Below are 144,179 nucleotides of genomic sequence, written 5' to 3'. Positions count from 1 at the left end.
CCTACTATGATAGTGTTTTGGTCGGTTACCCCCGTTAGTTCTATTAGTAATTAGTAATTGCTTGACATATTTTGGGGCTCCCTGATTGGGAGCACAGATATTAATAAGTGTTATGTCTGCTTGGTGCATGATTCCTTTTATCATTATGAAGTGTTCCTCAGTATCTTTATCTACCTTTTATATTTTGAAGTCTATTTCGTCTGATATTAGAACCACTACTCCCACTTTTCTCTGAATGCCTTTTGCCTAAAATATCATTTTGCACCCTTTCACTTTGAGTCTATATTTGTCTTTGGAGCTGAGATGTGTCTCCTGGAGGCAGCACATGATTTGATTTTGCTTTTTGATCCATTCTGCAACTCTATGCCTTTTTATTGATGAGTTCAGTCTATTAACATTTAGGGTGATTATTGAAATATAAGGTCTTCTTATAGTCATTTTATGTTTTGCTTTCTGGTAGCTCGGTGTTTCCATTGCTTTCTTGTCTTTGTGTTTCTGTTTTCTTTATTTTGGTTCATTTTTGTGGGTTTTCCCTCTGGTTCTTCTTGTTTTATGTTATATACTTCAGTTCTGAATTTTCTGTGTGTGGTTACCATTACGAATATGTAAAGGATAGTTATATATATACAGTCGTCCGTTTTCTTCTGCTCATGCCTTATCTCCGTTCCCCTTTGAGAATTTGAATCTTTGAATCCTCCCTTTTTCAGTCGTTGTTATCTCAATTTGTCCCTTTGTATGCTATAGCAATTCTCTTCATATTGTTTAAGCTTATAATACCCTGTTCTACGTAAGGGTTGCATGTCTCTGCTTCTATTTGCCTAATAGTAACTTTACTCCTAATTATGGGTTGTTGTTTTTTTGTCATTTTGTTTTAGGTGAGCTGACCCCTTTCAGTATTTCCTGTAGTGCAGGCCTCGTAGTGCAGAATTCCCTCATTTTTTGTATGTCTGGAAAGGTCGTAATTTCTCCTTTATAGCTAAAGGAGAGCTTAGCTGGATACATTATTCTAGGCTGGTAGTTCCTTTCATTTAATAGTGTAAATATTTGATTCCATTCCTTTTTGGCTTGCAAGGTCTGCTTTGTGATGTCCGATGATAATCTAATGGGTTTTCCTTTATAAGTTACCATTTTCTTCTCCCTGGCTGCTCTGAGAATTCTGTCTTTGTCATTGATTTTTGATAATTTTAATACAATGTGTCTTGGTGAAGGCTTTTTGGGGTTGAGATAATTGGATGTTCTGTTGACTTTTAATTCCAAGCTCCAGCTCATTCCTTAGATTTGGGAAATTCTCATCAACTATTTGTCTGAAAATATGCTTTCTAGTCCCTGTTTCTTTTCCTTGCCTTTGATAATGCCCATTATTCTTATGTTTCCTCTCCTGATGGTTTCAGCTAGTTCTTGTATTTCTCTTTCATTATTTTTCATTCTTCGGTTTCTCTCTTCTTCCTTTTGATTTGTATCTAGATTTCTGTCTTCGATATCACTGATCCTTTCCTCCATTTGGTCGACTCTATTTCCCAAGCTTGCTATTTTATTTTTCAACTCTTGCAGTGTGTTCTTCATCTCCAAAAGTTCTATTTGGTTCTTTTCAAGGGTTTCAATGTCCATGCTCTGCTTACCTAGGTGTTTTTCCAGTTCCTGAAATTGTTGATATGACTTGTTTCAGAATTCACTGAGGTTTTTCAGAAGTACCATCCTGAATTCTCTGTCATTTAAGTTGCATATTTCTATGTCTATAAGCTTATTTTCTGGAGATGTTTCTCTTTCTTTCTGAGATGCCTGTCACCTTGGTTGTTCATGGTATTTAATGAACTATTTCTCTGCCTGGGCATTAAAGGAAATGTATTCTGCTTTTCTTTCCAGTAAGATTTATTATATAAAGGTCTCTCTTTAGCCTGCTGCAAAAAAGGCACTTTTGTTTTGGTTTCCAGTAGGTGATGTCTAAGCCTCTTGGATCCCTGCTTTATATAAAGCCTTTAAAATGCCCTTTTTATTTTCTAATAGATATTTAATCACACTCGCTACCCTCAGTTTCAGTCCCTGTCAGTGTTAGCCACAGTTTCGGTCGCATTTGCTCAGATTCACCTGGGGCTCCGCTGTGTTAGGTCTCGGAGAGTATAGGGAGAGAAGCGTTCTGGGTTGGGAGTTGGAGGCTGCAGCTCAGCCTCAGTTTTGCATCTGCAGCTAGTAAAAATCAACTGTTGTTTCTCTGCAGTACCATCCCACTTCTCTGCTTTCTGCCCTGATGACTGGGCCCTGCCGCCGGCCGGCCACAGGGAGCTCACAGCTTTCCAAGGCAGGGCTGCTCAGGGAACTTGCCACTTCTTCTCTCCACCCCCTCTTCCTGCAAGTAGCTCCAGTGGTTGCGAGAGGCAGCTTCTTTATTTCTCCCAGTCCACCGCCCGACATCCAAGGTTCTGACCTATAGTAGCTCTTATGCGCAGATACCACACTCACACATGCTGGTGTGCAGTTCGGGTGTTTTTTGTTGAGTTTTAGATGTTCAGCTTATTGTTGTTTCAAGGGGAGAGGTATGGGGACATCTCTTACTCCATCATGTTTCCAAAGGTCCTCGTCAATAGCTTATTCAGCACAAGTTCACCGGGAGATTATGGTAATTATAATAATTTCACAAGCCAGTAGCATACAGGATAATGTCTCTTTATTAAGACGGTAAAGAAATAACATACTCTAAGCCAGTGATAGATTAATCACACTATTGTTCCAGACAAGAGGAGATGAAAGGAATAAAGTCCAAATTTAGTTGAGGAGTAACTTTATATGAGTTGGCACTCTGGAGAGACAGCTTAGCCAATGAGAGCTGATGTCCAGCTACCTGTACAAAAGTAAATCTCTTGTTGCTAGAGCACATTGTAGAGAATGATGGTGCTGGTGTTGACAGGCAATATATTCTCCTTCGCCGGGCTGCTGCATGGTAAATAGTCACCTTTCCACAGCAGGAACTAATGCCCAAAGGTCTTCGGATAGCTATTTAGATCAGCAAAGTGTAGCCTTGCCCAGACAAAACACTCTCTGTTAGTCCTCATGAACTGTCGGTATTTATAACTGTCCTCTCACATGTTTTATTTGATGAGTCCCATCAGCAGCTTAGCTAATATTTACTTATTCTCAGCAAGTGATGAGATGATGACACCCTGACACAGCTTACTTTCAATTTTATATATATATATATATATATATATATATATATATATATATATATATATATAAAACCCTTACTCATAAAAACAACTTCATCTTTGTCATAAACAAGTCGATGTGAAATCATTTTAAATCAATACGCAACAGAGGCTCTGGTCTACCTGGATAGCATGACAGCATTGGGAAACTGAAAAGAGGTAGAAAGGTGCTTTAAGGGAGCACTGGATCCCAAAATGGCACTGAAGACAAATTTCACTTCATGTATTTCTCTAGAGCTGGCTTCACACTCATGGCAATCTCTAGATATTCTGTTAGCTTCATGGTTTCTGTTGCCATTTAGTGCTTTGTATTTATCCATGACTTGAGCATACTAAACAAATACTTCGTGTTGGAAATTTTGCAATGACTCGTAGCACAGCATTAGGAGTTCTAGAGTTAGAAAACATCTTTGGTAATATCCTTATTTCTACTTGTTATGTAGACAAAATATTACCTACAGGTGAAATGAATGCAGTTGCTCTTCAGTTCTTTTTGGGGGGTCTAAAATAACTGGATATTTGTTTTCCTAATCAACTGCCCAAGTACTCAAATCCCAAGATTTCTTCAAATTCTTTTTCATTAGAGTGTCTATACATTTAAAGAGCAACGTTTTCATTATAAGAACTACTGACAAATACCAAAGAAATGGTGTGTAAATAGCAGAAAATCTGTGACAGCTTTGTCATATTTAAGATTAGGAATCCTATCTCTACTCCATCACATAGTATTTTTTAATAACTGTTTCATCAACCTTTCCTGTCCTTTCAGAATTACTGTAGAGAAATTTTTCTATTATAGAGAACTTCAGATGTTCATTTAACATAATTGCATAAATTTATTACCAATTTTAGATACTGAACCTTTATAAAAATCCTTAATTATCAACAAAAAAATGATAAATCCTTAACTGTGTTAGCCAAAATTAAAATATATATATATAAATACATCTCAGACCTGAACAGTTTGGTAAAACTTTATGACAATCTATTTAGTCCATATCTCTTAGATCTAGCCAAGATAACAATTTGAACAAGACAGATGATCACCTATTCAATGTATAGCCAGGTCCAATGTCTAATTACCTAACCAAAGGAAGTTCTATTTATGTTCACCTGAACTCACTCTGCAATACAATTTAGATGTTGACTATCCAACTACCAAGGTAGCACAGACTTCACAGTTTGAGAGAGAAATCCACCACAAAAACCCCCTCACTTCATACACCAGCCACAGCTCTAGAGTTCCCAGGCCACCCATGCTCCAGCCCAACTAGCTAAACCTCTGGTCTGCACTGCTCCTTCCAGATTTGATAATTTAATAGAAGGACTTGTAGGACTCAGGAATTTGCTTTATTTATGATAATTTTAAGTTAATCATAAATAAAGTTTTATTATAAAGTATGCAAATCAAGACCAGACAAAAGAGTAAACCTGCAGGATGAGGTCTAGGAAGTTCACAAACATGGAACTTCCATGTCCTCTCTTTGTGAAATTAGGACACATCACCAATTGGGAAGTGCACCTGAACTTGGCGTTCAGAGATTTTATTGGAGTTCTATTAAGTAGGCATGATTGATTGAGTCATTGGCCATGTGATTAAATTTAATCTCCAGCCCCACTCTTCTCCCCAGAGGTTGGGCTTATATCACCTGGCTCAAAGTTGCAACCATCTAATCATGTGGTTGGTCTTCCCAGCATGGCCAACCCCCATCCTGAAACCATCTAAGGACTGGCCATGAATCATTTCATTAGCATAAACTTAGGTATAGTCTGAAGGCCCTCCATGAATAATAGTCACTTCTATCACTGTGAAAATACCAAGGGACTAAAATCTCCATCCTAGCAACCTAAGGCAAAGACCAGACAAATTTTTTATTACACAACACCTTCCTACTGCAACTTAAGATGGATAAGTGGATAGAGACTCTTGAAGTGTGCCTTATGAAACCCTTAGAGATCGCCATGATTTAGTCCCTCTAGGCATCATTTTACCAGTGAAATTATCTCTAATTCGTAGCCCTAAGGCATGTATTAGCCAGCAGTAAGTTATCAAATTACTTCTTATTAAATTTTAAGAAAAATATTATTATTCCATTATGTGATTATTATTATTTCTCCTTTGAAATATTGAGAAAACTTTTCAATAACTTGAAGGTAAAATCTCCCTTTTGGTAATCATATTTGTTCACTTGTACTCAGAACCAAAAAGAATTAGATTTCCTGATTTGATCCACACTCTTAGATAGCAACAGGGTATAAAAATGAATTCTTAACTCGACTAGTTGTAGAGAGAAATCATTAGTCTTAATAATAAATACTAAAAAACTATCCTGGCATTTATGATAAAAATCTTATCTGCATCATTCTAAATTTACCTGATTTTATACTACATTAGAGGTAAGGACTTAACAATTAGAATTGATTAAAGAAAAAGTAGTTCTCTCAATTTACACGTGGGGTTATCAAAGAAGCATAATTGAACAGAATGTGTCATGGCCAATATAAGAACATATAGTGTTTATTTTACTATGACTTCCAAGACAGAGACATCTCACCCAAGGTTCATGGACTAGCATCTATAGATGTGCTCTAGGGCTTCTGTTAAGCTCCTGAAGTGAGATAGATAGATAGATAGATAGATAGATAGATAGATAGATAGATAGATAGATAGATAGATCTCACTTTATATATATAGATAGATAGATATAGATAGATATAGATATAGATATAGATATAGATATAGATATAGATATAGATATAGATATAGATATAGATATAGACATAGATATAGATATATATCACTTTATGGGAAAAGAATACATATTTCCATCAGATTCCCAAAATCTATGGCCATGAAACTTAAAAGCCCTAAGAAGGACTTTTGTAAGGGAACCCTTCTCTAGAAACAAACCAGCCCTCAAGCCACTCCTTAATGCCTCCAAAATTTGTAATTCCTACCATCATAACACAAAGGCTATCCACTGGGTCCTTCCAACTCCTCCAGCCTTCCTAAAGCATTTATTTTCCAAATAAGCTGACACGAGCCTCCATCCCACTTAATGTTAATAGCCCTCCCCAGTGTTTCTGAGAATTCTTGGTGTGGAGAGCTTACATTTCTCCTGTAATTGCCTCTCACTCTGATTTCCTACTCTACTCACTTCTTGTATCAATGCCTGCATGGAAAATAGCCCTGTTTCCTTTATCCCCCAAGTACCGTTAATATAAAACAGTTGCACATAACAGAACTTTACTGAAGGTTTAGAAAATCTGAGAAGGATCATGTATTAGCCATGCTTCTGTAAACGTAATGCTTTAATATCTGCCCTACATGCATATGTTGGGCATGCCTTGTTCTGGACAACCCAATAATATGCATGAGTCACCTTACTTTGACATCCATCCTCCTTCATCGCCCCTGCTTCCTCAAGAGGAGTCCTCCTCTGGGGGACATGCATTTCAAATGCAAACCACCCAACACAGAATTTACACTCTCAGCCACCTCTTTAGGGGACTCTCATACTCTTGGCTATTATCCACCTGCCCTAATCACTCCAGACAACTAGGGACAGCCCCTATGTCCTAGAGCCTGCTAAAATTATTCAAACTAGCAATCTAAGCCTGTTTACCCTGCCTTAACTGTTGCTTCCTGAAAAAAAAAAAGCACAGTAAATTCTTGCCCACATTTCCTCCCTCTTCCTCGGTTTCATGACCAACCTAGTGCTTCCTAATGTGGCTCCAGGTGGCATAGCATGCCTACTTTCTTGGGAACTGTGAGTAACAAACTATGTTTTCAACGGCAATCATTTGCTATTGGGCTCACTATACCTCAATTTGTCTATTAATATGCTATATTATAGAACATATCATAACAAGGCATACAGAACAGGAATCAACTTACAATTAATTACTAAACCTCACTGTTCTTTAGCCAGTCTGACAAGGAATTTCTTAGCAGCTATATTTTCATGGGACTCTGCTCCCCACTGAGGCCATTACTCCCCATAGTTTCTTTTCTTCTCATCTTGGCATTTCCCATACCCTTCTTTAGCTGGCAGAGAAGTTTATAAATGTTTCTGTTATTTTACCAAACAGAACAGCTTCATTTTCCTTTTTCAACCTTTACCCATCTAGGACCTTCATGATCAAAATACCTAAGGTTTATCCTAAAAAAAAAAAAAAAGAGCTGTCTGCCTTTAAGAGAAATGCTATTATTCCCTATAACATGGACATGCAGCAAAAATTTTGTCTTTTAAAGCAAAATTTCTTCCCTTTAAATATGTACCTAATAAATACAAAAGCAATCCATGCAAAAAGAATCCCAAGCACACTATCGATTTAAAATATTAACCAACAGATTAAAGCTTATCGTATACACATTATTCCTGTTTGTACTTGGTAACAGAAATTCATACACAAGAATTAATAGCCTTCCTATGTACCAACAATAAGCAGTAGAAAATAAAATGGAAACTATCCCACTAAAAATAACCATAAAAATTATAAAATACCTAAAAACAGTCTTAACAAAAAACACAGAGGAGCAATACTAATATGCTCAAAACTCTACTGAGGGCACAATTATTTAAAGATGAATAATAGAGAAGCAAGTCATAATAAATGGGAAGTCTAAATATAATTCTGCCAAAATTAATGTTTAAATTTAATATACTACATAGAAAATTCCAAAAGCATTAGGGAGAAGAAATCAACAAATTATTTTCAGATTTGGCAGAAAGGACAAACATGCAGGAATGTTTAGGAAAAAAAATAAGAAGAATAATGAAGGGAAAATACACTATCAAATTTAAGGGTATTATAAAACTACATTTCAAACAGATACTTATATACTAATGTTTGTGGAAGTATTATTCACAATAGTTGAAAAGAAGAAACAACCCAAATATCCATCAATAGATGGATGAATAAACAAAATGTGGTATATACATGCAACAGAATGTTATTCAGTCACTAAAAGGAATGAAATTTTGATGCATGCTGCAATAAAGGTAAACCTTGAAAACATTATGCTACGTGAAATAAGCCAGACACAGAAGGCCAAATATTGCATGATTCCAATTATATTAGGACCTAAAATAGTCATATTTATAAGAACTGAAAGTGAAATAGATTACCAGGGGCTGGAGGGAGGGAGAATGAGGAGTTACTGTTTAATGAATACAGAGTTCCTGTTTGGGATGATGAAAAAATCTGGAAATGGATAGTGACAATGGTTGTACAACATTATGAATGTAGCTAATGCCCCTGAATTGTACACTTAAAATGGTTAAAATGGTAAATTTTATATTATGTGTATTTTATATGACATAACAATTAAAAATAACGAAAATTAAAACCCAGCCCTGTAGTAATCTAAACAATGTAATATTGGTGTCTTCATCTGCACACAAATGACCAGTACAGAAAGCCAAGAAACAGATTCATGTATATATTCGAATTTAGTATATGACAAAGATGACATTTCAAGTCAGAGAGGAAATAAAATAGTCTATTACTGGTCTTTAACAACCTACTACTTATCTTGGAACAAAAGATTATATTCTTCATACACATCATATTTCAAAATAGATTCTAGGCATAAATAAATATTTTAAAATAAAGTACTAGAACAAAAATGTAGAATACTTATATAAGCTTGGATCGTGAAAATCTTTCCTCAATATGGCAGCAGATACAATAACCACAAAGAAAGAAGTAAATAAAGTTGACTATATCAAATAATTTTGTAAAAAATATCATTATCAAAGTCAATATGTAAATGACAAACTCAGAAAATGTCTTTTCTATATAAAGACACCTTATCAAAACATAAAGCTGAACACCTTAGTAGAAAATTGGCCAAATGATGTAGACAGGCAATTCACAAAATAAGAAAAGCAACTAGTCAATAATAGATGGAAAAGTTTCCAAAGGTAAAAAAATAAATAAACAAATAAATAATGTTCGCTGGCATTGTTTAGTGTTACTACAGCAGGGAATCAGAGGAGAGACAGATATCTCACACTTTCTTGGTGGGAGTATATATGGATACACCTTGTGAAATACAACAATTTGGCAGCTTCAGTAAATTGATTCCACTTCTAGAAACCTATCAGAAGAAATTAATAGACAAGTGCACAAAGGTAAACATGCAAAAATGTCCATTGCAGCAAAGTTGATGAGAATGAAGAAATTCCAAACTGTATCCAACAAAAAAGAGATTAATTAAATATATTATGGCACATTCTTATAATGGGATGCCCTGCAGCTATTGAAACTATTATTAAGAGTTATTTTAATTGAACTTAAGATATTTGTGATACAGTGCTAAGAGGAAAAATGGCCACAAAAAATTTTATAGAGAGTATGATTTCATATTCATAAAAAATGAATAAGTATATGCATATGTTTGCAAAGAAATACATCTGGAGAGATGTCACCAAAAGAGAAAAAAAAATTATGTTGCACAAAATTTATAATGACAACAGTAGAAATGAAAAAGGCAACACTTATTTAGGGTTTCACTATTTTGTCAAAACAAAATTATTTCATTTTCTATATTTTCTTTGATTTGTCTTATAAGCTAACAAAATTTGCAGGGTCATCATAACCAATGACAAAATCTTTCTTAGACTTGAATTGTGTCAGAAAAAAAAGAAAACCACTAATAGAAATGGATGGAAAGAAGGAAGGAAGGAAGGAAGGAAGGAAGGAAGGAAGGAAGGAAGGAAGGAAGAGAAGGAAGGAAGGAAGGAGGAGGAGGAAGGAAGGAGAGGAAGGAGGGAGGGAGGGAGGGAGGACAAACATTCACTCTTAGATAGGCAAGCAGTCTTAACTTTTTAGGATCATAGTTCTTAGGAGAGCGAAGTCACTGTCAATGTCACAGTCCATTTCCATGGAGTTTTACTAAAACTCAGAAGTGTGGTTGGGAAACAGCAAAGCAAGCTGTCATCCTTTTGAGCACATTTCACAAAGCGAAGCCTTTTCTACAATTTTTCAAGAAAAATATAAGATGATGTATTATAAAATTGTATACTTGAAACCGATATAATTTTATTAACTAATGTCACCCCCCAAAAAAAATTAATTTAAAAGGAAAAATATATTGATACAGCTATTGTTAAAACTATGACAGAAAAATCACTAGAGAAAGTCTTGTGAAAGCAAAACCATGAGGTTCCAGAGAAATTAGTCAAAGGGTGGCACCTTGTCTATCTGTTCTCATCCTACTAACTGGTCCAGCCTATCCCCAAAACTGGCTCTGCAAGAGGTTGGCACTTGGTTAGCTAAGCCTTTGTAAGGACCACACTCTCAGGAAACTGCTCTACTCTGCTTTTACATCATGATGTGATGCAAAACACTTGTCATATCCTGCACAACCTTCATTAGTGTAATTTTACATTTTTTGTGTGATTAATTAATGTCTGTCTCTGCAGGTAAACTATAAATAACTTGATGTTGGAATCCACCTATGTTTGTACACCCTTGTATCCCCAAAAGAGTGCCTGGCACAAAGAGCCTCTAATGTGAGTATGTGAGTTGAGTGAGTGAGAGTGAAAAGCCAGCAAACTCAAATTTGGACTGGTATCTTTTACTTTCCTAGTCTCAAGGACTACGATTAAGTAAGGTGTGTTCCATGGCTATCACAGTAAATTCTTCATAAATACAAATTCTGTCATACTTTCTCCTCTTCTCTGAGTTCTAGTGAGAGTTCCAGAACCTACCATATAAGGGATTAGATGATTTTTAAATCCATGTCCACTCCTAACATTCTCTGATTCAATATAAACTCTCTGAAAACTGTCCCTGAGAGAAAGGATCACAATGCATTCTGGTTGCTAGAATTTTACGTGTCACTTAGAAGGAGCCCGAGTTGTGAAAGCAGTGCAGAAATCATGAATAGAGACTGTACCAAACTTCAAACATTCTATTTAGGAGGTGGAAATAGGAGGAGTTCGTTGTCAGAATATATGTATCTCAAACAAAGGATTGTCCTTAAAATCAGATTACTCATCAGCAGTGACTAGGATCTTATAAACATAATGTTTCGGTTGCATCAAAACTGGCCTTGTAGAAAAAACCTTTTTTCCTCTTCCATTCAGCTGTGACTATAGCTGTGTCATCCCAAGCACTGTGGCATTTGTTCATTGAACCACTGTCCTTCTCGAAAGATGATTTTTCACCCAAACAAAAATAACTATGAATCACTGGTTCTATGAGTATTTTCCCTTTCTTTTGTTCACAGTATGAATGACAGATTTCAGTATATTTATTTCTTGTATAATTAAAAGTTGTCATTAACCTGAAATTCTCTATATTGCAAATGCAAACTGTTGCTTCCTTATTTCAGGTTTGGGATAACTATGCAGTTCTAATTAGGGGTTCATAATTCTCCTAAAGAATGGGTATGAGCAACAAGGAAAAAAAGAAATTTCACACAGAATGGAAAGACTACTGATATTTAAAGATTTTTCCAGATACAACCATTTATGTGCCTTGAAAGCTAAAAGAAAAATATTCCCTTTCTAATTATTTCTATAGCTTTTCTATAACATCTATGATGAAAGTGTTGAGAAAATTTTACATACGTTTACAGATTTCATAAAGAAAAACTATTTAACACAGGTGCACATTGCTTTTTTCCATTTCCTCTGTTGAGGGATTAATTTTTCTATATACATCCCTGTACAATCTAAGCTAAGATTCAATTTTTCCTTATGAAGTTGCTACAGATAGTAATATTCATCTCTACGGCTGTATTCCCTCAGAAAATCTCTCTCTCCAGTTGGATTACTTACCACACATTCTTGAAATCGTTTGCCCAAATAATTAAACAGAAAAATGTAATCTCCTTGAAGGCAGAGCCCATTACCGGTTCCCTCGATAAATGAATAAATTATTTAAAAGAAAATTAATGAGTAAATTAATTCAAAGGGAACATATATAACATGCAAAATATACCATGTCCCTAAGGGAAAATTTTATGATTCTTTAATTTCAGATTTTTTATTCAGTTTCTAATGTAATTTTTGTTTTTTCAGCTTTATTGAAATATTAATGGCATATAACATATGTAAGTTTAAGGTGTATGAGGTGATGATTTGATACATGTATATATTTCCAAATAATTACCTCAATAAGGTTAGTTAATACCTCCATCCCCTCACATAATTACCTTTTGTGTGTGTGTGGTGATAATTTTTAAGACCTACCCCCTTAACAAATTTCAAGTGTATAATACAGTATTATTTGCTATAGTCACCATATTATATATTAGATCCCCAGAACTTATTCATCCTAGAGCTGGAAATTTGTACCCTTTAACCAATATCTCTCCACTTTCTCCACCCCAGCCCCTGGTAACCACCATTTTGCTCTCTAATTCTTTGAGTTTATGTTTTTTTAAGGTCCACATATGAGTTAGAACCTACAGTGTTTGTCTTTCTGTCTGACTTTCTAACGTGATTTTAAATGTAGCAAATAAAAGGCCAGTCATTTCAAAATCATTTATAGCAAAGATAAAGCACTAAAATAATATTATAATAGATAATTCCATTATCTCTTTAACTAAACCTTCAAAGTTTTCATTCTGTATCTTGGAATTCCAGGAAAGGATATGACTTCTGACATCAAACAAGAGCACTGTTTAGGTATATACTGTATCATGAACATTTATATGCCTTAACAGTAAACCGGAATCAAATTAAATGGCTTTCAGGAGCTCTACATTTGGCAACTGCTTAAAATCAGGTAATCATAGACTCTTAGAATTAGAAGGGACCTCAGCAATCTCCAGTCCAAATCTCTCACAGTGGACCTGAGAACAGACCCAGCAAATAGGTGCTTTACCCGGTGACCTTCCAGCTCCATGGCTCCTGCCACCTGATGTCACTCCAGCTACCAGTTCTTTATTTGTCCATTCAGTCTTCAAAACTCCTCAGTCTTGGGAAAATTTTAATCACCCAATGGAAAACATAAATTAATATAAAAAATAAAATTGTACTTATAACCTCGACAAATGCTAAATTTTCTCCTTAAGCTCCTTTCCAATGTTTTTTAACAATGGTTTGTTGACTCAACAAAAGTTTAACAGCAAATTCGGTTGCCAATATATAACATAAAAAGACTACACCTGTTTGGCCCACCCTAACTCCTCCTGGGCCCAAGCATCAGTGACAGAGAGTTCTCTCCACAGGAATATTTTCAGCCTTGGAATTGCAGAGGGGCATGCGGCGTCCTAGCACTTACAGTGCAGCACCGCCATCTAGTGGCCATTTTGAAGTACTTTCTTGCTGCCAAAATCATAGCCCTTGGCCTTTCCGGGTTAGCGATCCTGAAACTTATTTCTACCTATCACACGAAATCGTTTGATTAACAGATTAAAATCCATCTAGCAAATAGGAACCATCATCTATCATAAAGCCAGCTGAAGCCAGAAACAATTTATATTCGTGAGTAGGAACCTCAGTCTTCATATCTTTCACTTTAAATAAATATCTCAATTATTTAAATTGCACTTTTTTCCCCCATTGCTACCTAAGTAAAAGGAAGCAAAAAAACTGAAATTGACAGCAGTGATTTGAAGTGCAACATTTCACAGAAACCCTCAATGAGACAGAAAAGAGAACACAAAAATGGAATGGGAATATATAACATTTACGTATTTACCAAAGTTAGTATCTTGAGCCGCAAGGAGGCACTTGATTATTTTTAAATATAGTTAGGAAAGAGAGAAAATCATACTTTTTTCCAGGTTTACTTGGCTGTTAAGGGCATGCTGACAGTAAACCTGAGCACTTATTCTTGTGCTGTGTGTTTACTTAAGCTCATATTCTTTTGATGTAAGGCAAAATAACATTTTAAGAAAGTGAATTCCCTTGCCCTTCAGGACAGATTAAGGGATCAAGCCTGAAGAAGCCTTCATGGGATGCTGGATCCCAAGCAGACAACTAAGCTTCTTTGCTTTACACACTTTATCTTCTGAGTAGTGCATACGTTCTATTCCAAATGAAAGAAGTTTGCCATTCCCTAAAGGATAATTTCCACGTGAGAAAAACCATAAAAGTGTCTTGTAACAATCTTTTACTTGGCTAATGTAAGAGCGAATTTGGTCATTTCAGACAGAAAAGTAATAGCACTGCCTGAGTTAGTACTTTAAAACCCAAAATCCATGGGTACGAACAGTACTGTCGAGGGCCTTCTGCTTTTCCCGTGCACATCTCCTTCAGGCAATGGCCAATGATTATTTGAGCATGCCCAGATGCTTCATGTTAAAAGTCACCTTGGGTTTTCAGAAACTAGAAGATTATGAAACCAGATCTGAATTCTACAAAAGGAGAAGTTCTGAGAAGGTCCCTTGCACATCCTGGAATAATTCTTTATTTCTACATTTTATGAAGAAACACAGTGTTCCCTGAGAGCTTTGTTCAGAATGAGAATCCCCAAACTGCTTGTCCTTATTCCACCTGGAGAGTGGTAGGTCAGAAACAGAAAGCATTGCCTGAATTGTAAATTTCACTTAACGGTCAGTCAGCCGAAAAAAGGTGAAAAAAAATCTTAAAGAACTTGCCAGCGCTAAGGTTTGTAATATAAGTGTGACTGACTAATTCTAGGAAACATTTCTGTAGTTAAAAAGGAACTAAAGAGAACCAAAACAGAATCAGGAAATGGCGTCCCAAAACAGGAGGACCAAAGGAGAAGGGGTTTTATTTGCTTATCATTGATCTCCTTCTCCCGCTTTTCTTATTTACAAAATTTCTAGATAGCTCCGACCTGTTGGTAATTCACTAGTGTCAAAGCTGCCTATAGTCAGAGTGACCACGCTTCTTTCATGGCCTCGAATTGAGACATTTGCTGCAGTTTCCTTCAGGAGAAAAGGGGAAAGATGCTTAGTATCTCAAAGGAATTTCCAAGCTAGTTTATGAAAAAAGGACCACCATAGAAGCACAGTGATTGACTAAACCACCAATTTCTGAATAAAAATTAGAAAGCCTCCATGTTATTATTTCTCAAGTATGCCCAAGTACGATCATCCTAGGGGCTCATTATCATTCTTCTTTCAATAACGACAATGCATAAGAATAAACATTTTGCTTTCAGGTGGAACTTGATATGACCATTTTCATTTGATTTTCAAAATGCTCTCTAAGCATTTTATTTCCCCTTCATTTCCCTAGTGCCATGATGAAATGCCAGATTTCCTGCTGTGGGGCGGACTTGCTAGAAGAGACTGTTGAAAGACAAGAAGAGAGTGAGGAGAAGGGGAGGCCATCATGCTCATGGCCCAAAGCACATCCCACTTTTTATTCAAACGCTGTAGCCTGTGTGCTCTTGCTGCCAGGGCTTATCATCTGTGTGCTTATTATCACTGGGAAGGAAAAGCAAACCCAGAATCAAGCAGAGTCTTTAGCTGTTAGAAGACTGGTCTGGGGTCTCTTTTATATAATGAGCCAGTGATCTTGGTTGCTAAGGATACCTTTTCACAATAAATATGTAAAGTAGAGAGACCTCGACAAAAGGTTAGGGACGCTGAATAGAATTTTACAATGAGGCTGCCTTTTTCTTAGTGTTTCTTTTACACCTGAGTGTTGTTTTTTAAATGGTATAATGCTTTTAGATGCCATAACAAGCCCAGATTGTTCAAAATAATTCCAGGAATCTAGGAAATCAATCTTAATAAAAATCAAATTCTGCAAAACTAGAATTAGTACAGCTAGTGCTAGAATTCTTAGAATTTGCACACTGTTAAAAGTGACATAGAAACTGGAACTGAATCAACCAGACTGATTGCCTGAAAAGCTAAAATTCACTAAACATTTGCTAACTTTAGCTTCATTTTCTGATACTTATCATGGCCCAAGAGATAATTCCACATAAAATGAAAAGGAAGAGAGGAGGAGAGAAAAATCATTATGATGCTAATTCTCTTTATTTGTTATGGATGTTATTTCTGGAACTTTAAATTAAGAAATTGATACCTAAAAAGCCTAAAATGTCAAAACAAAAGAGTAATAAGCTACAACTGGTCCAGAACATACTACTGTTCTGAGAACATCATGTGAAAGATAATGAGCATAAGAAAAATAAATGAGAGCTCAAGTAACTCGTGAATTTCATGTGTTAAATAGGAGATTGAAAACATATTGCTGGTACAGAATAGAAAAAACAATTCTTCAAGAGTTTCAGAGGAGGGCCCTTTAGAGATTATGTCATCTGGTTCCCTTTTATTCTAGTTTTATTTAAGATGTAATTGATGCAGATCACTATATAAGTTTAAGGTATATGGCATAACGGTTTGACTTACAAATATTGTGAAGTTATTATCACAATAAGTTTAGTTAATATCCATCATTTCATAAAGAAACCAAAAAAAAGAAAAAGAAAAAACGGTTTTTGTTCCTTGTGATGAAAATTCTTAGGATCTGCTCTCCTAATGACTTTCAAATGTGCCATGCAGCAGTCCTGTACATTACATCTCTAGGACTTATTTAACCGGAAGTTAGTACCTTTTCACCACCTTCATCTAATTCCCAACCTCCCCACACCTGGCCTCTGGGAACCACAAATCTGCTGGTCCCCTCTTGTATAAATGGAAGCTGAAGTTTGGAAGATAAAGAGGTTTCTCTAAGGGGCCAGGTAGATGAGGAGTACAGCAGCCCTGAACCCACCCTCTTTCTATTTCACAGCAATATCAGTGATCCACACAGGTCTCTCTTCCCAGTGGGCCACACACAGGTTTCCTTTGAGCCAAATGGCACCCTTAATAAAAATTGAGCCAACATTTAAAACTTGGAAGATTTCATACAAAACAGAGCCCAGATTTCCAACTTCTACCAAAAAGAAGATCTGAAAAGGTGACCAAATGGCCAACAGATACATGAAAAGATGCTCAGGATCACTAATCATTAAGGAAGTGTAAATCAAAACCCCAATGAAGTATCACCTCATGCCTGTTAGAAGGGCTATTAACAAAAAGACAAGAGATAAAAAGTGCTGGGGAGGATGTGAAGAAAAGCGAACCCCTGTGTACTGTAGGTGGGAGTAAAAATTGGTGCAGCCGCTATGAAAAACAGTATGGAGAATTCTTAAAAAATTAAAAATAGAACTACTATAAGTCCCACCAATTCTACTTTGGGATATATACCTAAAGGAAACAATCACTGTCTTGAAAAGATATGTTCACTGCAACATTAGTTACAATAGCCAAGACATGGAAGCAACTTAAGTATCTATCAACAGATGAATGGATAAAGAAATGTGATATATATACAATGAAATATTATTCAGCCATAAAAAGGAAGTCCTACCATTTACGACATGGGAGGACCTTGAGGGCATTATACTAAGTGAATAAGTCAGACAAAGACAAATACCATATGATCTCACTTATATAGAGAATCTAAAAAAAAAAAGTACAAAGAACAGATCAGTGGTTGCCAGAGGCGGGGGTTGGGGTAGGTGAAATGGGTGAAGGGGGTCATAATGCACAAACTAAATAAGTCTTGGGGATGTCATACACACCTTGGTGACTAGAGTTAACAATACCGTATTGCATGTTTAAAATTTGCTAAGGGAATAAATCTTAAAAGTTCTCATCATGAGGAAAAGAATTCTGTGATTATGTAAGGTGATTGATGTTAACTGAACTTGTGGTGATTGTTTTATAATATGCACATATCTCAAATCATTTTTTAAAAGAGAGACAATCTGGTAACAGTGAGCAGCAGCCTGACAGCTGTGGCTACCAAGAACTAGAACGGACTAAATTTTTAAAACTTTTCAATAAAGTCATTCCACCTGGAAATATCCACATCTGCTTGACATGTTGAGGTAAAAATCTATTCAAATTATGTTTAATCTCCTCAGAAATGAACCTTCCATGATTTGTTTTTAAGATGGAATGCTAGTTAACAATTGCATTTTCAACATGCACATTGGGTAATATTATTATATCATAGGATCTGATGTTGAGCATATTTTCTTTCTTTTAAAGCTTATTGATGAATTTCATTTTTCATAAAGTCCAGCAATTCATGGCTTCACTGTAAGCTATATATGTTTTTTACAGTGGCTTCTATACTTATAAACACTTAGGATAAAAGATAGAATATTAGTTTATTATTTCAAATACGCCACATATATCATCAAAACTGGTTTCTAAGTTCTTAATGACACTAGTGCATAGTCTTTCCTATTGAGAAATAACCTTTATAACCATTTTTTTGTTTGTTTCCACAGCTACTTAATTTATAAATTCTTAACAGCATAGGACTAATTTAGCCCCTAAAAGTTTCCTGAGATTTTTTGTAAATTGCTACTTTCAGCCAAACACAAAATGTTTCCTCGTTAACGAACCATTCTGATAAGCTCTCTGAGCAAATACAGGAAGCATAGTATTTAGTTCAGTCTCTCTACAAATGGGATAATGCTCTAAGTTATGAAAATAAAGGTGTTCTCATTTAACCCAGGATGAACAGGTCTGCCTCATCCTTAATATCACTGCATTACTCACATTATTAAACCTCACTTTGAAAAATTGTGTTTATTACATTAATAAGTGAGAAAGCGAATCACCAAAAAATGTTAATCTATTGCATAATTTATTGTATTACAAATAAATCAAACATTCCCTGTGCCTCCAGTACACAAATCTAAAACATAAAAATCAGCAAGTCTTTCTTCTTTTAACTCAGGTTTGTATTTGAAGTAATAATCATGGGAACTCTATGGATAACTTATGCTTGAAACTGCTTCCCCAAAAGAATACTGAAATTACTTTTCCCCTTAAAAATTCTGTCATAATTTCTCTTCCTTCTTCCAGTCATCATTAAAAATAACTAACTTAAATTTTTATAAAATAACTCAAGAACCTAATTTTCGGAAGATCCTAAAGAGAGTAAAAACATATTCAAATTTGAATGTGGAAACCTAATGAAAAGTTATTCATCTGTGCAATTAATAGGGCAGTCAAATGTCTGCCACAAGCTGTGTCATTGGCTCCAGCTGTCGGTCCCACCCTGAACGCAAGACACAGAGTTCCTAGTCTTTACCCTGATCCCCCTCACTTCATGACAGGGGAGGAAATACTTCCTAAATGTTCTTACTCCATTCTGTTCAATAGTGCTCTTTCCTAACACTCCCAGACAATAAAAGTTAAGAAAATTTGCTATGAAATTCCTCAAGTTCTAAATACAAATGTGTTTATGGAATAGCCAGAAAACCTGATGTGAGAAGAAATGTCATGATAGGAAGAATTCTGAGATGGCTCCCAAGATCCCTGCCCCTATTGTACTCACTCCATACAACCCACTCCTCTTGAGTGTGGGTGTGACTTGTGACTCTGATGGGATAGTTATTCCCATGATTATATTACATCACATGGAGAAGGGATTTTACAGATGGAATTAAGATCACTCATCAGTTGACTCTGAGCTAATCAACAGGGGAACCATCCCGGGTGGGCCTGACCTAATCGGATGATATAAAAGTCACTGGGCCTCTCCCAAAGGAAGTGATTCAGAAGATAAGAGAGATTCTCCTGCTGGCCTCACAGGGACATATTGCCATGCTGGGGAGAAGACCACGTGGCAGGGAAGGCAGACAGTATCTAGGGTATGAGAAGTGTCCCCACTTGGCCAACAGCAAGGAAGTGAGAACCTCTGTCCTATAACTGTAAGGAATTGAATTCTGCCAACAACCAATGGACTTAGAAGAAGATCCCAATCTCCAGAGGATATTGCAACCAAAAGCTTGATTTCAGCCTCATGAGACCTTAAGCACAGGACCCAGCAAAAATAAGAACCCACCCCCACAAAAAAAAAAAAAAAAACAGGAGTCAGCGACCATAGAAAATATGTGTGTTCATCCCTGTCCCTGGTTCCTGGCATAGAGCTCCTAACGCCCTTATGATTTCGTAAGTGACAAGAACACTAGGCACATATTTTGTTCTAATATTTGGGTTTTGACCTCAGTTCCTGACACAGAGTTCCTAAAGCCTATGTTTTGTCCTTCTTAAACAACCCATTTTTATCTACATGGGCTTTTGCAGTATTTCTTTTCTATCTCTGTTGAAAGGGTAAAATTGCTGTGAACCAGTGGCCATGATGTGATGCCATGTCTCCGTAAGGCAGAGTTCACAGGTCTCAGAACCAGAGAGTGGAAGCATTTCCTGTCCCTGCAATTTTAGGCTCTCCTTGACCACAGGGTACACTTCTACTAAGGGACTAAGCAAGAATTCCACTGAACCTAAAGCTGTAACAGCCATTTGGGGCTTCTCATGATAGTGGATCAGAAAACACAGTGGAGACACAGTACTAGTGGGAGTAATTGACCTAGATATTGTCTGAGGAAAGAAAATTGCTGCTACATAGTGGAAGCAGGGAAGAATCTGTCTGGAACTTAGGGATTCATCAGCTTACCATTTGTCATTTTCATACACAGCAACCACACCTGGCAAGGGCACAGGAATTAAGGGCTCAGACTCCTCCACGAAAGGGTCTGGGTTTCTCGACCTAGACCAGCAGAAAGATGGACCAAGGGTGAGAGGAATCTAGAATAGATGGCAGAGAAGAGAGATGGTGAATATTAGTTACAGTTTGGAGACCAACTGCAGCAGAGAAACCTGCAGCATGAGCTTCCAACCACCTGTTGTAAGGCTATATTTTAGCAATTTTAATTGGCCATCCTAGAAGAATCGGTGGCGGGATGCCATGAACTTAGGGCAGGGATCAGAGATGTGCACATGGTGGACTATAGGGATGCCCCTGATCCAGTGCCCATATCTCCTTCCTCTTGATACTTCAGTGTACACCAGTCCCACTTCCAACTGCAGGCACTCACTTGGTCCCACTGCAGGCCAGAAGTGTCCCAGAAATAATGCCTCTGGGAGCAAGCTTCCAGCAGCTGACAGGTGACAGTGTAGACAACTATACCCAATCTCCTTGACCTTCAAGTGAGATAAGTCTGAGCTTCATCTTTCATACTGTTTCCTAGTTCCCTAAGTAGGTATAAGCACATTCGCTGTGCTTATTTTTATTTTTCTTATTTTTCTTCTCTGTCTCACATTCCCATCTCCTACCAGTATTTCCTGAAATTATTGCCCATATCAACCACTTATACTCAAATCTTCACCCCAGTTCCTCTTCTGTGTAAACCTGAATGAAAATACTTTAGCAGATTTACCAAAAGCTAACAAGTCATCAGCATCAGACCGCCCACATACATGGGCCCCTTTACGGCCCTGGGAAGTGTCTTAGAAATGTATTCACATAATTATATGTTTTTGTGAAATTCACAAAAAAGATTTTTTTTTTTCTTAATGAATGCTCCAAGTTCGTATAAGCTCCAGGACTCAAACTTGGATCCACTCCTGTTTATATGATATTCCATATATACTATTCACTTTTTGTTTATTATTATTAGTCTTCTTTCATTAGAATGTAAATTCCAAGTAGGCAGGAATTTTGGCCAATTTGTTCACTACCAAATCCCCAGTACCTTTATCAGTGTCAAGCACATAGTAGATGCCAATCATTTTTGTTGAATAAATGAGTAAGCAAGCCCCAAATGAACCAAGCCCTGTCCTGTTTCTACCTGTATTCCTCTGCTCTCTCCTCTGATTAGAATTCCTTCTGCTTCTCCCTCAGTGACTACTCGCTCAACACTTTTCTCAAATATCTAAGAATGGCATCAGTGGAAGTGCAGACATGAATTTAGGAAAGGATTTATAACCACTCTAAATATCTACTTCTCTTTCCAGGTGCCTATTTTAACTTTTCATTAAAAAATTTTTAAGCACACAGAAAAAAGAAATAGCACTGTAAATAAGCATCTATCCACCACTGAAATACAATTATTAACCCTTTGCCATACCACATCACCAATATATATTTTTATTTAATTATACATAAAATTTTAGCAGCATAAAACAATTTGTTACATCTCGTAATTCATGGATTGGCTGGGTGTTTCTTCTGCTTGTCTCACCTGGGCTCACTCCTGTGGTTGCAGTCACCTAGAGGGTTGACTGGGCTGGAAGGTTCAAGATGGATGCGCTCCAGGTGCAGTGGTTAGTGCTGGCTCTTGGCTGGATGCCTCAGTTCTCCTCCATGACAGCCTAGGGCAGGTTTCAGCAGAGGCACAGTGAAAGCTGCAAGGCCTCTTGAAGTCTAGGCTCAAACACCATCATTTCTGCCATATTCTTTTTGAAATTGGTTTTATTGATGTATAATTTATATACTATAAAATTCAATTGTTTTAAGTGTACAACTCAATGATTTTTAATAAAATCACAGAGTCGTGCAACTATCACCATAATCTGGTTTCAGAACTTTTTTTTTACCCCAAAAAATATTCCCCATGATATTTGTAGTAAATCTCCATTTCTACCTCCAGCCCCTTAAGACAGTTAATTTACTTACTATCTCTATAGATTTGCCTTTTTGGACATTTCATATTAATGGAATACATATAATATGTGGTCTTTGGCATCTGGCTTCTTTTACTCAGCATAATGTTTTTGACATTCATCCATGTTGTAACATGTATCAGTAGTTTGTTCTTTTTTATGGCTGAGAAATATTCCATTGTATGGATAGATCACATTTTGTTTACCTATTCACCAGTTGGTAGACATTTTGATTATTTCCAGTTCAGGGCCATTATAAATAATACTACAATGAACATTCATATACAAGTCCTTGTGTGAACATACATTTTTTTCTTGGGCAAATAGAAACCTAGCAATGGCATTGCTGGATTACATAGTAAATTTACATTTAATTTATTAACTGTTTTCCAAAATAGCTGGGCTATTTACATGCCTGCTGATAATGACTATTGATCTAGTTTCTGTACCTCCTCCCACCTCTTTTAATTTAGAACAGAGTTCGCCTCCTCAATTATTTTCATGAAATTCAGTCTTTTAAGAGACCTGGCCAATTGCATTGTACAATCGCCCGCATTCTAAATTTGATTTTGTTCTTTATGTTGTTGTTTAACTTGTTGCTCTATCCTCTATATTTCCAGGAACTAGAAGTAAGACCTAAAGACTCGATTACATTCAGGTTAATATTTTGGAAAGTGATAACATGTACATCATATTATATACATCAAGAGGCACATAATATCTGATCATTCTACTATTAGTAATATTAGAATTGAACATTGTATTGGGGTGGTGAAAGTCAGATCTATTCATTTTTTAAAGGTACTTTGCCTTTGACAGAAAGTAATCATGGGGCAATTCTATGCATAAGAAAAATAAAGTAAGAAGGAGTGTTCTAGATAACTTACAAAATATTAAAATACAAGATGATAATTAAAATTTTAAATGTAATATTTTAAGGAACAATATATGTGTACTTAGCATCAATGAATTAAGTAGTGCAATTGAGCACTCGTTTTCCCATGATTTTTCTGGTAACCAAAACCATAAAGCAAAGACATTTAGTAAGAGATCTTACTTCCAAATAGAAAAGGGCACATAAATTCTTCCATAAAGGTAAACTAGCTCCAGCAAGATTTCTCACAGAAATGCTTATATAAATACATTGAATAATGGAGTAGGTAATTATTCTAACAAGTGTGAAAGCCTGGACATTGGTATACCTTGATTGAAGAACCAGCCTTCTGTATCTGAAAAGAAAGTCTTCTTCTGTCAAACATCTAATTTTATGAAACAGACCCTAAATAGCGATAAAAAAAAGAGACATCTGAAATTTCTTTAAGTTCAGTTAAAGCAGCCCTGGAAATTAGTAAAACGACAGATTAGCCCAACAGCATTATTTTGCTACATAGATAGTTCTAAGGGAACTATGAACACACACACACACACACACACACACACACACACACACACACACACACTATTATTTTCTGATCACCTAATATAATCCAATCAAATACCTTAGACACCATGGAAAAACATATAAATATAAATCCCACATATCTTTTTTCTCATTCTGCCTTTCTCTCTCTCTTTCATTAGATGTCACAAGCAAACTTCTGGTAAGTGCTGAATTGCAATCAATGCTTAGTGACAAATGACTAAAATGCCAGTCTTCTGTGTTGTTGAGGAAAGGGAAATACATGCTTTGATCTCAGACATGCAGATGGCATGGTTGAAAGTGTTGGGAAAATTTAGGAACCTGATTTATCTTCTTGCCAGAGACAGCATATCCTACTTTCTCAGGGAAGCTACCAGAACCACATAATTTTTTCTCAAAAAACAGTTTTGGAACTACTCATAAACTCAAAAAAAAAAAAAAGTGCTTTGTTGATACATCTGTATTATAAATATGGAAGAAATTTCTTTGTCTTTTAAAATGTTTAAAGTATAACCTTTGGCCTTTCCGTCCAGCCACAGACATCAGGTAAGCCAAGATGGATGGTTACAAGTACATCCAGGAGCTATGGAGGAAGAAGCAGTCCAGTGTAATGCGCTTTCTTCTCAGGGGACCCTGCTGGCAGTACCACCTGCTCTCTGCGCTCCACATCATATATCAGATTCACGTGCACCCTTGGTGGCCACAGACGCCCATTTCTTAAGGGTGTGACCTACAGCAAGCCTGTCTAACATGATATTAACCAGCTAAAATTTGCTGGAAGCCTTTATGCAGTCTGTTACCAAGGAGCAAGCTGGACACTCTGAGGGCCTCTGAGAGTCCTGAATATTTACTGCATTGGTAAAAGTTCCACACACAAATTCTTTGAGGTTATAACGCAGGAGCCCCAGGCCTGGAATTTGCACCTGGTATTGGTTATTCTGGAAGAACCACCAGGAGAATCAGAGAGGTGAGAAATGCCATTTATTACTCATGAGGCAGGGAAGCTTCAGCAGTGGCTGGTCAGAGCTGCAGGTATAAAGCTGCCGACCAAGAGCAAGCAGAGTTTTTTTAGGCACACAAGCAGAGTGAGGGATTATCTCATTAGGGGAGCAGCCACCTTCTCAGATTGGAGCAAGATGTGCTGCTTGGTTACAGGAGCAGATAACATCAATGGGAGCAGCAGAAAACGTCCTTGGGAGTAGGCATTGCTGAAAGCTTTTTGTGTATTGCTTTCCTCGGCTGCTGGCCGGGAAGCTATTAGTCTTCTAAGTGGAGGGGCTCCGTTCTGAGTTAACTCTACAAAAGTTATCCTCATTGATCCATTCCGTAAAGCTACCAGATAGAATCCAGACATCCATTGGATCACCAAACCAGTCCACAAGCACAGGGAGATGCGAGGGTTGAGGTCTTCAGGCCACAAGAGCCGTGGCCTTGGAGAGGGCCACGAGTTCCACTACACTACTGGTGGTTCTCACTGTGCAGCTTGAAGAAGGCGCAATATTCTCCAGCTCCACCATTACTGCTAATGTAAGTAATGTTTGTAAAGTTTTTACCTAATAAACAATTTAGGACAGTCACGTCTGCTTAAAAGTGTTCTTTAGAGACAACCAAAATGGCATAGATGATAGAGGCTCTGTTTATCCCTCTGGCAACCAAATCAAAGTTGTGACAGAAACGAGGAGCAGCAGCAAGGAAAAATCACCTGGGATCTAGAGGAACAAGCCATACAACTAGAGAGAAGTCTAAGAAAGCACTCTGCAACGGCAAAAGGTAGGAAAGGGGGAGGGTGTGGGGCTGCCCGGTCTGGAAAGACTGAGTGAGACGAAGCCTGCGGCAGTGGCAGATGCCTCTTAAAGGGGCCGCGTCTGAGTGGATTTTCTCAGTGACAGAACTGCTCGCACTGAGCACCAGTACCCATTCAACTGTGCGCAGGGGGCATCAGGGACTTACAGGGAGACATTATCTAAGTGAGGGCCGAGGAGAGAATCACTCTGTACAGAAGTGCCGGCAGTATCCATTGTTCTCTGTTGAGCCCTCCCCACTCCCAGTGTGTGGACACAGCACCGCCGTTGCCATGAGATCATCAAACTGGATAACAGAAGTCACTCTGCCCAGAAGATACCCTGAAACCCCACCTCCCCTAACTCACAACCCCACCCAAGCCAGATCCAGGTTTATCCTTGCTGAGCAGCACCTAACTCACACAGGAGGCAGCTGGCCTTGCTTTCTGGTGTAGCCTTTTGAGGCAACTATAAGCACAGCATCTGTGGATTGCTTGCTGAATCTTAATAGGTGGCCCCAAAGGGACAGAGGCTTGGGCTAAATTTGGCCTGCAGCTGAACCCCTCTCAGGACTATGCCACTGGACCCTACTTTACAAATCCACACTAATAAGACCGGGAGACTTAGGAGCTTTGCTTAGTACATAGAAACAGACACGCAAAAGCAGCCAAAATGGGAATACAAAGAAGCAGAAACCATATGAGAGAATAGAACAGAGATCCAGATATAATGGAGTCAAGAAATCTAACAGATGCAGAGTTCAAAACACTGGTTATAAAGATGCTCAATGAACTTTTGGTTAAATTCAGTGAGAACCTCAACAAAGACATAAAAAGCATAAAAATGGAAATGGAAATTATCAGAGAACCAGGAGTGTCTTTGTCATACTAATATGTGACTGTGAGGGGGCCCCTACATGGCCTGGGATGGGGCCTGGTGACCAGAAAGATCAACCATGTGATTAGAGAGTTGGAACTATGGGCAGCCTGACCTGTGGGGAGTGGAGGGAGTCTAAATATTGAGTTGAATTCTGTGCCTGATGATTTAATCAGTCGTGACTATAATAAAACCTTAATAAAAATGCTGTGCATCAAAGCGTAGTAGAGCTTTCTGGTTGGTGAACACAGTGAAATGCCAGGAGAGTGGCAAGAACCGACTCCACAAGGAAAGAGAATAGGAAGTTCTGCATCCCCTCCCAGACCTCACCTATGTGTACCCTTTATAGTAGAACTATAATCAAAAATATAGCACTTCCTTGAGTTCTGTGAGTCATTCTAGCAAATTATCAAAACTGAGAGTTGTGGAAACCCCTGAATTTATAGCCAATTGGTCAGAAGTATAGGTGGCCTTGGGACCTCAGTAGTGTGTCCAGTGTCTGATTTAAGAACAGTCTTATGGAGAATTGATCCCTTAACTTGTGGAGTATGATCCTGACTCTGGGTAGTAAGCATTAGAAAAGTATGACAGTACAGCCAGTTGCAGGTGAAACACAATAGGAGACACAGAGCTGAACTTCGCCAACATATAATGTAACGAATAATTCAATGTCGTGAGCCTCTGATCTCAGAGTTATTTATTTTGGAACATCATTTAATCTAATCTAACTGGTACAAAAGTAGATAGATTCCATTCTGAAGGAATTACATCTAATTAGCTAAATTAATTAGTTCGATAAGGAACATGGTACACCACACAGGGCATACAGTGAGATGTAGTTGCTTTTGCTTTTGGCTGCCCAGCGTATTTTGCCCCATTGCTCTTTGTCAGGTAACTGAGCTTGACCCCATCCCTAGACCCAGGAGCTGGTATGTTCCACAGCCTGGCCAATCTCAGTACCCACACACAACAATGGGAAGAGATGCATAAGGGGCAGATCAGGACTTTTCTCTGGGGTTCCTAATCTGGGAGGGCAGCTGAGGCTTCCAGTGCCCCCTTTCTCATCCTGTGAAGAGCACCTGTCTGCACAAGGAAGCCAAGCAGAGATGGCAGAAGTGGAAGACAGACAGCCATGAGGAGAGAGTCCCAGTTCCAGAGCCCAAAGTCCTAGTTCCTGCAGCTCTATCTTTTATTCCAGAATCCTTCCCAGCTGCCTGAGGCTGAAAATTATCATTTTCTTTAAGCTTATTTGAGTTGGGTATCTGTCATGATAACTGAAGAGTCCAGGCTAATATAAACTATAATTGAAACAATTTTGGCTGAAAGGGAACTTTTTCAATGGATTTTGTATCTTATTTTGTTTTAATTAATTGGTTATTTTTAAGTTGATAGGTTTTCTGAATGCTACCTAAAAAGAACCCTAGAACCTACCAAATACAGAGAGATAGCCAAAGGAGTAGAAGGACTCTAAAGTGAACAGAAATTTGTATTTCTAAAATTTCTCTTGGATAGGCCTGGCTATGAGTAACAGTTGACTAAATATGCAAATAGTATTATCCTTGACAACTAAGCCCAAATCATCTCATTATAAACCAAATTTTCCAGAAGAGTAATTTGTTTTAAAAAGAATTAGAACTTAATAAGCTTGTGTTTGACTTTAAGTTCTATTTGAGGAATGATTTCACAAGTTTAGGGTTTATTTTAACTCCCTGGAGGTTTTGAGTTAAGAAAGAACACAAGCACCGTTACCTACACGGTACATAGTTCGCAGACTATGTGCCTGGCATCAGACAGATCTGAGTTCAGTTCCCAGTTTGCTGCTTTAAACCCATCATGCCTTGGGCAAGTTACTTAGCTCCTCTGGATTTTAGTTCTTTTATCTGTAAAAATAAAAGCAATAATTACACTATTTACGATTTAGAGATTAAATGAGATATAGTGATGTGAGAGGAGGGGAAGTGTTTATATGAAGTGCTTAGTGTATATACTTAGCAGGGCATATGTTCTGTGCTTAATAACTGATAATTATTATGTCAAGTAATCTAGGCTGCTTCTAGACTGTCTAAAATGTGTTACTATATATAATGAAATCCTCTGCCAAAATCTCTTTAGGTGGAAAATTATTCATATAATTGGAAAGATGCTTAATTTTTCTTAACATTTGTATCATCATTATCTTCTTACTGTTTGAATTAAGGCTGGCCAGATGCAGTTTTAAAAAGTGAGAATATTGAGGGGCAGAAGGTATTTCAAAAGGAAAATGATGACTTTTAATTTGATCTAAAATATCTACCCCAAACTGAAATAAGAATGGCTAATTGATTAAAATGTCTTTTTTTCCCCTCCCAAAAAACCTAGCCCTTTAAGTCTTCATGTAAATATACAGTGTTATTATCTCATGACAATAAATTCACTTGGCCAGGTGGTTTCCATTTGGTTCAGGCAAGTATTCCCACTTACCACCTCAGCTAGGCCTCATGTATAGCATCCAACCTGTACTAATGTTTATGCTGGGCTTGGACAAGCGAATTGACTTCAAAAGAATTATGCTTTAGTGGGAGCAGACAGATAATAACCAGGCAAACATAAGATAACTTAAAGGATGGGAAATAGAGTCAACCAAATGGAGGAAAGGGTCAGTGATATCAAAAAACAGAAATCTAGAAATAAATCAGAAGGAAGAAGAGAAAAACTGAAGAATGAAAAATAATGAAAGAGAAATACAAGAACTAGCTGATACCATCAGGAGAGGAAACATAAGAATAATGGGCATTATCAAAGGCAAGGAAAAGGAACAAGGACTAGAAAGCATTTTCAGACAAATAATTGATAAGAATTTCCCAAATCTAAGGAATGAACTGGAGCTTGGAATTCAAGAAGTCAATAAAACACCTAATTATCTCAACCCCAAAAGGCCTTCACCAAGACACATTGTATTAAAATTATCAAAAATCAATGACAAAGACAGAATTCTCAGAGCAGCCAGGGAGAAGAAAATGGTAACTTATAAAGGAAAACCCATTAGATTATCCTTAGACTTCTCAGCACAAACCTTACAAGCCAGAAAGGAGTGGAATCAAATATTCAAACTATTAAGTGAAAGGAACTACCAGCCTAGAATAATGTATCTAGCTAAGCTCTCCTTTAGATCTGAAGAAGAAATAAAGACCTTTCCAGACATACAAAAAAATGAGGGAATTCTCCACTACGCGGAAATACTGAAAGGGGTCAGCTCACCTAAAGCAAAATGACAAATATATATATATATAGCATATATTATATTATTATTATTATATATATATATATATATATATATATATAAATATATATATATATTATGTATGTGTATATATATATATATATACATACATACATAATTAGGAATAAAGTGACTATCAGGCAAATAAAATCAGAGGAATGCATCAGGGCATTATAAGCTTAAACAATAAGAGAATTGCTACAGCAAGGTGGTAATGAACGTTCAGCATACACAGGGACAAACTGATATAACAATGACTGAAAAGAGGAGGATTCAAAGATCTAGATTCTCAAAAGAGAATAGAGATAAGGCACACGTAAAAGAAAATGGACGACTGTATGTATATAACTATCCTTTTCATATTTGTAATGGTAACCACACACCAAAGATTCAGAACTGAAGTATATAGCATAAAACAAGAAGAACGATAGGGAAAACACACAAAAGCCAACCAAAATAAAGAAAATAGAAACACAAGGACAAGGAAGCAATGGAAATACCAAGCTACCAGAAAGCAAAAGATAAAATGGCTATAAGAAGACTTCATATTTCAATAATCACCCTAAATGTTAATGGACTGAACTTATCAATAAAAAGGCATAGAGTTGCAGAATGGATCAAAAAGCAAAATCAAATCATATGCTGCCTCCAGGAGACACATCTCAGCTCCAAAGACAAATATAGACTCAAAGTGAAAGGGTGCAAAATGATATTTTAGGCAAAAGGCATTCAGAGAAAAGCGGGAACAATGGTACTAATATCAGACGAAATAGACTTCAAAATAAAAAAAGGAAAGAAAGATACTGAGGAACACTTCATAATGATAAAAGGAATCATGCACCAAGAAGACATAACACTTATTAATATCTGTGCTCCCAATCAGGGAGCCCCAAAATATGTCAAGCAAGAACTAAAGGGGGTAACAGACCAAAACACTATCATAGTAGAGGACCTAAATACCCCACTGTTGGATATGGACAGATCATCCAAACAGAAAATCAATAAGGAAATAACATCCTTAAATGACACATGAGACCAACTGGACATAATTGACGTTTACAGAGCCTTCCATCCCAAAACAACTTCTTATACATTCTTCTCTAGTGAACACAGAACATTCTCAAGGACTGACCACATACTAGGACACAGATATAGCCTCAACAAATATGAGGGTTGAAATCATACCAATGATATTCTCTGATCATAATTTTTTGAAACTAGAGATCAAGTGCAAAAAGAAATCAGTAAGAACCAAAAATACATGGAGATTAAACAACATGCTACTGAAGAATAACTGGGTCAGAGAAGAAATAAAAAGAGAGATCAAAAGATACATAGAAATGAATGATAATGATAGTACAACATATCAAAACTTTGGACATGGCAAAAGTGGTCATAAGAGGAAAGTTCATATAATTACAGTCCTATCTCCAAAACCAAGAATGAGCCAAAATAAACAACCTAACGCTTCATCTTAAAAAACTAGAAAAGGAAAAACAAATGAAGCCTAAAGTCAGCAGAAGGAAAGAAATTATCAAAATTAGAGCAGAAATAAATGAAATTGAAAACAAAAATAAAAAATAAAAATAAATAAATTTAACAAAGAGCTAGTTCTTTGAGAAGGTTAATGAAATTGGCAAACACCTGGCTAGACTCACTTAAGAAAAAAGAGGAAGGACACAAATAAACAAAATCAGGGATGAAAGAGGGGAAATTATGACTGACATCACAGAAATACAAAGGATCATACAAGAATACTATGAAAAAGTATATAACACCAAATTTAATAACCTAGAAGAAATGGACCAGTACTTAGAAAAATACAACCTTCCTAGACTGAATCAAGAAGAACTGGAGAATCTAAATAGACTGATCAGCAGTATAGAAATTAAAATAGTCATCAAAAACATACCAAAAAGTAAAAAACCAGAACAAGATGGCTTCACCAGTGAATTCTACCAAGCATTCAAAGATTTAATACCTATTCTTCTCAAACTCTTCCAAAAAGTTGAAGAGGAGACAATACTTCCCAACTCATTTTACAAGGCCATGACCCTAGTAACAAAACCTGGTAAGGATAACAGAAAAAACTACAGACCAATATCTCTTATGATGCAAAACAGAGATACAAAAATCCTAAATAAGATACTAGTGAACCGAAAACAGCAACAGATTACAAAGATTATGCACTACAATCAAGTGGGCTTCATCCCAGAGGCACAGGGATGGTTCAACATACAAATCGATTAATGTGATACACAAATCGATTAATGTGATACACCACATAAACAAATTAAAAAATAAGAATCATATGATCATATCAATAGATCCAAAAAAGTCTTCAACAAAATACAGCATTCACTTATGATCAAAACACTTAACAAAATTTGTATAGAAGGATACCTTAACATAACAAAGGCCATATATGACGAACCCTCAGCTAACATTATACTGAATGGTGAAAAGCTAAGAACCTTTCCTCTAAGATCAGGAATAAGGCAAGGCTGTCCACTAACGCCACTCTTATTCAATATAACGTTGGAGGTCCTAGCGAGTGCAATTAAGCAAGAGAGAGATATAAAAGGCATCCAAATCGGAAATGAAGAAATCAAACTGTCACTATTTGCGGATAACATGATTCTCTATACAGAAAACCCTAAAGACTCCAGAAGAACACTACTAGAAACAATAAGCAAATATAGTAAAGTTTCTGGATACAAAATCAACGTTCAAAAATCCATAGCATTTCTATACTCTAATAACGAAGTTTCAGAAAAAGAAGTAGAAAAAAATAATTTGGTTTGCAATTGCAACAAAAAGAATAAAATGCCTAGGAATAAATCTAACCAAACATGTGAAGGACCTCTATAGTGAAAACTATAAGACCCTATTAAAAGAAATTGAAGAAGATACAAAGAAATGGAAAGATATTCCGTGTTCTTGGATTGGAAGAACCAACGTAGTTAAAATGACCATATTACCTAAAGCATTATACAGATTTCATGCAATCCCCATCAAAATCCCATTGGCATTTTTTAAAGAAATAGAACAAAAAATCATCAGATTTGTATGGAAACACAAAAGACCCTGAACTGCCAAAGCCATCCTGAGAAAAAAGAACGAGGCTGGAGGCATCCTTCTGCCCGACTTCAAATTATACTACAAAGCAACAGTAATCAAAATGGCATGGTATTGGCAGCAAAACAGACACACTGACCAGTAGAACAGAATTGAGAGTCCAGAAGTAAACCCATATTTATGTGGGCAAATAATTTTCAACCAAAAAAAGCCAAAAACACAGTGGCTTTTGCATCATAAGAGATATTGAAGAGAAAGAAAAGCCTCTTCAATAGATGGTACTAGGAAAACTGGAACACTACCTGCAAAAGAATAAAACTAGATTGTTGTCCACCACCACACACCAAAATTAACTCAAAATGGATTAAGGACCTGAATCTAAGACCTGAAACAATAATAAAATGCATAGAAGAAAACATAGGAATGAAACTCAAGGACCTTGGACTTAAAAAGGATTTTATGAATTTCACCTAAAAAGCAAGAGAAGTAAAAGCTAAAATAAATGAATGGGACTACATCAAACTAAAAAGCTTCTGCTCAGCAAAAGAAACCGTCAGCAAGGTAAAGAGACAACCATTCAAATGGGAAAATATATTTGCAAGCAACGCCTCCGATAAAGGCTTAACATCTAAAATATACAAAGAAATCATACAACTCAATAACAACAAAAAATCAAATGATGTAATCAAAAAATGAGCAGACTTGAACAGATACTTCTCCCTAGAGGACATACAAATGGCCAACAAATATATGAAAAGATGTTCAACATCACTAGCTATTAGGGAAATGCAAATCAAAACCACAGTGAGATATCATCTCACACCTGTTAGAATAGCTATAATCAACAGGACAAGTAATAAACGTTGGAGAGGATACAGAGAAAAAGGAACCCTCATGCACTACTGGTGGGACTGCAAATTGGTACAGCCACTATGGAAAACAGTATGGAGTTTCCTCAAAAAACTAAGAATTGATCTACTGTATGATCCAGCAATCCTTCTACTGGGTATTTCCTCCAAAGACTTGAAAACTCATATCCAAAAGATATTTGCACAACTGATGTTTATAGCAGCATTATTCACAGTGGCCAGGACATAGAAGCAACCAAAGTGTCCTACGATAGATGATTAGCTAAAGAAGCTGTGGTACATATATATAACAGAATATTACTCAGTCATAGGAAGAGATGAAATACTGCCATTTGCAACAACATGGATGGACCTCGAGATAATCATGCTAAGCGAAATAAGCCAGACAGAAAAAGTTGAAAATCACATGATATGTGGGATATAAACCTAAAAGCAACAGATGAACAGGATAAACAGAGACTCATGGTCAAGGACTATAGACTAGTGGTTACCAGAGAGTAGGAGGTTGGGGAGATGGGGGGAGGTAGACAGGGTAAAGGGGGTCAAATATGTGGTGACAGAAAGAAATCTAACTATGGGAGGTGAACACACAGTGTAAATATATATATGCCTTATTGTTAAAGTGTACAGCTGAAACGTTAGATTTCATTAACCAATGTCGCCATAAAAAAAATAAATTAAAAAATAAAATAAAATTCATGATGAAAAAGAAGCACTATAACATCAGTGATAAGAGCTTGGCCTCTGAAGACAGATGACCCTGGATGTGATCTGTTACTAAGGGAGTTATTAATCCTCTTTGAGTTCCGGGTTCTTCATATAAAATGAGAATTAAAAATACCTATCTCATAAGGTTGCTTGAGAATTAAATGAAATAATGTGTGCAAACTATTACGGTGCCTGGCACTTAGTAGGGGCTCAATAAATTCTAAATGTGCATGCACACACACATGCACACACATGTCTAAAAAAGGAACTGAGAGGGAATTCCTAAAGAGGAAAGAAGAGTCTGGGAGAGTGGTGTCACTGAAACTGGTTGAGGAGAGAGTTAAAAGATGAAGGTTGTCCATGATGTTAAACACCACAGAGAGATCTTTGTGGGGTTGTTCTTTTTTAAGCTAAATTCTACGTTTTGATGGCAAGCCCAGAAATTTAACATTTGACCCTCTGACCTTAATTAATGAGATGTTATTAGATATATCAGATCACCCCCTTTGAGACATACAATTACTAGAGAGAATGATGTCAGTGTATTCAGGAAAGAAAATCACAACATGTGGGTCTGGTTGTTCTGGCATCATTACATACAAGTACGTAAGAGTGGTCCGAAAAGCATCCATCGAATCTGGCAGCAGTGACTCTAGAGGAGTGGTTTCAGGAGCATAGTTGAGTTGGAAGCCTTATTACTATCATTTAAGGAATTATTATAAGATGTGGGAATGGAGATACAGAACATACCTGCTCATTAGGGGATTGGCTCGGATTGGAAGAGGAGATCCAAAATAGTCACTAAAGTGGAGAATAGCATCAATTTGCTTTTTGTTTAAAGATATAAATCGCTTATACGTGATTATATGCTCAGGAGGAAATGTTGGAAATATAGAAGGGGGTGATAATGGTGTGTAAGGCAGGAGGCAAGAAGTCATAGGATCCAGAACACAAATGGAGGGTGCACACCTTTTGCTGTAAAATTAGAAGAAAATATAAATGACTAAAATGTCATCAACTTTTAAGGATGGGAGTAGAGAGTTTAAATTTCTCATGGTGTACTGTACTATATTGCTCTGAGAAGTAAGATCTGTGATTGTTGGGCAAGAAGTTCAAGGGTAGAATTACAGGATTGACCTATAGAATTATAAAAGTAAGTGATTGATTTGATATCAGCCTATAATAAATTTTGCATACTATAGTTTTTAATCCATAAATTTCTTCATAGAGTAAATAAAATGATCCTAATATAAAGGAACAGAAACTCTTCTATGCAATTTTGAAGCAGCTCATTGGTGAGTAAAACTTTTGTATAAAGCTTTGCCGGGAAAAAAAAAATGAGGTTAAATGTAGGGAGTAGGTGTGTGCAGTCCAAAACTGGGGTCATGGACCTCATTCCTCAAGGGTTCAAGGATTAGCACAATGACAGAAAAACTCCCTCAGCTTCTGCTCTATTATCATTATATTGTATTTGTTTCCTGACAGGCTTTGTTGCAGATACCCTCTTTGGCCGTGGGTAGGAAATTCATAATCCAAGGCCAATTCAGAAGCTTTTGTTCCAATAACTTCTCTGAATCATATACCTGGCTCTCCAATATTACTTATCAGTCATTTTAAAAATCCTTTAGAAAAAAAGGAGGCTGTTGTAACTCATTGTAGAGTGACCTTGACATAAAAAGCACATACAGAGGGTAGTTTTATAACTATACTAGGAAACTCATGAGATAGGCCTGAATATGAAGATGGAGTCATTTTCAATGTCAGTCTCAATAAAGAAAAATTAAAGTAAGTGGATTCCAAGAAAGTTTCGGTTAATGTTATTGGCCTTCTCTCTCCAACAGACTGAGCATGTCATAAATTATTTTCATGTGTTGATTGCTTATTCTGATTACCATGATGAGATTCTGGCTACTGTGCTCATTTTCAATTTATTCTAACAAGAGAGTGCTCTTACCCCAGATAGGACTCCCTCACTATGGAGAGATTTTTCTGTATATAAATAAATGCTCCTGTCCCTGAAGAGATTTTTCTGTGTATAAAGGCCGCCTAAAAAGGTTCGTGGGTCCCTGGGTCTTCAGTCTCACTGAGCCTGTTGACAGCACTATCAGTTTCTACCACAAGGTGGCGTCCGCAACCCCTGCAAGGCGCTATGCTGCTACATGGATGAACCTTAAAAACATTATGCTAAGTGAAATAAGCCAGTCACAAAAAGCCAAATATTGCATGATTCCAACTCTATGAATTTCCTAGGGTAGTCAAATTCATAGAGATAGAAAGTAGAATGGTGGTTATCAGGGGCTGGGGAGGGAGGACAATGGGAGTTAGTGTTTAATGTGTAGAGTTTTAGTTCCAAGAGATAAAAAAGTTTCGGACAGACATGGATAATGGTGATGATTGCACGACAATGGTCATGTATTTCATGCCACTAAGCTGTACACTTAAAAATGGTTAAAGTTGTAAATTTTATAGTATGTATGTTTTACCACAATAAAAAAAATCAAAATAAGAGCCATTAAGCTCAATAGCTAATAGATAACTATAAAGCTCCCTTAAATACATGTTTCCCTACTGATCAAGGTAATGTGTAAAACTTCATAAATAAATATATTTCTCCAGGATGGAGTATCAGTAAGAACAGTTTGGGGAACAGCTTTCAACTGTATCCAAATTAAAGTTGGAAAGAAATATTAAAAATAAAATTAAAATTTATATCTGAGGAATAGATGCAGGAGGAGGAGGATAGTTCTCTTAAAGAAAATAGAAATAAGGGACACCTCATTTTATACAAAACTCAGAACAGAAATTTGAATATAAATATCTGTCCTCACATTTCTGCCATTATACAAATGGGATACTTAATTTTGAGTGTCATACCAAAAAATGAAGAATTATGAATATTAAAATTGCTACTGAATTCTTTTTGATTGACTACCTCCTATTGGAAAACTTCAAATCAAAAAAAAATTAAAGCTAGAATGTTTATTATGTTCACTCCCAGCTGCTCTTGGAGAAGCATTAGCAGAGGTAATATTCCCAGAACATCCTTGTGCTTCTCCACATCCAGGCTCCCCTGCTATTGGCCTGGGGTCGTGTAACTAGTTCTGGCCAGTAGAAAGTAGCAGGAAGACATGTGTCACTTCTGGCCTGAAGCAATATGCCACCTTCTTCTCTCTATTTCCTTGTCCAGGTGACTTTAGCAGTTAAGGAAGTCATAGAGACCACAAGATGAAGAAAGCCTGGATCCCCAAGTTGCTGCTTATAGACAGACACCGCCAGCCTGCACTTGGACTTTCTGAGAAATAAACTTTTGTTTTTTAAGCCACTGAAATTTGGGATTTGCTATCATAACATAGCAGCAAGTAGCTTACAGATGATGAATGGGAATCATCACTAGCTGCCTTACTCATTGGAAGAGTTATTTCTACCTATGACCATGTTTTAATGCCAAAGTAGTTTTCATTAAATACTAAGAACACTAGAGGGCACAATTGTATTGTGGAAAACTTGGCCAATATTGTAAATGAAGCAAGGTGTGGAACTTTGTAAGTCTGTTAGCTACATTTCGCCATTTGAGATAATTTAATTAAAAAAGAATTTACAATACTTTAATTTTAATACAAAACCAACAAATTCCAAAGACACATGAATTTTGTGTGTATATTTACAAATATGAATACTTACATGGGAAAACTAGTGGAAGTGTTCTCAGTGTAAGGGAAGAGTTTGTTTCCCATCTGTATTTTTTTCTTTCTTCAGATATGCCTGTTGACTGGCAGTGACTGTTAGGCCATGAAATCCATACATATTATAACCCAATCACTTGAGAAAGCTGAAGTTTCTAAGGTCTCATTATAAAAGATGACCAGATGTTCCAAACATCAAGCTGTGACAGGAAGCTCCCCACCCATTCCAAATGTCACACTGAGTTCTGAGCAGACTTCCCTTTCCTGTTTCCTTTTTCCTCTCTCTCTAATTTTTTTCTTCAAAGTCTATTCAAAAGCTGCTGCCAAAACTGTCTTCCTCTATTGTTGTTCTGATGACATCATTCTCTTCCCTAACTCACCCTTGTCTCATGGTCAAAGTTTGCCTTCATTTCCTTGGACTGCCTTTGTGTCTCCCTCTACTTCATTTTCCCCTTATACCATGCTTCTTCTCACCAATTGCTACACAAAATTGTCATTTTTGATGTCCCAGTGTTGAAATATCTATTCATCTGTACTTCAGATAAAGAGAGTATTCCCATTCCTCTATCCCAGACTTCCCCAGATTTCTTCCAAACCAACTTCATGTACATATTCATTGCTCTAAAATATATTAAGCACCTTCTGCAGGCATGGCATTGTTCTGGGTAATATAAGAGGGGGCATGAAAGAAGTGAAAGATATGACCCTTAAACTCAAAATTACTAGGAAGCCATTCAAGTTGGGGCTTTGGGAAACCAACTGGAATTTACTCTTCTTTAGAAACTGAGAGGATGAAATAGCAGGAGAAAATTATTCAATGATACCAAATAATTACACCATCAGAGTGGCAGACTTGAGGTAATTCTAATTATTTCACCATCTTGTCAAGATTATAACTTCAATAAAAAGAAAGATTTGAGTCTTAAATTGGCATTAAGGATATGAATCCTACACCAACTTACAAAAACTATTCTTATTTCTACTGCATACCACCATCCTACTAAAAGAAAATTTTTTTGAGTGAGTTTAACAATAAACAATATCATGTTATCAGGGAAATTTTGTTATAGTAATATAGAAAACGGCAGTTGTGTCAAACCCAAGATTCTAACTTTAATATGAGAAAAGCTTTCATCTAGAGTATATGATATTATTTAGTGAGCCAAACTGAAAAGTATAAAATTAGCTACTGTGATTATAATTTCCTGGTTTTAATGTGGTATATACAAGGTCCACTTTGCATTCCTATTAATGTAAAATTTTTGGATTTTAACATGAGATAAATACTACCTAATAATCATGTGTATTGAAGGAAAATCACTTCTTAACTGTAAACTTTGCTGATATTTTTTACTTTGGAGTTTGGAATTCAGTCTGATGAGATTTTGTGTATTAGAAAGCATACTAAGTCAACAGTTTCTAACTCAGTCATTAATTTGATGCTTGGTGTTTGGCATACTAATTGGAATCTCTCGTTCCTCAGTTTCCTCACTTGTAAAATGGGAATAGTGACATCTACTTATGCACTCTTCAAGATTGTTGTAAGAATCAAATGTGATAGTATATTCAAATAATTTAGGGGAAAAAAGTATTATTCAATAGAAGGCATTATCATTATATTCATGCCACTGAGATTCAAAGATGTCGTGATGCAAAAAAATTATATACTTTATTGACTAAATCAACTAAAAGTTCATGTCATCTTTAGTTGTTTATGGAAACTTTTATTTTTTCATTTTTTTAATAATCTTTTGTTTTTCAATTACAGTTATGGAAAATGTTTTAGACTTACAGGCTGACAAGACAACATAATTAACAAATATTAAGTAAATGAAAAATCTGCTTCTACTATTATAACTTCTCCAAATGTTTCATTTCAAATCAATTTTTTTGCATAAGAAAAAAACAGTAATTCCCAAAATTTATATATTTTTAGGGTTACAGAATTCAAATACCCTAAATTACATTTTTTTCTGATACAATATTAACTATTCTTAATTTTTTATCATGTGCTTACTAGATATCAAGCACCATGCTAGGAATTAAAAGATAGAAATATAAATAAAATGAAAGGTGCCTGCCATGGAAGAGTAGTATTATACTTGAGTGCTTAAAATTAAAAACATAATTTGATACTTTAAATGAATACTTATATGATAGAATCAAAGAAATAGTAGTGATATACCACATTCACTAAATTTATATTAATATTTCTTATTAGATATGAACCCAACGGTAACCCAAAGTGAGAGGCAACAGGCATTTATTTGAGTTTAAAAAAAAAAGAAAAGAATAGCTACTAGGGAAGCACTGATTCAGGCAGAAATCCCAATGGCGTTCAGATTAGGAGACAAAGGCAAGGAGTATCTATGAGAAAGGGAAGGGGAACAATTACACAATGCATTTGAATGAAGCGTTTCTATTGGTTCAGATAAACTAACACAGTGATGCTAATTCTAAACAGTGTTTTTAATTTTCAGTCCCATAGTCAGCAGTCCAGTAGTCACATCTGCTTTTTTGTTATCCTTGCAAACAGTTCTTTGGGACACAGTGTTGCTTTAGGCCCAGTCCAAAAGGCTATTTTCTACTATTTTAACATTCCAAAGGTTAGAAGCATAAGATGTGCAAGGCAGTTCTTCTGGGATGGCAGCTCTGACTCCATTTTAAAGTTGCTCTGTTTATATTATTTTTTATAAATAGTAGCAAATCATTCCCAATTTATAAAGAAACAGATGCTAAGAGAGGTAACGTGTCAGGTTCATACATCTGGTAACTGGAATTTGAACCCCAGCTTAGGTACGCTTCACCACCAGACTGCACTACCTCAACAAAAGGAACTTGTGTAAATACACGCTTAGAACTAAATATGTAGACCATAGTGTTTTAATGGAATAGATTTGGTCACACTACTTGTAAATGGTAAAGCTTTGTGATGTATCAACTCGCCTGGGCCTTGGGATGTCAAGAATATTTGGTCAAACATTATTATGAGTGAATCTATGAGGGTGTTTCTGGATGAGATTAGCATTTAAATGAGCAGACTGAGTAAAGAGGATTGCTCTCCCTATGTGTCTGGGCCTAATCCAATCAGTTGAAGGCCTGAATAGAACACAAAGGCTGACCCTTCCCAAGTAACGGAGTCCTCCTGCCTGACCACCTTCAAACTAGGTCATGGCTTTCTTCTGTCTTTGAACTAGCTCTTCCTTGTTCTTAGGCCTTCAGACTCAGACTACAACTCCATCATTGGCTCTCGGGGTCTCTAATTTGCTGATTTATCCTGCAGATCTTGGAACTTGTCAGCCTCCATGAGCTAATTTCTTATAATCAATCAATCAATCAATCTTTCTCTCTATACATACACACATACACACAGACACAGACACACACACACACACACACCCTATTGATTCTGTTTCTCCGGAAAACCCTAATATAAACTTCTTAAGATCCACTCAAGAAATTTTCCAAAAGCTAAGAAGATGGAGAAATAATGATTTTATAATATTTTATAGTTCATATCTGAATAGGGTAAAAACAAATGATTTATTCCAGTAATAACTTTATCACTTACTAGTTGTTTGATCTTGAGTAATTCACTTAATCCATCTGACTCATTCATTCATTCATTTATTTATCCATTCAACTCATACTTACAGAGTACATTTTTTGTGCCACGCCCTGAAAGTACTGTGTGAGGCCTCAAAAATATTAGAGTAGATAAGATAAAGAACCCCCCCTTAAAAGTTCAGTAGAGTGAGAGCTGGAGGCATGTGATAAGAGAATTCATGTTCTCAAGAGTTGTAAATGTTGAATTATCAGGCATCTTTATCTCCTACTCTACCTTAGCACAAACCCTCTACTTCTAGCATTTTTTAATATTCTATCTTCAGGGATATTTGGGCTCTGAAACTGCGTGAGCCATTCTTCCCTTTGGCAATGCCTTTATGAAATCATCTTTCCCAATTATGTCCTACTACTTTTTCAAAGCTCTTTTCAATTGCCTACTAAGTCCCCTTCTAATCGAAATTCCCAAATATTTTATTTATATGTTTTTTATTAGCATGTGAGCTGTTATTCATCCTTGTATTCTAGTTCTCAACCTTCTAAAAGTAGGATGCATTCTTACATTTCTTTGTCTTGCTCAGTACAGTAAGCATTTCTTGAGTAACAATATGATTTTCTACTGTTGATTCAGCAAGAGAAAGTGAGAAATCACTTCCTTTTGTTGACCAAGCATAAATGAATCAGGAGGCTTCCCTAGAATTAAATGACAAAGGTTTATTCAAGGATCTTAAGATTCGCAAATCCGTCAACACTACCAGTAAAACCCACACTGTTTTGAAGAAAAGAGAAAAGTGGAGAGGTCTGATAGTAAAAAGTACATTCTTGAGAAGACTCAGTCCTGCATTCTTGGCTTCCGGTTTGGTCTGAGATGGTGATCTTCCAGATGTCAGGTGCTCTACATATGTGAGTATTCTTTCCTAAGTTCTTCAGAGAGCTATCTGTAGGATTTATAAATATCTTCAAGCATTGATGGACAACCAAAAAGTTAAAAAGTTTAAGTCCTCGGGCTAGATAAAGTAAAAATCTATACCTCATGTTTCAGCCCATTCTGATTTAAGTAATTTTGTTAGCCCAGCTATGGCGACCCCATTCTGTTTCTTCATTCTTTTCTCAGTTTCAATGTTCTGATTTTTTTTTTAAGCGACACAATGGAGAAAATACTTGATAATGGAAACTTTGTGTAAAATATTTTCGGTTTCCAAGTGGTAAAATAAGACTGAATAAGTTACAAATATAATAATGCATTTATAATATCAATATGAAGTTGACATTATTTGTTTATAATGTCATTATGAGGGAATTAATCAACATCTATTACTGAGATTAAATATTTTCTGTTCATGATAAGGATCTAAAAGTACTTCATTGTGTAATGTGGACCAAAAGTAACCACATATGATGGTCTGAACATAAAAATTCCTAACTAAAAGCGAGTCCTAGCTGGTAGTCAGGTCCTAGGCCTGTAGTTTCTTTGACAAAGGTCAATCTTTACCTTAGGCGAGCCTGTCTACTCTCTTTTTGCATCTAAGATAACATACCTCTGAAATGTCAGAGTAATCTCCTTTTCCAGAACCCTCAGGACACACCCACAACCAGAACAAAAGACCACATTGTTATCTTGCTCCCTCATATCATCTCTTTGTGCTGTAAATGTTAATTATTAACTATCCTGTACCCACCAATATAAAAGAAGTACATTTCTCTCTAGTTTACTTTTTATCCAGTCCCAGAGATTTCCCCATTTTGCTTTCTCTAGCCTCATAATCTACCACCAGTGTATTTCATGTAACCCCCCTAACTTCTCCTCCTTTTATTCTAATGTATGAAGTAAGCTGCAGAACTGCCATTCTCTACAGCATTTTCTCAGTTCATTGAGATTTTGTTTCCTGGCAATTGTCATCGGTTTGGCTCAAATAAACTCATAAAAATTCTCTATGGGTTTGGACGTTTCTTATATCAACAGCAAGGATTCTAATCTATAATCAATAATTAAATTCTAACTTTTGAAAAATGCCTAAGCCATATGCAGTTGAAATTTATTAACATGTGTTTAAGGAACTGAGCTCTCTAAGAAAAAGGGTAGGGCTGGGAGTACCTTTCTAATTTGTGGAGGCAGAAAAGGAAAGTGATTATGAATTAGACTCAGATTAAAATCATGATACCACCTGTTATAACTGCACAAATTTGGACATATTTGCCTTGCTAAGTCTCAATTTCTTCATCTTCAAAATTCACAAATTAGAATTTTATTCTCTATCTTTTTATTTGGTATAAATTGAAAATAAATACCAAATAAAATTGAAAATTCACCACAAAAGAACATTTCTGACTCTCAGGAGATTTTAATTTCATTTAACTAAATTTATAAGATTGTCATGACAGATTAAATGAGTTATAATGATGTAAAGTGCTAATAATTTGCCTGGGACTTAGAAATTGTAAAATAAATGGTACCTACCTTAGAGAACAAATAGCCAGAAAGTTTGTATGCGGCTTGTCACACTAAGTTCTTCACACTAGTTCTCCATTACTCCTACTTAGCTAAAATCTCTGTTACAGGTGTTCTTCCTTTGTTTTGAAGAAGTTTATAATCTAATTTTTCCAAAATGGGTTTTACAGGGTAGAAGTTCATCTCTCATTTTATGCATTCTACAAATGCTTTTTCTTTGTATCATTACATTCTTTGTGGGAATCATTAGCTCAAGCTCCATGGATGGGATTATATTTAGGGAAGAAAAAAAAAACCTACTCAACCAGGGGTTTCTATTCCTATTTAAATTCCATGATTAATTTGCAAAATTCTGTCTAAATAGCTACATTGTTCTTGGCCCATTAGGCGTTATCAGCAGGCTTTAAATTTACAATTTATAGTGAAGCATTAAAAAGGGAATGTAAAACTTTTATGTGTGACTGTAAATATAAAGGAAACAGTCTAGATTTGAGCTGAATCAAAGGTAAAGGAACTAAAGTCTTTGTGGTTAAACTAAATCTTCTAAATGTTCTATAATCATAAAATAAATCCCAGAACAGATGGAAGCTAAAAAATGAAAATGGCTTGGTGGATATATTCCAATTATTTCAAATAATCGCAACACTGGAAAACATACTAAATGCACACACACCCATACATAGAACTATATACACTGGGAAAAACTACAAGTCTTGGCTCAGAGAAACTGGGGCTTAACTCAAGCTGGATCTCTTAATAACAAAATATTTTAACTGAGTTTCAGTGTACTCACAGTAAAAAAAAAAAGAGGGGCGGGTGGTGGTGGTGGTAGTGGTGGATAACCTCACAGATTGTGGTAGAGACTAATTTAAATTAATTGGCATATTAACCAGGGCAAGTGCCTGGTTAAGAACAAATTCTCAACAAATAATAGTTTAGAATTTTCACTGCCAAGTTGGAAGATCCTTTAGAAGTAGGGACCATGTCGAAATAATTTTTATGTTTGTTGAATTAGTAGAAGGGTCAGTATGTGTGTGTACCACAGAATACAGCTATCATCAAAGAGAAAAAAGATAGAAAGACAGAGATTTGGGCATTGTTTTGTTATATTTGTAATTGCATTGACTTCAGCAATTCATCTAAATTGTTTCTCACTTCTTATGCTTATCATTATCATTTGTCTTCCTTGGAAGCTAGTAAGAACAATTCTGATCTGAGGGAAAACAGACATTTCTGTGGCCAAATCCAAGTGGACTAAAGTTGAAAAAAAGCTTTACATTAATAGAATGGAACGAAGGAATTACAGTTGTTTTATTTTTTCTTAAGGGAAGATTGCAAAAGATCTTTTTTTCTTTTTAAATTACAATATTTTGCTACTCAGCCTTGATGCCTACAGAAGGTACTGGGAAGAGAGTTGATGGTCTGAACTGACCCTTTGACTACCCTCCTCTTCCCCTTTTAATGCTTTCTCAAGTATGGTTTATAATATCAAGGAAACTCTTCTTATTTTTTTAAACCAATATTTACCTCTAAATACACAATTTTATAATATTATTAAGTGGAGAAGGGCTATGAGATTGTAGGTTGATTTAAAACTTTAAAAAATATATTGCCAAAATTTTAGAGATAATGAAATAATGGTTAAGAGTAATGGCTCTAAAATTAAATTACTTGTGTTCAACTTCCAGATTCACTAGCTATACGTTTTTGTTTTAGTTATTAACCTTTCTTTCCCTTCTTTGCCTATAAAATGGGAAAGACTGTAATATATGTACTGCTTCATAGTTTGCGTAAGGAATAAGTTAATACACAGAGTTCAGAAAAGCCTCTGACAAACAGCAAGTTTTCAAAGAAAGTTACTACTACCAAATTAAATACTGTAAATTGACAGAATTTTATGGAAGGAGAAACATTGCAAATCAGGTAATGTTTTTCAATTTCAATGGGTTTCAATTTTTTTTTATTGTAACACAGTGAGAAAACATTTTACATCATGACTCAGATATACACACATATAAAGGAAACAAGAGTTTGGAAAAATAATATTTATTATATGCAGTACACTCTAATATTTGTGTTTCACTTTTTTAAAAGATGCTGGTTGCCATCCACTAAATTGATTTTGCCACTCACTAAGGAATTGCAACCCACAGTGTAAAAAACACTGATCTAATAAAATTTCTTTGCTTTACAGTGGAGAAAACTGATGTCTCAGAAATTGGAAACTTGCTTAAAATTACATAGTTAGAATATGTGGTATACCACATTAATAGGATGAAGGATAAAAATTGTATGGTCCTCTCAATAGATGCAGAATAGCATTTGACAAACTTCAACACTCTTTCATGATAAAAGTGCTCAACAAATTGAGTATAGAAGGAATGTACCTCAAAATAATAAAGGCTATATATGACAAACCCACAGCTAACATCATACTTAATGGTGAGAAGCTGAAAGCTTTTCCTCTAAAATCAGGAACAAGAATGCCCACTTTCAACTACTATCCAACATAGTACTAGAGGTCCTAGTCAGAGAAATTAGGCAAGAAAGAGAAATAAAAGGCATCCACATCAGTAAGGAAGAAGTAAAATGGTCTGTTTGCAGATGACACAATCTTATACATAGGAAACCCTAAAAACTCCATCAAAAAACTGTTGAATAAATGAATTGAATAAAGTCGGAGACAAAATCAACATAAAAATTAGTTGCATTTCTATACACTAACATCAAAGTATCTAAAAGAAAAACGAGAAGATAATCCCATTTAAAATAACATTAAAAAAAAAAACAACAATTAAATATTTAGGAATAAATTTAACCAAGGAGGCAAACCATCTATTCACTGAAAACTATAAGGCATTGATGAAAGACACTGAAGAAAATACAAATAAATGAAAAATATTTCATATTCTTAAATAAGAATTAATATTGTTACAGTGTCATACTATACAATGCCCTCTGTAAATTCAATGCAATCACTATCAAAATTTCAATGGCATTTTCCACAGAAACAGAAAAAATAATCATAAAATTTGTACAGAACCACATAACCAAAGCAATCTTGAGAAAGAAGAACATAGCTAAAGGCATCACACTTTCTGATTTCAAACTATACTACAAAATTATACTAATCAAAACAGTATGGTACTAGCATAAAAACGGATACATAGATCAATGAAATAGTATAGAGAACTTAAAAATAAACTATGTATATATAAATCAACTAATATTTGAGCCCAGAATATTCAATGGGGAAAAAACAGTCTTTCCAATAAATATTGTTAGGAAAACTGGATACTCACATGCAAAAGAATGAAATTGGACTCCTATCTTATGCCACTCACAAAAGTTAACTTGAAATGGATTAAATACTTAACATTAGACCTGGAACTATAAAACTCCTAGAAGAAAACATAGAGAAAAAGCTCTGTGACATTGGTCTTGGCAATGGTTTCTGAATATGACACCAAAGAAAGACAACAAAAGTAAAAATAAACAAGTGGAACTAAAAAGCTTCTGCACAGCAAAGGAAATAATCAACAAAGTGAAAAGACAGCCTGTGGAATAGGAGAAAATATTTGCAAACCATATATTATATAAGGGGTTGTTATTAAAAATATATAAATAATTCTAACAACTCCATAGCAAAAGAATAATAATTTGATTAAAAAATGGGCCAAGGAAATTAATAGACAGAGTTCCAAAGAAGACATACAGATGGCTGTCAGATACCTGAAAAGATGTTCAACATACCTAACCATTGGGAAAATGAAAATCAAAACAACAATGAGCTATACTTCATGCCTGTTAGAATGGCTTTCATCAAGAAGACAGGAGATAACAAATGTTGACAAGGATGTGGAGAAAAGAGAACTCTTGTGCACTGTTAGTAGGAATGTAAATGGGTGAAGCCACTATAGAAAACAGTATGGAGGTTCCACAAAAAATTAAAAAGAAAGCTACCATATGATCCAGCAATTCTACTGGGTATATATCGGAAAAAAAATGAAATCACTTAAAGAGTTATCTGTACCTTCAAATTTATTGCATCATTATTCACAATAGCCAAAACATGGAAACAATCTAAATGTCCATTGACAGACGAATGGATATGTGGTGTCGATATACAATAGAATGTTTTTCAGCCATTAAAAGGAATAAAATCTTGCCAATTGCCACAACATGATGGACCACAACGGTATTATGCTATGTGAAATAAGTCAGGCAAGAAAGACAAATACTGTATGATCTTAGATGTGGAATCTAAAAAAATAAAAGAAAAATTAAAAGCCCAACTCATAGAAATAGAAAATAGAATGGTGATGCTATGAGCTAGAGGCTGAGAAAAATAAGATGTTGGTCAAAGGATACAAAGTTCCAGTCACGAGATGAATAAGTTCTGATGATCTAATATTAATATTAAGCATAGTTAATGATACTGTATTATATACTTGAAAGTTGCTAAGAGAGTAGGTCTTAAATGTTCCCACCACATGAAAAGAATTCAAGTATGTGAGGTGATGGATATGCTAACTAACCTTATTGTGGGAATCATTTCACAATAAATACATTTGTAAAATTATCACTTTTAACTTACATAATGTTATATGTCAGTAGAAAGAAAAAGATTACATAGCTACATAAGGGTGTAAAACTATGGGACCAGAATTTTCTTTTAATCATGATATAGTTTACATACCATAAAATTCACCCTTTAAAGTATACAATTCAGTGGTTTTTAGTATACTCACAAAGTTGTACAACTATCACCACTATCTAATTCCCGAATACTTTCATTGCCCCAAAAAGAAACCCCATACCCACTAGCAATAGGATCAGAATTAATATTTACTCCTAATCCAAAGATTTTTCCACCATCATAGTTTTATAAGGATTTTCAATCTGATTATCTTAAGGTAAGTAAAGTTCATCAAGTGGTTATACGTCTAAATGATCGAATTTATCAAACACTTGCGAGCACTTTGAATAATTCTGTGCTGTTAACCATCTCAAGATTTTTTACAAATTTCTGTATTCTTTGTTTTTGTTTTTTTTAATATCTACAAGATTCTTGGAGGTACATGGAAAACACTTATGAACCTGTGTACTCTAAACAGACTCAGGAAATGTTCTGTTCCTTGGATGTGTAGTTCATCATCTCGAAAGAAATGATACTAATAATTTTTACAGAGGATATGTGAGATTTTAGAAAAAAGGTGAAAGAATTTACTTATTCTGGAGAGTTTTACAAAAGGAAAAAAAAATTTCTATTTCAAGTTTTTCAAATAAAATCCACAACTAGACAATACGTCCTTAAGACATCTAAGGAGAACCTAAATACTCTCCTGAACGGGAGTTCAAATACATTTTAAAAGTTCATCGCAATAACATAAACCAAATTTTCCAGTCTGTGGTTTTCAAAACATCCATTCCTTGGTCTCTAGCTTTGTTTCTCTTTTAGCTTGTTGGAATTAATTTTTTTTATTTATGACAAAATCACCAGATTTCCAAAAGAAAAATCTCTACTTTAAAGATAGTCACATTTGGATTGGTTAAATAGCATCCTGCGAGTCATTGTATGCACTTTTGATTCTTCAGCGCTTGGTTGCTGATTATTTAGTAAACATGGTTTCAAGGATTCATAAGGACATAGACCCAAGCAAATTAATGACCAGAATTCAGGTCTCAAATCATTTGAAATGGTTGTAGACTAGTAAACCAATGAAAGAAATGGAAATGATGGTAATGACAATAAAGCTGAAAGATAATTTTTTAAAGATAACAGCTAGTTCTTTACAGTAAAACAAACAAACAAAAGTAAATAACTAAATAAATAAGGTATAAGCTACAACAATTGATTGTATTAGTTTCTATAATTAAAATTTCCAAAAGAAAACTCCATATTTTAACATTAATTTGGTAGGACAGTAATTCCTTTTTTTCTGAAAAGAAAATCCCAATAAAATCTTTGAAAATCTATTAATATTTATATCCCTTGGATTTCAATACAAAGAAAGTATCCTGTCATTAATTTCCAGATATCCAGTTAATAAAGTAATCCCTTTCAATACAATAAAAACTAAAATATATCAGGGGACATTCTATAAATGTTCTATGAATGAATAAATAAGCCGATTTTAAAAACATTAAAAAAAACCTTACTTAGTGTTGGGTTACTATTAACTGTTTATTATTAACTGATTTATGGTTACCATGGAAGTCTCAACTACTATTATCTAGCCATGGCAGATTAAAATGTAAACCTTAACATGGACTTAACCTAGATATTTTGTATTTGGCAAGGTAAGTATTTATGCTGCACACATAGTCATTTCTCAGAAATTTGGTTATTTGCCTAAAGACCATGGTTTAGGGGAGGTGTCATTGGAAGACTGACTTGATGGATGTCATGTGTTATATTTAATACTTGCTGTTTTTTCTGAATTGAATTCATTTTCAGTCTAGTCTTATACATCTTTTTTAGATAATAAAATAAAGAATTTTCTATAAATTTGTAGAATTCCACATTTCTTATTTATATATTTCTGATTATAGACAATTTATCAATGGTAATTATTCCAGAATTTTGACAAATGGTTTACATGCCCATTGAAATAACATTTAAAAATAATTTCTTTTCTAAATTCACAATGACTTTCAGTACTTAACCTCTCCAAGCCCTGAGGAATCCAATTTGTAAATAGGGTATTATGAGGATTCAGTGAATGATGTATGTAGGTAAAGCACTTGGGATATGGTGAGGGCTCAAGAAAAGACAGCCTTCGTTCTTATCAATCCTACTATCTGTATTGCCAGTCTCATGAATTCATTCAGATGACTGAAAACATTTTGTCAAAACGTGGATCTTATGTTAAATATGTATTGCGTGTTATTCCCTTAGAAAGAAGGAAAATTAGGTAGCTATTTTAAGCAATCAAAATATCTGTTCATATACAAGTTGAAGAAGTATAAATACACTTTGCTAAAGGATTAAATGCACTATGGTTTACACCACATAAGATCCAGTCAGATTTTAATTTGTTCAGACACAAATGTGTAAAATAATGATCTATACTACTGAAAATATGGAAGGTTTAGCTTGAAAAATAATTAAACAGATTTTCAATATCATAATTTGTTCTTAACACATTTCTTTAAACATTCCAGCCACAATGTTGGTTTGCAAAATATCTAATTATAAAAGTTCTTTAATACCAACTGTTTGTTTCATGATCTAATGTCAGTCAACTTTAAAGGTAAGAGCATGATTGATTTAGTGCTTTTCTAAACTTTTAATATAGGTAAACATTCTAATTTCTTGCCTTCAAGCAAAGTTATGTTCTACTTTTCATAACCCAGTTGTAAAGATTTCCAGAAAGTAGCAATCTGGTAGCAATTTTAGTGGTGTTTACACTTAATATCAGACATGCTGACATATTATGACCACATATCAGCTTAATATATCAGAAAAGTAAAGGCCAAACACTTGGTAATGGCTAAGGAATTGTAAATACATGTCTTGGGAGGAAATTACAAGGTTATAGGGCAGAGACATCAAATGGGTTTCAATATCTAATACCAATTTTAGGTAGTTGCTGCCGAGTCATTGTGTTGAGAATTCTGAGGATTAAGTTAGTGGTTTGAGAGACACTGAATTATGCTATGATCTAAAAGCAATGACTGCCCTGGGAAGGCAGGGAGGGACTGACTTGCTCTCTTCTAGGTTTGGGGTCTTAAATGTGACTCAAGACAATTGGAGTCTCACTGTCAGGGTCCTGCCATCTCATATCCCTGTTTCTTGCTGTGCATCTGCTTCATTCTCTCTCTGAAAACTGGTTCCCCGACCCCAGACTCACCCTGACCCTGTGCATGATGCAGGAGATGCTGCCCTTACATCACTTGAGTTTACTGTCAACAGTACAAGTAAGTAGCAGAGATTTAGTGGTTCTCATTTGCAAAGAACAGAGACAGTCTCTACTAAATTCGAGCTGAAAAACAATTTAATGGAGGAAGTTCAGAGAATGGACAGGAAGATTGGTGAAGTATGCTCAGGCAGGAACCAAGGAAGGAGGGGCAGAGTCCAGGTTCTTCCACAGGGATGGTCTGCTTAGACTATCAACACAGACAGAACACTTGTTGCCGACTGCTACTGGACTCTCCTACCCTGGACACTCACCTTCTGCCACTGGTCTCTCAGCTCCACCACAACCACCATTAATAATGAGTCACTTTTGTGACACTCCCTTAAAATTCAAAATTTCTGAGAGTAGCAGTACTCAGATCATAGGGCTACAATCCAGCTACAGTTAGAGGATTGATTCTCAGAGAGGAGGAACTTGGGTTAAACATACACCGTCAAAAGGTATCCACGGCATGCTATATTCTGCTAGGTAGAGGGCAAGTGAGATGTCAAGTACCATTCAGCTTAGAAACTTCTGTCCCAGAACAGAGTGAGGAGCCAAGTTGAGAGTATGAAAGTTTGAAGTTATGGATAAGGCTACCTAGAACTAGGCAAATAGTTACCTTGAAGAGCTGGATCTGAAATCAGGGACTTTGCTAGATATAAACGGCACAGGACAAAATTGAGGGAAAACCAGAAAGAACTAAAGTCAGAAGTAAACAAAGAGATGACCCCAAAGTGGATTCCAACAGCAAAGACTTCAAAAAAATAGTCCTGGAATTAGGGAGGCACATGAAACACAGGTGGAATTCTCAGATTGTAGACAAGGTAGCCATGAGTTAGAAGCTGGAGAGTGCAAAAAACAGAGCAAAAAAAAAAAAAAGGCTGGAATTGCTAAAGCTCATGTAAGACCGCCATTTCTTATACCTATTCATTGTAGGATGTGCCCTTATACATCCAATGAATTGGATCTCTTAAGACAACCCTTACCCAGTTGAGGGGAAAGTAAAATCTGTAATATACAAGCATCAGCCCTTGAGGCAATGAAGGCATCAGGAACATTCAGAAATTAATGGCTTACTATATACCTCTCCACTAAACTTAGCACAATGAGCCTAACGTTTAAGGATGAATACTTTTCTTTTGCCTCATCCTCCAAATCTTTGCTTAGAGGGGTCCTCATAGTCTTCCTAACTAGGACTATGAGCAGTTTGGCCAGGTAGAGGAGGCAAGGCTAGTGTGGTACAGGTAACTTTTGGCATTGAGTGGAGTGAGGAGATCCAGGCTTTGAGTGGTTAGTACAAGTCCAGTGGAAGACACGTGGCGGGTAGGATGGGGTAGTGGGATAGTTTTTAGAGAGCAGAGACCAGTGCATGCACCCTGCATAGGACTGTTGGCTTTCTGGATGTCAGAAAGAATCATCACAGCTTCAGTGAGGGATGCAGCAGCAGCAGATTACTGACAGCAGGTAGGAGAGGTTTATCCTAAACACTAACATTTCCTGGCAAAATCACACATTCAGGGTGAAAGCAAGTATGTTCCAGCTAAACTCCAAATTTTTCAAACTTCCAAAAAATTGTAAGCATTAATAAACTTAAATGATGCATTTCACTTTTCTAGAGATTTAACATTTTTCATTGTTTGTTTCAAACTTTCCCCTAGCTTTTTCACCCAGCAGACTCTCCCAGGGATTCGAAGACTTGAGTATCTTATCACTCAACACACACACCCCAAACCTCTACGCTATGTGTGAGGGTCAAAGATGTGCTTCTTTGGCCATTTCATGAGCAGATTTTTACTTAAATAATTTCTATTCTACCAAATTAAGCAAGACTACAGATTCCTTCTCTCCTTTTTGTGTTTTGTTTTGCTTTTTAGTGTTTTAAACATCCCTGGAAATAAGTGAGCCATTGAGCCTAAATCTGAAGTCTTCAGGTTATTTACAGACTGAAGCTTGGGATTGTATAATGAATATTCCAAAAAAGAAAACAGAGAATGAGGTAATAAAAAAAATCAAAATGAGGGTGGACAGAAGAAAACTCAATGATGAGTTAATATAACCTATAACATGTAGGAGAGATTTTGACCCTCTCCCACCTTTCAAACGAGATACAGAATATCTTCAAAGCTACTTCACCCCTTAACTGGAGTAAATTAGTATTTTAGAGCTGATTTTTTTTTTGAGGCTGAGAGTTTATAACTACAACAATATTACCTCTATTTTACTTATAAATTTAGAAAAGAAATAGTCCAAGGAATTTATTTTCTAGTGTAAAAAAAAAAAAAAGCTGAACATAAATCTACATGAAAATTTAACGCCTAAGACAGTCAATGACAAGTAAAGTTTTAGTAGCTAAATCAAATAAAGTGCCGTTCCGTTATGGGTATGTTTTTGTTAATGTAAATACCTATGCCAACCTTTAGTTCATTTAGTGAGCTGAAGAAAAAATTCCTCAAACCCTTATATGCATTTCCTGAGTTCCTAGAATACCAGAATACTGACACTATTTCATATCTGTGGATGATTGAGTTTCGCTAAAAACCACAAAGGAAACCAACAGTCCCACATTAATAGTTCTGATAACTCTGCCAGAAGAAATACAAAGAGGAAGTTAATATGAGTGTGACAGGGCAGAAGTGATTTCAGCAGAAAACGCTCAATATTTAACCCATTCCGATCTTGACTAATCCGCGTCTTTATCCCAGTTCTCTCTGGATCCTCTCCCTTCTCCAGCGACTGGCCAAGGCAAATAGGAAAGGTGCCTGGATTCAGATGAGCAGGATTCTAGTTGTGGCTGCTCCACTTTCAGGGTCTCAGCCTCAGTTTACATAGCTGTCAAACAAGATATCTCCCTGGGATTTTACCAGGATGTGTAAAAATACGCTGTCCCAAGATAAGCCAAAGCCACCATCAATGGGAGAGTCGCCAACAAAACTCGGCTTCGGTTCCCTCTACCGACAAGGCTGGTTAGATCCACAGTCAACAGGAAGCTCCTGGGGCTGGGACAGATTCGTAAGGAGGCCAGACGTGAGTGGTTTTTGGACGATGATCAGGCCGGTGATGAGGGTGTTAGTAACGTCCCCCCTCCCCGGCTCACGCGGCTGGGCTGAGATTTTACTATAACCGACAATGGGTGCGGAAGCATAGTACTGAGAAGCAAACAGCCAACCAAAAAAACTCAAGCCTGTCCTCCCTCACAAAAGCAATCAAAGCCCCAAAGCCCTCGGCACGACAGAGAGCGGGTCGAAGGGCAAGGTGAACAGCAGAGGGGGCAGAATCCGCGCCCCTAACTCCATCTCCCGCAGCAGCCGGGTCGGCGGCCGCAGGGTCCGCAGGGCTGGGAGGGGCGCTGTGGGCCGGCTCTCCGCGTGCAGAGGAGCCCCCTCTTCACGCCCCCTTAGCCTGCGCCGCCTCGGGAATCCGCCCCGGACCCCGCCGCCATGTTGGGTCGGGATAAGTGACTCGGACTCGCCACCTAGGGGGACAGCGGCAGAGGAGGCCCGCAGCTTCGGGCAGCGCGCGCCGGCGCCGGAAGGCGCGGGGGGCCGGAGCGCGGGGGCGCCGCAGCCCGTGTGGGCGCGGCGTCGGTTCCGGTGAGCGGGCCGGCCGCGCGAGCAGGTAGCCGCAGCCCCGCCCCCGGTGGAGGGGCGGAGCCAGGAGCGAGGGCGGGCGCCGCGCACAGGGGAGGTGGAGAGCGAGGCCGAGGGGTGGGGGCGCCCGGGAATTCCCTCCCCCTGAAGTAACGAGTCCAGGGCCGGCTGTGTAGTCGTCGCTGCGCCAGGCGCCCGGGACGAGGTGGTGGAAGGAGGGAGAGGGCCCTGCGGGCCTCGCCTCCCACCCCGATCCCTCCCCGCCACCCCGAGCCGCAGCAGCAGCGACCCATGCCAGCGCGACTGGAGGGCAGGTAACGACCCGGTGCGGCCCCGCGGGCGGAGGCGGCCGACCCCGGCCAGGCAGCGTTAGGCCCCGGCGCTCGGAGGCGCCGCCGCTCCCCGCCCCCTCCGGCTCCGAGTCGGGAAGTTGGGGAGAAAGTTCTCCCATCCCCCGGCCCGGCTCGCCGGCGGGCGTGTCTTCTTCCCGGCACTACCTGCTCGCCCCCTGACTCGGTCTCCGCCCCGTCCAGTCCTTCCCGGTTCCGCCGAAGTCCGACTGAAGGTCCTAGGATCGTTGAGACACCCACCACCCGTGTCTTTAAGGTCGTGTGGGCCACCCAGCGAGGCAGGGGCGAGGTTTATTTTGTCTCGCACCCCGAAGTAAGCGGCGAGGGCAGCGGCCCTTTTCTGTCCCAGAGGTCGGGGGTCTGTGTTGACTTACCCGCCTTACAACAGCCGAGAGGCTGCTGTGCGGGGAGAGCGGTCGAGGATGTGTGTAGGGGGCAAGTGGATGAGCCTCTCCCTTCTCTTGGTTTGATTGAAAACCACAACATGTTAAAGTTTTCCTTTGTTTTGTGTTGGGGGTTGGGAAATATGCCATTCAGCATCCACTTTTACAGTATTATTACCACTCCGCCTCCCAGTTGGTTCGGTTCTATGCCAACATGTGTTACAGAAAATTTTGTTTTAAAGTGTGTTTTCCTTCTTGATAATTGCTTTCAGCTATTGCTTTACTGGGCACGGAGTAGCGTTCTTTTAAGAAGCTCTTCGAAAATAAGGTCCGATGTAGGAACTGCTTTAATTTTCTAGTGAGTGGGGGACAATATAGTTCGGATTTGGTTGAATTATTTTCTGTGTAATTGATTAAACAGGCATGGACTCACACTAAAATTTTGTAAGTAATTTATTAAAGTCAAGTCTCCAGTGGAATCACAATTTTATATTCATGCCGGTTATTATGTATATATGTTCCCCTGATGTGTGTTTTCACATAGGTGATTTCACATATACATATACGCGATCGTAGCATATTTGTACAGTGTAATTGTAGAATCACAGTGCCAAAAGTATCTTGATAATTCTAAGTATATTTAAACCATCTCGTTAAATTTTTGAAGTTAAATTACACACTAAGGAAGATATTCTAATGTGTACATATGACTGCATTTAAGGCAAGGTTTGTGGTAAATCTAATATCTTAACCAGCGGAGTGCTTGGCGCACAGTGGACAAGAAACATTTTGAATGGGCAGATAATGAAGGAATGTCTTGTATTAAAAGCCAAGGATCTTGTGTACATTGTATATGATTTCGATATATTCTGAAAGAAAGTTGTATTTGCTAAGCCATACATTTGTTTTATTTCACTAATGTAGGAGATCCCTGCCATAGTTGACATTAAGACAAGGAAGTTTAATTGTATTTTAACTTTAAATCTCAATGGAGATTTTTAACGCTGGTGGACAATTCATAGGGTCCCAAATGTTAAAAAAAAAACAAAAAACAAATGGCCTTTGATCTGAATCTGAATACAAGACAGTTTATATCCGTGTTTCCAGAATATAAAAGGGCTCTTAAAATATGTACTCTGCCATAACCACTGTAATGTTATAATAGCTTTAATTTTGCAGTATGTTTTTGCTGACTTCATAAACCACAAAATTGACTCCTTTCTGTTCAACCGAAAGTGAAATTACAGCTTTGACTTATCTTCCTGGGATAGGTGGAATTTGTCTTGTGGCTGAAGTATAATATTAATACATGGTTTAAGTAGTTTTTTAATTCAGGAAATTCTCAAGCTGCAAAATCAATGTCCATGCAAATAAATCTTTATGGTATGTAATGTTAAAAGAATAAATATTCTAAGAGTAGCAATGATCCAGTATAAGTGAAATATTACCAACCCATGGTGCAAGAATCGTTTCTACAAAGTTCAACTTTGCATCTTTTTAGGCAGTAAATAATTTATTAATGTATTTTTTCTTTATACATATATTTAACTCTCGATCTGGTGTTCAGTATAGGTATCATTTATTAGTTCCTATCAGCATTATTCTAAAAAGAAGCCTAATATCAAAAAATTTTAAGGAGCAATACTAAGCTCTTGTGTCTAGAACTTGGGTGATAAAACTGTATTTAAAGAAAAACCTGCAAGGAAGTGCTTTCTACAAAAATAAAGATATGGGAGGAGGGAGGAAGTCGTGACTGGGATCCAGCTTCTGAAGTGGTGGCAAAGTTCTTTTAACGTGGTGGTGGTTGCAAGGGTGTTGGCCTTAGTATAAATCATTAAGCCACACATTTGTTTTGTGTGCTTTTCTGTATGTTTTAATTTACATAAAACTTTTTTCATTTTTAAAGAAGCCTGTGTGTAATGTACTACATAAAGTGCTTGGATAAAGAACTTACTATTTGGTGACCAACATTGGAATACTGCCTGGGTTGTCCTTTGCGAACAGGATTAGGCTTACTACATCATAATTATCATATACCAGCTAGTGTATGTAACTACTTTGACATATAAATTACATGTTAATTATATTAATATTTTGAGAGAAAACAGTAGGTATTACTAACTTTAAATCCTCTTTAGCATTTATATTGTGACAAATACATAATCAAAATATGCTTATTAAACTAATGGATACTGTTCTGTCATCAAGTATGTATTTTTCAGAAAATTAAATAACATGACAGCTAAAACTCAAAATTAACCATGGCACAGAGGTAATAAGTCTTGACTTTTATTCACTTTCAGTTTTTTGGAACAGTACTTTAGATCAGTAATTTCAGCCTTAGTTTTGATATCCTTAAGGATGTCATGAAATTCTCAGCATAAGTTTTTATTTACTTAAGTTTTATGAAGATGTGTCATAAAGGAAGAGTGTGTTTTGTTTTAAAAGAAAGCAAATGACAATGTGCTTTCAAAAGACTTCAAAATGCTGAGAATCATTGCATTATGCTACTTTATTTGTTTTATGTAATGGCTTGCTGTTTTAGTTGTTGGTTGCTTTGCATTTTTGTAATGTAGAGTTACAGAAGAGATCACATCAGTGCCAAATTCTTATATCACAGGAACTTGCAGTCGTGTTATAAAGGTGATGTTTGTGGTGCTGGCTTTGTTATGTGAATATTTACAGGAAGTTTTAGTTAAGATCTTTCATTGTTCAGAACCCTGCATGGCTTAGGTCACCTTCAGTTCACATTTAAACAAGTCTGTAATACAAATACAAGTTCCTATAGTGAGATACTACTGCCTTTCTTTAAAGGAAATAATCTGTTCCAGTCAAAGTATCTTGGTTATCTTATTGGTAGTGTGTACGGCAGTTTGTGTGTGGCTGTGGCAGGGTATGTATTATCGCTTTTCTTCCTTTCAGCTGCTCCAGCTCCACAATTAGGCTGAGTATTGCTCAGCTGCAGCTGCTGGGTGATTATGAACCATCCAGCTCCTGTCTAAACTCAGAGGCAGATTTAGCAAAAGGAGCTATAGTAACAGCAGAGGGTGAGAGAGAAGAGCTCGTGCTGCTGCCAGTATCATTTTAACATGTCTGTACGCCAGAGGAATCGTTGGCTGCAGCAGCACTACTGTTGTCTTGGAACTAGCAGACTTGATGGCAACGTACCCTGGTTTGGATTGGATTTACCTGGTATCACTCTTTAAGATCTTAAAGCTCACTTCAGGAAAGAGAGAATCCTATAACTTTAGACAGGGTACAGAATAATGTACCGATAAGGTGCTTTGGGACTGTGATAAGCCTCTGTGCCCCAGATAGCAGTACCCTTCAGTTCCCTTGTTTGAGTGTGTGTATATGTTACTGCAGATTCAAGGAAGCAAATACCATATATTCCACGCTGCTTTAAGCTGTGTCTCTTAGACATGCTGCTGCTGTTACTGTTGATTGGGAGTGCCAGGAGAGCTTAAAGCAGGTTCTTTGGATTCCCTACTTTCTCCCAGGAAGTGGAAGACCTTCAAGAGGGATTGTATCTAGAACTAGCTGCACATGGCATATCCTTTGTGGCTGCTTGAATTTTACAAGTGGGAACCCTAGATTCTTTTTCCTGTTGTTCTTCCTTTACTCCTGGGGATATGAGAATGTGGACATCACAGATACAGTATCATCTAAATATGGCAAGCCCCAGACTGGAAGATGCCATAGGCAATTTTTGCTGCTTATGAAATGTTGCTGTTTATAAACATGCCAAGCGAAGAGCAACAGCATCTTGTCCTCTCTTTTACCACTACTATCCGAAATTCTACAGAGAAGATTCCTGTTACTGATTTTGTCTTTGAAACTTGGTGGTTCAGGGTTTGGCTCATTTTGAATGGGGGTTAGAGAGTATTAGGAGAAGCAGCACTCTGACTTGAACAGTGAGAAGGAAGGAAGAGGTACAGAAGACTGTACTTTGGAACATTAACAGGTACATAGTCATTGCGGCACATATTTAGCAAGACACTGGTATATTGACTTCTGTTATGTTCTCGCAAAACTGATATAAGAGCATATTTCTCCTTGCATAATAATTATTCCTTTCCATGACTGTGATATAATTGATCTGGTGCTCAGAGTGTCAGAGAACTCTTTTATATGAATCTTTGAGAACAGTTCCAAGTAGAATAAATGCTTAATAAATTTTGAATTGTATTCAGGGACATGGTTCTGCATATATTCACATGACTTTATGTATATAGACGTCTTCCAAACACTTCTACTAAAATTTTCTAAAGCTAGCTTAGTGTGCTTCTTCACAAGCTAATGTTAAAACATATTCTTTATATTTTTTACTCTCAAAGTTTTGTTCTAGAAAATGACTTTATAAAACTGTTTAAACACTTGCAAATGTGAATTTAAAGATCATTTTAATATTTCTAACATGAACTGGAAACTCTTTGTTAAACTAGTCTATAATAAGGTTTATTATTTTAAAATGTTTTTACTATTTTAGTGAATATAGAAATCTATGGAAAAAAATCCTAGGTTTTTCTGAAGTACATTTGGCATTTTATCATATTATTTGTAACAGTAAATATTATAATTATGATTTATGTTTATATAGTTCAAGGACAAAAAAGTCTTGATTTTCTTGACGTAATGTGTGTAAAAGAATGCATAGTTTATAGGATATGTCTGCTGGTTAATGAGAGTGGGGGTTGGAGACAGGAAGTACTGTGAGAAAAGGCCTGACCACTGAAACTTAAGGATTATCTGGTTTCAGCCACTGTTGCTTGCAATATGTATACTCTAGGTTTTCCTAAACTAATTTTGGAGCATATCAGTTATCTAATTTTTTAAAGTAATTTTTTAGCATTCAGTAGAAATTGGAGTGGGGTGGGGAAAGTTGGTGGCTTTTGCTGCATAAGTTAATACTTATAATTGTTCCATGGCAATTTTATTGATTTCCAACTTTTATTCTGATGCAATTAGTATTTTACAAGTAAGGATACTTTTAAAATAATAACAGCCAGGCATTTGAAAAGAAACAGAGAAGCAATATAGTATAATAAGGAAAAAACTAAAAGGTAGAAGATCATCTGTATTTTAATTCCTCTTCTGACAATGAAGAGCTATGTCGCCTTCGTCAATTCAGTAAACCTCTTAGGCCTCAGTTTTACCGTTTGAAACAGGAGGTAGTTGGGCCAGATGGTTTTTAATATCCTTTCAGCCTTACATAAATAAATAGGTGGTTCTACTACAGTTGAAATTTTCATATTGATCAAAATTTACGGAAATGTTTCAGAATAATTTGAAATAAAATTAGATGTCAAGTAAGTAAAGGTTATAGTAAAAAACTGACCCATAGATTTGGCACTGAACTTTCTCAAGCAAATGCAGTGTTATTCCATTCATTAAGTGGACATTTATTAAACATCTGGTTGACAAATACTATGCTGATTTTGATATGAAAATGATCGCAGCATGACTGCTGCCTTTTAGGAATTCACAGTTGGGTGGAACTGACTACGATTATAAGGCTGTTATAAACTTTGTAGGTTGGTAGATATTTTTAGTGTGATAATTCATTACAATACTCTGGTTTTTGATGATTTTAGTTTGTGATGCCTCTGAAACTTTATTAAATCTCTCTGCACTAGATAGATTTAGCCTCAGGTAAATTGATTCAGTTGTCTAGGCAGGCAGATGTCATTTGATGTTTTTCTAGATGTTAGTTTCTTACAGGTATTTATGACACACACAGGCTCCACAACACCTATATAGAAGTTTTACAATAAGAAGATACACTTGAAAGCTAGGCTTTTAAATTTTTTTCAGATTTAATTTGCAGTAAAATTAGAAAAGTAAGGACTTATTCATTGAAGCAGATAGTTGTGATGTCACTTAATAGTAATCATGACTATTTCCATGACAGGTTTGCCACATTGTATCAGGAAAATAGCCACTAACATTAAACATTAAATTTTTTTAATTGACAGAAGTGCAGAGTAATTGTTCTGGGTATTTTTCTTTAACATATCTAATTAATATTTAGAACAAAATGAGCATGGGCGTTTGAAAATGGTTAGCTTTTTAAGATTTTCGAAATAGGTTTTGTAAAAACAAACAAAAAAAACCCTAAAATTATAAATAGATTGTATTCCCAAACTTTGTCAATCATTTCTTTGAAAATCAAAATCTTTTCCCAGAGAAAATCTTTTCTGTTAACGTTAGCCTTTTGGTTCGATTTCTAGGCAGACCATTAGATTTTACCTATAAAAACCTAAAAAGTATAACAGTGTTTCAGTCATAAATGTTCTAATTGCTTTTCAGGTTTTGTTTTTTTAAATGTGCTGAACTCTTGGACAGATGAAATATTCAGCCTACTAGATGCTTTGATTATACAGTGGATGAACCCATAGCCTTCCCAGTCATATTCCCACCCCACTTGCCCTGCTCCTCACTACTTAAAAATCACTCTGAGTTCTATATTAGGATGCTAGGACTCTTTCAGTGAGGCCTTACTGTTAAGCTGAATGTAAGTCCAGAAGCTTCCCTAGTTTCTCACACTTGCTTGCTAGGCATTGTGAAGCCCATCTCCTAACTCTAACTCTGTAGGACAGTGCGAAGTCTAGAAAAGCTTCGAAAGATTGCAAATGAGAAACAAAAATGAGTAAAGTAGAAAAAGGCTTGGGAAAATGAGGAGTGGATGTAAAATGGAGTTTGTAATTTTCCCTTTTGTGTCTTTTTTTCTGTTTCCCACCCATACACTCCTCTTAGGCCCTGGGCAAGGAGGAAAGCCTGTTTGATGGCAGGTGCTATGCTATACATTCATATGCATTATCATTAACTTAAATCTTTGAAATGCCTTTCCAAAATATACAAAAATCATGGATGAAATATTATACATGAAGAAACTGAGGATCAGAAAGTATAATTTACCAAGGTCACATGACCAGTGATGGGGTAGAACTGGTTTTGAATCTAAAGCTAACTGACAGCAAAACTGTTTCCTATAAGACAACTTTCTTGGGAATAAGGAGCAATGATAGAAAAGGATTTCTTATCTTTTTCCTTCTCCCTTAAACTGTACATTTGTATCAGGGCTGGGAATTTTCAGCCACTTAAACTTAAAAAAAAATTTTTTTTAGTGGAAATAGCTTCCTGGTGCATATTTCTTAATAGATGTCAAGGTCAAATATATGAAAAAGAGGAGTTATTACACTACTAAACTGTGGCAAGTGCTTTCCTTTTGTAGGTTTGAGTTCGTAATGGAAAATTGATATACTAATTCCAAAATATTATTTTTTAATAAAATAAGATGTTAATCCCAGATTAACATAGACAGTGTTCAGATTTTTTTCCAATCAGGTTTCTTTTTTTCTGTGTAAATTTAATTCATTGAAAGAACAAGGAAGCTTCATGCCAAAGATGGGTTATTACACTAAACTGTAGCAAATGCTGGCCTTTTGTAAGTTTGGGTTTATAAAGTATATATGTAGTCTATGTATACTCAGCCCCTCTCTCTCTCCTCCTTCCCTTCTAGCTTCCTCCCTTCTCCTCCCCTCTTCTTCCTCGCCCTTCTCTTTCATGTTCAGTTTGAGTCTTCTGACTCAAAGGCTTGCTCAGACTTTTACTGTACAACATTTCTTTCATTCCTACTAATTTTATCATTTATTCCTACATGTGTTAGAAACAGATGGAAATTCTGCATTGTCTAAATGGCCCTCCATCACATTTTAGACACATGCCGCAGAAAGAGAGCACACTTTCTAATTTGGCCTGTCAGTAGGATGGAATTTCCTACACCTGGTACAAACTCACCAACTATTCAAAGCGTCACTTCCTTCTGGAGGAAACAAGTAGGGTTCTTCCATACTGCCTTGTTTTATAAATCTTATTGTTACATGAATTCCTCACTCTCTGGATGAAGAGTCTCATCTGAAGCTCCAAATGGGAATTTTGTTTGCTATTTTTGCCACTGTGTCACGTTCCATTGACAGCGATTTCCTCCACCACCTTAGAAGCTTTTTCTTCTTTGGGTTCCTTTTATTTTTTCAGTTGTATCTAAGAATGTGCCCTTTGTCCTCTCTAATAAGCTAGAGCATTGTTTTCTAGTGGGAATACTAGCTTGATTTTATAGCATTATTATCCCACATACAGTATCTACAGTACAACTCCTTTATATATCACTCCAACAGTTCTGTCATTGCCCATATTTATTAAGTCTGCATAAGAGTTGGCAGATATGTTTTAAACTGTTGTGCCAAGTCTAAATGATGAGAGTGGCTGCCACCAGAATGTAAGTTCCGTGAAGGTAAGGATCTTTGTTTTGGTTAAGGAAGTTAGTCCAGGCATTTAGAACAGTAGCACATAGTAGACACTTTAAAAATATTTCTAAATGTAGGAAAGTGCAACAATCCACTGGCAATATTTGCCTACCATGGGCATTGGAGAAAGGACTGTCAGCAAATAGCCAGCTCCTCACTAAAAGTTCATGGTTTTTACTCAAGACTCCTTGGAGTAGTAGGCCTAGTGTTAAACTAGTGGCATTAACCTCAGGATGAATTCAAATAAACTTTCTACTTTAATCTGATAGAGACGCTGAGGTTTGATTTGGCAGTGACTTGTAAATGTTAAAGAGCAGTAAGAAAAGTATGCACTTAGAGTTAGGGGGTTCGTTTTCTTTTTATCTTATTCTTTAAATGTATCTCTAGCAACCATGCTTCTTAAAAACTCTGGTACTCATCTTATGTTACATTGATGTAAATGAGTCATATGCATAAGTAAAGCTGGGAAAAATAGTCCTTGACAGGGGAGAGGATGAATTTTTGGTGGAAAGATAGCAGCTGTCTCTGCCACAGAAGGGGAGAGGAAGTAACCTAATAGTTAAACAAGTTAGACATTTATATGGAAATACACTATTTGGTTGTATAAACATGGTTAGAATATTTATTTGCAAGTTATGGCTATAGATGGTATCTTTTGAATTTAAGGCAACAATACTAGTACAGAAACAAACTGGTTATGGAAAATGTCAAAAATTTCAACACCTTTTTGGAAGTTTCCTTTTTATAAACAAAGTATCTGGAAAAATTTAATTTTGTGTTTTAGGTAGTGAAGGAAGCTATAAAGATATTTGCTGTTTTACGTGAATAGAGATTTCTCCAAAGAAGACATACAAATGGCCAACAGACACATGAAAAGATGTTCAACATCATTAATCATTAGGGAAATGCAAATCAAAACTACAATGAGATACCACTTCACACCTGTTAAAATGGCTATTGTCAAAAAGACAAGAAATAAACAAGTATTAGTGAGGATATGGAGTAAAGAGAACCCTTGTACATTGTTGGTGTGATTATAAATCGGTGCGGCAACTATGGGAAACAGTATGGAAGTTACTCAAAAAATTAAAAATAGAACAAGCGTATGACCCAGCAATTCCACTTTGAGGTATATAACCAAAGAAATAAAAAACACTAATTCAAAAAGACATGCACTCCAGTGTTCACTGCAGTATTATTTACAAAGGCCAAGATATGGAAGTAACCTAGGTTTTCATCAACAGGGGAGTGGATAAAGAAAGTGTGTGTATACATGTACACACACACATACACAATAAGGAATATTACTCAGCCATAAAAAAAAAATGAAACGTTGCCCTTTGTGGCAGTTTGGATGGATCTAGAGGGTATTATGCCAAGTGAAATAAGTCAGAAAAAGACAAATACTGTATATTTTCACTTACATGTGGAATCTGAAGGACAAAGCAAGTGAGCCAGCAAAACAAAACAGACTCATAAAAATGGAACAAACTGGTGTTTGCTAGAGTGGAGGGGTTTGGAGGGATGGGCAGAAAAGGAAAGGGGATTAAGGGGGGGTACAAATTATAGTACTAATAAGTACTGTAGTACAGTTATAAAACTAATAAGTTAAAGAGATGTGATATACAGCATAGGGAATATAGCCAGTAATATTGTAATAACTCTGGTGAGAGAAGGGTACTAGACTTGTAAAGCATATTGATATGGAGGCACTGTGTTATACACTTGAAACTAGTATGACATTATATATCAACTATAATAAAAGAAAACCAACAACAAAATATTTGCTATTTTGAACTTAATTAGGACCCATAGGGGGGAAAAAAGTGATATGTAAATTCTAGAAAGAACTTTTGGGGATAAGGACTGTGTTTGTCTTGGGTTTGTATTAAAAGTAACAGCAAAGTTAACTCTGGACTTTAAGGAGATACATGTCCTCGACTTCAGGAAACATTAGAAAACCAGTCAGAGCCCATGGTTTAAGATCCTAATGGGCACTATACCACCTAAAGTAATAAAAAGTCTAAAGATGCCCCCAGACTTTGTGTATGAAAAGCTTGGGAAGCACTTTTGTGGGGAGGGTATCAGAATAGAATGGGGATTGTTGTATCAGCATTTACATAGCACTTTTAGTGATTGAGAAAAGACAGTAATTAGCCATATGAAAGAATTTGATGAGGCTAATGGCAGATGGAAATTATGATGGAGCTGAAAGCTCTCCTCCCCCATCTCACATGACACCTCCCTTTCCCCCTACACTTCCTTAGCCACCCCAACTGGGGCTTAGTTTTTATTTTTGAATTAGAAAAAAAAAATAGAACTAAAGTCAGAAGGAGGAACTTGTAATAAAGGTCAAGTAGAAGAGAGGTCAAGAACCTCTTAGAATACTGTCAGAGGATGAATAGGATTTTTAGAATGAATGATGCCTAGAAGAAGAAAAACTAATGACGACAGGTGATTCTTAGAGGTAAATTTACAGCTAGAAGTAAGAAGAAAGCCACAAATCCACAATTTAGGAAACTCGAAATAATAGAAAAAAGAGAACACCCAGCATGTCTTTTTATCTCTTAACTTCTGTATAAGAGGATGCTCTTTAAGTTAGAAAAGCTAGAAAAAAGAATAAGAAAGTAGATAATAGTATAGTAAGAGGGCATCTAGCTCTAACTGATTTTAAGCTTCTGGGTACAGAAGAATTCTATCTGAAGGTTCTGGAAGGCATTTCTGAAAGACATTTCTGATATTCCTAGGGCCCCACAAGTAATAGATAAATCATGGAGACAGAAGACATCTCAAAGAAAATTGATTAAATGATGCCCGAGAAGATAAATTTTAATAAATGCAGACACTGAAAATTTGCCTTTGATTCCAACAGTTTATTAATCAGTTACCATTTATAAACAATTGGAGGGTTATAAAGAAGTAATTTTCAATAGTCCAGCAGTGCCGTATTAAATCATTGAACCACCTGCCTGTGGAGTTTGAGTAAATACTGGATCTAGATTATTTGTCAGTGATATTTTCTTGTGGGTGAGTGGTTGGACCTGATAAGTTTAGTTTCCTTCTAACAAGGGTCAGTGATTACTTTTTTTTGTCTGCTTTATTTTCTTCTTTCTGTAATTAAGTCTTCTAATGGCACAGCAGACATTGCCTTATCTTTTCGATCATATTCAGATCCAGGAATATTAACAGGTTAGCTTTTTAAATGTATTTTCAGATTTTTTAAAAAAGAAAATTGAAATGGAATATATACGCATGCCTGTTTATCTGATATGAAAACATTGTTTTATTTTTGTTATATATGAAATAAAAATACCTTTAAATTATTTCTGTCTATGTTTCAATTGAAGGCTACTGTGCATTTTTCCATGTGGTGAGCTACTCGTTCATAACCATTGACAATTTTGCTTAGGTTATTTGTCTTTTTCTTACAGATTTTTAGGGAGTCTTCCTACAGTATGGATAGTAATCCTTTGTTTTTATGTTGCAAACATTTTCTCTGTATCTCTACTTGTCTTTAATATTTTCTCAAATATTAAAAGTCATTTTCCTTTTATAACTTTTGGATTTTGTGTTTTAAGAATACTTTTCACAGCTGATGGTCATTTTTAAAATTCTGTTTACAGGTTTTTTTGGTCTTATATTGCTTCTTGACCTTTTGGCAAAGATCAAGTGTGATATCTGTTCTTATCAGTGTTTTGTAAATAATTTAGCTCTTTACTCTGGAATTTATATTTATGTATATATTGCGAGATAAAAATCCAATTCTCTATTTTTTCTTCAGATGTTATAGTTCACCAGCGCTCTTTATTAAATATCCTTTTCCCAGTTTTGGCATCTACAGATTCTTTTACTCTTAGGCCTGTTTCTGGCCTCCCTTTTCCAGATATTTACTTGTTTGTTCCTATGTCAGTACCACATAGGTGCTGTGTGATGATGATATTCATGACCATGATAACAATAGAAAGAGCAGCAGCTAATGTATATTGAGTATTTGCCTGCTTGCTAGTCACAGTGATAAATATTTTAACATATTTTAACTAATTCATTTCTCCAAAAATCCTCTGAGTTAGGTATTTTTCTTTTGAAAATCTGGCTTAAATGATTTGACATGTTGCCATTTTATGTAATGAAAAGATTTTTTTAAAAAATGGAACACTTCATGAATTTGCATGCCATCCTTGTTGTACAAGGGCTATACTATTTAATCTCCGTATCTTTCCAATTTTAATATATATACTACCTGCCTAAATAAGCACTGAGTTAGATATTCTTATTCTTAATATCTTTATTTTTACAGATGAAGAAATAGCCTTTGAGAAGTTACATTTATTCAAGTTACAAGCTAGGATTGTAACTAGCTCCTTAACTCCAGAGCCTGTACTCTTTACGATGAGATTGTGATTACTAGTAGGACGAATCTCATTTTTCTTTTTCAAACATTTCTTGGCTATTCTTATGCATTTACTTTTCCATATGAACTTCATTCTGATTTTGATTTAAATAATATTAATTATTTAGATTTATTTAGGAAGAATGGACATCTTTATAGTAATGGAACTTAACTAAACAAGTGATGTTTCGATTTATTGAGGTTCTTTATATCCCACAGAGTTTTCTTAATATAGATTTGGAACATTTTTTTGTTAAACTTATTCATAGGTATTATTTCCTGTGCGGTTAAACAACAACAGAAAAAACTTACATGTAAATAATTTCAAAGTTACAGAAGAGTTGTAAGTGTAGTAGAACTCTTAGATTTCCCTCGCCCAGACTTACTCGTTAACATTTTGCCACATTTGATTTTATCTTTCCCCGCTTGTACATATGTGTATGAGTATTCCTTCCCCCATACCACCACTTGAAAGTTAGTTGCAAGCATTGTATTTCCTTATCCTTAAGTACTTTCGTGTGTATTTCATAAAAGCAAGGACATTTTTCTTAAACTGCCACAGTACAATTATCAGATTCAGGAGGTTTAACATTGCTATAATATAGTTATCTAACATACAGTTGTTGTGAGTTGAATTGTATTCCTCCCAAAAGATGGTTTAAGTCCTCACCCCCAGTACCTGTGAATGTGACCTTTTTTGGAAATAGGGTCTTTGCAGATGTAATCAAGTTAAGATGAGGTCATACTGAATCAGGCCCTAACCCAATATGACTTCTTTATAAGAGAAGACTGCCGTGTGACAACAGGCAGCTGCAAGTCAAGGAACCTCAAAGATTGCCAGCCACAATCAGAAGCTAGGAGGAGGCAAGGAAGGGTTCTGTGCAGAGTCTCAGAGGAAGCATTGCCTTAATGACACCTTGATTTTGGACTTATAACCTCCAGAATGAAAAAAGAATGTATTTCTGTTGTTGTAAGCCACGTTTTTACAGCAGCCTTTAAGAAACTAATGCAGCAGTCCATAATTAATTTTTCCTAATTATCCTAGTAATTTCTTTTATAACAAAAATCCAGAATCCAGTTCATTGCACTTAGTTGTCATTTCTCTTTAGTTTCCTTTAATTTGACAAGTTCTTCAGCTTTTATCTTTCTTTTTAAAAAATTTTATTTTTCAATTACAGCTGACATACATTACATTAGTTTCAAATGTACAACATAGTAATTAGACATTTATCTACCTTATGAAGGATCACCCCAGTAAGTCTGTTACCCATCTGGCACCATGTGTAGTTATTACAGTATTATTGACTTATTATTTTATATGCTGTACTTTATACCCTGAGCCTTTATCTTTCATGATGTTGATATTTTCGAAAAGTAAGACTGCTTGTTTTGTACAGTGTACTTCAGTGCGGATTTGTTTGATATTTCCTCATGATTCAGATTATGAATTTAGGGCAGGAGTACTACATAAGAGGTATTGGTGTAAATTGTAAAATTATGTTAGGAAAATAAAACTACTTAAGGATTATTGATACAGTAATCCGTTAGTATCACTATTCATTTTTTATGCTAATATTTATCCTATTTTTCACCAGCAGGATGGCTTTTGTATATATTCTTATTATATATTCTCATCATTTTTTTTATATTCTCATTTTTTAAGTACTACTTCATTTTTTTGGTGTGAGATGTTCTAGACTCTTCTTGTACTTACCTTGTTCTAGCTTTGGAATCTGCCGCTTATCCAGGGAGCACTGGTTCCTTTTAGCAGGTGTATGTGTGGTTTTGAATGGTTCATTTTTAAATTATATTTTATAACTGGCTATTTTTGGTATATAAAAAAAGCTACTTATTTTTCTATATATTTTGTAGCTGCTCTATAGAAGTCTCTTATTTCTGATGGGTTTTCATTTAATTCTCCTAGATTTTTCTATGTAATTATTATGCAGAAATGATGATTATAATACCAGTTCATTTCCAGTACTTATCCATCTTATTTTGTCCTGTTGCCTAATTCCATTTTGGTTAGTACTTTCAGAACAGGTTAAAATATTGTTACGAACTTTAATAAGACAATTTCTAGTGTTTACCATTAAGGCAGGATGCCACCAGAGTTTATTTGAGTTTTAGCTCTAAATATATAATCTTATAGGAGGATTCTTCTCTTTCTATTTCATGGAGGGGTTTTATTTTATTAAGTAGGGGTGGATGCTGGTTTAAAACATTTTTTTCTTGGCTTTTATCCCTATTTTTAACATGAATTAATATTAATAGACTGCCTAATACAAAACTTTTTATATTCTGAGAGTAAACTATATATTTTTTTAGTTGTGAAGCATAGAACAGTGGTTATAAGCACTGTCTAGAATAGTAGTGAAAGGGGAAAAAAAAACTACGCCAACTAAAGGAAAACTTTCTTCTGTCGCTACCTACAGAACACTCTGGTCACCAAACGAGCAACACCAGCTGGATGTCCTTCAATTAAATTTTGATGCTATTTACTCGGAGTTAGCTTTAGATTCCACAGATTAAGGGCTCAGTCCCGCAAGACTGCCCCTCTGCCAGGTGCCAGTTGCAAATAGTGGATCCCCCAGGTTACCCACAACTTATGTCCAAATGGGCTATAAATTGCGAGTTCCCAGAACCCCTTCCTCAGGTTTAATGATTTTCTAGAAATGGCTAACAGAACTCAGAAAAACAGTTATTTACTAGATTACTGGTTTATTATAAAAGGATACAGCTCAGGTACAACCAGATGGAATAGATGAATAGTGCAAGGTATGTGGGAAGGAGCATGGGGCTTCTGGTTAAGCCACCCACATATTCACCAGCCTGAAAGGTCTCTGAACCCTTTAGTTAGGATTTTTATGAAGGCTTCTTTACATAGGCATGACTGATTAAATCATTGGCCATTTGTGATTAGCTCAGCCTCCACCTTTTCTTCCTTCAGGTGAGAGTCTGTGGTGGGGCTGAAAGTCCCAACCACCTAATCATGTGGGTGGTTCCTGGCACCCTTAGGGGCTTTCCAAAAATCACTACATTAACATAAACTCAGGTATGGTTGAAAGGGACTTATGATTAACAAAAGGTATTCCTTTCACCTTTATTGCTCTTATCATTTAGGAAATTTTAGGAATGGGGGAGAAGACCAAATATAAGAGGATTCCTAACCTGAGATGATTCCACTTAAGATTTTTGGACTTTATGATGGTGTGAAAGCAACAATAGATCTTTTCCTGGCTAGTGATAATGCTGTATGATCTCTTATGATGCACTTGAAATGTGGCTAGTCCAAAATGAGGTGTGCTGTAGTGTAAGATACACACCAGATTTTGAAGACTGTATGATAAAAAGAATGTAAAATAATTCAACTTTTTATATTGATTACATGTTGAAATGGAAATATTCTGGATATGTTAAGTTAAAAAGATATGTTGAAATCAATCTCACCAGGTTTTTTTTAACCTTTTTAATTTGACTACTAGGAAATTTAAAGTTATATATGTGGCTCACATTATTTTTCTATTAGACAGCACTGCTTTGAGCTAGGCTGCCTGGAAGTTTCTAAGATCTTGGACAAGTATTTGTAATCTATGCTTCAGTTTCTTCATCTTTAAAGAAAGAGTAAAAGTCACCCTTAACTCATAGGGTTGTTGTAAGGATTTAAGTGGGTTAATATGTTCAAGAGTATGTAGAACAGTACTTAGTACATGTTATCTGGTAGCACTTACAGTTGTCTGTTATTCCCCATAAGAGTGCAAACTGCATTAGGGCTGGGACTTTGTTTTGTTCACTTCTGTATCTCTACTTTTTAGGCTAAGTAAAATTTTTTTGGAATAAATGAATGAATGACTAGAGAATTTCTGAGTAACCTAGGTAATAGCTGAGAAGGAAGTCTCTTGATAACCCAGAATGTTTGGTGAATCGATACTACAAACAAGAAAACTGCAATCCCTAAAAAACAAATGACCTGGATTTCTCTCAGGATAAATCTCTATATCAAAAGATTAGAAAAATCAAAAGACACATTAGCTAGGTTTTGAGATTAAGCAGCAGAAAAACATACATTGTTTTATTATTTGTACTTGTTATAGAACAAAAATTCAATTTAAATTTAAAGATCTAAATGGCTTTATTGAATGATTCATGAATTTGGTAGCATCCCATCTAGTAATTAGAAAGGTATTCTGAGGAGCTATACAAAATGGAAGGCTTTCATACATAGACATGGGACAGGACAAGAAAGTTAAAAGAGTGGATTATTTCAGGCATGGTCATTTTCCCTTAGTGGAAGTCAGGGAGTTAGATCAGGCAGATTTCTTCACTAGTGCTCACCAGGAAATTCCAGATTAGTTTATATAAAATTCTACTCCTGGGGGATGCTGAAAATGCTCTCAGGCTGGGTATTAAGTTTTGCTGGGCCTTAGCATGAGTGGCTCCATTTTAGGCCTTTTGTTTCTTCTTTAACGCTGCATTTCAGAGCTGTCAATAAAAATTCTCTAAATCTGGAAAAAAAAAAATACTATAGCCATTGATCTGGTGGTGGGCGAGGAAAAGATACTGCTTCTGGTCCTTGGTAGTTATGATATATTAGCGCAGTTACTTCCCCCAGAAAAAACTCTGAAATTAGCTAGTTACTGAGTAGTGCTGATACTTGCTAGGAGTCCAAGCAGGAATTCTTGCACGTGGGAAGAGAAATTTACCTGACTCAGAATCTCTTCACTAGCTATTTCCCTTATTCTCCCAACTTCTTAGCTCCATAGAGACCCCAAACTACCTATCAGGATTTGGCCGTCAGCAAAAAATAGGAAACTTTTTCCTGTCTGCCTTGGGAGAGATTAATGGGCATAGAACTAATTTATTCTGTGTCAGGTAATTTACCTGTGAAATATATTACACTTATGCTTTTTTGATGGATATTTTGACATAGTTTGAACTGTTTTCATGCTTATTGATTTATTTAGATCTCCTGTCTTTTAACTGAGTTAATTTTATTAATTTCTGTTTGCCTCAGTAGTTCTTCTTTCCATCCATCTATCTAGCTGTTAACACTTTATTATCAGAGAGGTATTCAAAGTTCCTATTTATAGTTTTTTCAGATTCTCAGTGGCTCCAGCACTCTTCTCACACCTAATACTATGTGCTTTCCCTTTTTGTCTCTTAAGATTAAATCTAGTGACATATATTTCATAGATTTTTGCTTTTAAATCATATTGGAATTTTTTTCGGTTATAAAAATGAAATAAGAGAAAATTAAAAGAAAAATTGGTGAATTAGAAACAATAGAAAAATAGCTCTCAGTAGGATTTACAAGTGAAAATCCTCTTTTTAGATTTTTTTGTTTTTTGGGGTTTTTTTTCTTGTATTATTTCCTTTTTAGCAAGATGTATATATAAAGCTATGAATTTTGCTCTGAACACAGCCTTTCCTGTAGCTCATTGATGTGTTAGAAAAGTATTGTATTTTATAATTTCAGTTCATGTTTCTTTTTTGACACATATTGGATCATGGAAATCCATGTATTCATCTTATTAGGAAAATTTTTTTTAAAAAAACTACTTTTGTGTACCATTTCTTTAGGTTTTATAGCATATATTCTGTTGTCAGTACTGAGGAAATGATAAACAACTTGAAAAAATTCTTTCCAGTCAGGAGTAATTTATCCATGTATAGGTAACTTCATGGACTTTTAAATATCCATTCCCTAAATAGATACTATTATAAAATGTGGGCCTTAATAACATGACAAATGTTGATATAGTTTAGTTCAACAGACTTTTTTATATACTTGGCTCTGAACAAGCAAATACTACTAATACTGCTGTTAATATACTGGTAAGAGCACAGAATGGTGTCAGGATTATAAAAATTCTTAACCTTTTGAGTTCTAATAGTTTTCCACAGGATATTTTGTGGCTCTCATTGGAAACTTTCACTCCTTTATCTGATAAATACTAATCAAATGTGTTCTTTTAATTTTTTAATAAGACTTTTAAATCTTGGCTTATAATTCACATATTATATACATATATTTTTTAAATTATTTCAGGACTGAAATAATAGAGTAGGGAACAGTTCAGAAATATTGTACCAAGGTTCTGGCTTTAATTCATAGGTCATACTAAGGAAGTAGAAACTAAGTAAAATGCTCCTCGCATAATTTGAAGGTGAAAAGAGAGAAAACATCAATTTTGACAAAAAAGCTTCATGTCTCTTTAATGTGACAGCTTCATTGGACTAGAATAAAACCATTCACACTGTTTCCACATAATTTTTTATTCCAAAAAGCCAAAGCAGGAAATTCTTATTTTTTGGAGATTGAAGTTATAAATGGAATGAAATTCTTCAGAACATATGTCATGCAGATATATTTGATTTTATGATACAGATATGGTTCTTGGAGTTCAACTATGTAAAAATTTGATATGTACCATATCCAGTTTTCCCATAAATTTTCATTAATTCATATATCTATAGGTTCCTACCTCTTTCTAAGTGGAAACATAGCAGTTGCTAAATGACAAGTAATGTGCAAAACCGATCATTTCAATTTCTGTTTCCACTCCGAATTGATATGATGTCAGAAATGTCCAGAAATGGTCAGCATGCATTTTGCCTTTCTCATAGCTGCTGTTTTCTTGTCATCTGCTCCCCTTATACATCTGCTAAAACAGTTGTTGAAATCATAAGCAGTATCATATCTTCACAGCTTAAAGGAAATGTAGATAACTAATAAATTATTCTGATATGTTAATTTACTGTGGATTAAATTAATTTTACTTAGTCTTTTTATCTCCACTCCATTCAGTTAAAGAAGCCAGATTCATACATTAACTTGTTAACTAATACTTGTCTTTTGTGTCAAGTCCTAAACATTGATGGGGAAAAGGATCTGTAATGCAATTCTTTAATTCAACTTAAAAAAAAAAAAAATTCACATCTACTCCAGGCAAGACACCATGTTAATTAGGCTTTTTAGGAGATAAAAAGTAAACTGTAGTCTCCTGCTTTTCAGTTAAGTATACTGCTTCTTTAGATAGCCTAAGAGATATATTGTATTCGACGTTTAAAGTTCATTGGCAGATCAAGAGAAGAGAGAAATGCACATCCTGGAAAGGATTGAGGTGGAATTTGAGTAGGGTTTGTAGGATAAATGGACATTCCAGAGGGAGCTGATGATATGAACAAAGACACAGAAAGGATGGAGAAGGCAAGATGCTTTCCAGTTATAGTCAGTAGGTATGCTTTGAGCATAGGAATAAAGGGTCAGTCATATACTTAAAGTGGCAGCTCTTAAAGTTCTTTGTGGCTGCTCATCACCTGAGATGTCTATTAAAATGTAGTCTCCTAAGTTCTACCTTCAGAAATTCTAATTCAGTAAACTTGGACTGAGAGCCAGGAATCTTCATTTTTAATAAATACCTTGAAGCTTTAAACATTCAGTTGGACACAAGTAAACCATTGGAGCTCTGGAGTCTTAACTGCTTCCCTTGTTGTATGACCTTGAACAGCTTACTTAACCTTCTGTGTATCAGGTTCTGTGTCTGTAATGAGGAAAGTAACTGTAATTGCTTTTTAGGATTTTTTGAGAATTAAATGAGATAATCTGTTTTAAGTGCTAAAACACAGTGGCTATCCCATTGTAACTGTTCAGTAAGTGTCAGCTATTGTTTCTTCATCTAATTAAGTTATCGTCATCTAATTAAGAAAATGAATTGTTTTTACTAGATTATAATTCGGTTCATTAGTTATTTTACCCTACATGCTTAATCAGAGTACTTGTTGGCATATTACCTTGTGTTTAGTTATTTGCTTTACTAATTCATCAAAACATTTTGAAATATAGTGAATGTGTACAATATTAGATACATAAAATATGAATGCCATAACTACATGTTCTAAATTTGCTCACATTATTGATTTTTGTTTTATTAATAGTTAAGTACCTGGTTAGCAAATTCAGGACTTTTCCATCTGGGGCAATACAATATAATTTAACAATTCATTTGAATGAATTTTAATTCATTTAAAATGTGAAAGTGGCATAGAAATTGTCAGGGACTTTATTAATTCATTTAAAGATTTAATTTTAAAATAAAAAAGCTAGTCTTTAAAAAGCATTTAATAAGTACATTTTAGATTTTTTTTTCTTTAAAAATTCATTATTAGAGGGAAATTTGACATGTATAACAATTTTTAAAAAGCACACTTTTGACTCAGAAAAATATATTGAAATATTCATAGACAGCTGATTGTCATTATTTACAGTAGTTATGTTCTAGAAAGTCACTATGAACACTGAATTAGTGAATACTGTGCCGTTGCTCCTAGAGAAATGACAAAATTATGTTCCTTCGAGCCTCTGGTTACATTTTTGTTGACTAATACATAATCTTGTTTTATGTGCGCTTCTATTTAAAGACACCTTATTTAATTTATATTGTTAATCATTAACACTGAGTTAACACTATAACACTATAACTCATGTCTGAATAGAGCTTGTCTAATTTAACATGTATATTCTCTGAGAGGCACATCACAGCCTTTTTGGCTTAGGAACACTAGACAGTCCTTTAGCACTAACACCTGGGGACTATTTTAAACAGTGACACCACCAATAAAAAGGCACAAAAATGCAAAAAAAAAAACCAAAAACAAAAACAAAACACAGATTGATTGTGAAAGGACACTTGTTTACAGTATGAGAGACTTGTTTGACCTGAGCTGGAAATGTGTGGGTCTGGCAACTCAAAATTTTCACAGCTCTGCCCATGTCTGCATAATGACTGCAAAAATGGTATGAGTATTGATTTGGAAGGTTACAAATAAATCTTAGCAAGCAGGCTAATTTGAAAATGCAGAATCATGATTATGAGGGTTTATTGATGATATTCTTATAGTTGTGAATGTTACAGAATGTCTTCCAGGCTAACTATGAAAAGAACATGATGCATTTGAGCATCTAAAAGAAATTCAGTATGCAGGGAGCATAGCATGCAAGGAGATCAAGTGAAAGAAATGAACCAAGAGGGAAATAAAGCAAATTATGCACGGCCTTCTATTTCATATTAAAAGAGTTTGGACTTAATATTGGGAGCAAGAGGGGGTTGGGCCATTGAAGGTTCCTAATCAGATTTTCTTTTTAAAAAGCACATTCTTCACACTACAGCCAGAAAAGACTAGAGAAACTGTGACAATAGCTCGCATAGAGGTCAGTTAAGAAAGGTTTCTTTTTTTTTTTTTTTGGTAATACAGACAATAAATGATTAGTAGCCAAGGGAGGTAGTAATTAGTAGAGAAAGAAGTGGAAAAATTTTGGAGATTACAGGGTAGTATGATCAGGTCTCGGTGACTAAATATATAGGACATTGGAGGGATGTGAGTTAAGAATGACTCTCAAGTTTCTGATTAAGGCAGCAGGGTGGGTGGGAAGCACTGTACTTACCATTCACTGAGACATGGGTGACAGAAGGAAGAGTAGATTTTGATGGGAAAGATGACATGTCCCTTTTTGGACGTGGTAAATTTAAGGTGTTCCACTGGATGTCCAGTAGATAGCTGTACCCGCTGAAAGAGCTTCCTGTAGTGAGTGGATATTTTGACAAAACAAGAACTTATCTTTCATCTTCACCCTTTGTATCTGGAAGAGAAAACCTATAGTTATCTAATAAGTTGATATTTTAGAAGATCAGAGAGACTTTTTCCGTTAATTTAAAAAGTAAAATCATGCTTTCTTCCAATAAATTGCTAGAAAGTATTGCTTGTCTTTGCCATTTGTTGTGTAATTACCATTATTCTGTAGACTTTTATTTTTAGAAGAAAATAAAAGGCGAAATTGGTACTTAATATATCTTTACAGGCGAAATTGGTACTTAATATATCTTTTAACATAGTAGATATCCAGGGAATTATATTGGTATTGATTTTAAATGAAACAAAAGCTAAGAAAATTGAATAATAAACATTTAAGTAGCTAATGTATGCCAAAACCATAGCTTTTTTATTGTTGATGTCAGGACAGAATTTTCTTAAAATTAAAATATCTTTTTACATATTTGTCAATTAACATTTTGAAGCAAACATTTTAAAACCATTAAACTCTAACAAAACCAAAATCAACTATTTACTTCATGTAATAATATAGCATCTTGCTTGAGAAAAGATATTAGGCAGTAAAATAACCTTAAAAGGACAGTGTTTAAAAAGAGAGTGGTTATAACTCTTTTGTACATCTAAAATTATTTCAAAATAAAATTTTTATAACTGAAAAAGAATAGATTTTAAACATACATAATATGCATAAGTTACAATTAAATTTTTGGATAGCAATCAAAACTTATTTTTTACTCCTATAACTAAATTAGCTTCAGAATGAGAGGCAAGGATACAGCTGCTAATTCCTGAGAAAAGGCTAGTTGTTTAACAATACAATACCTGCACCAGAATGTATCAGAGATCAAAATGGTTCCTGATCTCTGAGAGCTGTAATGGATTAAACTGATTTACTTCTTGCCTTGCTTCTCTAAACTCATTTCTAGCCATGCTCCCCATCATATGACTTATTTTGGTTTTTGAAACACACCTGTTTCTTGCATGTTGCTCCTATTGCCAAAGCTCCCTCTCTCCGGATGTTCTGCATTAATTTCATGTTTACAGTTGTGTATTTGACTTATATACCAATTAAACTTTTGTTTTATATCTATTGACTAAAACTTACATTGAAACTCAAGATATTATAACAGCAAAAGCATGGTGGAAGTAAAGTCAATACCACTAGAATTTGGGAAAAATCAGAGCTTCAGGTCAGTTTTATAAACTGAAGTTTCTAAAAATGTGTATGTATGTATTTTTTCTGCTTTTTAGTCTTAAAGAGATTTAAAAAAAAAAAAGAGAGATATCCAGTACTTGTATGGTATGTTTTTAAGGTATGAAACTCCAACTATAAAAGAACCTATACAGTGTCAGAGGAGCATTTAATTGACATAAGGACTTGAAAGTAATTATAGTAATTTTCAGGTCAAAAATCTTGATAAATTGTGAAAATCTGAGAGGACAAAAATTCTTAAGGTAGGTATAAAATCAGTTTATGTTTTTGAGTTGACTGAATTCATAGAGGCAGTGATGCCTAATATTTTACAAGTGCCTTTCTACCAACAAACTGTTTTTTTTAATAATTGCCCAAAATGGCCCCACATGATTAACTTTTACCTGGGATCTTCATAATTCAGAACTGTCCTATGTTGAATTTAATATTTTTTAAAGTCATTGGGTTTTATATTAATCTGTAAGTGATTTTTTAAAATTATAATTCCTAACAATAAATTTTAAGTATTCTTTATAATTCTTTACATATTTTTTACATTGGCCAGATTTCACTGAAGAAACTGTGAGGAACTGCCAGGAAATTAGAATGAGTTGGCTTACTTTTTCAAGGTCAATTGCTTGTTTATCTAAAATGCAAGAGAGAGGGAGGGAGAGAGGGAGAGAGAGAGAGGGAAAAAGAAAGAGAGGGGATAGAGGGAGAGAGAGGGAAAACGATGGCAGAAAATTACTACCAGTGAGCCCTGCAAGCTCAGTTTTCCATTGCTCATATTTTCTATTCTCCATTGACTCTTGGAAAATTAAGTTCTTTGTTTGCTTTTATAAGACAAAGTGCACGCCCTTTAGTAGTCTGTGGTTTTCTCCTCTCTGCTCTGTATTTTCTATTCTCTCATAGTCCTACCTATCCTTTGTGCTTTATGCTAAAGGGAGGAGATTTAAAAATTAAAATTAGAGAAGAATTGTTGGCTGTAAATTACCATGACCTATGAAGACTGATCATTTCATATCTTATGTTATTAAGTCTATAAATATATTTCTCTAGAATTTCTTAAAGATTTAAAATTCTTAGTTATAAGTTGGAGGCATCTGGGCAATATAGCCAAACCAGAGCCTTTTCTCCCCTGCTGGATACAGCATATAATGTCACAATTAGTTAGCTTGCTAGTTAGTTTATAGAAATAATGTACATTTAAGTGCTTTTTAAGAGTTCAAAAGTATGTTAAATCATCTGAGAATTTTGAATCACCGTACTGATAAGGCAGCGTGGTCAGGGTAGAGAAGAAGTGGAATACTGTTTTCAGTTAGGTTTGCGTTGTAGGTGGAGCAGTGAAGCCAACTGCCAATAATGTAATGTTGTAACATTTTCTGAAGGCTTAATATTTAGTAACTTATCAAAGAACAAAAATTGTTACACACAGATCTTCTCTACAGACTCTAAGGGTCATGGAAAGAAAGCAGCATAGAACTCAGAAGACTCAGCTCCCTAGTTGTGCTCACTTTTAGCCTCATCTCCTTGAGCAAGTGTCTTAACTTCCCCAGACTTCAGATTCTTTACTATGTAGACATTATCCCTGTTCTTTTCCTGCTAACATATTAAGATTATTATGGGATCAAATTAAATAATAAAGTACTTTAGAAATAAAGCACTGTTAAAGTATAGAATATTTTTAAAACAAAATACCTTTAACACACTGTGCAATGTAAAATGTCTGTTAATGATTGAGCCAGTTGCATTTAAAAAATTATTTCAAATTTGTTCCAGTTCTACTAAATATACAAAGCAGGTTCTGTTATTGTATGTGGTAAATCTGATATGACCATATGATATAAAGTTGAAAACCTTTTATCTGCTTAAGGAATTGATAATTTAGGAAATGGTCGGAAAACCTACACATATTTCTAGAACTTTTGCTATGCTTGGCCCTTCGGCAAGATAAAAAATGTTAGGCATGTTGTTGGACAGAATTAGTCAGAATCAAGTTGCAATTCAGCGATTTATTCTTTCAACAAAAATTAAATGAATGCCGTATAACTATAGCAATTTGCGTTAAATAGGAGGAGATATAAGATCCTTATGGCATAGGCTCTGTTCTCTGTTGCTATCTATTCTAGCCTCATCTTTCCTCTTCCTACTCTTTGACGTTGTACTTTAACACAGAATACTTGTAATTTAAAAGTCCATCTTGTTCTTGCCTGTCTGGGCTTTTGAACATCCTACTATCTCTACCTAAGAGACAATCTCTATCCCCTGATTTGTGTAGTTAGTGTCTAATTGGCTCATCTTCCCCACCCCCAAATTTGTATTTTAGAACAGGGGTCCCCAACCCCTGTTACAAAGTACTGGTACTGGTCTGTGGCCTGTTAGGAACCAGGCTGTACAGCAGGAGGTGAGTGGCAGGGCGTGCAAGCAAGTAAAGTTTCATCTATATTTGTAGCCGCTCCCCAACACTAGCATCATCATCTCAGCCCCACCTCAGATCATCAGACATTAGATTCTCATAGGAGCACTGGTCCCTGATGCCAAAAAGGTTGAGGACTGCTGTTGTAGAAGATTAGCAGGTAAGAGAGAAAGCAGGCTGGGAAAATAAGTTGGGGAAGTTAACCTGAAATACCAGGTTAAGAAGTTGGGATTTTATTCTCTTAGTAGTAGGAAGCCATTGGAAGATTTACCCTGGAGAGTATTATAGACAGTTCTCCTTTTTAAAGATTATTAGGAAGTCAACATGTTAGAACCTCCTTGGATTGGATTAGAGACTGAGAATCACATATGTTCATTATGAGGTTATGACGCAGAATTGTAGGATCAAAGATGATTAGGATCTGAAGAAAAACAGAGAAAGCATTCATTTATTTAAACAGTACTTATTGATGCTTATTATGTTCCAAGCTCTGTTCTTGGTTCTGGGAATACAGGATTGAAAGGGATGAAAATCCTACTCTGATATTTAGAAAGTAGAGAGAATGCCTTATAGATTAATGAGAAAGAGACACAGCCCTTTGAAAGAAATGAATAAATATCTTGAACAGACATTTTACAAAAGAGAATAGCCAGTATATGTGTAAAGATGCTCACTTCGTTAGTAATTATGAACATAAAATTGAAATCACAATGAGAGACCACCACATATCCACCAGAACAGATAAATTTAAAAAGATGGAAAATTCCAGATATTGGTGAAGATATGAAGTAGTGATAATTCTCATACTCTTTTGATAGGAGTATAAACTGGCACAGCCTCCCTGAAAAATTATTTAGTGGTGCATACTGTGTGAGCCCCCAATCTACTGCAGGGTATACTTCCAGTAGAATGGTTGCTGGGAGTATGTTTCTTGATCTGGGTGATGAATACATTGGTGTTCACTTTGTGCTAGTTCATTGAGCTGTACATTTGTTACATTTACTTTTCTGCCTATGTGTTACACTTCAGTAAAATTGGAAAATAATATTTTGCCCATTCTTATATTCTGGAAAGAAGAGCCATCATTATTATCCAAGTCATTACCATCATAGCAAACATTAGTGATTAACATATGCTAGGCACTGTTTTAGGTATATTACATATATTAACTCATTTAATTCTCAGAACAACTCTTTTTTTTTTATTTTATTTCAAGTCTCACAATAACTCTTTTGAGTCTTACTTTTATTACCGTTTACCAGTTGAGGAAACAGGCACAGAAAGGTTGAGTAAGTTGACAAAGCTCACACAGCTCTTAAGTGGTTGATACAGACTTTGAATCCAGACATTGTCTTTAAAGTCTGTGTTCTTAATCATTGTATGTACATCCAGTAAACATAACAAAACAGTCTGTGCTCTCAATCCTTATGTTTTATATAATAATAAATATATCAAGAAAAGTAAAGGAAGGTTCAAGGGGAATAGGCAGTGCTCTTGGAATGTTGTATTGCTGCTTTATGTAGGGTGGTCAGAGAAGGTCTCATTGAGAAAATGATATAATAGCACAAAGATCTAAAGAAGCTGAGAGGATGAGCCACGCAGGTATCTGGCAGAAGAGCTTTCCAGGCAGAGAGAAGAACGCGCAGTAGCTGGAGATGGGAGTATGCTTGGCTTGTCTGAAGGATAATAAGAAGGCCATTTGGCAAAAGTGGGGCAAGTAAGGACACAGTAGTAGGAAATGAGATTAGAGAAATAATGGAGACTACATAGCAGGATCTTGAAGACCGTTGTAAGTGCTGGGAATGCAGCAGGAAGTCTTTGGGCAAATTATGAAATGATTTATGTTTTAAAAGGATAACTCTGATATTTCGAGAAAAGCCTGTAAGGGGTGCAAAGGCAGGAACAAGGGAGACCATTTAGGCTACTGAAATAATTCAGTACTATGAGTCATCTAAGTGTGTGCGTATTGAGGACATTTTTAAAAAACGAATCTAGGATTCAGGTGAGAAGACTAGAAATCCATAAAGATATAAATTTGGTAATCATTGATGTATAAATGGTATTTAAAGGTAATAAGGCTGGGTGATACAAAGGAATGAATATAAATAAAGAAGTCATTCCTACAGCACTGTTTTTATTTGTCAAGGAGATGAGGAAAAACCAGCAAAGGAGACTGGGAAGGGAGCAGCCAGTAAGATGGGGAAAACTAATAGAGTGTGTTCTAGAACCAGGTAGAGAAAGCATTTTAAGGAAAAAGAATTGATCCCTGTGTTGAATGTGGCTGACAGGTCAAGTAAGATGAGGGCTGAAAATTGACTATTGAATTTAGCATTTGGAATTAATTTGGGGATCATAATGGGCACTTTTAATGTAATGGAAGCAAGAAGCAAGGTGAGAAATCAAAATTGAGATTATAAGCAAGTATGAGAAACATAAGAAAATTGGAATAAATTTTTCTAATATATGATATATAGAAAAAAGAGAAATAGGAAAGTTGAAATAGACAGGATTATGAAAGGCCAGAGGTTTGAAAAGAGAATGCCTGACTGTCTTAAATACCTGATATTCTTGTTGTTGTCACTACCTTATTAATCCTTTATTTCTTACAAGATTTTGAAAGAAAAGCAAATGTAATGGTCTAGGTATTCAAGTACAATAATTTACATTCTTTTGAGGGGTGACAAGACAGCCATGTAAGAAATGGTGAAGGGGCCATTTTACTTCCCCACTCCTGAAGATTTGTCGCCCCATCAGCAAAGCTCTGTTGATATTTTTAGTTCCACTCTACCTTCTCTTGCCCATTATCCAGTAAAGGTGAAAAAGTAGTTCAGGTGTGATGAGGAATCAAGGTTAAACTTTGCATGTATTAACCTGATTCCACCCTCTAGTAGTGGCAGGTGACTGAGTGGGGCTAGATCAGCACTAAAATTTAATCTTCCCAATCTCTTGACTTCATAGAAGAAAAACAGTCTAATAGAGAAATTTCTTTCAATTTGAAAGCTGTTTACTTTTAGTACATTTTGCTAAAGTGTGTATCTATACTAGCTATTAAAGCAAGACCTTATGCTAAACAGACGAGTCACCATGGTACTTTGTAGGCCCATAGTCTCTTAAGGAGACCATGGGATGAACACCTGATGGCCAAACCATAACTGGTGAACAAGTTAGGGCAGTTAGATAGTAGTTTATATTCTTTTGCTTTTTACTCTTTTTCATGCCAGTGCAAACTCAGAAATAGGTGAATCAAGTAGTGGCTGTGGGAGATTGAAGTAAACTGGAATAGACCATTAGTAAATCAAAGTTGTAAGCAAATAGAAGTTATGAGGTCAGAAAGAACCATCCCAGTAGCAAGTAGCTGGTTAAAGCATCAGGAGGAGTACAGAAATAGAGATACTGAATCCACATTATGGTGGGGAACCAATAAACTCCTAGCAATAAAGCAATGATTACCTAGTGTCAAGACCTGCATTCAAATTTAAATTTCACCTTTTTTGAGATTAATCTGTATGATCAGATGGTTCTGTAGTTTCTGATTTTTAGGGTATTTTTGCCTCTTCCCTATTACCATTTTTATCATTAGAATAAAACCCCTTCTTGAGTCCAACATGGCCTAACAAATGCTGAGTATAAATTTTATACTTATCAAGCATACATAAAGAAACAATACTTTATTTTTTATTTCTCCCTCTTTAATTCCCATCCCCCGCCTCCCCACTTCCACCCCTGACCTATGGATGCTGCCGTTTCCCCTTAAGAACTGGATCTCTGAAGGCGGGGCATCTCTTTCCCACCCGCTTGCGGCATGCACCTGGGGCCTGGCACACCTGGGGTATGGTCCGTGGCTCCACCTAGGGTGCAAACCCAGGACCTTCTGCATGTAAAGCAGACATGCTAACCGTTACACTATGGAGCCACCCCGATACTTTATATTTTATTTACCTTTTTTCCTATCCCCACAGCCCCTCCCCTCTGGCAACCATTATCTTGTTTTCTATATCTGTGAGTCTTTCTGTTTTAATTGTTTTTTAGATTTCACTTAGCATAATATCCTCTAGAGTTTAGATACATCCATGTTGTTGCAAATGGAAATATTTCATTCTTTTTTATTGCTGCATAATATTCATCTCTATCCATTCATCTATTGATGGACATCTAGGTCGCTTCTGTATCTTGGCTGTTACTAGTAATGCAGTGAACATAGGGATGAATATGTCTTTTCATATTAATGTTTTTGTTTTCTTCAGATAAATACCAGAAGAATTGCTGGGTCTTATGGGAACTCAATTTTTATTTTTTGGGACAATCTCCATACTGTTTTCCATAGCGGCTGCACTAATGTGCAGTCCCACCAACAGTGTGTGAGGGTTCCCTTTTTTTTCACATCCTTGCCAGCAATCATTATTTGTTGATTTATTGATGATAGCCATCCTGACAGGTGTGAGGTGATAATCTCATTATGGTTTTAATTTGCATTTCCCCAATGACTAGTGATTTTGAGCATCTTTTCATATGTCTGTTGGCTATTTGTATATCCTCCTTGGAGAAATGTCTATTCAGATTAATTAGTTTTTTGTTTTTTGTTTTGTTTTGTTTTTTTCGGTGTTAAATTGTATGAGTTCTTTATATATTTTGAATAGGAACCCCTTATCGAATAGATCATTAGCAGATATCTTCTCCCATTCAGTAGGTTGACTTTTTGTTTTATTGGTTTTTTTTGCTGTGCAAACACTTTTTAGTTTGATGTAGTCCTATTTCTTTATTTTTTCTTTTGCTTCCCTTGCCCAAGGAATATATCAGAAAAAAATACTACTAACTTCAGTGTCAGAGTTTACTGCCTCTGTTTTCTTCCAGGTGTTTTATGGTTTCAGGTCTTATATATATATATATATATATCTTTAATTTATTTTAAGTTTATTTTTGCATATGGTGTAAGAAAATAGCCGTTTCTTTTTCTTTTTTTGTAAGTATGTATCTGTCTAGTTTTCCCGACACCACTTACTGAAAGGGACTGTCTTTTCCCGATTTTATATCCTTGCCTCTTTTGTTGTAGATTGACTACGTATAAGCGAGGGTTTATTTTGGGCCTGTTTTATTCCGTTGGTTTATATATCTATTTTTATACCAGTACCATACTGTTGTGTTTACTGTAGTTTTATAATATAGTTTGATATCAGGAAGTATGATACCTCCCACTTTGTTCTTTCTCAAAACTTCTTTGGCTGTTCAGGGTCTTTTGTGGTTCCATATAAATTTTAGGATTATTCTTAAGAGTGATTCTAACTCTTAAGAAGATTGCTGTTGGTATTTCAATAGGGTTTGCATTGAATTTGTATATTGTTTTAGGAATTAGGACATTTTTTTAAAATGTATCCTTCCAATTCATGAGCAAAGTATTCCATTTATTGTGTCTTCTTTAGGTCTTTTTCAATGTCTTACAGTTTTCAGAGTACAGGTCTTTCACCTCTTCGGTTAAATTTATTCCTAGGTATCTTTTGCTTTCTGATGCCATTGTAAATGGGATTTTTTTCTTAATTTATTTTTCTGATCATTTGCTGTTGATGTATTAGAAACACAACAGATTTTTCTGTATATTGATTCTGTATCCTGCAACTTTACTGAATTTGTTTATTAATTGTAATAGTTTTTTGGTGGAGTCTTTAGGATTTTCTATGCAGAGTATCTTGTCATGTGCAAATAACGATAGTTTTAGTTTTACTTATTCCTCTCTGATCTGGATGCCTTTTATTTCTTTCTGTCTTTTTTGGAGGGCAGGGGAAGGGGGCCGTCTGATTGCTATGGCTAGGACTTCCAATACTATGTTGAATAGAAGTGGTGATAGCGGGCATTGTTGTCATGTCCCTGATCTCAGAGGACAAGCTTGCAGCTTTTCATCATTTTGATATTAGCTGTGGGTTTTTCATATGTAACGTATATTATGTTGAGATATGTTCCTTCTGTACCTACTTCATTGTGAGTTTTTTTTCAATTTGAGTCGACATTTAATTTTATTTTATATTAGTTTCAGGTGTACAGAATAGTGGTTAGACCTTTATGTAATTTACAAAGTGATCCCCCTGATTAGTATAGTACCTACCTGGCACTATGTAGTTACTACATTATTGACTATATTCCCTATGCTGTACTTTATATCTCTGGTTGTGAGTTTTAATCATAAAAGGATGTTGAATTTTGTCAGATGCTTTTTCTGCATCTATTAAGATGGTCATATGATTTTTATCCTTTATTTTGTTAATGCGATATATCACATCGATTTAGGGACGTTGAACCATCCTTCTATCCTTAGGATGAATCCCACTTGGTCATGATGTATAATACTTTTAATGTATTATTGAATCTGGTTTGCTAATATTTCACTGAGATTTTTTACATCTATATTCATCAAGGATATTGGCCTGTAATTTTCTTTTCTTGTAATGTCTTTGTGTGATTCTGGTATCAGGATAATTCTGGCCTTGTAGAATGAATTTGGCAACATTCTTTCCTCTTTAATTTTTTTGAAATAGTTTGAAAAGAATAGTTATTAATTCTTTGTTTGGTAGAATTCACCTGTGAAGCCATCTGGTCTCAGACTTTTGTTTCTTGGGAGTTTGATTACTGCTTTAATTTCATTGCTAGTAATTGATTTGTTTAGATTTTGTATTCCTCCCTGGTTCAGTCTGGTGGTTATATACTTCTAGAAATTTATCTATTTCTCTTAGATTGTCAAATTTGTTGGCATATAATTGTTCATAGTATTACTTTGTATTTCTGTGGTGTTGGTTGTAACTTCTCTTTCATTGACTATTTTATTTATTTAGGCTCTGTTCTTTCTTGATGAGTTTGGCTAAAGGTTCGTCATTTTTATCTTTTCAAAGAACCAGCTCTTAGTTTTAGTGATCTTTTCTGTTATTTTTTGCTTTTTATTTTATTATTATTACTATTATTATTATCATTATCTATGCCTACAGCACCTGGTCTTCCTAGGTGGTCTTCCATCCAAGTACTAACAGGCCCAACCCTGCTTAGCTTCTGAGATTGGACATCGGGCTTGTTCAGGGTGGCACGGCTGTAGACCATGGACCGTGGCTCCACTGGAGTGAAAACCCAGGACCTTCTGCATGTATAGCAGACGTGCTAACTGGTACACTATGGAACCATGTCCTTTTCTCTTGTTTTCTTAATTTCTATTTTGTTTATTTCTACTCTTATCTTGGCTATATCTTTCCTTCTGTTTACTTTGGGTATTGTTTGTTCTTTTTCTAGTTCTTTTAGGTGTAGAGTAAGATTGTTTATTAGGGATTTTTCTTGTTTCTTGAGGTAGTTGTGTACAGCTATGAATGTCCCTCTTAGAATTGCTTTTGCTGCATCCCATATTTCAAAAAGTTGTCTTTTCATTTTCATTTGTTTCAGGATAGATTTTGATTTCCTCTTTGATCTGCTGGTGGTTCAGTAGCATGTTGTTTAGTCTCCATGTGTTTGTGTTTTATCCTGTAGTTGATTTCTAGTTTCATGACATTGTGGCCAGAAAAGATGCTTGATATGATTTTAATCTTCTTGAGTTCATTGAGGCTTGTTTTGTGACCAATATGTGATCTATCCTGGGTGTTCCATGTGCACTTGAAAAAAATATGTATTCCGCAGTTTCTAGCATATAAAGTTGCTGCTGAGAAATCAGCCAATAGTTGTATGGGATTCTCTTGTATGCAGTTCATTTTTCCTTCAAGATTGTTTATCCTTTGCCATTTTAGTTACATCATGCCTTGGTGTAGGTCTCTTTGGGTTCACCTTATTTGGGGCTCTCAGTGCTTCCTGGACCTAGATGTCTGTTTTCTTTCCTAGGTTAGGAAAGTTTTCAGCTATCATTTCTTTAAATTAAGTTTCTGTTTCTTTCTCTCTTTCTTCTCCTTTTGGGATCCCTATAATGTGAATGTTTGAGTGCTTGATATTATCCCAGAGGTCCCTTACCAGTGGCCCCCAACCTTTTTGGCACCAGGGACCCAGTGCTCCTATGAGAATCTAATGCCTGATGATCTGAAGTGGAGCTGAGGCGGTGATGCCAGCTAGCGCTGGGGAGCAGCTAGAAATACAGATGAAGCTTCGCTTGCCCTCCTGCCCACCACTCACCTCCTGCTGTACAGCCCGGTTGCCAACAGACCATGGACCAGTACCAGTCCATGTCCTGGGGGTTGTGGACCCCTGCCTTAAACTATCCTTGTTTATTAAAATTTATTTCTTTTTTCTGTTCTTACTGGTTGATTTCCACTAGTCTTCCAGGTCGCTGATCATTCTTCTGTATTAGCTAATCTGATGTTGATTCCTTCTAATGTGCTTTCTATTTCAGTCATTGTATTCTTCATGTCTGCTTGTTTTTTTTTATTATACTTTATAACTCTTTGTTGAAGTTCTCCCTGTTCCACTCTGAAGTTTAGTGAGCATTCTTAATGACCTTTACTTTGAATTCTTTATTAGGCAAATTACTTATCTTTGTTTCTTTAGGGTTTTTTTTTCCTGGAGATTTTTTTATTCCTTCATTTGAGAGATATTCATTTTGTTTGACTTTCTGTGTTTGTTTTTATGAATTAGGTAAAACAGGTATCTCTCCCAGTATTGAGAAAATGGCCTTATGTAGAAGTGACCTCTGTGTAGGCTGTATATGCCAAGTGGTTTTGGCAGGTTAATAGGAATTGAGTGGGTGCCTAAGGCTACCTGGGACACTGACTTACCCACCTGGGGTGGCTCCAGGTAGGAAGGCAAGGTGTGTGTAGTAATTCTCTGTTGATCCTGCTTGCTTCTTTTGTTTGGAACTGAAATGGACCCAGGCCATGTGTCTGGGAACATACTGCCAGCCACCTTGCAAGTAAGCCAGAGCAATTGGATAGAGCCTCTGTCCACCCTTTGGAGGTGGAAGAGGATGTAAACAATGGTGCTTACAAGCACCCCCACCTTGGAGAATTCTTTCAGTCCCTGGAGAGTTCTCCTGGCTCCCCAGTCTTTATATAGTCTCTTTTTTGTACAGAAAGTGATCTGATGTGGAAGCAACTTCTGTGTAGGCTTTAAGTGCTGTGTAGTTTTGGGAAGCCAGTTGAGGCAGGGCAGGTGCTTATGGTACCTATGGCACTGGCCTGTGGGACTAGAGTGGTCCCTAACAGGGAGGCCAGGTACCACCCCCATTGTTCCTGCTTGCTCCCTTTGTTAGGACGCAAAAGGCTCCAGCAGTGTAGCTGGGAATGCTGAGGTGATCTTGCAGGTAGACCATAGCACCAGGATAAAGCTCCCACCTGCCTTACGGAAGTGGAGGGGATCATAAACAATGGGGCTTACTTGCTTCTCTGGCCCAGCAAGTTCCTGCAGCTCCTAGAGAGCTCCCATGGTTTCCCAGCCTTCTCCATTGGGTCTCTTTCACCTGTTTCTTGTTCAGAGGCTGTTCATTCAGCCTTCAGTTGTCTTGCAGGAGTGGTTGCTTTCCATATACATGTGTATTTAAGTTTGCTCATGGGAGTGGGGGAATTCAGCACCCTCCAACGCCACTGCCATCTTGGACCTCCTGAAAATAATACTTTAAAAATTATTTTTCTTTTTTAAAATTTTTTCTTGAAATTAAAAGAAAAATGCCATAGAATACTTAAACTGATTACATACAGTAAAACTCTTGAAATGTTAATTTGTTTAAAAGTGATCATTAAGGAATAAATTCTTTTTCTGTTATATTAACCAAATTATACATTTATGTAGAAGTAAACATCCTCTGTACTTTATATTACAACCAAGGCGCTCTCACTGTCTCTCTCACTCTCTGCCTCTGAGAGGAGACCACATTCTGTCCATGGAGTGTTACCCCTTTTCTAATAAACTTTCCTTTTGACTCTAAAAATATCAAACAAAAAAACAAGGGATGAAATGTTTTTCTAGGGATTAACTTCTAAGATCATTTTAAGTGGCCATAATGGATTCACCATCTCCACCCCACACCATCCAAAAACAACCAACCAACCACCAACAACAAAAAACCTCAAACTGAAAATCTGGATAAAATATATGAATAACATATATTTGTATATAAAAGTAATATAAAAAATATGAACAACAGAAATGGAGGACTGTGATCCCTGAAAGATGGGAAACAAAGAAGGTGAGCTGAATGGTCACCCAATCACTCCAGCGTCTGCCTAGAGGCACAGTCTGAATTGCAGAGCGGAGAACAGGGGGCTTGAGCAGAGGACAGTGGTTTCAACAAGTTGAAGAGTCAGAGGTCAGAATTCATGGAGGCTAAGGCAGCTGCAACAAGTTACAAGGAAAAGTTCCAGTAGGACACTATGTAGAATAATAATGCCAGAAGTCTGTATAGGAGTCTCTCTTGAGGTATTTTTTTGGGGGATGGGGGGGAGTTGGGGGGAGCAAAATTCTAGAATGTACGAAAATAGAATGAAACATGGAGATATAAAGTGTAGCATAAGGAAAATAATAATGTAATAAATATGTAAGGAGGAAGTGGGGCACTAGATTTAGTAGGGTGGTCACTTGTGTGTTATATAGATCTCATCACTTTGCTGTAAAACTGAAACATATACTATTGTATGCCAACTATAATTGAAAAAAAAAAAACCTCATGAATGGTACTATGTAAATTCGAGCAGCTACTCTATTTTAATAAAGCCAGTAAAAAAAGAAAAATCAATTACTGTAATTCGCCATATCAATTGAATGAAGGAAAAAGCTCATGATCATATAAATAGATATAGAAAAGTATTTGACAAAATTTAATGCCCATTCGTGATAAAAATTCTCAGCAAACAGAGAATGTTCTTCAGCCTGATGAAAGTCAGCTACAAAAATATCTTACAGCTAGTATACTTAATGATGATAGACTGAATGCATCCCCCACTTAAGAACAGGAACAAGGCAAAGATGTCCTCTTTCATCACTTCTGTTCCGCATTGTACTAGAGGTGCTAGCCAGTGCAGTCAGGCAAGGTGGAGAGAGACATTCACCTTGAAAGGAAAGAATAAAACAGTGTTTATTTGTACACATGATTTTGAATGTAGAAAATTCTGCAGAACCTACAGAGTAGCTACTAGAACTAACATGTGAGTTTAGTAGGGTCTCAAGATAAGAAGGTATAAGTGTCAGGTTACACACACACACATACTTAGTATTATGTAAGTGATGAACATGGAAACAGAAATAATACCATTTATAGTAGCTTCAAAAAAACATTAATGCCTAGAGATAAATTTAACAAAAATTGAACAAGACTTATACACTGAAAACTACAAAATATTGCTGAGAGAAAATTTTAAAGTTCTAAATAAATGGAGTACTAAATGCATGAATCAGGAGATCAATATTTTTTAAGATGTCAGTTCTCCCTAAATTGATCTGTAGATTCAGTATCATCCCAGTCAAAATCCCAGCAGGCTTTTCTGTGTAGAGATTGACAGGCTGTGTCTAAAATTTGTGTGAGAATGCAGAATCCTTAGTGCATGGTTTGCCAAACTACAACTTGCCAAATCTGGCCTACCCCCTTTTTAGGAAATAGTTTTATTGCATCACTGCCACACGTACACATTTATGTATTGTTTGTGGCTGCTTTCACACTAAAATGGCAGAGTCAAGTACTTGTGACAGACAATTTGTTCTGCAAAACTTAAAATGTTTAGTCTCTGGCCCTTTTCAGAAAAAAAATTTGTTGCCCTCCCGCTCTAGAGTATCCAAAGAAATTTTGAAAAAGATGAAAAGACTGGAGGACTTATCTTATCAATTTTCAAGACTTACTGTAAAGCTATAGCAATGAAGGCATTGTGATAATTGACATAAACATAGACATATACAGAAATAGGACTAATAGCATGGAAATAGGCCCACACATATATAAATTACTTGATTTTTGACAGAGGTACCACGATAATTCAATGAGAGATGGATAGTCTTTTTAACAACTTAGTTGTCAAAGAACTGTATATCCAGTTTGAAAATATTGAACCTTGGATTTTGTAACATACACAAAAATTTACTTAAAATGTCTCAGTAGGCCTGATGTAAAGCGCTAAAACTTCTAGATGAAAGCATAGGAGAAACTCCTTTGGTGAAGAATTTTGAAATAGGGCATATACAGCACAAACCATAAAACAAAATATTCTTGATTGAACATCAAAATGAAAAATCATGCCTAAGGATACTATTATAAAAATGCAAAGGAAAGTGCTAGAGAAAATATTGCAATACATATATCTGACAAATAACTTGATTCTAGAATATATAAAGAGCGTAATAGTATTATAGTAAGTATTCTTGTTTGCAGAATATAAATGGAACAACTCAATTGAAAAATTGACTTGAACATATACTTTGCCATAGTAGATATGGGTAGCAAATAACATGAAAAGATTCTTAATATTAGGTGCTTAGTTATTAGGGAAATGTAAATTAAAACCACAGCAGTAGCACTACACACCGAGAAAAACTGACAGTGACAGTGTTGATGAAGATGTAGAGCAACTGGAACTCTGATTTTGATGATAAGAATGTAAAATATTAAAGCTGCTTTGGAAAAGTTTTGCAGTTTCTTATAAAGTCCTACTTATACTTCTCATACAACCCAGCAGTTTCACTCCTAGGTATTAAGTGAAACAAAAACTTTTCTTCACAGAAAAACCTGTATGTATGAGTTCATAGTGGCTGCATTTGTGATTTTCAAAAACCAAGAACAACTCATGTCTTTCATCCGGGGAATGAATGAATGAATGAATAGCAGCGTATGCATATAGTAGAATACTACTTAGAGGAAAAAAGAATTAATTGATACTTGTAAAAACATGGGTGGATCTCAGATGCATTAATTTTAGTGAAAAAAGCCAAAATCAAAGAGCTACATACTGTATGGTATCTGGTGAAACTATAAGAACAGAAAACAGGTAAGTGGTTGCCTGGGCTTGGGGTGGAGCTTGACTATAAAAGTGCGTGGACATATCACTGGGCGGTGATGGGACCGTTCTTTATCTTCATTGAAGTGGCAGTTGCACAACTGTTTGTATTTGTCAAAACTTGCAGACCCAGACACTAATAAGGATGAATTTTGCATATGTATGCCTTAATTTTTTAAATGGGATTTTAAGAGTGAGAAACTGATCGATTGAAACATTACAGACATGAAAGAATCATCATGGTGTCTTAGTAACTATGCCCTCTTACTTACATACTCTAACCTAAGTATAGAAATAATTTGGAGTTTAAGAGGACAGGCTTGTTGAAATGCTTTTGATAGCTTCTGACAAATTAAATGGTGATAAAGATGTTTGGCAATTACCTAGGTCCTGAACATTATTTCTGTCAGTGAACTAGAAATCAGTGGTTAATTTGCAATTCTAATGATTTTGATAATACTCATGTTATAAATATGTATAACATCCAGTCAGCCATATGTATTTTATATTGTGAGCTACCTTTTGATATCAATAGATTGCAGTTGTCAAAGCTTTTTTAGAAAGAATAAAGCATAAAAGAGTTGTCTGCATATTTAGGTCACATCCAAACTCAAGTAAATATATGATGGATTTCTGAGAGGGAAAAGAAAGACTTAGAACTGTTGTGGAGAATGTGAAGCAACAGGAATTCATATTCGTTGCTGGTGGAGATGCAAAATGGTACAGCCACCATGGAAAAGTTTAGCAGCTTCTTATGGTAAGGGTATACTTAATTTTATATGACCAAGCAGTTCCAGTCCTAGATATTGCGGGGGTGGAGGAGACACACATCTGCTCACCCAAAGACTTGTACAGGAATGTTTATAACTGCTTTATTTATAATAGCCCCAAATTAGAACAACCCAGATAGCCATCAACAAGTAAATGAGTAAATAAATTATGGTATATTCGTATGATGGAATTCTACTTAGCAATAAGAATTAATGAATTACCTGTTTATACAACAGCATGAAAGTGTCTCAGATACACATTGCTTAGCCAAAAAAAAAGACTGCATATGATTCCACTTATATGAAACTTTAGAAAAGATACATCTTTAGTTACAGAAAACTGATCAATGGTTGTCTAGGCCCGGGGTTGGGATTGATTGGGAAACGGTTACAACAAAACCTATTGGGTGTGATCAAAATATTCTGTATTGTGATTATAGTATTGGTTGCACAGTTATAGATATTTGTCAAAACTCATTAAAACATATACTTTAAATTGGTGCATGTTTTTTGTTTTTGTATGTAAATTATACCTCAAAGTTGATTTTGTTTAAAGAAATCATTTTAGGAAAGTATTTCTGATAGTGTGCAAGAGAAGATTTCTTAATTTTAAATAAGTTCATATTTCTCAAAAAATCTTAAAGTAGCAGGAATATTCAAATTGATTTAAAAGCCTTGTCAGCATATTTTCATGCATATTATGTTTCACCAAATATCAGTATGAAATAGTTTGCTGAAAATTTTAATTTTACCTTTATAGGCAAAATATTGTAAGTTTTACAATATTAAGGCTATCTCAGAGTTATATAAATTGAGGGAAGTTTGAGATTTACAGTCAAGCACTACTCATCGGCAGGGAAACATTCTGAGAAATTCATCATTATGTGATTTCATAGTTTTGCAAACATCATAGAGTGACTTACACAAACCTCGATGGTATACCCCACCACACACCTAGGCTGTATGATGTAGCCTGTTGCTCTTAGACTATAGGCCTCTGTAGCATATTACCATACAAAACAACACAAGATTAAATTAAGCACAAGTGAAAATTATGCATTCAAGAGACAAGGTAAACACATGGTGTACTGTAGCACAGTGTACTGTTATATACAGCAAACTTTTTTTTAATAAGTAGAAACAGCACTCTCAAAAATAATGATAAAAAGTATAGTATAGTAAATGCATAAACCGGTAGTAACGTAGTCCTTTATTATTATTATCAACTATGATATACTGTACATTATTGTATGTGCTATACTTTTATGTGACTGGTAGCACAGTAGGTTTGTTTATACCAGCATCACCACAGACACATCGGTAATGCATTATGCTAAAACATTATGACATCACTAGGTAATCAGAATTTTTCAGCTCCATTATAATCTTATGGGACCACTGTCTCATACATGGTTCATTGTTGACTAAAATATTATGCAATGCATGTCTGTATTTTTAATAAGCTCTTGAATCCTGATATGTTGAAAAGGGATTTAATAACCATTGTCATGTGATTTAAGTAGTTTATTTAAAATCTTTTCAGCTGCAGTTAACAGAGAACCAAAGTAAAACTGGCTTATGTACAGTAGGTATTTGTTATCTCACATAATAAGATTTCTGAGGCAAAGTGTGTTCTAGGGTTATTATAGGGTTGTATAATTTAATATCTGAGCAACATCATCAAAAACCCAAGTCGATTTCATCTTTCAGTCCTACCATTCTCAGTATGTTGGTGTTCTTTTTTCAGATGGATGCTTTGTAGTATTTGAATGGCTCTTTCAGATTTAGGCATCATAGATAACATCTAAGGAAGAATAGGAATATTCCTGTCTTGTATTTCTTTTTACAAGTGAAGAAAACTTCCTAGAAGCCCATGCTGATGGCTTACACAGTTAATAGACAAAAGGGATAAGACCACATGAGTGACTTAATTCTGTCATTGTTTACTATACTACCTAGGGCTGTACAGATGAAGGACTTGGCAGATGGGAGGAGAGTGAACAAAATCAGAGCAGGGAGAGAGCAGCAGCTATTGAGTAACTAAGCATCTGCTGTATTAGATTACACAAAGACTGAAGGAGAGGATCAATGAATTAGACTAAGAAATGAGTTAATAAATGTCTTAATAAAAGATGTGTGTTCCCAATTTGTGAAGATGTTACATTCCAAAAATTCTCCACATTGTCATGTTCTAGTCATTAATTTATTATTCAACTTAATGCGATCTAGCTTTTATTTTCAGAACACTAAGAAATGCTGTTGCCAAAGTTACCGAGCTCCTAATTACTGATCAGCTGGCCTTATAAATCAATATAAATGCACTTGACTTTATTTTGGTATTTATTTGGTCTTATTAGCCATTTTCTTCCTGAAAGTCTGTATCTTTACTTCCACTATGCTGTTTTACTTCTTATTAAATGTGTTTTAAATTATAAAATACTTCAAACTAAAATAATTATGTCGTTACCCACATTTAGCACATTAATATTTTTCTCTATTTGCTTCATGTTTCTTTTAAGAAAAAAAAGATGCCATAGATATATTTGGAATTCTTCCCTAACCCATTCCACTGTCTTTAAATTGATGGTTATCTTTTCCAACCATGTTTTTATATTTCTGAAAATATTCCCAACTGGAATTTCTGCTTCCTAATTTCTTTACTTGTCTATTCCTTATATGTAGGTGCACTGCAACATTCTATTAATTCTTCACACCCCTCCAAACCTGTGCCTCGGATGAGTTTTATTATCTCCAACAGGTGTGGTTAAACTGTGAAAATATTTTTGTTTTAATCTTTTTCCGGTTTTCACTTTTTTTTTGAGCTTTAGACTTATTATCAGTCCTCCGCTGGATTTAACAAGATGCCCCACAGGCACCTAAAACTAACATCTGAAACTGAACTCAGTGGGCCAGAAAAACCTGTTTCTTCTCTTCCTAAGTTATAGTGTTCCATTCAATTCAAACTAGAAAGTTTGGGGTTATCCAGCCCTTAACACACATAGTAACTACTTTTAAAGTGTTCAGGAAAATCCTCTACTCATATTCAACTGATAGTATAACTTGATTATTCTATTTAATATGTACCTCTCATTTTCCCTTCATCTTTGGCCCCACAATGTTCCTGCTTTTTTCCTTCCTCACATAGGTCATTGCAGTAGTTTTACAGCTCTACTTACTGCCACCATTATTTCTTTCTTTCCAGTCTATAATTCCTACTACCATAGTTATTCTAAAACTCATATCTTCTGCTAGTCACCTTTTTAAAAATCTTAAATAACTTCCCGGTGCTTCCTGGATAAGGACTAAAAGTTATTGCATAGCAAATAATCCTCTTTATGTGTAAATGTCCTCTACCTCTAGCCATCTGTCCCACCATTCTCAAAAACACACACCCCCTTATACTCCTGCCAAAGTTTTCTGTTTCCAAATATGCTATGCCTTTTGAAGCATCTGAGTTATTCTGCATACTTTTCATTCTTCCTGGAATATCCTACTTCCTCTTCCTTAAGTCTCCATCTCTTTAAGGTCTAGATCAGTTGCCACTGTCTTTGCAGAATTTTCTTTCTCAAGCACTCAAGGCAGAGTTGATGACTTCTGTTGTGTTCCCATAGTGTTTTGTACATACCTCCACTCTAGCATTTTTCACCTTTTACAATACTGTACCGGTTTCCTAACCTTATTTATAACTTTATTTAAAGAAAAGGGACCATTTCTTGCTATTTCCAGTTTCCTTTATAGTGTCTTAATAAATATGTATTGTTAATAAATATATAATTTGTGTTAATAGCTTGGAACTTATAGAGACTTTTCCATATAAATGTTTTAAATGATGTTAGTTTCTAAGACAACCCATAAAAGTCTTTTGAACTAGTTGCACCTGAAGTTTACTTTAAATTGTAAATCATGTCCTACATTTATAATAATGTTTCTGAAGGATATGGGCAGCAGTGATGGCTTCTGTGTGTTGATAATGGGGTGCTAGTGGAACTGGACTGAAAATGTTGGTCAATCCTGGAGCTATTAGAAAGGGTAAGTGGGTAGATGTGAAAAGTTGGACTAAAGACTCTGGATTAAGAAAGAGAAGATGGAGTACAGGTTAAGAGAGTAGTAGTAATGGAAAACTGATAGGGCAAGAAAAAAAAAGGCGGTTTTTTAAAGGAAGAGAAGTGTTAGAAGTGATGTCTTACAGGGAGAAAAGACCTAAGCAAGGATCCTGGATGGAGAAAAGGATGCAAATGAGGAATTAAAGAAGCTGGGAATGAAAATATGGGGGAGGGTGAATAAATATAGGAACCCCTGTTATGAATTGATATATTTCAATCAGCCTATAATCAAATTTAAAGTAAATTACCATTACTGGCTTTCATAATTTTTTCTCCATCATACAACTGCTATTCTTTCAAAGTCTATGTAATTGTTAATGTTTTATTAATATTTAGACTTTGGATATAGGTATTTTGAAGATTCTTTGTATGGATTTAAAAATATTTGTGTATTTAACATGTTTTGTGGATATATGTCTTGATTATTGGTTAAAAGTCACTCTTCAACCTTGAGTATTGAGTCAGAATTTGCCAATCTGGTAAACAAAAAGGTACCTTTTAAAATTTACATTTATTAGCGAAGACTAGGAAGATTGGACATGTCTTCATATACTAATTGGCCTTTCATATTTTATCTGTGAATTGCCTCTTGATAGGTGTTCCTATTTTTCTGAGGGGCTATCTTTTTTCTTTTTTTTAATATGTAAGGGTTGTATATATTAAGAATGCCACCCAGTTTTCATATGTGTACATTTGTGTGTGTCTTGAGAGGGGAAGTAAGAGCATGAGCAAGTACAAAGATACCCTCCCTATTTCTCATATCTTTAGCTTCACTTAAGAGTTTTTATCTCTACCCCTGTCCCCATGGAAGTTCAATAATCACGTGTCTGTTAGTCTTTTCCTTTAAGATTTCTAATTTTACATTATGCTCTAAAACAGTGGTCCCCATCCTTTTTGGCACCAGGGACCGGTGCTTCTATGAGAATCTAATGCCTAATGACCTATGGTGGAGCTGAGATGGTGATGCTAGTGCTGGGGAGCAGCTGCAAATACAGATGAAATGAAACTTTGCTGGCTCACCTGCCACTCACCTCCTGTTGTGCAGTAGCGGTTTGCAGCCTTGGGGGTTGGGCACCCCTGCTTTAAAAGACTTTCCCAACACTAGATTGTGAAACGAGTTATATTTTGTTTCTTCTTTCACTTTTAGAAGCCTTTTATGCATTTATCTTATAAGTCTCATGGTGTTTTTTCAGTAGATATTTAGATTTCCAGCCCATCATGTTTCAGTGCTGGCCTTAACTGTCACATCTTGAGAATGTACTCATTTAAGAGTGATATGGAAACCTTCCAACTCTGAGATTCTGAGACTGTTTCTATTTTAATATTTATAGCCACAGTTTAAATTAATATTATACAGCCAAGGTTATAAACATTCAGTCTTTTAGAATTTGAGACAGTCATTATTCACCTTCTTCCTTTTGAATGCCATATGAGAAAAACTGTAAAATGAGAATGACCTTTAAAAGTAAGTGAATTAATGAAATCTCTATTAGTGCTGCTTCAGAAAGTGCATAGACTAATGCAATATTAGTATTAGTAATATTGTAATGTTAGTAAACATATGAATGTCATGTTGGTAGGCTGTACAGTGTATAAGAGATGAGTAACTCTTGCTTTTAAGAAATATATTGCCTGTAATTTGGTAGCTTGAGAATTAGGCTAGTAAGCAAAAAAAAAAAAAAAAAGCAATAAGATGAGAGTCTCATATAAAAATCTTCCCAAAAGTACACTGCATGTTCTAAGGAAAAATATATTGTACCAATTATGTGGAGAGAGAGCCTAAAAGGAAAAGTATTTTGTGATTCTCATCAGCTAATGGATAAATTTTAGCAAGTAGAGATGTGAGGAGAGTACTATGGACAGAGGCACTTTTATGAGGAAAAAAAAACCCCACAAAAATAAGAAAATACAGGGCATAGGTATTGAGGAAATAGGATTTTTTTTCTTGTACACATGAGAAAAGTTTGAGGAAATAATAGGAGATGAAGTTGAGAAGTTGAATTGGCGTCATATTTGGTAAGCACTGGAGATGTGTCTATCAGTAGGTAAGGGAAAAGATGTCATATATGGTAGCCACCAGCCACATAGAGCTCTGGAGTACGTGAAATGTACCTGGCCCAAATTGAGGTATATTTTAAGTTTAAAATACGTACCAGATTTTTAAGAGTACAAAAAACAATATAAAACATCTCAAAACTTTTATATTGCTGTGTTGAAATAATTATATTTTAGATGTATTGGGTTAAATAAAATATATTACTTAAATTAATTTTACCTGTTTTTTTTTAATGTGGCTACTAAAAATTTTTAAATTATATTGCGGCTCAGATTATATTTGTTACACAGTGCTGGTATACATGGAAGGAATATAGCCAGTATTTGCTAGTACCTACTACATGCCAGATATTATCTAGAACTTAAGTTAATCCTCATAGAAAACATTATGAAGTAGGTGATATTATTATTCTTTTCAAGTAACTGAGATACAGAGAGGTTTAGCAATATACCTGCATCACTCCACTAGTAAATAGAAAGCCAAAATTCAAACTTAGATCTCTCTGGCTTCACAGCCCTTGATTTGGCCTGGACACTGTGGCATGTTGTCATTGGGCCATTAAAGTGGTTGAGGTAGAGAATGACATGATTGGAATGATGCTTTAGCAGAATTGTAATAAAGACAAATGAGAGGAAGGGACTTCATTTTCAGCTGTCTGATTTTTTGCTTTGCTTTTGTTTAATGTTACTTTTTTTTTTTTTCAGAAAAATGCCATGTTTAAAGTCAATTTTTGAATTACATCTTTTGACATGTCCTTTATGTTAACTGCTTCTCAAAGTATTTGCCTTATTACTTTTGTAGATTTGATAATGGGCTGCATTAAAAGTAAAGAGAACAAAAGTCCAGCCATTAAACATAGAACAGAAAACACTACAGAACCTGTCAATACAAGTGTCACCCATTATGGAGCAGAACACACTGCAGCGACACCGACATCTACAGCAAAGGGAACATCTATTAATTTTAACAGTCTTTCCATGACACCATTTGGAGGATCCTCAGGGGTGACACCTTTTGGAGGAGCATCTTCCTCATTCTCAGTGGTGCCAAGTTCATTTCCTGCTGGTTTAACAGGTGAGATTAAATGGACAGTTCTGTTGTCATTTTGAGAACATGACTTTGGGCAATACATACATAAGGTTTGCCTTCTGTAAGAGAAATAACTTACTGGGGGACTTTTTAAATAAGTTTATGTGAAAATTAAAGTCTCTAATATAAAAATTAAAATGTTATATACATGGATGTTCTGGGAAATTTGGTGATAATCTGATGGTAATTATGTATTGAGTTACATCATTAATTATTTCATTAATTCATTTGTCAAATAATTATTGAGTGCCCATTATGTGGCTGGTACTGGGGATATAAAGATTAAACCATAATATAAAGTACAGCATAGGGAATATAGTCAGCAATATTGTAATAATTATGTATGGTGTTAGATGGGTACTAGACTTATTAGAGTGATCATTTCATGAGCTATATAAATGTCTGCTAACTGTTGTACCCCTGAAACTAATATAATAGTATACGTCAACTGTAATTGAAAAATAAAATTTAAAAAATATACCCCACCCTCATGAATGTTACTCTTAGGATTGTAAAGTGCTATCCGCTATTAAAATATTTTAGTAATTACTTAATAAATGTTAATTAAGTGGCAGTGTGGTGATAATATATTTTTTCTATTAAGTACTACTGCTTTAAAAAAAATTGAGGGTCAAAGTTTAAATGATTTTTTTTTTTTTTAGAATCACAGATAATATGCAGGAGAGCCTAGATTTAATGTCCTATTCCAGAACTCTATTTATTATTTATATCATAATATCCTTTCAGAGAACAGCAAGAAGTGACAGCTGACAACTTTTAAGGGAGCCAGAAATACTCTTAAAAATTAGTCAGAAATTTTAAAGAGAGAGTTCTTTTAGAAAGATCTGATGTCTAGAGGCGTTTCCCTTGAATAACAAAATACATCTGATTTAAAAGAGTAGCATGAGCTCCAGGATTCATTGATTCAGCAGTTCTTTGATGTCATCAACAACTCATGTTTCTTTGCTCTTTCTGCTATAGCCCTTCGAGTGTCTGTCCACTTTATCTTTAGACTTGACAAAACAGTTGCCAGCATCAAATTAAGCAACATGTGTCCTTACTGACAATGGGGACAAAAGAAGAATCTTTTCTATAAGCATGGACTATAAATTTGTCCCTTCAATTTGCTTGCCTCTAGACCAGTAATAAACCAGAGGAATGCCATGCACTGATGCTGTTAGACTGTTCATTTGGGGAGTTATAGACCTCCGAGTCAGTTACAATCTTAATTCCAACTTCCTAACTCTAAATACTTCAGTAATAAATGGCCATGATGGTATTTCTCAGTCATCCGCTAAAGTTTAAAATATTTTCAGGATTCTATGTTTGGGAAAGATAGTAATCCAAAATGATTAAAGTAAATATTAAATTTAAAGACATACTTCAGCTACCTAAAGCAGTTTATTTACATGAAATAGTAAGTTCATGGGTGTTCATTTATTAATAAATATGGAGTGTCTGTGTGCCAGGTATAGAAAGTTGTAAGCAAGAGAAACAAGGTTTCTGCCCTAATGGAGTTTACATTATAGTGAAGATTGGGCAATAATTATACAAACAACTAAACAGTATGCTTAATGGTTCTTAAATGCTATGAAAGAACTAACCAGAAACTTGGCGCAGGCCCTTTGGATGATCATGGAAAGGCATCTTGAGAAAAAATCATTTGAGCTGAAATTTGGTTAATGAGAATGACCCAAACATATGCAGAACTGGGAAAAGAGCTTTCTAGAGAGAGAGAATGAATGCAGAGTTTAGGAGGTACCGTTGGACTTGGCAATTTTTGAGGACTAGTGAGGAGCTCAGTATGGAAAGGTAGTAAGATTGTTTGATGCGGGATTGAGGAGTCAGGATTACTCAGGACCTCATAGACTCTGGTAAGAAGTTTGGGTTTTGTTTAAAGCCAGAAAGAAGCTATTGTAGAAAATTTAGTAAAAAGTTTGCGTAATTGAATTTCCTTTTTAAAAAACATTCTGGCAGCTGTGCGGAGAATGGAGAATGGAAGCAGATACAGAAGCAGGTTAGGAGGCTACTACTCTCAGTAGACCCTGCAGTCCCAGTGAAAGATAATAAGGACTTAGATTAAGATTGCAGCAGTAGAAATGGAAAAGAAAGTAGATAAGATATTTTAGAGGTAGAACTGACAGTGCTGGTCACGGGCTTGGCTTGAGTTGAGTACCTGATTGGTTAGTAGTGCCATTTGCTTAGGTAGGGAAGATTTGGGTAGCAGGTTAGAAGAGGAAAATCAACACCTTTGTTTTGTACCTAATACATTTTAAAAGCTTGTTAGACCAGTCAAGTAGAGATGTCAAATAGGTAGTTAATATAGAACTGGAACCAGGGAGTGGGGAAGAGGGGGGAAGTCCAATAAACGAGATAATTTGTTTTATTCTTTTGTTGGTAGATAATAGTTTGGCTGTTTAAGTGTGCTAATCTTTTAAGCATCTGCACACAATGGTATATATAAGGCAGGGGTCCCCAGTCCCTGGGCCGCAGACCGGTACCAGTCAGTGGCCTGTTAGGAACTGGGCTGCACAGCAGGAGGTGAGCATCAGGCAAGCAAGCGAAACTTCATCTGTATTTGCAGCCACTCCCCAGCAGCTCAGCTCCACCTCAGATCATCAGGCATTAGTTTCTCATAGGAGCACCGGTCCCTGGCGTCAGAAAGGTTGAGGCCTGCTGCTATATATGACACAGTTATTTTTGGCATTTGTAATTCATGTTAGCCATAAAATTTAATTACTAAGAAAAACATGCCGTTTTTATATTTGAATGTTTAATATAATAAATTATCTTACTAAAACCCTAGTTATTGCTGTTAATGATGAGTCTCAAAGATCAAAATGTTCACTCATTGTTCATAAGAAGTTTAGACCATCAGTGACAGTAGTTTATAGTACTCGTTAATGCTTTTTCTGCCAAATAACTGATTTGAATATTGACTGTCTTTCAAGCTAGAGATGTTGCTACTATGAATCAAAATTAAATTTGTTTCTCTGGGTCTGTAGAATTTTAGAATTTATAAAGTACATAACTTTCATAAAAGGTCTTAAGAGAGCATCTTAGTAACTTGAAAATGCCAGCTGCCTATATTTCCAACTTTTAAAAATAGATTCTGGAGACTATGAAAAAAACTATGCTTAAATTTTTTTGCTGGCAGTGGTTTTTTTTTTTTTTCCTTTTTGTTAATTTGCCCATATAATTTACCTTGGTCTTTATTCCTTCATTAGGTGGTGTAACTATATTCGTGGCCTTATATGATTATGAAGCTAGAACTACAGAAGACCTTTCATTTAAGAAGGGTGAAAGATTTCAAATAATTAACAATACGTAAGTGTTGTGAATGAAAAATACTGACTAACAACCTGGTCTTTCATCTGAAACCACTGACCTAGCTGACGATTTAGAGATGCGAGTAGTAGGGCATGGGTCTCTGCCCACTGGGTTGGATGATGCCTTTGGTTTCATTAGACCCATGGCAGAATACTACTCATGTAGCCAGAAGTTACTTCTACAAATTGTGCTGTTGTGGTTCTGCCATGAAAGGTAGAGATTTAAGAATGAAGACTGAGCGATTATATGTAAACAAGTAATATTGCTTTCAAAAAACATTACTTAAAAAATATCTTTATAAAGAGAATTTTATATTTCTATTTAAGTACTAAATGATTTAAAGATCTTATCCCTTTCTTAAAAAAAAAAAAGGAAAAAGACTAGGTAAGGAACTTCTGTAATTCCAAACTGCCCAAAGTAAGTTGCTTTTTTCCTAGGTGATTCTTAGACTTGTTGTCAGTTAGTGGCCCACCATAGAAATTCCAGCTATGGAAAATAGATCCCATAATTTTGTTAGCAGGTGTAGCAACCACTTTGTATGTTCTCAAAATATATATTTATGGTCTCTTTGCTTCCAGTCATGTTTCAGTCCATTCTTATTCCCATTTACTACCAGTTATTGTTCCAGAACATAAAAAATGTTCATGTCTCTCTGCTTTAAAACCCTTCAATAGCTATCAGTTGCCATCAACAGAAAGAAAAGTAACAATAATAGTAGGCATCACTCATTAAGCTTCTTCCCTTTTGTCACTCCACTGCTTAACCATGTCGAATTACTTGAATTTTCTGAATACACTGTGGTTTCTCACTTTCTTCACGCCTTCACACATGTGATTTCTTTCTTCTGTAATATGACATTTTATCTCTCCATTTTTTCCCCTTTATCTGGCCAACTGAACTCATCCTTCAGAATGTATATTTCGACGTCCTTTGTCAAGGAAGCCTTTCTTGACATTTTTCCGCTCCCTTGTGGCCCAGTCCCCACCTCCTGCTGGATTAAGTGCCTTTCTTAAATGTTCACATAGCAGCGTATGCAAACCTTAAGCATAGCTGCCATCCCAATTTTGAATTATAATTTATCACTTGCTTATCATTCTTTAAACAAGGGTTCTCAACCTAGGGTAAAATTGCCCAGGGGATATTTGGCAATCTATGGAGACATTTTTGGTTGTTAAATTCAGGGTGCTGCTACTGTCATCTTCTAGTGGGTAGAGGCTAGGGATATTGCTCAGCATCTTGCAATGCACAGGACGGCCCTCCACAACAGAGTTATCTGGCCCAAAGTGTCAATAGTGCCCAGGTTGAGAAATTCTGCTCTAGACTATGCATTTCTTGAGGATAAAGACTATCTTTTTACCCTTTTTTCTAGCACTTTTTATAAAATTTAAAAGATATTCAGTAAATGTTTGAATGAATCAATGAATGGTTGGCAGGATTAAATATAAAGTTTTCAGTTTGTATGTCTGAAAGTATGTAATATATACTAGGAAGCTACAAATCAAGTGTATGAGTTCGTAAATGTTTGAATTACCAAAGGATTATTTTCATTTCATTTTCTAGAAAGCAAATGCACCTTAAGCATTTATGAAATTTCAGTTTAGATAAACTATTTTCAGTACTTTTCTCTGGTAAAGCAAAACATAACTTTTAATTTTCAATAGTGGAACCCATATATATTCCTCATTAGAGACTGATAATATTTACTTCTTTCACATTAATTTTGCAAGAGTCAAGACTTATGTATTATGAACTGTATATAGTTCTCATGTTCTAAATTGCTTTTAGTCTTATTTGGATATTTAAGATAATATTTTTGTATATACTTTATTCCAATAATTAAATTTTTATTGTTATTGCCCATTGACAATATTTTGGCTACAGGAGTTCTAGGGCATCTTGATTTTTTTCCTAAAGTGACTAAAAAGGAACATTATAATTTTATGGACTATTAAAAGAAAAGCATTTGGCAAAGATAAAGAATGAACTACTGGTACATGCAGAAACATAAATGAACCTTGAAAAAATTATGCCAAGTGAAAGAAACCAGTCAAAAAGACCATATATTGTATGATTCTGTTTATATGAAATGTCCACAATAGGTATATCCATAGATTAAAAACCACAAAAAGCAGATTGGTAGTGGTGGGGGCAGGAGGGGAGGGAGTGGAGAGTGACTGTTAATGGATATGGGTTTCTTTGGGGGGTTGATGGAAAGGTTCTAAAATTGATTGTGGTAATAGTTGTACAACTCTGAATATATTTAAATCCACTAAATTGTACATCTTAAATGGGAGGATTTTATGGTATGCAAATTATACCTCAATAAAGCTTTTAAAAAGGAAACAATTAAAACTGAGTAATTTGAAAGATTTACCTCTGAGATTGTTTTATTCAGTGTGGTTGATTGTCCCAGGTTGAAAGAGTTTGTAACAAAGTGATCTTATAACTAAAATTAAACTGTGATATTTTAATTTGGTTTGGAGCAGAAATGCAGCTGTGCATTTGCTTATTCTCTTAATTCATAAAACCTATTTTTAGTAGTAGTCTTTGAGTTTGATTCTTGAGCAGATGAATGCATGAATACAAAATGAAAGTAATATCTCTTGTCTCCTTCAGATACAAGACAACACTGCAATAGATCGTGCCTTGAACAGTAGTCTATCGTGTGATTACTGTTGTTTTGTGTGTTGCAGGGAAGGAGACTGGTGGGAAGCAAGATCAATTGCTACAGGAAAGAATGGTTATATCCCCAGCAATTATGTAGCCCCTGCAGATTCCATTCAGGCAGAAGAGTATGGTGCTACTTCATATTTTATTAATTGTTTTGATTTTTAAAATGTTTTAATGCACATTCTACTTAGCCACAACTTTACACACACACAATTACATATCAGTCTTAATATAGCTAATGTATCATATTAATAGGGGATGTTACTTGAAAATTAATAATTAATGCAATAGTATTCACTTAGAGCAGGATCATAAATAAATCTACACTTATAGTACTGTTATGCCTTTACTCTTTTACTTTAAAAAATTATGTTAACCCTTTTTGTATTCTTTGTGTACTGTCTCACTTTAAAAATTTACCCTCTGTTGAGAGTGTTATATCAGTGTTATTTTCTTGACTTAGGTGCTTGCTCCTTTTTAGGAGAGAGAGTATCCTTGTCTTTTAGGAAGTAACACACTGCAGTATTTTAGGAATAACAATTCAGCATGTTTGTAACTTACTCTCAATCAGTTCAGAAAAAATTATACACACCTATACACAGTCAGGGAGAAACTATGACAAAGCAAATTGTTAACAGTTGGGAAACCTGGGTGGAGGGTATATAAGAGTTCTGTCTACTATTCTTGCAACTTTTAAAAAGTTAAAGTTCACCTTTAATGATATATTACGTTCAAGTCAAACCAAGTTTATCTGGGATCCATAAATGCTATTTTATTTTCATATCATAACATTTAACACGATGCCTTGCATATAGTGGTATTCTATCAATGTTTGTTTGCTTTTACTAATGATATGTAATTTGTCTCCTTAACTGTCACTTTTATTCACAAAACTGTATTAAATCAAACTTACATGAATTAGAATTCCTAAGAATTTGGATATAGTTTACTTGCATCCTACTAAATGTGGATGATCACACTGTCACCAAAGAATCACTTTTATTCTTCATACTGTAGTCTTAGTATTTCTATCTGTCACTGATTGAAGGGCTCTGTCTCATTGCCTTTCCTTCTCCATTTACTACCCTTACTACCCTGCCAGGTGGAGTTTAAGAGACATGTTGAATAGTCAATACGTGGAAATACTATGCCAGAGTATATTCTGACAGTAATATTTGTAATATTCCTATTTAATAAATAGCTTTCATTGTGTTTTACTGTATTTTTATGATATATTCTATAGTTATTCTTTATCATCCTTTAAATCCCACTCCATTCTTGTTAATACTTATGTATAATTTTTCTTATCCATACACCTTTCTAACTCAGAACACTATTAATTTTTTTCCAGATGGTATTTTGGCAAAATGGGGAGAAAAGATGCTGAAAGATTACTTCTGAATCCTGGGAATCAACGAGGTATTTTCTTAGTACGAGAGAGTGAAACTACTAAAGGTATGAATGTTATGTTAATGTAAGTATAAAATTATTCTTAGGCAGTATTTTGAGAAAGATAAAGATTTTATTCCACCCTACCCCCCCACCCCCACCCCACAGGTGCTTTTTCCCTCTCTATTCGTGATTGGGATGAAGTAAGAGGTGACAATGTGAAACACTACAAAATTAGGAAACTTGACAATGGTGGATACTATATCACAACCAGAGCACAATTTGATACTCTGCAGAAATTGGTAAAACATTACACAGGTATGTGAATATTTCAAAGGTGAAAATTATTTCCTCATGTTCTATTTTATGAGGACAAAATTCATGTTTCATATCTCTTAAAGTTTAGCATGCTACTTTACACATAGTATGTGCTCACTAAATATCTGTTGTATTCTAGTTTTTAAATGAGGAACTGATAATACTTATACCTAAATTATATTCTTGGATGATGTGTTAAAATCAGATTATCATCATTTAAGTCTTAATATCTTACTGGCATTATGTTTACATTAGAGTTCCATGTTATAACAGCTAAATAACAAGATAGATTGTGGGAATAAATAAAATAAGTGTTTTATTTAAGGACACTTGTTAAGTAGGTAAAGCTATGAAAAAGCTGTATCAGATATCCTTTTGGTTTACTTTCCTCTGCATGGGCTGGAGTATATGAGATTTCTTAAAGGATAAATCCGTAGAGATTTATTTATTAAGTAAAATAAATCCAATGAAGATGCATGTTTCTTTTCCTGGAAAATTAACCTGTAACAACTATAGACATTCCTCAGTCTTTCAAGGGCCTTTGAAAGGTGCAGTCTTAGAGTCTTCTGTCTCAAAAATTTTCTTTGCCAATTTGATATATGAATCCATTTGAAATTCTTTAAATGATTAATACTAGGGAAGGAGAAGTTTCCATAGCAATTTCTTCTTCAGTGACAGCTAGCTGCAAACTGAATCTATCAAATTAACCGCCCGTGTTGACAGTGATCAAACATGTTGCCAAGCAGTGACATCAGTTGTAATTGTACTTGTTAGAATGTGGGTTTGTGTGGTTACTTGCTGAGAATGGGAAAGAACATGTCCTATTTACAATAAGAAAGATTGTATAAGCAGGATTCACAAATCAAACTATTATGAATTTGAGATTCCCTGTTTTTGTGTCTCCCTTATTTAAAATTCAGTCTCCTAAACGCAGAAATTTTTCTTTGATTTTTGGTATCCCTCTTATATTGGTAGTTACTAGAAATAACAATTAATGGTAGTATTCTCTTTGGGAAGAAATAAAGCACAGTGGTCAAAAGCAGAACTTTGAAGGCAGCCAGACCTAGAGTTTGAAGCCCATCTACATCACTAAGTGACCTTGAGAAAGTAGATTAGTTTTCCAAGACTCAACTGAGATCTGTAAAGTGCTCAATTAGTACAATTGCTGGAACATAATAAGTATTTCATAAGTAATAACTTTTAAAATGTAACAAAATGTTTTATTTCTTATGTTTTGCTTATGTACAACTCCCTTGTGTTTGTGCTTTTATAAAAAAACTGGTAGAACACTTTTTTGTTTTGATTTTCTATAATTTAAGTTTTTTAAAATATTGATAGTACATGTACCTTAATTTTTCTGAGTAATTCATTTTACAGTGTAGTTTATTCATTTATCTAGAACATGCTGATGGTTTATGTCATAAGTTAACAACTGTGTGTCCAACTGTGAAACCGCAGACTCAAGGTCTAGCAAAAGATGCTTGGGAAATCCCTCGAGAATCTTTGCGACTAGAAGTTAAGCTAGGACAAGGATGTTTTGGTGAAGTATGGATGGGTAAGAAGCCTGAACTTTCAGTTTTCTTTGTCATTGTTTAGCCATAGATTAAAATGCCACAATTAATTATAAGATAGGTTGAAATATTTAAGATAATGCTGCTCCTTAAAGTTTGGTGTAAATTCTTTTCAAATATAGATTAAAACAGTAAAAGTATTGTTTTTTTAGGAACATGGAACGGAACCACAAAAGTTGCGATCAAAACACTAAAACCAGGTACAATGATGCCAGACGCTTTTCTTCAAGAGGCTCAGATAATGAAAAAGTTAAGACATGACAAACTTGTCCCACTATATGCTGTTGTTTCTGAAGAGCCAATTTACATTGTCACTGAATTTATGTCAAAAGGTATGTGTCTATTAGTATCTCTTAGGGTATGCATGTTAATAAACTTTTAAAAAACAAGTCTTTGTTTTTATTTTTATACATACAGGTTTTTATCATACAGTGTTTTCTAAGATTTTTATGTAGACATTTGAAAAGAGAAAAATCTTACATTTTAACAGAATAGTGATTCACTCCAGTTATTCCAAAAGATACAAAGTTCAAAAGGAAAATAAGGCAGGCAGAATTTATTTTGAAAGTGAATAGTCCTTCATTCTGTTTGACTAAAGAAAACAGAATAGCTAAGAAAATGAAAAAGAAAAAAAAGTACTTGTACAAATTGAATTAAAATAATGCAGTCAGAAAGATACATCTTTAGTATTAAAGCAAAGAAATCAGGTAAAGTTAAGTAAATTAACTTTATCTCATTTTAATATAAGCATACTCTCCCTCTCCATAGTCAGAATGCCTAGAAACTTTTTTTCTGTGTTTCTATTATCAACTGAAATGTCTCCATTCTCCTAAACCCTAGACTCCAAAGTGGGATTTTAAGTAACAGGAATGATTAGGGCCAGGATAAAGAGAAGGAAAGATTGCTCTTCCCTCTTTTTCCCTTTGCTAACGATGCTTTAGAAGAGGAACCAGTAAGTCATAAAATATGCTGACAGGCTTGCTTTTTACCCTCTTGAATTTTATCTACGTTTTTTACTCTTAACAAGTCACTATCCATAGGTAACACTGATTGTCATCCCTCTCCAGTAGTCCATCTTGGCCAACAATTTAGTTCCATCTAGTGGTGACAGGGCCAACTACAAGCTTCCACATTTGCTATAGGAAAAAATCCCCCCCCCAAACAAAGAGAAAAAAACAAAGGGTTAAGAACTGACATAGCCTACTAATTGATAGCCAAACATACCTAACGCCCCAAAGTACATGGTAGTTTTTGGAAGGAATCTACTGCAAACCACTGCCAAATATCACATTTCAGAGTGCATTGGATGAACTAGAAAAAGAAGGAAGGAAAGGAACAATAAAGAAGAAGTTTAAATCAAGATATAGAATTAAAAAAAAAAAAAGTAAATCAAGATATTGATAGCATAAGAATATAATGGAGGTAAAGCTAGTGGTCCATTAGCTTTGTATATTGATTTTAAGAATTACTTAATTAGAAGAGCATGGGAAAATTCTATGCTGTCAGGTTGCTGGGTTAGGATTATTTCTAATTGGGAGATTTAGAAGCAAGATCACAATTGTCCCTTCTAGTTTCAAAACTGTAATTCCCCATCTTGCTAATTAGGTACTTAGCAGTTGGCCCTATATAATCCATCTCATTGCCTCAGGTGCTTTCACATAAACCCACTTTTCTGGCCAAGTGGGTAATTTTGTTGCTCCATGTTTCCATGAGTTTGTTCATGTTATTTCCTTCACCTGGAATGTGGTTTCCCTATCTCTTGACCAGTCTGTTAACAATACGCCCTTCAGATTGTACTTAAGTCAGGTATTAGAAGCCTTCCACTAATATCCCCATCTGTCATGAGCATTATGGTTTTTGAAATCTTTATAGTCAGGGTACTCTAGAAATTATTAACAACCAAAATTTATTGACTGCTTCTAATAGATAAGACACTCTGCTCGTTATTAAAAGGTGTCAAAGAAATATAGCCACCCAAATAATTTACATTAAATTTGGAGACAAAAGACTTAAACTCCTGAAGAGTTACTTTTCAGTATAAAAGTAAACGATGATTCACTATAAACAAACTAAGCTACAGGCCAAAACATAATGAATTTCTAATAAGGATAATAGAAATTGAGGAAGAGATCATAGGCTGGAATAAATTGAGAAAAATTAGAAAAAACAAGTCTTGAATTACACTTTAAAGTTATGGAGGATATGGATGGGTAAAGTGAAGAGAATGGGTATTTCTGCAGAGCTAAAAGGGTTGAGGAAATGGCTAATAAAACAATGGCTAATGGGAAGTACAGACGTAGTAGAAGAAACTAGGAAATAAGGCCAGGGAGGTATATGAGACAAATTTAAAGATTGCTTTTAATTGGTTCCACTACTATTTATTGAGTACTTACCCTCTGCTAGGGTCATAAATGAGCCTCAGAGGGTTTTTGAACTTCCTCTGAAGTTATGTGTTAGTTTTTTCATGCTTATGTATGTTTTCTGGAAAGAGCATTCATAGTTTTCATCAGATTCTCAACATATGAACCAAAAAAAGATTAAGGACCAATGATAGATAGAAAACATTCTATAATAAATGGATATAAGAAACATTTAAGGGGAAGTGGTATTTGTTGTGACTGGTTAAAAATCAGAGAAGAGGAATTGTCAAAATGACACATTCCAATTCTGGATTTCTATGCTCTAGTTTTTGCACTATTTTAGCACTTTACCTATTGTTGCACTGAACAGTGTTCTAAGTGTTGTATCGATTAAAGAACTGTATCTTTTGCTTTTTATATACATTCTGCATTTTGTATTGAATGTATAAATGTAGAGTATTTCTATAACCTCAGTCTGTCCTGCAGACCAAGAAAAAGAAGTGTTCCTTCCTCTGTTTAAGGATAGTTCCTTTAGTGCATTCTTTATCCTTCCTTATGTTGAAAAAGGAAACCCTGTCTTGGTCCCAGCATCTGCTTTTCACCTACTGCTCTACCTTTTTGCTTCCCTTCACAGCCAAGATATTTTAAAGAACAGGCAGTACTCCCAGTCTTTATGCCCTAACCAGCGATTTACTCTTTTTTGAAACCTGTTCACATTTACTTAATGTTTTCACATTTTGCCACATTTGCTTCAGATCATTGTGAGGAAACAATACATTTAACTATCTAATTGAATCCTTGTTTTTACCCCTTCTTGGACCTATTTTCCTTTTAGCTCATCTTTCAGGGCCCTTTGGGCCCATTTCCCTTCAGAGGTAACCTCAGTTTCAAAGTTGGTGTTTACCTTTCCCATCTGCATTTTTAATGTCAATATGCTTTTACTAATATATATTTACCTATTAACAATATTTGTATGTTTTTTTTTTTTTTTGCAAAGATCTAACTATTTCATTCAACAGGTTCTTTTCTCTTTAAAAACATTTTTTTTCAGTTACAGTTGACATCCAATATTAGTTTCAGGTGTACAGCATAGTGGTTAGACATTTATATAATTTATGAAGTGTTCCCCCAATTAGAATCGTACCCACCTGGCACTATACATAGTTATTACCATGTTATTGACTGTATCCCCTTTGCTGTACTTCACATCCCCGTGACTCTTGTAACTACCAATTAGTACTTTTTAATCCCTTTACTTTTTTCACCCAGCTCCTCAACCCCACTCCCATCTGGCAGCCATCAATTTATTTTCTATATCTATGTGTCTGTTTCTGTTTTGTGTGTTTATTTTCTTCAGATTCTACATATAAGTGAGATCATGGTATTTGTCTTTCTCTGACTTATTTCACTTAGCATAATACCCTCTACGTCCATCCTTGTCGTAAATGGTAAAATTTCATTCTTTTTATGGCCAAGTCATAGTCTAGTGTATATCTGTACCACATATTTATCTAATCATCTATTGATGGGCACTTAGGTTGCTTCCATATCTTGGCTATGGTAAATACCGCTGCAGTGAACATAGGGGTGCACATATCTTTTCGAATTAATGTTTTGTATTTCTTCAGATAAATACCCAGAGGTGGAATTGTGGAGTCATAAGGTAATTTTAGTTTTAATTTTTTGAAGAACCTCCATATTGTTTTCCACAGTGGCTGCACCAATTTGCAGTCCTACCAACAGTGCACGGGGATTCCTATTTCTCCACATCCTCGCCACACTTGCTGTTTTTTGATTTATTGATGATAGCCATTCTGACAAGTCAGAGATGATATCTCATTGTGATTTTAATTTGCGTTTCTCTGATGATTCATGACATTGAGCAATCTTATATGTGTCTATTGTCCATCAGTATGTCCTTTGGAGAAATGTCTATTCAGATCCTCTGCCCATTTTTTAATTAGATTTTTTTTTTGGTGTTGAGTTGCATGAGTTCTTTATAAATTTTGAATATTAACTCCTTATCGGATGTATCATTGGCCAATATCTTCCATTCAATAGGTTGTCTTTTTTTGTTGTTGATGGTTTTTCAGCATGTGCTCTTAAGATTTATTCATGTGGATAAGGGAAGATCTACTTCATATACTTTTAACTATTGAATGAGATTCTACATGAATATACCACTGTTCATTCATTTCCCAGTGAACATTTAGGTTGCCTTTAGTTCCTTGCTGTTACAATGCTGCAGTAAATATCTTCATACTTGCCTCCTTTTGCACATGTGCAGAGGTTGTATTGCATTGGATGGCAGCAGCCTTAGCATCACCTGGAAACGCCTTAGAAACACAGATTCAGGATGGGGCCCAGCAATGTTCACTTCCCCAACCCCTTTTGTAGGAATAGTTTATTGACTGCTCTCGATCTTATTTATTAAACCTGTGGAAATTTCCCCCTTCTTGCTGTTTCCACTATCATTGCTAGATTTTAACATAAAGATTTCTCTTTCCTAGACAATTACAAGAAATTTAAACTTAATCCTTTTATGCAGTTTGGCCCAATTTCATTCTTCATATTACTTTTTCAACATAAATCTGATCATATTATTTCTCAGCATAAAACTTCATATAAAAGAGATAAAGTCCATCTATGCATTGCTTTCTGTGTTCTTGTCTGCAGCCTTCTTGTTAGTTCCCATCTTTATGCTCTGTGTTCTTACATATGAGGGACTGGTTTTTTTTTCCCCCCAAAAAAACTTTTGCTCATAGTGCAGACAGAAAAAGAATTGAGGGGGGGGGTGGAAGTGGGTGTGGAGTGGAAGAGAACATGAAGAGCAAGGAGGTCTCTGCCCTCGGAGGAGGTGGGAAGGGGCACAGGAGGTGCAAAAGGGTGCAGTGAGCCCGTGCGTCCCCGGGGTGCGGGACAGAGTGGTGGTTGGAGGCATGTAGGGCTGGACAGTGAGAGGGGCTGTCGCTACATGGGACTTGGGGTCACATCAAGTTTGGTGGGTGTGGGAGGCCAGGAAGGGGGTGCAGAGGAGAGGCACTGGGAACTGGAGCCAATAGGAGGGACTGTTTTCAGTTCCCTAAACTGTGCTGTTTTATGCATTACAGCCTTTGTACTTGTTACCCACTTCTTGGAATTCCCTGTTTGCCCTTATTCTCCTTTAAATGCACTCCCTCTGTGAAGTTTTTCTGACGAATTAACTGTATCCATTGTAGTTTCTACAAAAACTTTTATAATACCTACTGTACAATATTTATGCTTACATATATTTTATAGGTTCTAGATCTATAAGACTAGATCAGAATCTTTTCAAGGGCAGAGACCATGACTTGTTAATCTTTGTATCTTCTATACCTTTTACAGTGCCTGACATGACCCTCAGCAAATATTTGAGTGGGCAGATGAACAAGCACAGTAACATGTTCCCCCTGCAGTAGACAGACCAGAAGAAATATAAATATTCTCTGACTTTGAATCTCTATAAATGAGACTAAGTCATGACATTCCCTTGTTTCATAATCCTGTCAACATAGAAAAGGCTTTCTTTGTCTTGTTCTGTTTTATTACACTTTTATTTTGAAATACTTTTAAACTTATAGAAAAGTTGCAAAACTAATACAAAGAAGTCTCATATGTATTTCGACCGGATTCGTCAATTGTTAACTAGATATATCTATCAATATATAAAAAATATAAGGGTTTTCTCTTGAACCATTTGAGAGTTTATTGTAAACATTATGTTCCCTTTACCTCTAAATACTTGAGCATTTGTCTCGTAAAGACAGGGACATTGTCTTAGATAATCACAGCATAAGGATGTAAATGAGGAAATACAACATTGGTACATTTCTCTTACCTACAACCTGCCAGCTCATATTCAGATTTCAAACCAGTCAGCTCAGTGATGTCCTTAATTATACCAATTTTTCCTGATGCAGTATCCAGTCCATGGTCATGGATTTCTTTTAGTTGTAATTTCTTTTTGGTCTCCTTTAATTTGGAGCAGTCCTGCAGCCTTTCTCGTCTTTCATTATGTGTTATTTTTGAAGAGAACACTGTCTTTGTTTTATAGAATGTATCTGAATTTGGGCTTGTCTGTTATTTTCTCCTGATTAAATTCAGGAACATGGTAAATTTTTAACCAGTAAGAGGAATAGCAACTAGACTTTTGCTTTCTAGCCTTTCTCTGCTGTTATTCATAGTACTTTAGTGTTCATGATATCTTCTGCTAAAACTGAGAGAAGTTAGTTGGACTTACACTTCCATGTCAACTCGGCCACCTAGATTTAGTTTTAAGTACCCCAAAATATTTTCATTTTCCTAAGCTCTTGATTTCAGATTGACTTCAAAATATATACGTATCTAATATTACTTTTTGGATCAAAATTGGGACCATTGATCTTGATCAAAGCATGGAAGAAATGCCTGTAATCTGGTGAGATTATTGCATTTTCCTTTTTTTCTATGTTATTGGGAGAAGTTTATAAAATTTTAGTTTAGGGACCTCTTCTGGAATCTTAAAAATAGTTATTCAGAAATTCCAAAGCTGCAAAAATTAATAAAGAATGAGAAGCTAAAGTTTTATATCTTGGTGTAGTGATTTCTTTAGAGGTAGGGGAATGTCTTTTCGATCCTAATTTATGATTTGCTAATTTTCCATGAATGTCTTGCTGTCTCTTATAGGGAGCTTATTAGATTTCCTGAAGGAGGGAGATGGAAAGTATTTGAAGCTCCCACAACTGGTTGATATGGCTGCTCAGGTACTTGTGTATTTCTACATGTATCAATTTGAATTGAAAGTTTACATTAAAAATGTAAAATAATTTTAGTAGAATACTATTGTTTATATAATGAAGTCTTGAAATTTTAGAGCTAGAAGGGACGTTAGAGATAATCTGATCTCCTTATGTTATAGATAATGTGATATCTGAAGACCAGAGGTATCTAAAATTCATATAACATTAGTATTAGAACCAAGCATGTAACTCCCATCACAATTCTGTCCTTATCATGTAGTCTTCCAGAAATATAAAATTTATATGTATATTTTAACAGATAAATTTTAAAACAATGAATGATCGCTATTCCAAAGAAAATAGTATTGGAAATCTACAGTATGTGCTGAAATTTAGAGAAATTTTATACTAAGAAACTACATGTGAGACTAGCATATGCCAAGCCTAGTCCATACTCCTGAGTTCAAGGGTCATAAACACTCAGTATTGGGGGTTGGCGTCAACATAAAGGACCAGAACAGTGTTTTAGGCTTTGTGGGCCAATATATCTCTGTTACTGTTCCTCTTGCTGCTTTTCTTCCTCTCACTCTCCTCTCTTTCTCGCTCCCTCTCATTCTCCTTGCCTCTCTTCCTCCTCTATTAGTGTTTCCTATTATCTGCCAGACTGTTACCATCATCTCCTTCCGAGAGAGATGAGTTTTCAGTGATTTGACTTAACATTAACCAAAATTGTCTTCTCCTTCCTTCCCTTTGTATCATGTCTTTTCTTTTCTTTTCTTTCTAAGATTGCTGATGGTATGGCATATATTGAAAGAATGAACTATATTCACCGAGATCTTCGGGCTGCCAATATTCTCGTAGGAGAAAATCTTGTGTGCAAAATAGCAGATTTTGGTTTAGCAAGGTTAATTGAAGACAATGAATATACGGCAAGACAAGGTAAAATTACATTTTAATAAATGCTTGTAACCTAATGTTCAACAGATTTTTTTACCATTCCTTTGAATATACAAGGTTTACAGAATAAGAATAGCTCTAGATCTTCTCAGAAGAGTCAAAGAAACATTGATTTTATTCATAAAATTATATGTAATACATGGTATCATGGCTTTCTGATAGTTAATTTCCCCAAGGAAGAACCTGACTGATATTCTTTGCATTATAAATATAGCTCCCTTTACATTCCCTTTACTCTCCTCTTTATGCTTCTTATGGCATGCCAACAAATAAACATTTTTAAATTCCTTTTGTAAAAAACTTGAGAACCGTCCAGATTTTACTACACTAAGGATGAGAAAAGGTACATTTGAAACTAATATAGTAATAAATAGCATACAATTTTATAAAGGCTTTGGAAACCATTTCTATGCCAGATTTACAGTAATTCCTTACTATATATAAAATTATTATAAATAAAAACATTTAGAAGATTGATGCTGTAAAGAGTAAGAGAAGGGAACTTGTGGAAATTAGTATAGGTCGATTCTTCTGCTTGGCATCTCTCTAAACTCTCATTTAGTACCTACTTAATGAACACATAATACATGCGTATGGAAAGAGAATGGGTTTTTTAATCCCAATTCCATCTGTTATTAGTCCCAGGATTTCAATTAAGTTATCAAACCTCTTTGACTGAGCCTCAGTCTCCTCACTAATAAAGACTAGATGCTAATGTTTTACTTCTCAAGGTTGTTGTGAAACTTTAATGAAGTACTAGTTATATAGTGCCAGACATTACCTAACATGGTAGATGCTCAGTGTATATTAGAGCTTACATTTTAATGGGCAAGGTAGAACATATAAATAACTATAAAAGAAGCTATGTGTGATTAATGTCAAAAGAATATGGAAAACAGTGTGGGAAAGCAGAGCAGGAAAGACTTCACAGAGGTGATGACTTGAGAGCAGGGCCTTGAAGAAAGAATGTAACCTTGACAGGCAGAGATTGAGTAAGGTCCAGTACACATCACCGCATAGGTCGCTCATCCTACATGAAACCCTCAGTGACCCCCCACACACACCTACAAAAAAAAGATGCCTCATCATTCATTATCTCCTACTCTAGCTCCACTTTTCCTGTAACAGATACTGGAGTCGCTGCTTGTGCTAGGCGGGAGGGCACAGCTGTTAAGAGGGCACGGTTTCTGCTGTCAAGGAGCTCACTGACTAATGCCTGAGACCAAATTGTAAACTCTTTCAATCCAATCGGGTAAGCCCAGTAAAAATGTTAGTGAAGGTTTAAATAGTAGACACACCAAAAAAAAAATTTGTTTTTCAGCTATCTATTACCATCTATTACCATTTCATTAAAGAACATTTTAACACTATACAAGTAGGAAAGACGTAATCTCAGAATAAAGGATATACCTGTGAATTAATAATTTTAGCTTTGTGAATTGATACGTAATCCTTTTTTCTCTCTTTTTATCAGTGACCACACTGATACACAAATCATTGGGAACCGCTGTCTTAAACCATAGTTTCTCAATCAGGAGTGGTTTTGTCCCCTAGAGAACATTAGGTAATATCAATATCTTGAGACTTTTTGGTTGATACAACTGAGAGGCTGCCACTGGCATCTGATGGGTAGAGGCCAGACATGACTGCTGAACATCCTGCAACATAGAAACTAGTCCCCCACCAAACAAAAATTATCTTGCCCCAAATGCCAGTAGTGCCAGGTTGAGAAACCCTACCTGCAGCACAGTGCTTTCTTTTCAACCTCCACACCTTTGTGCAGTTCCTTCCAGCTGGAATATTTTCCTATTCTAAAATCTTTACCTGTAAAAATTCTAACTGTTCTCTAAGGTTTAACTTAACTAACCCTTTTCTAATGAAACTTTTTGTGATTATGCTAGCAAAAATTGATCTTCTGTTTGGACATCTAAAGAACTATTTTACAACACGATGTACATACATATAGAAATTACTTGAAGTATGTAAGACACCTGTAATCGCCACCATAAGTATATAAGCTTCACAAAGGCTGTTTTGTCCCCCATGACAATTAGCATGAAGTGTTGTGCATAAAAAGCATAAACTAAATATTTGAATAAATTAGGCTTTTAAAAATGACAGTACAATAAAATTTTCCAGAGAAATATCATAAAATAAAAGAGATTGTTGTTAAAAACCAGTAGGTATTAGAACCCAACAGAATATTGCCCTCTTTAACCAACAACAGTTAGCTGTATAGTTACTAGGTGATAGACTTACTTAAAAGTTATAGGTGCTATAATCCATGTTTTTGGTTGCTTCTTAGTACAGTTTCTACCTCTATTTTCTTGAATGGTTTTCTGTCCCCACCAACAGTACTCATTTTTTATGTCATTGAATATCTTATCAGGAAGAAATGTGATTTATTTTAATACAAATTTTAAATATTAAAAATTTTTCCCATGTATCGTATACTTTTGAACACTGATGACAGATATAAGGACACTGACAAAAAATTAGCCCTCCTTATGCCGTATTTACACAAATAGATTTTTAGGAACAATTTACTTAAGATTGTCAATACTGTTTTAGGGGCAAAATTTCCAATCAAATGGACAGCTCCTGAGGCTGCACTATATGGTCGATTTACAATAAAGTCTGATGTGTGGTCATTTGGAATTCTACAGACAGAACTGGTAACAAAAGGCAGAGTGCCATATCCAGGTAAAGCTTGCATTTCATTAGCTCTTGGTTTTTCCATCAGTGACTTTAACTGGAGATTATTAGGAGCAGAAAAGTAAAGAGGGGAAAAGAACTTTATTTTTTATTTCTCTGTCTCTTTTCTTCTCTCCCTCCCTCCCCATCTTATTTATTTATTTATTTTTGGCATCGGATGGACAGTAACCTATGAGAGTCATAATCCCTGAGTTAGGGCACACACAGGAGGTGCGCCCCACATTCATCTCAGCTTGTTTCCTTAGGGCATTTCCAAAAGGGTTATTTATCTCCACTATACTCTCAGATAATAAACACATCTTAAATATCCTGGGTCATCCATCTTCCTCTCACCACAACCCCTGTCTTACAAGTAATTGAAGGTATTTGCCACTGTTCCTCATTAGCCTAAGTTTGGTCATTAATAACTGTTAATGTCAGAAAGTACCAGTACCTCAAAGTAGCACCCTAAATTTTCATTAATCAAATGAGATTGGCTTTTGAACATATTAGTGTTAAAAGCAAGAATTGAGCAAGGATTAGTGTTTAAAAGCAAGGTTGGTGGGGAAAAAAAATAGATATGTTGGAACAAGCTAGATCTCATTTTTTAAGCTCTTCTTGATATAATTTAACATTGAAAATTTATTTATTTGTTAAAATAATCCCACTAAGTAAACCTACTGTACTTTGAATCAGTTCATGGGTAGGGGATTTGTTTTGTTCTTTTTTTATATAGTTTTATTGAGAAATGATTGACTTGCATCACTGTAAGTTTAAGGCATACAGCATGATGGTTTGATTTACATATATTGTGAAACGATTGCAATAGGTTCATTGTATGCTACGTTTGATATTGTATGTTAGGTATGGTAAACCGTGAAGTGCTGGAACAGGTGGAACGAGGATACAGGATGCCTTGCCCTCAGGGCTGTCCTGAATCCCTGCATGAATTGATGAATCTTTGTTGGAAGAAAGATCCTGATGAAAGACCAACATTTGAATATATCCAGTCCTTCTTAGAAGACTACTTCACTGCTACAGAGCCACAGTATCAGCCAGGAGAAAATTTATAATTCAAGTAGCCTACCTTATATGCACAAAACTGCCAAAATGTAAAAAACTTATGTAGACTTCCTCACTTATTTACAGGAATCAAAAGAAGAAAATCTTCACTCTGCATGTTTTTAATGGTAAACTGGAATTCCAGATATGGTTGCACAACACCACTTTTTTTTCCCAAATGTTAAACTCTAAAGTACCAATGATGAATTTTCCAACTTATTTCGGGGTCCAAAGAAAGTATAGCTAAGATATTGATGACAGTGTGAGTGATAGCATATGACAATGAAGAGCAACAAGGCTACTGTTTATAAATCACTTTATTTCTTTTATTCCCCAAACTCAGAATTGTTAAGAGAAAATTATTTCTCATTATAGACAAAACTCGGAAGATAAAAACTGTTATACCGTAGTAAAATCTAAAATAAGTTAACTTCATGGGACCAAAAATTTCATTCCATTTCTAAAATTTTCTTGTATTCATTATTTTCAAAAGTTTTTTATAAGTTGAACAGTTAACATGCAATCTTAGTATATGCCTCCTTTGCATGGAAATGAGTGAGGTTTCTAGAAGCAAAAAGGAATATAAACAACATCTAAAACTTGATTAAATGTTAAATGACAGTGGTGGGATTTGAAAGTATAATGCACTATGTCAACACTCAAATTCATGGAACTGGAAAGTAGAGGAAGAAATTTTTCACTTTAATCATTTTCTGAATAGCTCAGTTTAGAATAATGAAGGAACTAGAAAGTGAGTTAATCTTTTATAAGGTTGCATTGATTTTTTTAAAGGCAGTCTATAATTGAAATTGTTATCCAATCCAAGGGGAAAAAGTCCTAGCATTTAAATAGTCCTTTTTAAAAAATAGGCTGGTAATATGAGATGTTGCTAAATATGTGCTTATAGTGATGGGTGCCTCAAATATAAAATATCACTAGGTCAGGGACTTGAATGCACTTTTGCTCTTATTGCATATAGACTAACAGAGAGGAAAATGTATTTAAAAGAAATATGAGAAAATGAAATGTGAAAGTTTTACAGATAGAGGGAATGTTATGTTTAATGTCGATGTTATGGAATGACAAAATGGCTTTGCTGGCACTCAAAGCTGCTCACTTTTTTTGTGAGATTTTAAGAGTTATAAGGTATGTCTATAAGACTAATCGTATGATAAACATTAAATAAATCATAGTCTCAAAATAACTAAGTTAAGGCTTCCTAGTAATACCAGTGATACAGCTTTTCTGCAAAACATTTTTAAAAGTCCAGTTTTATGAATTTTTCCCTTTTAGAATTTAGTTGATTTGAAGAGGAAAACTTATTCAGAATAAGAACAATGGTAAAAGTGGAGTGGGGGTGGGGGCAGTTTTTATCCATTTAAAGTGCAGAAGTAAACATACAAAAAAGACTGATTTTTATGATTAACTCAGAAAGAAATTCCAAAATAGGAATTTGAATAGCAGCATTACTGGCTTAAGGATCTAGCAAAGGAACTGAATCTGACAAAAGTCTGATATTTATGTTTTTAAATACTCTTTTATAGTCATACTTTAAATAAAGCAATACATCAGATCCCCATATTTTAGAAATATAATTTTTAACCATTATCTGTTAACTGATTTAATCATCAAATTTAAAGTTCCGTGCCATAGTATCTACGTTGAAATTCAGATCATTTTAAAATGTGACAGTTGAACTTCATGTAGTTGGCAACAGTTCTGGTACTAAAAATTGTGGTGGTTTCTTATGTTTACATAACCTGCATAGTATTGAATCCCTCTTTCAAGAGGATCTTCCTACGAAGACTGCCGTCATCATTTACCCTTAACATCTGCAACCTGTGATATCAGATTTTTAAAGGGCTTCATGTGAACTATGATATAATTCTTCTAGCATTTAATAAAGGATAATAAAATTATATGTTTATGTACTAATTCTATTCAGAAAAATAAGCCAGGAAAAGTTGATGGTATTAGGTTTTAACTGAATGGAGTTGTTCCTTATATGAATTGTATAGTGAGGAAATAACACTAACTCAATGTGTATTCAGTTTAAATGGTTATGTATTTTTAAATTGCCAAAAAAAATAAACAACTTTGTACATTTGAAGATTTTTTCCCAACAGCTTTTCGTCTTCAATATCTTAATGTGGAATTTAACCCTTACCAAAAAAAAGTTGGCAAAAAAACCTTCTAGCACACTTTTTTAAATGAATAATGGTAGCCTAAAATTTAATATTTTTATAATGTATTATATCATTTTATGGATAATCGAAATAATTCTCATTGAATATACCCATTTATCTTTTTAGCCAATATTTATACTTTCTCATTCATTTTTTTTAAATCGGTATTTAAAGCAAAATATATTCTGAATTTGTTCTTCCATTAGAAAAAAAAAGTTGAGTTATAACTCTTGAACAGAGTTAAATCAATTCTTTATTAATTTCAAAACATCATTGACCTCATTCTATGTGGTTAATTTTCCATGTCAGGTGAATGACATTTTTACAAGTTTTCTTTTTTAATTATACCAGCAACTACAGTTAATGTACAGAGAAACCTAAGTGATTTGCGTTAAGCTATTCTTAGAGAATCTGTGTTGAAGAATATAAAATAGAATAACCACTCTTGATCATGAGGGATTTAATTTTCTAAAAATGAAAAATACATGAGCCTTATTTCTTGTGTGTGTTTTAACTTCTATTAAGTATAATGAAAATAAAGTTATACTAAATCATGAATGGCCAATTGAAAGCATGTTATTTTCAAAAATATTATTAGTATTAATTACCTTTTACTATATCTAAAATTATTAGCTTTGTTTTTCCCTAATGATTTTAGAAGAGTGACATTTAATCAAAGACATAATTTAGTAAACATTTATTAAAAAAATTTTATACAATATAGTTCCTCAGTAGTTTCCTAGTATGCTAGTTGCCTTTTAATTTTGCATGTAATTTTTTGACATTTAAGTTGTACATTTGTATGTTATCAAATCTTTCTATGCTTAAAAAGTCCTTTGCATCCCAAGATTCAATATTCATCTCATCTGTTATATTTTATGCTTTTTTTTTTTTTAATTTCTCTTTAATTCATTTGGAAGTTATTCGGGTATAAAATGTGACTAGCATGAATTTTTTTCTCTATATAGTTAATTTTCCCAGCACCATGTATTGGTTAATTCATCCCCACCCATTGGTTTGGGTCCTTTTATTTAAGCATATATCTACACATACCTGTTTTGTCCAATTATTTTGCCATTCCATTAATATAACACTTAATTACTAATCACTTGATAATGAATTTTAATAAGCAAATTGCCTTCGATGTTACTTTTTTTTTAACCTTGGTATTCCCGCAAATTCTTGGTGAAGTTTAGACTTTTTTTTTTATATTCCGAAAAAATTCAAGTGCGATTTTGTTAGGATTACATTCAGCTTATATGTTAATTTGGTATGTATTAACATCTTTCAAATCAGTCTTCCCACCCCTTTTATACAAATCTTCATTTACATCTCAGCAAACTTCTCTAAGACTTTTCTCTATGGAGTTGGAAGATGAGCTTTATATCTTATGATACTGCTCTAAAGATGCCCATCCCAGTGCTGCTGGAGACCAGGTCCCCACTTTGTTACAAAACAAACCAACATGCAGAGGTGAGGAAGTGTGTGTGTGCCCCAATAGCATTTATTTCCTTAAATTCAGCTCCTCCCCTGCCCTTCCTCCAGTTTCTCCTTTTTTTTAATGACATCAAATTGAGTTTCTGTCACCAACCAGAGTCCCGATTAACATTCATATTGTCAATACAGAAAGGGATACTTATGAGTAAAATAAGCAGCATGTGCCCTGTATCATCCATTAGCCCCTCCACAGCCATACTCTGCTAGAAGGCTGACCTGTACTTACTTGTCTGTGTGTTCCCTCACTTTCTGGATTCCTGCTGGATGAAGCCAATGAGGAGCTCAAGTAGAAGATAAGAGGAAACCTGAAAAAGAGGTCAAGGTATTTATCCTCCTGGTTCCCTCCCTGTGAAGTTGGGCTGGTGTGTCCTTCAAATCAAAGGTTCTTTTTAATATGGCCTCTGTCTCTATGGGGACTGATAACAGCTCCCATCCCTTAACTTTTATGCCTTAGGGCATAAAACTACAAACTGGTTACTGCATTCTTGTGGTTCTATCCTGTCAGCTCCTTAGTAAAATATCCTTTATCTTAATTTGAGTGTTTCCAGTTGGGACCCTGACATTTATCATACTACCAATAATATCTATCGGCAGAAAATAGGAAACATACATCATTACATCAAAGTGACAGTTTATACAATATTATATTAAATGTAAAATTACCATAAGACCTTATAACCTGGAGAGAACAGCAAATTTTAAGAATATTCAAAACTCCAATTTTAAAACTAATCTTAAGTTTTTCAATTAAGTGTCTATTTTTTCAAAAATAGGTAAACCATATGTGATTAAACAATGATGAGTTGTAACACTCCAGTTAAAAAATGGAATGAATCATTCAATTCATGAATTGGATTAAAAAATGAATAGGAATGAGGGTTTGGGACTGTTGAGCTAAGAAAAAGAGGAAGTGGAAGAAAAAGGAGTATCCAAAAAATTAGTAAAACAATGGGAGCTAAATTAGACAATGTGAAAAATTCCTGGTAGCAGGAATAGCACACAGTCCTTTAAGAAACTTGCCTAAATTTCAAGATGGTTTCTCAGCTCGCCTCTGTTATCACAAACCTTCCTTTAAATCTGCTTTACACTCCCTTGGGTCAGTGGCATTTAGCGAAGTAAAAGGATTAGGGTAATGTCCAGAAGGGTCGATAAGGTACAAAAGAAAGGGTGGATTTCATTAACAATTTAAATGTAGTGAGGAAATAATTCAAGTAGAGAAACTGAACTGGGTGAATGGAAGAAAAATAAGTCCACTAAGTACTTCCAGAGATACTGGGAAGGGACACCAGCTTTCCCTCATACACAGGGTTGTCAATCTAGCTTTACTTACATCTTAAAGGTCAAGTTATAAGCAAGCTGGAAGACTCTCAGAACCCAAAGTTAAAAATTGCCTGCAGCCTAAGTGGTAATAGGAGTATAATAAAACAAAACTTTACAGTTGGCCAAAAGGCTTGACATTCTAATAGAAAACTGAATTATTTAAAATAGTGTGTCCGTTCAAGGTTATCAAATTCCTTTTACTGTATAATTGCACTATTTTCAAGAAAAAGCCTTGATCCCCTAAAACATTGAGAATTTACTGTGGAATTAGACTGCAAGCTAAATGTATGCTATGCTTTTATGTCTCCTATCCCAACACCCCACTTCCCCCAAAAGATCAGAAGACCTTGGTTAAGTTTGCTTTTGTAATCTTTACTATTTCTAGAAAATTAGAAAGAGTGGCCTCAGTCTAGCAGAAATTTTGAGAAACTCCTGGACCCTGAAGAAACCCAGTCCAAAACAAATACAACTGAAAATTCTTGGAGAGTTTTTTTAGTGCAATTCCAGAGAATTCAAACTCAATATACTACAAAGATGAGGGAGACCCAAAGCAACATATTTTGTTTTATTTAGGTATAATTTATGTACAATAAAATTCACCATTTTAAGTGTACAATTAGATGAGTTTTGACAAACGTATACAGTCATGAAACCACTACCAAAATCATGACATAGAACTGACAAGAGAACAAAATTCTGGATGTCCTAAATTAAATTCCAGCAGGCCAGAGAGTGGAAGGAAGAGACAAGGGAAGTTAATTAGACACCCTGAAACCAACAAAAAGACTGTCCACAGTCCTGAATGTATATTAAAACGGAGTTGATTTTCAGGCAGCTATGTTAGCAATTATCTAGAAAGAATAGCTGACCACCAGACATCACCGCATTTTACTTATGCGTGAACTTCCTGGACTGTTGCCCACAAGCAATCCAGAAGCAGCAAGTACTGCTTCCTTACAGGCTGTTCACCTATCCTAGAACTTTTAATGGTTCACCTACCACCTCCCCACATCCCCGCCTCCCCCACCCTTATCTATAGCCAATGTAAATTCTTTCAAAACAAGTTATATCTTTTTTCCTCAAACTCATTGTATAAAAGAGCCCTTTTAACCTCCGATGAGCTGGCATGTTTGTCTCTATCTGTCCCTGCCGCTGGTTTGGATTGCATGCCCCAGGACCTGGTCCTTTCTCTGGCTAGCTTACAGCTCAATAAACTCTTCCTTTCCAGACAACTTCTGGTCTCAAAGGTTTTTGTTTAACAGAACTTTTCCATCATTCCAAAAAGTTCTCTCATGTCCCTTTACAGTCAGTGCTCTCCATTCATTCCTGACCCAGGCAAATAGTGCTTTCTGTCGCTATAGTTTCACATTTCTAGAATTTCATATAAACAGAGTCATGCAGTACATAGTCACTTGTGTCTGGTGTCTTTTCCTTAGCATGATGCTTTTAAAACTCATCTTTTTATGGCTCAAAATTTTCCATTGTATGGATGGATGTACCACTACTTGGTTTTGTCCATTTACCAGCTGATGAACATTCAGGCTGTTTGCAGTTTGGGGCTCTCAAGAATAAAGCTACTATGAACATTTAAGTACAGGTTTTAGTGTGCATGCAGCCTTTAAATTCTCTTGGAAAAAATACCTAGGAGTAGGATTACTAAGTTCTATAGTACATGTATATTTAACTTTCTAAGAAACTGACAACCTATTTTCCAAAGAAGCAATGTATGAGCGTTTCAGTTGCTTCACATCCTTGCCAAATACTTAGTGTTGTTTTAATTGTTATTTTAATTGTAGCCATTCTAGTGGCCCTAGTATCTCATTAAGGTTTTAGTGTGCATTTCCCTAGTGACTAATGTTAAAAGTACTTTCATAAACTTAGTTGAAATTCATTTATCCTCTGGTAGGTGTCTATTGAAATCTTTTACCCATATTTTCACATCAAGTTGTCTTATACTGAGTCGTAACAGTACTAACAATTTTCCAAACAAACTTCACAGTTTGCCTTGGGAGATTCCTAGATGGAATCTGGGGGCTGGTGATGAAAGCAGAGTCGATCCTAAAGTAAATCCTCATCACCACAAGGAAAACAAAATGGAGTTTATTCTGACATTTTCCTCTAGGGTCCTGAAAATGACTCTCTGAAATGAAAAATCAGAAGGGACAGAAGCCACCTCACCTAGAAGAAAAGATCCCAACATACCTGTGCAGCCACTTGTCCCACCCCCTCCTTCACAATCACCAGAAACAGGTTTTCAAGATCTAAACTTAACAGAAAGGCAAAATGTGATTCTCAATAGTAAAGATGAACAGACATGAACACTAATGTGAAGAAAACCAGCACCATGAAGGAAAAAAACTCAAATCAACAACTAAGAACTAACACTTGAGGAACCAAACTTAATGGAGGAAACAAATGAAAACTTTGTTCTGAGATGATGTGATACCCATTTTTTTCTAAAGGGGTGATGGAACTATGAAAAGAAAACTTGGAAATTTAAAATAACACCAAACAAAAATTAAACAATTCGGGTGAATAAAAGAATGGACAGTTGGAGATTAAATAAGTGAGCAGAGTAAGGAAACGTAAGTGCCCAGAACTCAGCATAAAAGAACAATCAAAAAAAAATTTTTTTTTAAGATAAAGCATGAATGATAGTTTCAGAGGTTCACGACCAATCCAACATCAAGTTACAGAAGAAGAAAACAATAAAGAGGAAGACCCAATGAAAGAAATAGTGGAGAACATTTTCCAGAGAAATATATTGCTTCTGGTTGAAGGGATCCATCAATTATTGAATAGGATTAATTTTAAAATAAATCTTAAATACATATTGGTAATATCTCAAAATTATAAAAGTAAAGAGAAGATCCAAACATTTCCCAGAGAGAAGAAAAAGCCAGTTTATTCTTTAAAGAATGAAACTTAACACTAAAAAATGTTAATTTGAACTAAGAATTCTATACAACAAAACCGGCATTTAAATCTGAAAGAAAACAAAGACATCTTGGAACACAAAGTACTCAGAATATAGCAACAAGGCCAGAGACCCATTCTGGAGAGAGGAATAGAGCATATATTTCAGCCACAACATACACCCCAAAAATTCAAGAAAGCAAAAAATAATGGTGAACTAATAAATGAGTAAAGTTTAAAATTAAGCGTTTATGTTGATCCATGTGTAAAATATCTCTATATATGTATTGCAAAGTGGGTTGTGCAGGACAAGGGAAAAGAAAGGGAATTTCATGTTAAATTTCAGACTTCTCTTGGAAAAAGAAGATACAACAACCCAGGGCTCTAATGTCCACAGGACCACAATCAGCTGAAGCTAAGTGGCTACCCTTTTCAAAGAGCCACAGTCACAGCCGCCTAATGCCTCACTCCTTTGCTTCCTGGTGCCTGCCCAGCCTCTGTAGGCATTTGAGTTGACCATCTCGGCCTTAAAAGGAATTCATCAAACAGGGTTACTGGCATCCCGGAACAGCAGAGGTGACTTGGGTGTCCCTGAAAATATCCCTGCCATACCCACAGGAACACATATTAACAGAATAATATATCTATAGCATTGCTTCTCAAACATTTCACCTTCGAAGCATTTCCCAGAGGTAGGAACTGAAAGGCTATGTGCTGCGCTGCAAGGCAAAGGATCAGTGAACTCTTGAAGTGGTATAAACAACGCGTGTGCAAACTTTGGGGGGTGGGTCCGGGGGAGCGTGTCCGTCACTTCCACCTTGTTCTGAGAGGGATCCTATAGCTCCGAAAATAGTCCCTGCAATCCAGAGGACAGAGCCCAGGGTTTGCAGTCAAGATATTTTGCCGTTTAGCTGTATGGCCTCGGGCAAGTCATTTAATCTCAGAATTCTCATCTCTTCACCAATGAAAGAAAACGACCTACCTACATTGCAGGGTTGGTCAAATAAGAGGTAATGTATTTAAAGCACTTTGCATTAGCGGGGGTGTATTAAATGGTGACCCGCCTCTTAATTTATCAGGTGGCAAATCGAGGCTTAAGGTACTTGTAGACACCCAGGATTTTCTATCCAACAGCTCTCCTGGCTGCGCCGGCCTCGACCTGCAGACCCTGGAGCGGAGCCCATGACCCGATCGGCTTCCAGGCGATCGCGCTCGCGTCGGCTCCTGCTGCCCGGTCCTGGGCACCGCTCTGGGGAAGGTCACTTCTTCAGTTAACAGTCCCGGGCAGAGAAGGTCCTGCCGGGGCGCCGACGCGGGACCTCCTCCTTGCTCCGGGGTTCCGCGACCCTGAGCGATCCGCGCGGGGAAGCGCAGGCCAGTGCGGGGCGGAAACGCGGCGGGAATGCCGGTGGGTCGGGGGATCCAGGGCACCGCCAGCAGCTCCGGCCCCACCGAATTCACGTGCGCGGCCGCGCCCCGGACCGCCGCACCGCACTGTGCCCCCTCCCGCCTCCCGCCCGCTGCGAGCACCGGGTCCCCACCGGGGTTGGGGACTTGTGCGGCTTCCGGACGCGCGGCGCTCTGGTGCGTGGCAGGATCTCCCGGCTCTCGGTCCGCGGCAGACGCTTCCCCACGCCGCTCGGGGGCCGTGGTAAGCGCTGCCCGACCTCCGCGTGCCCTCCCGCCTCGCTGGTGCTCCCCCCGCTTAGGCGTAGGGAGCCGGGCAAGACCTGGGCAGCTAGCTTACCAGCTTTGCAGGAGACTTGTAAAAGAAGAGGCTGGGAAGGAGAATAAAAGTATCCAGACACTTTCCACCCTCTTAGGGTTTTGTTGTTGTTGTTGTTGTTTCCTTTTTTCTTTTATTTATTTATTTTGCTGGCCTTTAATATTTTCTGTTTTTATATTTATGATTCGTATTTTGCTGGAAATGGTAGGATGCATGATATGCAACAACAGCAACATGCTTTTGGCGGGGAGGGCACTGACTTCTATACTGAGAACTTGATGGTGTTCTCTTTGTTGGAGATCAGGAAACCGGGACTGGGTGTTTTGGGTGTTGATCCTGCCCATGCCATAACTTGCTGTATGACCTGGAGAATACCCTACCTCAACTCTCTGGGCCTTTTGGGCTCATCTATGAAATGAAGGAGTCACAGTCTGGATGGGAAATGAGACAAGCTCGTAGTGACTCTAGGTCATATGAGAGGAGGCGCTCATGAAATTATCTGAAAATGTAGTTAGAAAGGACTTGTTGCTGTAAAGAGTTATGCAAGTATCAGTCTTTGGAGATGCATTAATGGCACGGATTTTGACTCCTACCTAAATAGTGAACACCATTTTGCTTACCAAGAGTGTTAGAGGGACCCCCCACCCCTACCACCACCATCTAGTGCAATGATTCCCAAATATATGAGCTCTGCGCAAGGTCTCCTGGAAGCCTGTCACCCATTGGATCCTCACTGTCCTCCTCCATCCACCCACATATGGCCACATTAGAAAAACACAATTGCATGAGTATGCCATGAATGTGTGAACACATGCTGGGAAGTAAGAAATGCCCATGTTAGGATAATGGTGACCTGTCACCCGTGAGGAGAGAAAAGAATGGGTCCTGGAGGATGCTAATTCTCACTGTAATGTGCTTCTTAAGTGGGTAGAGGGCACGCTTAATGTTTATTACCTTACCTATGCTCTTTGTGTACCCAAAATATTTTATAAAAATAGGCCTCTTGTTAAAAAATGCTAACAAAACAGTTATTACATTTAAAAGAATCTCCTTTATTCTGAGATTAGTTCTGGCTTTTTAATATCTTTATGTATCTTTCCTTATATGGAATTATGGTAAATGACAAAAAAACACCCAGTTGACAATCCTTCGGGGATTTCCAAATAAATGTTTGAAATTTTACTGGCTTGTAAAATCCAAGTACCTGATCTAGTGCAACTTCCTTTGCCCCTCTGAGGTGTAGCAGTGTTGCAGGATTCACAAACGGAGAGACTGCACACCGAGGCTATAAGCAGGAAGCAGCATTTATTGATGCCAACACCGGCTCAGCGGATTCTTATCCAAAAGCTGAGCCTCGATTGTAACATAACGGGCAGTTTTATACAGTCTTGTCATTCCTACATAGTTACAGATATAAGGAAGAACATTAATTGTTTGGCAAGCTACGGAAAAACTGGTGTTAGCTGAAGAGCCCTTGAGGTGGGGGAAGGGCAGTCAGGAATGAACTTGTTGGAGCAGGAAATGGCCAGAAAGAGTCAGGCTACCACAGAAGCTGTGGGGAAACCACTCAATCTCTCCAAGTGTAGGTTTTTCTCATCTGTAAAATGGGTCTAATGCTGTCCACTTCATACCTGTAAATGAACTACCTGTGAAGAGCCCTGACTCAGTGCGAGCCATCAGTAAGGGTTGCTATGATTACTATTTCCATATAAGGAAATCGAAGCTAAGGGGCCCTGACTTAGACTTTCCTCTACTCCACTTTGAATTTGTGATGAGTTAAAGTAGCCTGATTTGCTGTAGAATAAGAAATGGAATTTGTCTCTAGGCCTGAGTGGTTTATAATTTCTGGATCAGGAGATATTATCTGATACCTGTATTGCAAGCTCATAAATACTTAAGTATTTATCTCCAGAGATATGGTGTATGTTGTGTCCTGATTCTCAAGTGCCTCTTTAATAGAATATGCTACTTTGCAGTTCTTGGTGGTGCTGCCATTACCCTCCTGATTGCTTCCCATGCCCTCATGACATGCTGGACTTGGCAATTCAGCTATGTTCAGCACTTAGCTGCAGGGTGAGCCTTCCTGATCATAAGCAGGATGTTTTCATGAAGAAGCCCTGAAACTGTCCCCAAAATCTATTCAAGCAGAGGGTTCCAGTTATGATTTGTTATTCTCTCCTTTTCCAATTGTCTGTTGAGCTCCCTGGAGCAGCTGTTTTAGACCATTCTCTCTCCTCTGGCCCCCCAGTCCTGTACCTCCAACAGTGAGAAGACGTTGCCCACTGCGTTCCAGACCATGCTGAAGACAAATGAACCCTTGGCCTTATCTCTGCACATCAGTCTCCAAACCATCCTTCTCCTCTTTCCTTTTTTTCTATAAGTCGTGTTTTCTCCCAAACTATTCTCCTGTATTCCCATTCCACCCTTCTTGACCTCCGGGCCCCCATTCTCATCCCCTCCATCTCTAGCATTTTTGTCTTCAGGCTTCCCTTTTCCAATGGTTCTGTTTCTGTCTGACTTGGACAGGGCTTCTCACTTGTGAAATAGCCTTTACTTGACCCTCATACCTCTCTGCTCCCTTCTGTTTCTGCCCCTTCCCCACCAAACACTAAATTACTGGTCCATGCCTGTTGCCTCCATCCTTTACATCTGCTTTCTCCTTAATCTGAAGTTGCCTTCCGTCTCCTTTCTTCTCCTGGAGTCCCCTTATTATTTCTGCTTCCAGTGTCCTTTATTCACACTCTCTGCTACCCCTTTTTCTGCCATCTCTGCCCCGCTGGCCTCCTGCCTTTCTGACTGCTCCTTCTTCCTATGCTGATCTCCTTCTTCCAAGGCTCAAGCCTCAAGTCTTTCCCATCTCATTGCACACTCTGATTAAGACCCCTCCATGTTCACAGTTTCAGTGCCACTTTAATGCCAAAGACACCCAGACCCCATTTCTGGATCTTCCCTGTCACCTCAAGTCCAGCTGCCACCTCGGCACTTCGTGGTGGATTTTTCACCTTTATGCTAAATACCATCCATCAAAATCTGAACTTATCATCTTCCCTTTTGGGATCATTCTGCCAGTCATAAGGACTCAAAAACTTCAAGTCACTCTCAGCTCATCTCCTCCTTTGACCCTCACAGAAGGCTTCAGTGAAAGGATTCTCTTTTCCATTGCTTCTTCTCTGTGTAGGCCAGATTCATCCATGGGTCTTTAATTCCTGAAGTCTCTCTCTGAGTCTTATGTCCCAACCTCTCCCTCAGGAACCACCAAAACCAGGATGGTCACTAACCCTTAAAAACTTTCCCTTTTCTGTTTACTGCCTTCACCTGGCCTGAGAGATTCTTCCTTCCCAGATCCTTCATGCCTCTTCCACATTGCTGCACAGCTCCCCATCCTCAACTGACCAGCTCAGATTCTACTTTCATCCTAACGCTACCCCAGCTTCACGTGCATTTAGCTAATAGTGTTCTCTTCCTGGCTTTCGTTTGCGTCTTTCCCAGAGACTTACCATATTTTGCCTCATAGTATCAGAATTTCTATAACCATGGCTTCCAAACTGGAACTTTCTCAAGAGCGGACATATCTGTGCCCCTCAGCAACCTGCACGATCTCTGACATGCAGCTAGTGCTCGGCAACATATCACATCAAATGCCCTCCCCTGGGCTTCAATGCCAGAGAAAGGCCTCCTGTCCATTATGTGCACATCCTCCCTCTCCTTGAACACAGGGATTTAAATTCTGCCTCTTTAAACTCAGTTTCTTCATCTGTAAGATTATAATATTGTGGTAAGGATTAAATTAAACCATGTAAAGCTCTTAAAATTGAGTGCCTGGAATAATAAATATTTTACAACAACAACAATGGTAATAAATTGTTATAGTCCTATGCAAAACTTTTCACGAGTTGCATCCTACATTTCTTATTAATCCATTGAGATCTTTTGCCTGACTTTTCGGGGTCTCCATTATCTGCCCCTACACCACCCATCCAATCTTGTCTTCATTCACTTGCAAAACAGTGCCCTCATGGGCCTTTTATTTCTCTGTCTCACAAGACCTCTGAGTTTCATATCACTGTATCACTCTCTCGCCTGCATGCCTTCACCCGCCCCTTTGTCCATTCAAATGTCCTGGTCCCTTATTTCCTCTTTGCTCTTCCTCCTTGATATTCTATGTTACTTTTAACTAACCACACATCAGCACATGATTTGTACTGTCTTAACAGTTGCTCTCACCTGGTTCTTGCATGTTGGCTTTTTCTCCCCACTCTATGAGAAATTTCTAGAGATAGATTTGTGTTTCTTCACTTCTGTATCCCGCATATCAACAAGCATATCCACCAGAGTTTATTATCAAAATACTGTTTGATAGTCGGAAGTTTTCAACAAAGAACAAAACAAAAAATAGCTTGATTTGTCTTGAAGTTTTCATTCTTCATCACTCCCCCTCCCCCTCTCAGTGATCAACTCTGAATTTATGCCATTGTCTTTTTGGCTCTGCTCTAAATGGCTATAATGAAGGTAAATCTAATTTTATGTGAGAATTTTATGAAAGCTTGGCTTGTGCAATTTGAAACTGCTTGTGAATGTAACTCTGTTCAAAGAGCTGACAGAGATAGCTGTAGACGAAACTCCTGGATTTAAAATTGAGCTGAACATCAAAGGAGACATAATTGCAAACTGGTATTAAAAATGTACACATTGCACTTGTTAAAATAGTTTGAATCCTTCAGGAGGACATCCCTTTTGTCCATTAAGAGTGTATATATTTTCTTTGAAGTACATGCAGGGTTCCATCAGGTTGGAGCTTTTCTTGTATATCTCCTGTTGCATTTTCTATTCTTAGTGTTATCATTGTCAAGTATATTTTTGGATCTCTCATGTGTGTGTTGTTTGGGCGGGGAAATTTTCCCTGCAGCACACAGATCCTGACTACTCAGCTGCCTATGTTGTCTTAGAGACTGATGCAGAAGATGGACTCGAGGCTTATGGAATTACCTTCACTCTGGGAAAAGGCAATGAAGTTGATGAGTTGAACATTCTTTTAAGGTTCCAGGATGCTTAAATTTCACTCTGACCTGTCTGTCTTTCTCTGTATTTACAGCCCAGAGTGAGTAAAAACAACCTTTCATGGTTATTTATTTCACTGGGAGAAATTTAAAAAGTGGCAGAATTTAGCTTCTCCCCTGGTAGTTATCTATAGCCTGTGGGAAAATCTTTTAATGTCGGTCCATTTCTCTGTAGAGCTTTGAGGACCGAAACTAGGCAAGTGACTGAGGAACATGAGAGGGGCAGACATGCACTCACATAGCAAGGCTTATTGTGATGTGCACAGTGTGTCTACTCACTTTTCAAAATGCTTCACACTGAGTCGGTTTCAAGTTCACTGCTCTTCATGCCTTACGCCTTTGGCCCTGCCCAGTTTCAGAGCCTTCATCTAGGAAAGGCAGATCATGTAGGATGCACATTGAGCCATGAGTTAGTTGTTCTTCTCTCAGAGCTGGACCAGATCTTAGTACTGGTCTTAAGCTCTTTATTTTTTAGAGATAAGGAAACCGAGGCCCAAACAGCTGCTCAACTGGTCTTGCAGAATGCCCTGACTGCCCGAAGCAGCCTCTCCAGAACATTTAAATACACATTATTTGTTTTTGTTTAAATGAATAATCCATGCACAGGGTACAAAATTCATGAAATGCAAAAAGATGACCTTTGCCAGATCAATTCCAATGGATCATTAGGGCCAAAGCCAAATTATGACAGGCTCAAGAGGGAGGGGTTGGGAAGGGAGGACACAGATTCTCTGACTTTGGTGGTGATGTGATACTTCTCCAATAGATATGTGTACTGTCAGCCATCTCTTAGTTGTAGAATCAAAATCTTGTTGAGCAGGTAAAAGAAGTGTGTGTGTGTGCGCGGCACGTGTAGCCGTGTGTGTGTGTGTGTGTGTGTGTGTGTGTGTGTGTGTGTGTAAGCCAAGTGAACCTTTCTTGAATTTTAAGTGGATATACCAAGGTCACTGCTGATCCAGCTTGCCACAGGACTGGTGTTCAGTCATGCCATCAGCTAGTCCTTCAACAAATTTCTCTTGAGTGCTCATGTGTATCAAGCACTTTGCCAATTAGTGGAGATAATTTTAAAAAGAAAAAGAAAGAAGACAGAGTCCTACATACTAGGAAAAGGGAATGCACAAAATTCTCAGGGAGACAGATATAAAAGAAATATTAGTGCAGCGTGAAAAAGACTATTTTCTAAATTGGCTACAAGTTACACAGAAGAACGGTTAGTTCACTGTCCGAGACGGCCGGGATGGCCTCAAAGCAGAGATAAGGCTTTGAAGTGAGTCTCAAGGGTAACTGGGAATTTGCCAGGCAAGAGGAGATTTGGCCATAGTTCCCCGGGCCCCTCTCCATTGTCAAGCATTTACTGTTAGCATTTACCCCAAAGCAGTGACTGCTGACCATGATAGGTTTGTGAGCTGTGTTTTAGCTTCTCCTGTGACTTTACTTGTTTCTGGTCTAAGTTGAATCTCCTTTCTCCATACTGCAAACCATACAGGTGGCCCCAAAGGTTGTTTAAAACTCAGCAAGGGTTACAAAATATGTTATGGGACAGGCCATTGGAACCACTTTCTATTAATGGCCAAGATTTTGGACTTTGCTGACTTCCACACAATGGAGGGACCCTGTGCACGCTGCATGCCACTAAGCCAGATATCAGGCTCTTCTGGGCTGGTTGCTGAGTTCAGTGCTTTAGGGTCTTCACAATCCCTCCCCTCCTCCATTTTCATCCTATCCAGCTGTTCGGATGGACATCTCAGACAGAGCTAAATCAATTTTCAGTTCTTTATGACTTTAATAAATGGCTCTTTTGTGGCGACATTGTTAGCTTCTGCCTCTTCAAACCACAACATGACAGAGTCCATTTTAACTTTAAGACTGCATCTTATATCAAGTGACTTATATCAAGTGACTCACTGCAGTCTTGCTGAATGTGTTACATGGCATTCACATTAAAGATGAAAAAAATCCCATTAGCTCTTTGCTGTTCTCCTGTAGCCTTTATCAGATTACTTACCTAAGCATTCTTTTATGATGCAAACAAAAAAAGAAAATAGTCAATAGTCTTTCTTTATTACCGTAAAGAGAATGCTTGAGTGTGTGTGTGTGTGTGTGTGTGTGTGTGTGTGTGTGTGAGGAGAGAGAGAGAGAGAGAGAGAGAGAGAGAGAGAGAGAGAGAGAGAGAGAGAGAGAGAGAGGTAAAAAGAGAGAGGAGAGGGAGGGTAGGTTACCTTTGTTTTTTTAATATATAGAATAGACCAATATAATTTTTTGTTTTGTTTTTAAGTAGGAAGAGACCAAAAGCAGCCTAAAGGATTCACGCCAGCTCTCAGGCTCAGACGCCCATGGTCATCCATATGCTTTACTGACTTGTTCTTCCTGTGCTGGAAGGTCCCAGAACTGAGTCCTGGACAGAAGTAGTATGAGAGAGAACTCTTCAGTTTAGTCAGCAAGAAGCTACCTTCACAGACCAGAATTTCCCAGGCGAATTCCCCACCTAATGTATCAAACATGAAAACCTGAAGTGGACTTTTCTTTGTGCTGGAGTCAGACCACCACAACCCAAATTTCTATCGGATGCATCAAATTTAGTTAACTGCTTGCAATGAGCAGCTTCAGTTTGAGCAAGGCAAATCCACATACTATAGATGAATATGTTAGTGTTGCTTGTGCATCTTTTAGAACTGCAAAAGATGAGATCATCCTTAACTTTTGTTAAATGCATTGCCCTTGTGACACAAAAGAGAGATGTGCTTCAGTCAGTGGTTTCCAGCAACCATCTCATCAATGAGATGGAGGTTTGACATCGATAACGATTTGCCTCTTTCTGAGTTGCTGACTTTAGATGGCTGTAATTGAAGAGCATCACTCATCAAGGAGTGAGGATTCTGTCTTCTCACAATTCGAGGGTATGAATATCTGAACTGGAATGATTCTGTAGCCCATTAACACAGGATAGTTGGTCCAGCCCTAAACACTCCATGTGAGAACAGATGCGTGATCATCTGAGAGCTGTTTCACCCAGAGGCCAGGCATGTTTCTAAGAGCATGTTTCAAATACTTTCAAAGGTCTTCCTCCTAGGATATGACTGATAGTAAAATTGTACCTCTACAACTATCCTATTACATGACCTGAAAATTTTAATATCGAAGCAATGACAACACCAAACAAGTTTATCAGAATTTGTTCTAATAAATGAATTGCTTTGGGACTAAGTTGGTGATTTGATTATTTCAGCCACTTACACATAGACTAATTGTTTTATAGACCGAGCAAAGAGTAGAAGAAATAGAAATTCCCATTTGATTTGTTACTTATTCTTCATCTGAAATAACACAATAAAGCCTTTTTAAATAAAACACCAAAAATAAATAATTCATGGTAATGCTGACTCAAATTAAATTTAACCTTCAAATTATGTATGAAAAATGTAGTATATTATAAGTCAATAGTAAGCAACTTAATGTTATAACTAGTGTTTTCATGTACTTTAACAGTTGACATGTATTAGGCTAATTGCAAATTCATTTCATCTTTAATAGTGTGTTATGTTGTGAATTCAAGATATTTTCCCTACTGGACAATAATGAATAGGCGCTTCTTTTTTTACTTCTATAAGTTAATCTTCTTATTCCTTTGGAACAATGAACTAGCAAGGTTTGGTTTCGAATCTGACTGGACTCTTTTACAAAGTGAACAAGAAAATAATTTGGAAACATAATTTAAATTTTTGGATCTATAGTCTGTTTTTCACATGGCAACCAGTCAAAATGTGTTTGCTTGGCTCAGAAATTAAGCTCAGTATATGTATTCACAGCTGTTCTACTTGTCAGATACTATGACAACCACAGAAGATATATCTGGGGCAAGTTTTAAAAACATATACTTTTGTATTTAAAATTACTTCATAAAATATCAACATTAGTTTGTAGTGCTTGCATGTCTTAATTTAATGACTTCATGCCAAGACATACACAAGACTTAAATCCTCTTTTAACAGTTGTCTGTCCTGTGAATGCCCTGGCCCACCATGTGCTTAACGAGGATCTCAGGGACATTGTTGGTAACTTCAGAGGCTTCTATAGGCAGCTCACGAGTGATGGGCAGCTCAGATGGGTAAGGGGTCTATTTTGTAAAAGGCTTCTATAAATAATGTTACTAAGGTCGAAGCTGTCCTTTGATTACAACGAATGTGAAAATAGAGACAATTTTACAATTGTGAGGTAAAACATTTTATTCAGATAAGTTAGGACTTGAACTCTTTAGAGAATCAATGTTTTGAGGTAAATGGTTCCTTTTGGTAAGACTTGAATCTAGACATATTTGGATCTAGAGACTATCTCTGCCCTTCTGGACCTCATCTCCAGTCCCTGAACAGGGAGACATGGTCTAAATTCTCTCGACGATTAAGTGCTGAATGGTTAACCTTTTGCGGGGGAGAGAGAATGAGAGTAGTTTTGGATTGAAGGGCAAAATTAAGAAGATAGACCAGAGCACCTCTTATGTGTATAGATATTATTTGAACCCTAAGTTCGAGGTATGAAAAAAGTGAGGTTCTAGAGAAAGGGTTCTGTCACGTCAAATCAGTCCAATAACCAGGCCTTGTCCTTGTCTCTGACATAGCTTTGTTTTTCCTAACTCCCCTCAGTCTCGTCCATTCACAGAGAAAGACACGAGGGAACCCCCTTTCCACACTGCCTCAGGTTTTGTTCTTAACTCCTGCAAAGCAAGTTAAATTTGTTCTTAAAGGCACCCTCTTGCAGAAGCTCCCAGTGGCCAAATCTGGGACAATTCAAGCATCAAAATAAATATGGTGATGATGGCTTATAATTCATTGAATAACATGAGAATCCATGAGTCTATTCAGATAGTAAACAAACAACAGAGAAAGATTATCATTACAATAGAGGACAAACTGATATAAAAGGAATGATAACATTAGGCAATCACCATATTGTAATTATCGCAACTATAATTGTTTGAGGCAAGAATTAACAGTAGATGCTAAAATTTGGGGGCCATATAATCTCC

At 36.0% G+C, this 144,179-nt stretch overlaps 3 protein-coding genes, 1 long non-coding RNA gene and 2 pseudogenes across 7 annotated transcripts in view; 2 read left to right on the top strand and 4 right to left on the bottom strand.

The window, feature by feature from the left end:
- Window positions 1–20,239: 20,239 nt before the first annotated feature.
- On the bottom strand, window positions 20,240–23,865 carry LOC120583257 (uncharacterized). Its single transcript, XR_005647747.1, has 3 exons — window positions 23,805–23,865; window positions 22,182–22,311; window positions 20,240–20,745 (listed from the first exon to the last, which is right to left on the bottom strand). It is a non-coding gene; the product is annotated as an uncharacterized LOC120583257 (long non-coding RNA).
- Window positions 23,866–54,570: 30,705 nt separating this feature from the next.
- On the bottom strand, window positions 54,571–103,193 carry LOC120588002 (translation initiation factor IF-2-like). The gene is made up of 2 exons (XM_039845044.1): window positions 103,080–103,193; window positions 54,571–56,094 (listed from the first exon to the last, which is right to left on the bottom strand). The coding sequence occupies exons 1-2, from the start codon at window positions 103,126–103,128 to the stop codon at window positions 55,397–55,399; spliced, it is 747 nt and encodes a 248-aa protein (XP_039700978.1). The 5' UTR covers window positions 103,129–103,193; the 3' UTR covers window positions 54,571–55,396.
- Window positions 55,967–126,567, top strand: YES1 (YES proto-oncogene 1, Src family tyrosine kinase). Of its 4 annotated transcripts, none has more exons than XM_039844982.1 (12): window positions 55,967–56,094; window positions 103,080–103,352; window positions 106,595–106,694; window positions 109,391–109,489; window positions 110,719–110,822; window positions 110,925–111,074; window positions 112,474–112,629; window positions 112,798–112,977; window positions 119,692–119,768; window positions 120,530–120,683; window positions 123,273–123,404; window positions 124,260–126,567. In XM_039844982.1, the coding sequence occupies exons 2-12, from the start codon at window positions 103,088–103,090 to the stop codon at window positions 124,466–124,468; spliced, it is 1,626 nt and encodes a 541-aa protein (XP_039700916.1). In that variant the 5' UTR covers window positions 55,967–56,094; window positions 103,080–103,087; the 3' UTR covers window positions 124,469–126,567. The 4 variants fall into 4 exon arrangements, with proteins under 4 accessions (XP_039700916.1, XP_039700926.1, XP_039700905.1 ...); XM_039844992.1 differs by lacking the exon at window positions 55,967–56,094 and adding an exon at window positions 56,422–56,443; XM_039844971.1 differs by lacking the exon at window positions 55,967–56,094 and adding an exon at window positions 95,947–96,106.
- On the bottom strand, window positions 68,961–69,075 carry LOC120591486 (uncharacterized; annotated as a pseudogene).
- LOC120591130 (uncharacterized) lies at window positions 89,389–89,503 on the bottom strand (annotated as a pseudogene).
- Window positions 126,568–139,054: 12,487 nt separating the features above from the next.
- ENOSF1 (enolase superfamily member 1) overlaps window positions 139,055–144,179 on the top strand; it is a 26,655-nt gene continuing 21,530 nt past the window's right edge. The window contains 1 exon segment of the mRNA XM_039846826.1: window positions 139,055–139,105. Within this exon segment, the coding sequence (XP_039702760.1) occupies window positions 139,055–139,105 (51 nt within the window).

This window comes from Pteropus medius, unplaced genomic scaffold (genome assembly GCF_902729225.1).
Source record: "Pteropus medius unplaced genomic scaffold, Ma_sr-lr_union100, whole genome shotgun sequence".
In the NCBI taxonomy this organism is placed as follows: Eukaryota; Metazoa; Chordata; class Mammalia; order Chiroptera; family Pteropodidae; genus Pteropus; species Pteropus medius.
Note: the sequence above shows the minus strand (reverse complement) of the source record. Positions and strands in the feature narration are given on the sequence as shown.

Bases quoted from the DNA above. Each gene is read 5' to 3' on its own strand.
- YES1 (XM_039844971.1), top strand. From the start codon at position 96,067: ATGGTACAGCCACCATGGAAAAGTTTAGCAGCTTCTTATG. The intron at 106,695-109,390 runs GTAAGTGTTGTG...TGTGTGTTGCAG, and splicing joins TTTCAAATAATTAACAATAC to GGAAGGAGACTGGTGGGAAG. The intron at 109,490-110,718 runs GTATGGTGCTAC...ATTTTTTTCCAG, and splicing joins GATTCCATTCAGGCAGAAGA to ATGGTATTTTGGCAAAATGG.
- LOC120588002 (XM_039845044.1), bottom strand. From the start codon at position 103,128: ATGGCTGGACTTTTGTTCTCTTTACTTTTAATGCAGCCCATTATCAAA. The intron at 56,095-103,079 runs CTACAAAAGTAA...CCGGGTCGTTAC, and splicing joins AATGCAGCCCATTATCAAAT to CTGCCCTCCAGTCGCGCTGG.